A 136,715-nucleotide genomic window follows, 5' to 3' on the forward strand; every position below is an offset into this window, starting at 1 on the left:
TAAAAATAAACAAAAAAAATTAAAAAGATGCTGTGATTTTGTTGAAGATCAGATGGCTATAGCTGCCTGAGCTTATTTTTTGAGAGGAAGAATATTTGCACCCCAAGCCTCCTGCCACTGCAAACAAACTTCAGATACATGTACCAGTTTATGCATCTGACTTTACATGGCACTTGCCTGCAAAGCCAAAGAACCTTGGTTCAATTCCCCAGGACCCACGTAAGCCAGATGCACAAGGTGGTGCACGCGTCTGTAGTTCATTTACAGTGGCTGGAGGCCCTGGTGTGCCAATTCTCTCTCTCAAATAAGTAAACAAAAATAAAATATATAAAAAAAGATTTTGGGCTGGAGAGATGGCTTAGCGGTTAAGCGCTTGCCTGTGAAGCCTAAGGACCCGGGTTCAAGGCTCGGTTCCCCAGGTCCCACGTTAGCCAGATGCACATGGGGGCACACACATCTGGAGTTCCTTAGCAGCAGCTGGAAGCCCTGGTGCGCCCATTCTCTCTCTCTCCCTCTATCTGTCTTTCTCTCTATGTCTGTCGCTCTCAAACAAATAAATAAAAAAATTTTTAAAAAAAGATTTTAAGAAAAGAAAACAGCAGAACAATAAAAATCTAAAAGAAAAGAAAAAGAAAATTGTAACATAGATGATAGATGACAGGTAAGGAAACAAGCAATATTATTTAAGGGAACAGATATGCTTTTTTGTTGTTGTTTTTAGAAGTAGGATTTCACTCTAGCCTAGACTAGTCTCAGGCTGTTCTTGAATTTATGGTGATCCTCCTACCTCTGCCTCCCAAGCACTGGGATTAAAGGCATGTGCCACCATGCCCAGCTGCAAGGAGACATTTTTAATTTGTATAAGAAGGACTAATTAGGGCTGGAGAGATTGCTTAGTGGTTAAGGCACTGCCAGTGAAGCCAAAGGACCCAGATTCTACTCCCCAGGACCCGTGTAAAACAGATGCACAAGAGAGCTCAGACATCTAGAGTTTGTTCGCAGCATCTGAGAGCCCGGGTGCTCCCATACTCTCTCTCTGTCTCAATTAATTAATTGTAATTAAAATTAGCTCCATTTTTATCAGTTGGAACTACATCAAGTGACATTTGCTTTTTTTTTTTTCAAGGTAGGGTTTCACTCTAACTCAGGCTGACCTGGAACTCATTATGTAGTCTCAGGGTGGCCTTGAACTCATGGCGATCCTCCTACCTCTGCCTCCCAGTGCTGGGATGAAAGGTGTGTGGACACTTGTAATACTTTGGATAATTTAAAATTATTTAAAAATGAGAGTTCAAGGGCTGGAGAGATGGCTTAGTGGTTTTAACGTGCTGGCCTGCAAAGCCTAACTAACAGCTGGAGTTTGATTCCCCAGTGCCCACATAAAGCCAGATGCACAAAGTGGCACATGTGTATGGACTTCATTTGCAACAGCTAGGGGCCTTACCATGCCCATTCTCTATCTTCCTCTGCTTACAAATAAATAAAAATATGATGGGCTGGAGTGATGGCTCAGCGGTTAAGACACTTGCCTGTAAAGCCAAAGGTCCCAGGTTTGATTCCCAAGGACTCATGTAAGCCAGATGCACACGGTGGTATCACATGTGTCTGGAATTCGTTTGCAATGGCTGGAGGCCCTGGAATGGTCATTCTGTCTGTCTTTCTGTGTGTGTCTCAAATAAATAAATAAATAATTTTTTTTTAAATTTTTATTAACATTTTCCATGATTATAAAATATATCCCATGGTAATTCCCTCCCTCCCCACCCCCACACTTTTAAATAATATTTTAAAATAAAATAAGCCAGGCATGGTGGTGCAACTTTTAATCCCAGCACTCGGGAGGCAGAGGTAGGAGGATCACTATGAGTTCGAGGCCACCCTGAGACTACACAGTGAATTACAGGTCAGCCTGGACTAGACTGAAACCCTACCTGAAAAAAAAAAAAAAAAAAAAAAAAAAAAATATATATATATATATATATATATATATATATATATATATATATAATTAAATAAATAAAATAAAAATATGAGAATTTAAGAAATTAATCAAGTTAATCAAGTTTTTATTTTTTGGCTATCAGGTGTAAAAGTTTTTATAATAGTCTTTAATAGGGGTAGAGGGATGGCTCAGTGGTTAAAGGTACTACTTGCAAAGCCTGATGGCTCATATTTGACACCCCAGTACCCAAGCAAAGCCAGATGTAACAAGTGCAACATGTCTCTGGAGTTCCTTGCAGTGGCAGGAGGCCCTGGCATGCCCATAGTCACTCTCTTTCTGTCTTCCTATGTCTCTCTCTCTCTTAAAAAAATAAAATTATTTATGAGAGAAGCAGAGAGCAAGAGAGAGAAGATAAAATTAATTCTGGCTAGGCATGGTGGCACATTCCTTTAATCACAGCAGTTAGAAAGTAGAGGTAGGAGGATTGCTATGAGTTCGAGGCCACCCTGAGACTACAGAGTGAATTCCAGGTCAGCCTGGGCTAGAGTGAGACCCTACCTTGAACACCCCTGCAAAAAAAAAAAAAAAAAAAGCCTAAAAAGAGAAACTTTGACTTTATAAATTTGATAACCTCAATAATAACAAACTTAAGCTGGGTGTGATGGTGCACGCCTTTAGTTTCAGCACTCAGGAGGCAGATGTAGGAGGATTGCTGTGAGTTTGAGGCCAGCCTGAGGTTACAGAGCAAGTTTCAGGTCAGCCTGGGCTACAGTGAGAAACATTCCTCAGGAAATGAATGAATGAATGAATGAATGGAAAAAAACCAACATGAACAAGCATTTTCCTTTTTTAATATTTTTTTTATTTATGAGGGAGAAAGAGAAGGAGAGAGAGAATGAATGGGCACCCCAGGGCCTCTAGCCATTGCAAACAAACTCCAGATGCATGCACTACCATGTGCATCTGGCTTGCGTGGGTTCTGGGGAGCTGAACCTGGATCCCTAGGCTTCACAGGCAAGCGTCTGGCCAATAGGCCATTTCTCCAGCCCAGCATTTTTCTTTTAAAGCCAAAACCATAGAGATGAACTATTTTAAACACATTGTGCAGGGTGTTTAACAATATAAAATACATATGTGTATGTTGCAAAATTGGCAGCTTAATAAGGCCATAGACTTAGTTACATAGTTAAAAAAATTACTTATTCATTTGTGTGTGAGGGTAGGAACGTGTGCCAGGGGTGTTGAGAGAGATCAGAGAATCTTAAGATGTCTGTGCTCCACCTTCTTGGAAACAGTGTCTCTTGCCATTGCAATGAACTGCCAGATGGCAAAGGGACATCAGACTAGCTGGCCTGTTCCCCTGGATCTGCTTCTCATTGTTGAGGTGCAATGTATTAGATCACAGGTGCATGCACCACTTTGCATGTAGCTTTAAGTGGTACTGGGGAAATGAACCCTGGAAGCAAGTGAATTTAACTGTTGAGGCACCTCCCAGCCCAAATAATCATCCATTTATCTAATTATTTATTTATATGGTGCACACGTGGCGGTCAGAGGACAACTTCAAGGTGTGTATGCTCCCATCTTCTGTGAGGCAGTCTCTTCCCAGTGCAAAGGAACTGCTAGACTGTAAAGGAAGCTTAGACTACTTCGTCCTCAAGTGTAGATTCTCCTGGCTCAGCTTCTCGTTGTGGTAGGCACATTGGGACCACAGGTGCATATACTGATTTGCATCCAGCTTTATGTAGTTGCTGGGGACTTGAATGTAGGCCAGTAGACTTTGCAGGCAAGTACCTTTAGCCAATGAGCCATTTCCCCAGCTCCCTTACTTATGTAGTTTTGGGACATGAAAACACACTAGGACAGAATTCATGAAAAGAACATGAACACATGATAGTGGCTGGTCAGCTCTAGACACCTGGCATGTTTAGGCACCTGGTGTGTTTAAAGGGAAAAGAGGGGATAGAGAAATGGCTTTGCGGTTAAGGCATTTGCCTGTTGTGGTGGTTTGATTCAGGTGGCCCCCATAAACTTAGGTATTCTGCATGCTAGGTTTCCAGCTGATGGAGATTTGGGAATTAATGCCTCCTGGAGGCAGTGTTATTGTTGGGGGCAGGCTTATGGGTGTTGTAGCCAGTGTTCCCTTGCCAGTGTTTGGCATACCCTCCTGTTGCTATGGTCCACCTTTTGTTGGCCAGGGGGTGATGTCATTTTCCCTGCCATCATGGAGCTCCCCCCTCGAGTTTGTAAGCCAAAATAAACCTCTTTATCCCAAAAGCTGCTCTTGGTCGAGCGATTTCTGCCAGCAATGAAAACCTGGCTGCAACACCTGTGAAGCCTAAAGACCTGGTTTCAATTCCCCAGGTCCCACTTAAGCCAAATGTACAAGGGGCCACAAGCGTCTGGAGTTCATTTACAGTGGCTAGAGGCCCTGGCATGCCCAGTGTCTCTTTCTCTCTTTCTGCCTCTTTCTCTCTCTCTCTCAAATAAATAAATACATAAATAAATAAAAAATATTTTAAAGGGAAAAGAGGGGCTGGAGAGATGGCTCAGTGGTTAAAGGGCTTAATGCCCTAGTACCGATGTAAATTCAGATGCACAAAGTTACACATGCCTCTGGAGTTTGTTTGCAGTGGCAGGAGGCCCTGGCGCGACCATATTCTTACTCATCCTCTCTCACTCTTTCTCTCTCTCCCTGCAAATGAATAAAATAAATAAATAAAGCCTCACATGGTGGCACACACCTTTAATCCCAGCACTTAGGAGGCTAAGGTAGGAAGATTGCTGTGAGTTTGAGGTCACCCTGCTAAGACTACATAGTGAATTCCAGGTCAGCCTGGGCTAGAGCGAGACCCTGCCTTGAAAAACCAAAATAAATAATAAATAAAAGAGAATTCTACTAAGCAAGGGTAGCCTAGTACAGGAAACAGTCAAGTTAAGGGAATCAGGAAATACTTCCAGGGGTGAAATGATTCAGAACTGAAGCCTGAAGGGAGAGTCCCTTAGTTTAAAAATAAATAAATAAATAAATAGCTGGGTTTGGGGGCACATGCCTTTAATCCCAGCACTTGGGAGACAAAAGTAGGAGGAGGGCTGGAGAGATGGTTTAGCGGTTAAGCCATTTGCCTAAGAAGCCAAAGGACCCAGTTTTGATTCCCAGGACCCATGTAAGGCAGACACACAAGTTGGTACGTGCATTTGGAGTTCATTTGCAGTGTCTGGAGGTCCTGGCACACCCATTCTCTCTCTCACTCTCTCTCTGCTTCTCTCTCGCTCTGAAATAAATAAATTTAAAAAGTAGAAGTATCACTGTGAGTTTGAGGCTACCCTGAGACTACATAGTGAATTCCAGGTCAGCCTGGGCTACGGTGAGGTCCTACCTCGAAAAACCAAAAGTAAAAATTAAATAAATAAAAATAAATAAATAAATGGGAAACACTTTTTTTCTTTTTCTTTTTTCTTTTGGATTTTTGAGGTAGGGTCTCACTCTAGTTCAGGCTGACCCGGAACTCACTATGTAGTCTCAGGGTGGCCTCGAACTCATGGGGATCCACCTACCTCTGCCTCCCAAGTGCTGGGATTAAAGGCGTGCGCCATCACACCCGGCTTTTTTTTTTTTCTTTTCTTTTTTAAATTTGGCTTCACTATGTAGTCTCAGGGTAAGAAATCCTCCTACCTAGGCCTCCTGAGTGCTAGGATTAAAGGTATGGGCTACCATACCTGGCCTCTGAGTGCTGGGTTTTGTCTATTATTATTATTATTTTTTTTTGCTGTTTGTTTTTGAGGCAGTGTCATACCCTAGCCCAGGCTGCCCTGGAGCTCAGTGTTCCTCCTACCTCAGGCTCCTGAGTGCTGGGACTAAACATGTGCACCACCTCCCTTAGTTTGCTGTTCTTACCCGCCTCCCCACTCTGTAGTTTCAGGGTGGCCATGAACTCATGGCAATCCTCCTACTTCTGCCTCCTGAGTGCTGGGATTAAAGGCCTACACCACCACACCAGGCTGGTTTGCTACTCTTATTTAATTATCTTAGTTAACAGGGTAACACAGGCATGTGTAGTTTCCTACAGCTCTCTCCAGTGCACGGGGATTGTGGGGACAGTGGACAGTAGAGCCTTCAAGGATGGATCATTGGTGGTCATACAAAGCAGATGGAAATGTAGAGATCCCGGGGCTTTCAGTGAGGCAGAGGACCGGGGAGAGGGCCACGGGGCTCTGAGCACTGTGCCAGCTGGTGGGAGATGGGCTCAGGAAAGGGCTCCAGCAGCCACCGTGTTCAGGGGGAGCAGCTGATGAGTTCCCAGTCACTAGCCACATTGATGGCAACCTGAAGAGAGTGCAGCAGATCTCCCAGGTACCAATGGGCAGGGCCTTCATGGATCTTCAGTGCCTACCAAGTGCTCTAGGGTCTAATGTGACCCCCTTCAGTGACAGAATCCTTTGCACGAAGACATCTCCCTGATGTTAATAAGCGTGTGTCGTCATTGGAAGGCTGATTATCAACACAGTGAGTTCCCTGTCCCAGGTCCTACCACCCCCCCCCAACACACCTGGAAATGAAAGACATATGATTGCTACCAGATGCCATGTGCTAACAGAAGAGCAGAGCAAAGGGGTACAAAATGAGATGGGCTTTGAGGCAGGAGGCAGTGATGGTCAGAAGAGGAAAATAAAAGGCAGAAAGCTTCATCCTTGAGACGTGTACACTCCCAGCCCCTGTAGCTTTTCCAGAAACATATTCTTAGCCCGGCTTAGTGTATTGCTATGACTTTTTTTGGTTTTGTTTTTCAAGGTAGGGTTTCATTCTAGCCCAGGCTGACCTGGAATTCACTATGGAGTCTCAGGGTAGCCTTGATTTCATAGCAATCCTCCTACTTCTGCCTCCCAAGTGCTGGGATTAAAGGTGTACACCACCACGCCCCGCCTATATTATTATTTTGATATACATTCAGTTAGCCCTCTGATAAAGATTTGACCTCCTGTGTAGGACTGGTAGAAAGACTAATGCAAATATTCTTGCTCTTTTATATTTGTTTTTTTAAGATTTATTTTTATTTATTTGAGATAGACAGGAAGAGAGAGAGGGGCAGGGAGAATGGGCACACCAGGGCCTCTAGCCACTGCAAACAAACTCCAGACACATGTGCATCTAGCTTATATGGGACCTGGAGACTCAAACCTGGGTCCTTAGGCTTCACAAGCATGTGCCTTAACCACTAAGCCTTCTCTCCAATCCTGTTCTATTTTAACATTGTTACTTTCATTGCAGAAGCTGGCTTTTTGTTGGCTACCTCAGGTTATGGACATCTGAGCTATTAAGCCAGTTACTACTGCAAAGGTCTTTAGATGCCAAAACCTGGGCCCTGAATGGAAGTTATTCCTAAATGGCTGTGGTATCTAAGGATATCTTCATTTGGCTTCCTGCCTGGCTGGGTCCCTTTCTATGCTCTGTCTTTTTATTTGTGTGTTTATTTTTTTAATTATTTATTTGAGAGAGAGAAAGACAGACAGAGAGAGAGAGACAGAGAGGAAAATGGGCACATCAAGGTATACAGCCACTGCAAATGAACTTCAGATGTCTGTGCCACCTTGTGCATCTGGCTTACGTGGGTCCTGGAGAATTCCTGGAGAATTTGAACCTGGATCCTTTGGCTTTGTGGGGAAATACCTTAAACACTAAACAATCTCTCTAGCCCTTGCTTTGTTTTGTTTTGTTTTTAGCCCAGGCTGACCTGGAATTCACTATGTAGTCTCAGGGTGGCCTCGAACTCATGGTGATCCTCCCAAGTGCTGGGATCAAAGGCGTGCACCACCATACCCGGCTTGTATGTTTGTTTTATGTGGGTGCACGTATGTGTGAAGGCCAGAAGGCAATCCTGAGTGTCATTCTTCAAGTGTGCCATCTACCATTTTTGAGACAGTCTTTCACAGGGAGCTTGCCAATTAGGACAGCAAGCCCCAGGATCTGTCTCTCCAGTGCTGGGGTTAACAGACATACACCACCGTGCCAGGCACTTCTTCGTGGGTTCTGAAGATCAAACTCAGGTCCTCATGCTTACAAAGCAAACACATCACGACTGAGCTCTCATGCCAGCTTCTTTCTTTCTTTTATTTATTTATTTATTTGAGAGTGACAAAGAGAGAGAGAAAGGGACAGAGAGATTGAGAACGGGCACGCCAGGGCTTCCAGCCACTGCAAACGAACTCCAGACACGTGTGCCCCCTTGTGCATCTGGCTAACATGGGTCCTGGGGAACCGAGCCTTGAACCGGGGTCCTTAGGCTTCACAGGCAAGCGCTTAACCACTAAGCCATCTCTCCAGCCCTGTTTCTTTCTTTATTATTGCCCTAGAAGTTATACCCAAGGCCTTGTATACTATACTTGTATACTATTGGCAAGTGCTCCACCACTTATTTGGTTTGTCGAGGCAGTGTCTCCCTCTAGCCTAGACTGACCTGAGATTCACTATGTAGTCTCAGGGTGGCCTTAAACTCATGGCAATCCTCCCACCTCTGCCTCCCAAATACTGGAATTAAAGACATATAACACAATGCCCACCCAGCCTCTCTTTTTTTTTTCTCAATTTTTATTAACATTCCATGAATTAAAAATTTCCAATGGTAATACCCTCCCTCCACCCACTTTCCCCTTTGAAATTCCATACTCCATCATATCCCCTCCCCATCTCAATCAGTCTCTCTTTTGTTTTGATGTCATGATCTTTTCCTCCTCTTAGGATGGACTTGTTTAGGTAGTGTCAGGCACTATGAGGTATGGGTATCCACAGTCTCTCTTTTTAATTTTGAGATAGGCTCTCACTAAATTGCTTAAGCTCACCTTGAACTCACCCTATACACCAGGCTGGCCTTGAACTTGCAATCCTCTCCTGCCTTAGTCTCCCAAGTTGCTGGCTTTATAAGCCCAAGCCATCAGGCGTGGGTGTCCAATGATTTATAATGGTTTTGTTACTGTAAGATTAATATCTAGCTTCTTTTTAAGGTAATATTGCCTGGAAACAATGATGAATATCCAATATATTCTGTTATTTTTATATAAACACCAGTGGAACCATAAAAGGGAAAGCCCATGGGCTTTGAGAAAAGGAATCCTGGCTACGTAATCAAATTTCAGCCACCTTTGCCCAGGGTGTTTGAAACATTATTAGGAAGCCCTACTAAACATTATCTGGTTTTTACTGCATTTGTGCTCCTGAGTAGCTGTGCTGCTTCTGCTCTTTGGGCCACACATCTTCAGGTATCTGGTCTTATCCAAGTAAGAGGACAGAGGCCATAAAGTGATAAATGATAGTCACTCAGGGATATGAACAGCAAAGCAGTAACCAAAGCTATTTAAGATTGGCAAGGCTGGAGTGGTGGCACGTGCCTTTAATCGCAGCACTGGGGAGGCAGAGTTAGGAGGTGAGTTCGAGGCCACCCTGAGACTACATAGTGAATTCCAGGTCAGCCTGGGCCAGAGTAAGACCCTACCTCAAAGAAAAAAAAAAAAAAATGTTTGGGTTGTAGAGATGGCTTAGTGGTTAAGTGCTTTTGCCTGTGAAACCTAAGGACCCAGGTTCGAGGCTCAATTCCCTAGGACCCACGTTAGCCAGATGCATAAGGGGGTGCACACGTCTGAAATTCCTTTGCAGTGGTTGGAGGCCATGTGCTCCCATTCTCTCTTCCTCTCTCTGTCTTTCTCTGTCTGTCACTGTTGCTCTCAAATAAATAAATAAAAATCACTTAAGAAAAAAAAAAAAGATTGGCAAGGGGCAGACACAGTGGCGCACGCCTTTAATCCCAGCAACTGGGAAGCAGAGGTAGGAGGATCACCATGAGTTCTAGACCAGCCTAGTACTACAGAGTAAGTTCCTGGTCAGCCTGGGCTAGAGTGACACCCTTACCTTGAAAAAGGAAAACAAAACAAAGTTATTAAAGTAGGGGAGGGAATTATCATGGTTTATTATATATAATTATGGAATCTGTCAATAAAAAAGTTTTTTGGGGGTTCGAGGTAGAGTCTCACTTTGGAATTCACTATGTAATCTCAGGGTGACCTCGGACTCATGGCGATCCTCCTACCTCTGCCTCCCAAGTGCTGGGATTAAAGGCGTTTGCCACCACGCCTGGCTAAAAGTGTTTTTTTGTTTATTTGTTTTGTTTTGTTTTAAAAGATTGGCAAGGGAGGGCTGGAAAGATGGTACAACAGTTAAAAACAGTTGCTTGCAAAGACTGCCAGCCCAGGTTCAAATTCCCAAGCACTCACATAAAGACAGACACAAAAAGTAGCACATGCATCTGGCATTTGTTTTTAGTGGCAAAAGACCCTGCCACGACACATACACAAACAAATAAAAATAAAAATAGGGCTGGAGAGATGGCTTAGCGGTTAAGTGCTTGCCTGTGAAGCCTAAGGACCCCGGTTCGAGGCTCGGTTCCCCAGGTCCCACGTTAGACAGATGCACAAGGGGGCGCACGCGTCTGGAGTTCATTTGCAGAAACTGGAAGCCCTGGCGCGCCCATTCTCTCTCTCTCCCTCTATCTGTCTTTCTCTCTGTGTCTGTCGCTCTCAAATAAATAAATAAATTAAATAAATAAATAAATAAATAAATAAATAAATAAATAAATAAAATGGTGCTGGAGAGATGGCTTAGCAGTTATGGCATATTTTGCTGGGTGTTGTGGCATACGTACCCTTTTAATCCCAGCACTTGAAAGATGGAAGTAGGAGGGTCTCTGTAAATTCAAGACCACCCTGAGACTAGTGACCTCCAGGTCAGCCTGAGTTAAAGCAAGATTCTACCTCAAAAAACAAACAACAACAACCAAAAAAAAAAAGTGAGAAGAAAGGATATGCTAGAAGAGTACACAAATCAGGTGCACTCCTTTAATCCCAGAACTCAGAACTCAGGAGGCAGAAATAGGAGGATCACCATGAGTTGGAGGCCACCCTGAGACTAGTGAATTCCAGGCCAGCCTGAGCCAGAGTGAGACCTACCTTGAAAAACCAAACCAAAACAACAACAACAAAAAAATAAAATAAAATAAAGATACCACATCTTTTGACTTCTTGTATATATATAATGGATTATCTTTACTTTAACTTTTTTTAAAAATATTTTTATTTCTACTTGTTTACTAGAGACAGATGGAAAGAGAGAATGGGCACGCCAGTGACTCTAGCCACTGCAAATGAACTCCAGATGCATGCGCCACCTTGTGCATCTGGCTTATGTGGGACCTGGAGAATTGAACCTGGGTCCTTTGGCCTTGCAGGCAAGTGCTTTAACAGCTAAGCCATCTCTCCATCTCATCATGTGAATGTATATACATATATATATATTTTATTAGTAGATCCTGGGAAATCGAACCGTGGTCTTTTGGCTTTGCAGGAAAGCGTCTTAACCACTAAACCATTTCTCCAGTTCTATTTTTTTTATTATTATTACTTTGTCTATTTTTTTTTTTTGAGGCAGTCTCACTCTAGCCCAGGCTGACCTGGAATTCACTCTGTAGTCTCAGGGTGGCCTCGAACTCGCAGTGATACTCCTACCTCTGCTTCCCGAGTGCTGGGATTAAAGGTGTGAGCCACTGTGCCCGGCTTCATTTTTATTTTATTTTAAATATTTTTATTTATTTATTTTAGTTGAAAGAAACGGGGAGAGAGAATGGGTGCGCCAGGGACTCCAGCCACTGCAAATGAATTCCAGATACATTGCCCTCTTGTGCATCTGGCTAATGTGTGTCCTAGGGAATCAAACCTGGGTTCATACCCAGATTTAAATATTTATTATTTATTTATTTAATTTGATTTTTTTGTTTTTTTGAGGGAACGTCTCACTCTAGCCCAGACTGGCCTCAAACTCATAGTTATCCCCTTACCTCTACCTCCAGAGTGTTGAGATTAAAGGTATACACCACCACACCCAGCTCTAATGAAAATAATCTAAAATAAAAATAGGCCTGTAGAGAAGGCTTAATGGTTAAGTACTTGCCTGCTAAGCCTAAGCACCATGTTCAATTCTTCAGATCCCATATAAGCCAGATGCAAAAGGTGATGCAAGTGTGCAAGATTGCACATGTGTACAAGGTGGCACATGCATGTCTCTCATTAAAAAAGGAGGGTGCAGGGGAGATGGCTTAGCGGTTAAGGTGTTTGCTTGCAAAGCCAAAGGATCCTGGTTTGATTCTCCAGGATCCATATAAGCCAGATGCACAAGGGAGCACATGCATCTGGAGTTTGTTTGCAGTGGCTGGATGCCCTGGCGTGCCCATTCTCTCTCTTTCTCTCAAATAAATAAATAAAATATATTTTTTTGAAAAAAGGAAGCCAGGCATGGTGGCACACACCTTCAATCCCAGCACTCAGGAGGCAGAGGTAGGTGGATCACCATGAGTTAAAGGCCACCTTGAGACAACCTAGCGAATTCCAGGTCAGCCTGGGCTAGAGCGAGACCCTACCTCGAAAAACCAAAGAAAAAGAAAAAGAAAGAAAGCTGCAAGAGGCAAGTGGAGCCCAGGAGAAAGGCCATGTGGGCTGCAACCAGCAGACCTTGGAGATGAAGGGTATCCAAGCCCTGTGTGGTTCACCCCACACCAACCATCTGCTCCAGATACTGAACACAGACATAGATTTGACATTAGCTGGATTGCAGACCTTGCTTTGGTCCTGCCCCTTTTTTCTGAAGCCCCATTCTCTCCTTTTGGAAGGGCAATGCTTACTCTTCTTACCTATGACTTTTTTGTTGTTGGTGGTGTTTTTCTAGGTAGGATCTCATTCTAGTCCAAGCTGACCTGGAATTCTCTCGTGTCAGACTGGCCTCAGACTCACAGCAATCCTCCTACCCCTGCCTCCCGAATGCTGGGATTAAAAGCATGCACCACCAAGCCAGGCACTATGCGTTATTAAAATTTTTGCTTGTTTGTTTTTTGGTTTTTCAAGGTGGGGTCACACGGTATCCCAGGCCAACCTGGAATTCACTATGGAATCTCAGGGTGGCCTCGAACTCACAGCAATCCTCCTACTTCTACCTTCCAAGTGCTGGGATTAAAGGCATGCACCACCATACCTGGCTAAATTTTTTTTTAATTGATTTATTTGAGAGACTGACAGAAAAAATGGACACACTAGAACCCTTCAGCCACTGTAAATGAACTCCAGACACAGGTGCTACCATGTGCATCTGGCTTATGTAGGTTCTGGGGAATTAAACCTGAGCCCTTAGGCTTCCCAATCAAGTACCTTAACTGCTAAGCTATATCTCTAACCTGGACTTTAAAAAAAAAAAAGGTTTTTTTTTGTTTTTTTTTGTTTTGTTTTTTTGCAGAGGGAGCGAGAGAATGGGCACACCAGGCCCTCCTGCCACTGCACATGAACTCCAGGTACAGGCGCTACTCTGCATCTGGCTTTACATGGGTGCTGGGATTGAACCCAGGTGGTCAGACTTTACAATAAAGCTAACCACTGAGCCATCATCCCAGCCCAGACTTGTCTATTTGTTTGTTTTCAAGGTAGGGTCTCACTCTAGCCCAGGCTGACCTGGAATTCACTATGTAGTCTCAGGGTTGCCTTGAACTCACAGCAATCCTCCTACCTGGGCTTCCCGAGTGCTGGGATTAAAGGCATGCATCACCACACCGGGCCTGGACTTGAACTTTTGAACAATGCTGAAACTGTTAAGAAACATTCTGGGGGCCAGCATAATGGCTCATGGTACAAAGTGAGTGCCAGGTCAGCCTGGCCTAGAGTGAGACCCTGCCTGGAGAGGAAAAAAATAAAAAAGTTCAGGAGGCAGAGGTAAGAGGATCACCAAGAGTTCCAGGCCACCCTGAGGCTACATAGTGGATTTCAGGTCAGTCTGGAAGACCCTACCTCAAAAACAAAAACAAAAAACAAACAAAAAAGCTGGGCGTGGTGGTGCATGTCTTTAATCCTAGCACTGGGGAGGCAGAGGTAGGAGGACCACCATGAGTTCCAGGCCACCCTGAGACTACATAGTGAATCCAGGTCAGCCTGGGCTACAGCGAGACCCTACCTAAAATACAAGACTAAACAACAAAAAAAACTAAGGTGACTCTTAGAGATTGGCAATGCACTTTGCATTCTGAGATGAACATATGAATATGAGCTTTTTGGAGTCTGGGATGAAATATTAGGGCTTAAAAAACATGTTGCAGTATCAAATTGACAAGGAAAGGGTTTGTGGTAGTTTATATCAACTTAATTGAGAAATACCTAGCAGATTATAAAGCACACCTCGAGGTATGTCTGTGAGGCTGGTTCCTGTGAGAGTTAGCATAGCAAGAGGAGGCCCTGCCATACCCATTCCTCAAATAAATAAAAATTAAGGGCTGGAAAGATGGCTTAACAACTAAGGCACTTGCCTGCAAATCCAAAGGACTCAGGTTCAATTACCCAGGACCCAAGTAAGTCAGATGCACAAGGTGGCACATGTGTCTGGAGTTCGTTTGCAATGGCTGAAGGTTCTGGTACACCCATTTCTTCTCTCTAATCTGCTTCTGTCTCTGTCTCATAAATAAATAAAAATGTTAAAAAATTAAAAAGACCATCTCAGAAAACAGAAACAAAGGGTCAAACTATACACTTAAAATGTATGCATTTTACAGCCAGGCGTAGTGGCACACGCCTTTAATCCCAGCACTGGGGAGACAGAGGTAGGAGAATCAGTGTGAGTTCGAGACCAGCCTGAGACTGGATAGTGAATTTCAGGTCTAGCCTGGACTACTGTGAGACCCTACCTCAAAAAACTAAAAAAAAAAAAAAAAAACCTCTGAAAATGATCTTCATATAGCGCCTAAAATACTCCTAGGGGTTAGAGAGATGGGTCAGAGGTTAAAGGCATTTTCTTGCAAAACCTGCCAGCCCAGGTTCAATTTCCCACCTTAGTCAGATGCATAAAGTGGCACACGTGTCTGAACTTGGCCTGCAGTGGCAGAAGGCTCTGGTGTATCCATACCCTCTCTCTTTCTCTTCTCAAATAAATACGTATGGAAAATAAAATACTCCTAGTGCACCAGGAATTCAAGTACCACCTTTTGCTTAATGCATTCCAGGCATTGTGAGGGTTTAAGAGCCAGTGCTTGGACGTGACTACCAAGGAAAGGCCTCAGCCAAGTGGAGGTTGCCAGCTAGGCTTGTGCTCCGTCACCAGCCTGGGCTGGGCTCAGCTTCAAGGCATATGCCAGCAAGATGGAAGGAGGGAGGAGAGAAACGGGGAAAGGGAGCAGTGCAAAAGGGCCAAGGGCAGATTTGCTCCCCCTCTGGCCTGTAGCCCAAATCTTGGACTCCTGACCTCACCAGAGACACAAGAGATGTAAAACACACCAGTTGGTTTCCAAGTGGGAAAGATGCCAGTCATGACTTTTGCTGCCCAAGGAATCAATAATAATAATTCTTATGATTCATGTTCATCCTGTTGTATTCCAAAGCACTTTACCAAAAAGCCTTTTGGCTCAGCCAAGAAGTTCAGGGCATGGAGCCAGAACACCTGGACTCCAGATCCGCCAGTGGAATATTTGGAACTTTCTTGGGCTATATTTCTTTGGTTGTCATTGTGGCCACTGACATATGTGGAGAATTTTATAGTTTTACACAGATCAGTTCACTGACCCTCAATCCCTGAGGAAGCAGAGTAAATAGGATTGTAATTCTAACTATAGAGATAGGGAAATGGGATCAAGTGCGGCTAGAACTTGTACAAACTCACACACTCACACTATTAAGAAGCTTGGGGGGGGGGTGGAGAGATGGGTTAGTGGTCTTGCCTGCAAAGCCAAAGGACCCAAGTCCGGTTCCCCAGGACCCACAGAAAACAGATGCACAAAGTGGCACAGGTATCTGGAGTTCATTTGCTACAATGGCTAGAGGCCCTGGTACACCCATTCTCTTTCTCTCTCAAGTAAATAAAAATAAATTAAAGGGCTGGAGAGATGGCTTAGCGGTTAAGCGCTTGCCTGTGAAGCCTAAGGACCCCTGTTTGAGGCTCGGTTCCCCAGGTCCCATGTTAGCCAGATGCACAAGGGGGTGCACACGTCTAATGTTTGTTTGCAGTGGCTGGAAGCCCTGGCACGCCCATTCTCTCTCTCTCCCTCTATCTGTCTTTCTCTCTGTGTCTGTCGCTCTCAAATAAATAAATAAAAAATGAACAAAAATTTTTTTTTAAATAAATTAAAAACACAGCACTTTGGGAGGCAGAGAAAGGAGGATCACCACAAGTTCAAGGCTCAATGACACTATATAGTAAGTTCTAGGTCAGTCTGAGCTAGAGTGAGACCCTACCTTGAAAAATAAATAATAAAAACTATAAAAGAAGCTTGAGGGGCAGGAAAAGGAGGTAGGAAGATGGCTCGGTGTTAAAGGCACTTGCCTGCAAAGCCTGTTAGCCACCCACATGATCCAGACAAGCGTCTGTTTGGTGTTTACTTGCTAGGGTAAGAGACCCTGACATGCCTCCTGCTAGACACATGTAAATTAAATTTTTTTTTATTATTTATTTCAGAGCGACAGACAAAGAGGCAGATAGAGAATGGGCGCATCAGGGCCTTCAGCCACTGCAAACTCCAGATGTGTGTGCCCTCTTGCAGACACTTGTAAATTAAAAAAAAAAAAAAAAATGTTAGGGAGGAAAAAAATGTGAGGCAGGGAACTTGTCCCCAAATCTTTCCTTATTCTCCAGTCAAAAATAAAATCCAGCCAGGCATGGTGGTGCATGCCTTTAGTCCCAGCACTTGGAAAGCAGAGGTAGGAAGATTGCATAGTGAATTTCAGGTCAGCCTGTGGATACAGTGAGACCCTACCTTGAAAAACCAAAATAAATAAATAGGGCTGGAGAGATGGCTTAGCTATTAAGGTGCTTGCCTGCAAAGCCAAAAGACAGGACCCTTGTAAGCAAGATGCACAAGGTGGTACATGCATCTGGAGTTCATTTGCAGTGGCTGCAGACCCTGGTGTGCCTATCTTATCTGCCTCTTTCTCCCTCTCTCAAATAAATAAATAAAGTAAAAAGAAATGTCCAGAGCTGGATAGACAGCTCAGCAGTTAAGGCACTAGTTTGAAAAGTCTGAGGGCCTGGGTTCAGTTCTCCAGTATCCACCTAAAGCCAGATGCATAAAGTGGGGCATGTATCTGGTGTTCATTTGCAGTGGTAAATTCTGGTGGCCCATTCTCTCTCTTCTTGCAAATTAACTAAAACACAAAGCCCAGGGACTGGAGAGGTGGCTTGGTGGTTGGAAGTACTTGTTTGCAAAAGCCTGTTGACCCGGGTTCCATTTCCCAGCACCCATTTAAGACTGAACACAAAGTAGCACATGGGTCTGGAACCCGGCATTCATTTGCAGTGGCAAGAGAACTTGGCGTGCCCTTCACACACATGAAAATAAATATTTCTTTAAAAGCCCGTTTTAGCGCTGGAGAGATGGTTTAGCAGTGAAGGTGCATGCCTGTGAACCCTAAGGACCTAAGTTCAATGCTCCAGGTCCTACATAAACCAGATGCATACGGTGGTACATGCATCTGGAGTTCATTTGCAGTGGCTAGAGGCCCTGCGTTACCTGCTCTCACACACTCTCTCTCTTCCTCCCTGTCTCTAATAAACAAATAAATAAAAATCAATCTTAAAAAAAAGTCCATTACATTCCCTGCATTTAGTGCATACTGCATATCCTAAGAGTAAATCTGAGTTTACGGGGTCTAAACATCCAATTTGGGGGAGAACTCCTTTAAACAAAAAGTAACAAGAACAGAGCTTTAGGTAGGCCCTGCAAGCCAGGGCCTTGGTGCTTAAACTTCATTAGTATCATGATCAATCCTCTCCTATACGCCATGCCCTCCAAAAACTGGACACACCAGATCTTGTTTCCCTCCCTGTTTGCGCAACGTGGCAGAAGTGGGGTGTGGAAGTCCTGGGAAAGGATTCTCATTTTTCCCAGGAGACAAGAGGAATTATACCAGAAGCGAGGCTGTGCGAGGATGGAGAAGGCAGCGTGCCAGGGGACACTCCAAAGGGACTGTGTGACCCAGCTGGCTGAGATGAGAGCAGCAGCGATGCTGGTGTGGGAGATTGGCAGCCAGTGGAGCCAAGAGCAATGGCGCTGCCACCGCCCAGATCGTTGCAAGAGGGTGTCCTTGGCGTTGCCTTCTGCAGTCTACTGAGAAGGGGAGGCAAAGACAGGCAACTGTAGCCGACAGCAGTGGGAAGCCCGATGGCACTTTTCGCCCAAGCCTGGCCTTCCCGGGGCCTGCCGATGGCGCGACCCCAGCCCGAGGCTGCCCGGCTGCAGCTCGGGCGGCTGGGCCGGGGTGCCAGGCTCCCCTCGCGGTTCCCCGCCGTCGCCGGGGGCAGCGCCCGCGGCCTGCTTTCTCAGGGCTGGCTGGCCGGGCCTTTTTGACAAGCTGATTGCGTGGCGGGGATTGGCTGGTTCGGGTATGACGCCGGTAACAACAAAGGTGGAGTTGGAAGAAATTAGATTAAAGGAGGGGGGAGGAATTTAAAGGGGGAGCTGGCCAGGGACCGGAGGCAGAGACCGAGAGGGAGAGGCTCGGAGCGCCGTCTCCCGGTTCCGATCCGCCCCCCAAGCCTCTTCGCGCAAACTCGCCTTGGGATTCTGCTCTTTACCTTCACGCCACTCCCGGCCCAGTTACCGAAGCTGGGGGAGAAGGGCTGGCTTCTGCTTCTCGAAAAAAAAAAAAATTACTAATATTCCCCCAACTCCCACCCTGACACCCTCCACTACGACCCTGGGGGAGAACTTTTTGCTCGGACTCCTCGGATGCTAAACCCGGCGAAGGCGAGGGACATTAAGAACGACGAAGGACTCGCTCTAAAACCAGGAAGGCCTTCGCGGGGCACCGAGATCGGACGAGGCGGAGTGCTTCCCCGGTTTCCCGATGTGTTGCAAATCGAAGAGCTATTTTTTTTGTAACACCCTCCCCCCCCCCCTTTGCCATCTCCTGCTTTGGCTTCAGGGTTGCAAAAGCAAAAGGCAATTAAAAAAAAAAAAAAAGAAAGCAAGAAAAAGCCGCGCACACACTCAGACACACACCAGTAGCTACCGGGGAGAGTTGGAAAGACGCAGGAGAGGAGCAGGAGGCGGCGGGGATGGAGCAGTGGGAGCGGGGGGAGAAGCAGGCAGATTCCCCTCGCACAGCCCTCTCCCGGCCCTACGCTACCTCGCGGGCCCCGGCAGGGGAGCGAGGAGCCGGGCGAGCAGATGGAGCCGTGCAGCGCGTTCTAGGCAGCAGGCTTGGCCGGAGAATGGAGGAGCCGCCAAGCGACCGGCTGATTGGAAGAGAAACGCAGAGCGATGGAGGCGGGGGTAGGAGGACGATTTCTCTGCGGGGACTGGCGGCGGCGTACACGCCCGGGTCGGGCGCTGCAGAGCTTGGCTAGCTTTCAACCCGCGCTCCGCGGCTCCAGACCCGCGAGCCCCCACCCCCAGCCCCGCCGGCGGCTCCGCAGGTGAGTGCGAGCTGGGGGGCAAAAGAAAGACCCAAAACGTCTCCTCCACACGCCCGCCCTGCCAGAAAGGAGAAAAGAAAGGGAAGGAAAAAAAAAGCATTTTCCTTTTTTTAAAAAAAAATTTTTTTTTGTGCAGCCCCCGGAGCGGTGGGAGGGAAAAGGGTGAGGCAGAGCCGCTCGGAAGAGGCGGAGGGGCCGAGCGAGGCCGGGGTGGCCCGAGAGGCGGCGGCGCCGAGGCGGCTCTGACGGGCGAGCGCTCGGAGCGGCGCTGCGCTGCGCCGAGGCGGGCGGGCGGGCGGGCGGAGCGGGGCGGGCGGAGCGCGGCGCGTGGGGCTCGCCATTAGCCGTCGCTCCGCTTCGCCATCTCGGGCTTTGTCTGGCGACTCCGCTGCCCCAGCGTCGGCTGCAGCGGAGCTGCGGCTCGGCTCTTCGGCCCGCCGTGCTCCCAGCCTCCGCTCCCATACCCACGCTCGGTAAGTGAGCTTCGCTGCCGCGGATTTCGGGGGAAGAGGGGTTGCTAGAGCAGCGGCGCCGAGCTCCACGCGCCGGAACAGGCCTGGGGAGCCATGCCGGGCTGGATCGAACTGGCTCCCAGAGCGACTCCTCTACCGGAGTCGGGGTTCCTGGCCGTTTCCCGGGCGTAAAGAGCAAACAATTTTTTTTTTAATCTAAAGGACCAAGTTTTTTTTTTTTTTCAAGTTTAGTGGGTGCTGTTGGGCAGCAAGGGAACCGCGATAGGCGCCGAAGCCTAGGACTGCGATCGGCATGCGTGCACCCCAAGCCGGTGGCCACGCTCCCGGGTATAGGGTGGGCGCCGATCTCCCGCTCCTAGCGGCGGGAGAGGGAGCCGGTGAGAACTAGCCAAGAACCCCAAATCCCAAGCTGGGAGGACTAGGAAGGGAGCTCCGGAGCGGGGCCGCGGGCACCCTTCGAGCCTCACCGGCCGCCCGGGAACCCTTCGGGCACTCTCTACAGTCGTACCTCTACCCTCCCTCCCGCGCCGGCCAAGTCGGCTAGTTCTCCCGTGGGTCTGGCGAGGTCGCTCTTGGCGCCTGCCTGCCCGCCCGCCCCGGCTCGGAGCCCCGCCGCCATCCGGGCGGCTGCGTGTCTCCCTGCCCCGGCCCCCCCCCCTCCCCGGCGGCAGCAACAGCAGCAGCCGCCGCCGCCACTACCACCACCACCACCACCAACCCCCCTCCCCTCCTTCCTTCCCTCCGCCTCGGCCGCCCGGGTCCCCCTTAGCTCCCGCCCCTCCTCCCAGCTGCCCCCCGCGGAGCCCGCCCGGGCAGGCTGTGGGAGGGAGCGGAGCCGGCGAGGCGGGCGGGCTGGCGCTCGCTCCCCGGGGGTCGGTGTGCGCTCTACGGGGAAGGACGCGCTCGCTGCCCCGCTTCTCCCGCCCCCCCCTTCCCGCTCCTCCTCCCTTCTCCCTCCTCCTCCCCGCTCCGGCGGCGGAGGCTGCGGCGGCGGCGGGGGGTGTGCGAGCTTGAGGCCGGGGCCGGCGGGCGGGCGGCGGGCGGGCTGCCTGCAGGCGGAGGGCGCTGTGCTTTGTGCTTTTCGCCGCGAGGAGCAGCAGGCAGCAGCCACAGCCGCCGCCGCCACAGCAGCAGCAGCAGCCGCCGCCCCAGCGCCGCCGCCGCGCCCGGAGGAGGAGCCGCTGCCGCCGCGGGAGGGAGCTGCGGCTGTGCCCGGCCGAGCGGGGGAGGGCGCCGCCGCTCAGAGCCGGGAAGGGAGTCGCCGGAGCGGGAAGCCCGGAGGCCGCGCTGCGCCGGGTAACCGAGGCGGCAAGGACGCGCGCTGGGGTCGGGGCCGGGGCCTGGAGGCAGGGAGAGGAGCCGCGGGGTACGGAGGACGCCCGGCTGGGATCCGGGGGCGACCTCCGTTCAGAGGGGCTTAGACGCGAGTTGACCAGGGCACTGGGGAAGACGCCGAGAACCGGGGGAGGGGAGGGCAGGAAGCGAGGCCCAAAGCCCGGCCGCGGGTGGAGGAGCCCGCGCTTCTCCGAACCGGCAGGCGCAGTTCTCGCCGGCCGCCGGAGGGGGCGGCGGGGCCGGTGAGCGCTGCGCCCCCGCCTCCCGGCCGCCGTCCTCCCGCCCTCTCCTTGGCTCGGCTCCCCGGAGGCCGGGGCGGGGGCGCCGGCAGGGCTGGGCCGCAGGCTCGGGGGAGGAGGCGGCGGTTCCCGCCGCGGTCGCGCCTCTTGCGCCGGGCTCCTCCGTGCGCGTCGGGGTGGCTGGGCGGTGGCGGCGTCTCTGGCCCGGGTGGGTGGCTCGGGGGCGGGGGGCAGGCTAGGCCGCTTCTCTCCGGCTGCTCGCCTGCCCGGACGGGCGAGGACGGCGTTGGGAGGTCGGAAGGGGGGAGCGGCGGGAATCCGGATCTGGTCCCCGGGGGCGGTGTGGCCGCTGCGCTCCGGGGCTGGCGGCGGCTGCGCTGCGTCCGGGTCCCCGCCGGGTTGCGGAGGCGGGGGGAACCGGCCGGGGGGAGGCGGGAGGAGGAGACTGAGGCGCGCGCTCGCTGCCGTGGCCGCGCGCGCCCTTTACCCGCCCTTCCTCCTCCCCCGCCCTCCAGCCTGGGGCCTCCCCGGGGCGGGCGCACATGGAGGGAGGAGGAGGAGATTTTTTTTTTTTTTTTTTTTGGCCCGGGTGGGGGAAGGAGGCCGGGCGCTAGCTACACGCGGGAGCTGGGAGCAGTCTCTCGCGTGGGCAGGGGAGGGCGCACGCCGCTCAGCCAGCTGCAGAGGCTGGGGGCGGGAGTGGAGAAGTGGGGCTCACTTCTACATTACATCCTGTGCCCCATGAAGTCTGAGCCTCCTAGCTGGGTGGACCTGCGGGATGGGGGTGGGATAGAAAGGCCCTCTTCTCTCTCTACCTGCCTGAGTGGGCATTGGTATCTCTTCGAAAGGGTGAGGTGGCTTTGACCCCGGGTTGCCCGGCCAGCGCGACCGAGGAAGTGGCTGAACAGCTGGAGGATGAACGGAGAAGCCGACTGTCCCACAGACCTGGAAATGGCCGCCCCCAAAGGCCAAGGTAGGGACCCCCAATTTTAGCCCTTTTTAACTTAAATCCTTTCCCCCAAATGAGCCCCACCCGCTTCAGAAAGGATTTCTCCTGTCTGCAATTCTGTGAACTGGGGTGGGTGGGTCTCCAGTCTCCGTGAGTCAAGCATCTATTTGCTGGGCATGTGGCTAACTCCTAATTATTTGGCCTTGAGTGTACTGTGAAAGTCTTCCTTTTAGGGTCTCTAGTCAGCCTGAAGTGTCCACTGGGCTGGGAGGAAGTGGGAAGATGGAGAGAAAGGGAAGAAGAAGGGCTGGGAAAAGGTTTTTGGGTTTATCATTATTAGTGGTGATAGGGTAAAGTTTTGTCAGAGACAGGTAGAGATCAGAGGTGTGCTGAAGGTTTAGGGCCCGAAGAGTTGGGGTTCTTTAGATAGCTAAATCTCATTCTGTAGTGGTCCATTGAATATGGGGGTGGAAAATAGGAAGCTCAGCTTCTAGAGGAGAGAGGATTATGGGTCCATGTGACCTGCTCCGCAGAAACACTGGCCCAGGTTGCCAGATGCGAATGACAATGAAGAACCTTTATGACTCCTGCCTGCCCTTGGGTGCTTGTTCCCCCAGCTTACTCTCAGGTCAGCTCCCTTCAGAGAGGCTCCGAGCTCTCTAGGCTGCACTTAAAGTAGCTGAAAACAGCTGATCTACAGCCCCTTTTTGCCTTCCTGAAGAGTTGAGCCCATGTGCATGCTTTCCTTCAGAGTTGTATGGTTCCTTTATCAACCCCATCTTAACTACTGTCAGAAATTCTCCTTTGCTCTTCCTTGAAGGACTATGAGGAGATGATGGAATGACTTTTTTTTTTTTTTAAGGTAGGGTCTCTAGCCCAGGCTGACCTGGAACTCAGTCGGTATCTCCAGGCTGGCCTCTGATCTCACCCGAGTACTGGGATTAAAGGCACATGCCACCACACCCAGCTCTTTTTTCTTTTTAAACTTTTTATTGACAGCTTCCATATATACAGGCAATAGTCATGGTCCCCTTCAACTGCCTTCCCTTTGCCCCCTCAAATCCCCCTCCACTGAATCCCTTCTTCTTTCTAAGTAGTCTTTCTCTTATTTTTTATTTTATTTATTTATTGGTTTTTTGAGGTAGGGTCTCTAGCCCAGGCTGACCTGGAATTCACTATGGAGTCTCAGGGTGGCTTTGAAGTCACGGCAATCCTTGTACCTCTGCCTCCTGAGTGCTGGGATTAAAGGAGTGCGCCACCATACCCAGCTCTTTTTCTTTTTTTATTCTGATGTGGAATATCTTTCATGCTGGTTTCCAGAGGGGCTGGAAAGATTTCTGCATGGGGAGCCTTACTGCCCACATTCTCAGTCCTTCCATGTTTAGGAGATCTACCTAAACTGGGGCTTGAACTTGACATCATTTAAGTACACCGCATCCCGGCTTCCCTTCTGATAAGCTAGCTGCTTTCCCACAGGGCCCCAAATCACTGTGATGTCATGCTATCACCTACAGTAAATAGGGGCCCTTGGTCACCTAAGCCAGATACCATCCAGTGTGTTTACGTATGATGATATCTGGCCCAAAGTCCTGCCCTAATCCACTGTGGCTACAGTTTCCTGAGGGCTCAGCCATATCTAAGGAAAGACCGCCTGGTGCAGATGGAAGGACTCTGAGGAAAGATTGGATACTCAGAAAAGATCAAAGGGGTGGCCTGAGCCACGTGTGACAGCTTCTTTTACTCCTTACCAGACCGCTGGTCCCAGGAAGATATGCTAACTCTGCTGGAATGCATGAAGAACAACCTTCCATCCAATGACAGTTCCAAGTTCAAAACCACAGAGTCACATATGGACTGGGAAAAAGTTGCATTTAAGGATTTTTCAGGAGATATGTGCAAGCTCAAATGGGTGGAAATTTCCAATGAGGTAACTGATCCCTATCCCTGTGTTTTTTCCCTCTGTGTATGTTGGTGATGGGAGTGTGGCTGTGGTTTTGTTTGTTTGTTTGGTTGGTTTTTTTTGAGGTAGGGTCTCATTCTAACCCAGGCTGACCAGGAACTCACTCTAGTCTCCGGTTAGCCTAGAACTCATGGTGATCCTCCTGCCTCTGCCTTCCGAGTGCTGGGATTAAAGACTGATTCTCATGCACGAATACACATGTCCTCTCCTGGTGGGGAAGATGAATACAAACCTGTAAAAAGGAAGGAAGGAGGACAAAAGAGATATTCATATGGTCATCTGTTTGCTCTGATTTTATACATTAATGGGAGCAGGTGGCCTAAGTGACCATATTGGCCTAGAACTCAGTTCTCCCAGTCTTTCCAGGTGGCCTGGAATAGTCACTGTCTTGGGTCATCAGTTGCCTAAGCTCTTGTGGGCACTGAATGAAGGCATGGGAGCCACATCCCCTATGGATGTCCTTTGAGTGTCCTCTGAGCCTGGGTAGCAGGCGTTGGCCAGCACCTGGCTGGCAAGGGGGCAGGGTTCAGAGGAGGCCTGTGTTGTAGGCTCTTATTGCTCTGTGTTCTCCTTCCGTAATTTCAGTCTGGTAGAGAGCTAACAGGATTGGAAAAGTGGGCTGTGCTGTGAGGTGGTATCTCCCAGCTTCTCTTACCCCCTGCTTCCCTTCTTTTTCCAGGTTAGGAAGTTCCGTACTTTGACAGAATTGATCCTCGATGCTCAGGAACACGTTAAAAATCCTTACAAAGGCAAAAAACTCAAGGTGAGCTAGCAGCAGGAGGAGCACAAGGGGTAGGGGGAAGGAATGGTCTTAAAGAATGGATGGTGTCTGACCAGCATTGTTTCCTTGTTCCACCTTCCAGAAGCATCCAGATTTCCCAAAGAAGCCCCTGACACCTTATTTCCGCTTCTTCATGGAAAAGCGGGCAAAGTACGCAAAACTCCACCCTGAGATGAGCAACCTGGATCTGACCAAGATTCTGTCCAAGAAATACAAGGAGCTTCCGGAGAAGAAGAAGGTGGGGGGAGGGGGGCTCAGGAGGGGCCAGGGAGGAGCTGGGAGCAGCTGGTGTGGGTAGTTCAGTGGAGATGGAGTAGGCCTTAGAGGGACTCTGCATCAGGGATGTGAGTGAGTTGTCACAACACAGTATAGACTCCTGGGTGGCTACCCCTGATTACTGCCAGGTCCACATATGGTCAGACAGGAGCCCCTGAAGGGAAGCTCAGGGAAGCACTCAGACTGACTTGTACTACACTGCCATTGGTGTTCTGTTCTGAACAGTACTTTTCCCACACAAATGTCCTCCCCATCAGTCTGCTCAGCAGTTGTGTACCCACTGGAGCACTCTCCATACACTCCTGTTCATATCCGTGTACAGGAGACCCCACATAGAAGGCTCATCTTGGTACTTGTGGACAAGGATTGGGTGTCTCAGGTTGCACAATTAGTGATGCTAGAGCAGGACTTGCATTTGGGGTCCTCGACTCCATAGTCCCTGTCTAGAGTTCTCGTCCCCTTGCATAAGGCCATCTGTCAGCCCTCCTAGCCTCAAGCTATTCCCTGCAGAAATGGGATGCTGTCCAGACTGTCAGAGGTTCACTTTAGATAGGAGTTCCCCAAGCCCCCTAGGCATGGATGGATACTGTTAAGATAGAGTTCAGAGCGCACACCTTTAATCCCAGCACTTGGGATGCAGAGGTAGGAGGGTTGCTGTGAGTTCAAGGCCATCCTGAGACTGCATAGTGAATTCCAGGTCAGCCTGGGCTAGAGCCAGACCCTACCTTGAAAAACCACCAGAAGAAAATAGGTAGAGCTCAGGAAGTTCTTCAATGATGAGACCTAAAATGCTAGAGGAGCCCTGTATATTGGATCTGAGACGGGATGAGGAATGAGATGAACTCAAAGAGGGGCTGCAGGATTGTGAGACAAGCCAGGGAGAGGTGATGAAGGGCAGTGAGAGAGACATTTTGGGAGAAAGGGATTTCTACATAGCAGGCCCTCAAAAAGTGGCACTAGCCACACACACACTGAGGAACCCTTTTTCCTGGTTCATGAACTATGGCTGCAAACTCACATACCCTTGGTGCTGAGCCCAAAATGGAACACGCTTAGTTGGGTAAGACCAGCCACCCGTGGCCCATTCTCAAGTCAAGCAGGAATATGAGCTGCAGTTGACCCCATGGATCCACACTTGGGACAGTGACTATACACACACCACCAAACACCCACAGGATGGGCAGGAGAGGCTAAGTAACAGAGTGAGAACCAGGGAGGGACAGAGAAACTGGTAAAGTGGACAAGGTGTTCACCTGGGAAAGAGATTTGGTACTGCTACTGACTACTGCTGAATGGCTGTGAAGGGGGCTTTGGGTAAGTCAATTATCTGCTCCTGATCTTTTTATTTATTTTTTAAATGTATGTGAAAGAGAGAGAGAGAGGCAGATAGAGAATGGGCACACCAGGGCCTCTAGCCACTGCAAATGAACTCTAGATGCATACACCGCCTTGTGCGCCTGGCTTTACATAGGTACTGGGGATCAAACCTGAGTCCTGAGGCTTTGCAAAGCAAGCACCTTAACTGCTGAGCAATCTCTCCAGCTCTGGTCTTTTTATTTACAAGCAGAGAGAAAGAAGCACACCAGTCTTCTAGCCACTACAAATGAACTAATGTATGTGCCACTTTGTGCATCTGGCTTAACGTGGGTGCTGGGGAATGAAATCCATGTGGTTAGGCTTTGCAGGCAAGCACCTTAACTGCTGAGCCATTTCTCCAGCTCTGCTCCTTGTCTTTTGAGTGTAGAAGATGAACCAGATCTGTGAGGTGCCTGTTTTGTCTGAAGAGTACAAAATTGGGGCACATAAGGCTAGGCTCTGCTTCTGGTTTTCTGTGGGAACCATAGTGGAAACAGCTGCCCTTGTGTACCTGGGGCTTCTATGAGGGGCAGGCGGCTGGCTTGGGCATCATGAGCACCTGTCCCTTCCAGTGATGGTATTGTGACCCTGGGGAATAAAGAGGAAGGGGACATATATATTGTATGGGAGCCAGGACAAGCCATAGCTCAGAAAGCAGTACCAAAAAGAAGAGAAGAGGAAGGAAAAGGGGCCAAAGGAGGCAGTAGCTGTAGAAGGGGATCCAAGGCAGGGACCAGTAGTGACTGAATTGAGGAGAAAATTGGAAGGGGTTCTAGAGACCCAAGCTTAGTGGGATGGGGAAGAGATTATATTTTGGAAATACTGAGATGTAATTGAAATTGCAAGAATTCATTCAGTGCCCCAACAGAGTTCCCCTCCTGCCTTGGAAGTAGAACCCAGCTGCCCTGGCACTGTTTAAGGGCCACCTTAAAGGGGGCAGATTTCCATGAGCTGGCACAGACAGTGGGGAGGAGGAGCAACAGCAGCAAAGTCTCCTGGATTCCTACGGGGAGTCTTAGCCCAGCCACTGCCTACTCAGTGAATGGGTGGTGCCATGTCTGTCCTTTGGGACACTCATTCTTTAATGAGGAGAGTAGGATGCAGGTTTGATGTCTGGGAGACTCTTAATAACTCACTGGCTCACAAAGGCTCCAGGTCTGGTGTGTGGTGAGCCCAACAACCCTAACCCACTAGAAGGCACTGGCCACCATTAGTCCATATCATAGCGAGAGGCAAGACGGACAGGAGGGTAGCTTTTGCAGCTCTGGGTGACATAGGCCTTGGGTCCTGGATGACCCCATCCCCTCCTCCCCCCAGATGAAATATATTCAGGACTTCCAGAGGGAGAAACAGGAGTTCGAGCGAAACCTGGCCCGATTCAGGTAAGGCAGCCTACGCGGCATTGGGTGTGAAAGGATACAGGGACGCTGGCTGGAGACTAGCTAGCCATCCATGAGACACACAGGAAGGTCATGTGTAGATCCTAATGTATCAGACGGGCAGGGACAGGCAGGTAGCCACTGTCACACTGGGCCCCGCTGGAAGGCCTAGGAGACTCGGGTGGGGCAGCTAGCTGGGGTCTGCCTTGGCAGTATTGCCTGCTGACCCTTGCTCCCATGCCCTGGCTAGGGAGGATCATCCCGACCTTATCCAGAATGCCAAGAAGTCGGACATCCCTGAGAAGCCTAAAACCCCCCAGCAGCTGTGGTACACCCACGAGAAGAAAGTGTATCTCAAAGTGCGGCCCGATGTGAGTGGCCAAGGGGTAGGGGTGGAGGGCACATGGCTGTGGCAAGGGGGGAGCCGCGCCAGGTGGCCGGGCATGGTGCAGGGGAGCAGGAGAAGAGGCCCCTCCCCAGGGGGGGGTTGCATGGACAGGGCCTGGGCAAGCTGGCGTGCGAGTGTGCGTATGCGTGCGCGTGTGTGAGCCTGTCCCTTGCACCAAGGCGGGATTCTGCCTTCCCCTCCCGGCCTGTGGGGGACACTCATGTGACCTCCTGTGGCCCGAGGGGGCGGGGCCTCCGTGCCCCTCCCCCCCCTCCCCTACCCCTGGCTGCCTGTGTGTGTCTGACGGCTTTTGGTTTGCAGGCCACTACGAAGGAGGTGAAGGACTCCCTGGGGAAGCAGTGGTCTCAGCTCTCGGACAAAAAGAGGCTGAAATGGATTCATAAGGCCCTGGAGCAGCGGAAGGAGTACGAGGTTAGGCTTCCGCTGCGCTCCTCCCCGTCCGGCTCTTCAAGAGCCTCTGCCCTCTGGTGCCACCGCATTGTGCGGGTGGCAGTCACTCCCCGATCCTCTTGAGGGAGGGGCCTTCTGGGCCCCTCACCTCTACCCCTTCCCGGTCCCACCCCCATGAGATCTCAGGCTAGGGCAGGGCAGGGCAGGGCACCATGTGGTGTGTGGCACAGCAGACACACTGCCGCTACCCCCCAGCTTTGCTCCCTGCCTCCCCTCCCCAGCGGCTCTCCCCCTTCCCATGCCCCAGCTAACCCCACATCCCGTTACCCCCCTCCGCTCCCCGCCTCGCTCTGCAGGAGATTATGCGTGACTACATCCAGAAGCATCCTGAGCTGAACATCAGCGAGGAGGGCATCACAAAGTCCACCCTTACCAAGGCCGAACGCCAACTCAAGGACAAGTTTGATGGGCGACCCACCAAGCCACCTCCGTGAGCACTGCCAGGGGCAGGGAGACAAGTGGGAGTCGGGCCATTGAGGGCCCAGAATTGTGTGGCAAAGGCCAGCTGCCCCCTTGCTCACGGGTGTATTTTCTCCCTGCTGGTTGCAATAGGAACAGCTACTCGCTGTACTGCGCGGAGCTCATGGCCAACATGAAAGATGTGCCCAGCACAGAGCGCATGGTGCTATGCAGCCAACAGTGGAAGCTGCTCTCCCAAAAGGAGAAGGATGCCTATCATAAGAAGTGTGACCAGGTGCGTGGGGAAGGGACCATCCGGGAGACAGGCCCTGTCTTGGGGTTTAAACCCCCAGCCAGACTCATGTGACTTGACTAGCTGTTTGACCTCTAGCGTCTAGTCCAAGGCACAGCTCAGGCCTCCTAGCCACGGTCTGTGGTGGGAGAACAGATCATATGCACACCCTGGTGGTGTGCTGAGGGAGTTACTGATCCTGAGTCCCAGGGGCTATCCCCAACTGACCGAGTTCCCTTACGTTCCCAGAAAAAGAAAGATTATGAAGTAGAACTGCTCCGTTTCCTCGAGGTGAGTACTGCTGCGGTGGGTTGGTGGGTCAGAGGTGGGTTTGGCAGGCAGTCTTGAGGAGCCTGAAGAGCCAGCCTGCAGCCCCATGCACCTCTCCTTCCCAGAGCCTTCCAGAAGAGGAGCAACAGCGGGTCCTGGGGGAGGAGAAGATGTTGAACATCAACAAGAAGCAGACCACCAGCCCAGCATCCAAGAAACCTCCGCAAGAAGGCGGCAAGGTGGATGCAGCAGGGCAGCCAGGTGGGGCGGGGAGGGGATGCCCACAGGATGCCCGCGGTCACCGCGCACCTCTGACCCTCTGCACCTCCGCAGGGCGGCTCCGAGAAGCCCAAGCGGCCCGTGTCGGCCATGTTCATCTTCTCGGAGGAGAAGCGGAGGCAGCTGCAAGAGGAGCGGCCTGAACTCTCGGAGAGCGAACTGACCCGCCTGCTGGCCCGCATGTGGAACGACCTGTCCGAGAAGAAGAAGGTCAGGCACAGACACCAGACTCCCCTGGGGGCCGCACCCCTGCCCCGGGCGGCCCTCCCGTGTGTGCTCAGATGCTGGGGCGGGAGCGCAGGAGCCGTGCTGGAAGGCGGGAAGCTGTCAGCGAGGGCTGCCGGCTCCAGCGCCCCGCGCCTGGGCGGAGCTGGCACGGCTCATCTGGCCCCGCCCCCGGCCCAGTGCTGCCCGCTGATGGGCGAGCCGCGCGCGCCCCCTGGGGGTGGCCCGCAGGCTCACGCCCGTGCCTTGCCCGCAGGCCAAGTACAAGGCCCGCGAGGCTGCGCTGAAGGCTCAGTCCGAGAGGAAGCCTGGTGCGGAGCGGGAGGATCGCGGCAAGCTGCCCGAGTCCCCCAAGAGAGCCGAGGAGATCTGGCAGCAGAGCGTCATCGGCGACTATCTGGCTCGCTTCAAGGTGGCAGGGAGTGGGAAAGGGCTTATTTTGTAGCCTCCAATCCCAAGAGGCCACCCCACACACAGCTGACATTCCTGCTCTGTCTCCAGAATGACCGGGTGAAGGCTTTGAAAGCCATGGAGATGACCTGGAACAACATGGAGAAGAAAGAGAAGCTGATGTGGATTAAAAAGGCAGCAGAAGACCAAAAGCGATACGAGGTGGGAAGGGCCTGGACTACACCGTCACCCTCATATAAATGGATTCCCAGCCAGACGTGCCAGTTTTGGTTGCGATCCCTTAGCCAGCCTTTTTATTTTTCAAAGTAGGGTCTCACTGTAGCCCAGGCTGACGTGGAACTCACTATTGCCCCAGACTCCCTCAAACTCATGGTGATCCCTCTATCTCAGCCTCCTGGTGCTTGTACTAAAGGCGTGTGCCACCTTGTCCAGGGAGCCAGTCTTAACTTCCTCCCCAGAGCCTCAGTCTTTCCTTAGCCAAATGGGGTGATGGGGCTGGGGATGACCTGCAGAGCCCTAGAGGGCACAAGGTCAGCTGTGAAAGCCCTTTAAAGTGCTGTGGGTTGGCACAGGTGAGTCCGCAGGTAGTGCTGCTTCAGTAGAATCCACGCTGCCCTTTAACGCTCCACCTGCCCCCGGAGGGCATCTACCACCTTGCCTTGCCCAGTAGTTTGTTTCCGTGGCCCATAGAGGGGAAGCAGTTAAGGGTTGATAGCATGGGGGCATGAATGTGACCTTTCTGAGTCTCCCCACAGAGGGAGCTGAGTGAAATGCGGGCACCCCCAGCTGCTACGAACTCCTCCAAGAAGATGAAGTTCCAAGGGGAGCCCAAGAAGCCTCCCATGTGAGCCTGGGGCTGAAGTCTGCCCTGGTGTGGGGGTCAGAGGTGGAGGGTGGTTGGGAGTCCCTGACCCTCTTTGTCTCTCCCCCAGGAACGGTTACCAGAAGTTCTCCCAGGAGCTCTTGTCTAACGGGGAGTTGAACCACCTGCCGCTGAAGGAGCGCATGGTGGAGATAGGCAGCCGCTGGCAGCGCATCTCCCAGAGCCAGAAGGAGCACTATAAAAAGCTGGCTGAGGAGCAGCAAAAGCAGTACAAGGTGCACTTGGACCTCTGGGTCAAGGTGAGAGAGCAAGAGGCCCTTGGGAGGGAGAGGGAGGCACCATGCCCGCTGCTCTTCATTCATGACTTCCTTCAGTGCCCCAGTAATCCTGCAGGGTAACTGGTATTGTCACACTTTTTTGTTTGGTTGGTTGGTTGTTTAGTTTTTTGTTGCTGCGGCTGTTGTTTCGAGGCAGGGTCTCACCCTAGCCCAGGCTGACCTGGAATTCACTATGGGGTCTCAGGGCGGCCTCGAACTCACGGTGATCTCCTACCTCTGCCTTCCGAGTGCTGGGATTAAAGGCGTGCGCCACCACGCCCGGCTTTGTCACACTTTTAAAGCTAAGGAAATGAAGGCTCAGAGAGGGCTGGAGAAGTGGCTCAGTGGTTAAAGGTGCTTCCTTGCAAAGCCTGATGGCCCTGGTTAGATTGCCCCAATGTGCACATAAAGCCAGGTGCACAAAGTGGGTGGCATGCCCATTCTCTCCTCTCCTCCCTTTCCCTCTTCGCCCCACTTTTTGCTTTTTGAGGTAGGGTCTCGCTCTAGCCCAGGCCGACCTGGAATTCACTATGTAATCTCAGGGTGGCCTCGAACTCACAGTGATTCTCCTACCTCCCTGCCTCCCAAGTACCAGGACTAAAGGTGTGCATTGCAGTGCCCAGCTTTTTTGTTTTGTTTTCAAGGAAGGATCTCAGTCTAGCCCAGGCTAACTTCTTTGGTCTCAGACTGGCCTGAAACTCAGTGCTTCACCTACCTCTGCCTCCCAAGTGCTGGGATTAAAGGCATGTACTACCATGCCTAGCTAAAATAATTTTTTTAAGGCTCAGAAGAAGCCAGGTGTAGTGGCACATCCCTTTAATCCCAGTACTTGGGAGGCTGAAGTAGGAAGATCAAAGGGAATTTGAGGCCACCCTGAGACTACGTAGTGAATTCCAGGTCAGCCTGGGCTAAAGGAGACCCTACCTCAATAAATAAATAGGGCTGGAGAGATGGCTTAGCGGTTAAGCGTTTGCCTGTGAAGCCTAAGGACGCCGGTTCGAGGCTCGGTTCCCCAGGTCCCACGTTAGCCAGATGCACAAGGGGGCGCATGCGTCTGGAGTTCGTTCGCAGTGGCTGGAGGCCCTGGCGCGCCCATTCTCAGTCTCTGTCTCTATCTGCCTCTTCCTCTCTCTCTGTCACTCTCAAATAAATAAATGAATAAAAATAAATAAATAAAAGCCCAAACCTAAAAAGTTCTAGCAGTGGCTTGAGTCATAATATATTTAAAAAAATAAATTAATTAATTAATTAAAAAAAATAAATAATTAAAAGGACCTGGTGTGGTAGAACACACCTTTAACCCCAGCACTTGGGAGACAGAGGTAGAAGGATCACCATGAATTCGAGGCCAGCCTGAGGCTACAGAGACAGAGTTCTAGGTAAGCCTGAGCTAGAGTGAGACCTTACCTTGAAAAAACAAAACAAAAGACTCAGATAGATTTATTATTATTTGTTTATTTGAGAGAGAAATAACAAGGCAGAGAGAGAGAGAGAATGGGCACATCAGGGCTTCCAACCAATGAAAATGAACTCCAGATGCATGGGCGACCTTGTGCATCTGGCTTACGTGGGTCCTTGGAAATCAAACCTGGGTCCTTTGGCTTTGCAGGTGTCTTAACAGTTAAGCCATCTCTCCAGCCCACCGGGCTTTTAAAAATTTGCCCAAGGTTACAATTTAGTAGACTGTCCTTTTTCTCCTTCCTGCTGAGACCAAGAGACTTCTTGGGGTGTTGGTTGGGCTTTTGTGTGTTTTGGCTGAGCAGTCACATCTGTACACCGAGAATCACCTGTGCCCTCCCCTGCCACCCAAGCAGGTTAGCCAAGGACCCAGAGGGAATTGGGTATTCCAGAGCTTTTTTGGGCCCTACTGTCTTATCAGAGGCTCAGGGGCCAGGGTGAGACTGATTACAGGCTTTGTAAGTCATCAAGAGGAATTTCAGCATTGGTTGAGGAAAACCCTAAGTGTGGAGCCACCATTTGGGTATAGCAATGAGAGGGACTTCGTATGTAAGCCGCTGTCAGTTCAGAGTGGCTCTGAGAAGGACTCTTGTGGGAGAAGTAGAAACGGATTCTGAGATCGCAGGGGCCCTCTGCAGAGACCCAACGTGGAGGCCTGGGGGTCGAGATGAGTGACAGCTTGGAAGGGCTCAGCCCGTGCTCCTAGGGACAGTGTGTGCAGCCTGCAGTGGGATGGGCAGTGTTCAACCGCCATCTCCTCTGTCTCCTCAGAGCCTGTCTCCCCAGGACCGCGCAGCATATAAAGAATATATCTCCAACGTGAGTGTGCAAGCAGGGCGGGGGGTGGGGAGTGGAGGAACCTCGGTCTGAAGCTCAAAGCTGCCCCTCTGCTCCCTCATTCTCTCCCACAGAAACGTAAGAGTATGACCAAGCTGCGAGGCCCAAATCCCAAGTCCAGCCGGACCACTCTGCAGTCCAAGTCGGTAAGTAGGCCCTAGCCGATGTGAGCATGGGTGTCTGGGGTGGGAGGAGCAGTCGGCTAGGTAGGGTGGGTGGCCCCTGTCCCACTGACGTATCTCCCCCTGTCCCAGGAGTCTGAGGACGATGATGAAGATGATGAGGACGATGAGGATGATGATGAAGAGGAGGAAGATGATGAGAATGGGGACTCCTCTGAGGATGGTGGGGACTCTTCTGAGTCCAGCAGTGAAGATGAGAGCGAGGATGGGGACGAGGTTCGGCGGACAGGACAAAGGAGGGTTGGGGCCCACAGGGACGGCCATCTGGTAACTGCATGTTCTTTGCCCCCCTCCCCAGAACGATGAGGATGATGAGGATGAAGATGACGACGAGGATGAGGATGAGGATGAAGACAACGAGTCTGAGGGCAGCAGCTCCAGCTCCTCGTCTTCAGGGGACTCCTCGGACTCTGACTCTAACTGAGGCTCCGCTCCTCGGCAGCCAGGGAGAGCCATGGAGCCCCCTCCCCAACTGATCACCTTTGTCTCCCCCATGTTCTGTCCCCTGCCTCCTGGCCTCCCCCACTTTCTTTCTTTCCCTCAAATTTTTTTTTTTTTTTAAACAAAATCCAGTGGGGGTAGGTGGGCTGCAGGAGCCCAGGCTAGGACTCTGCAGCCTCGGATCCATCAGCCCTGGGGGTTCTCCAGGGACAGCAACCATCAGACTGAGCCAGCACTGGACCGGACCGGCCCGTCCCATCCCTCTTCTGCACTTGCAGTTCTGGCATGGACAATGAACCTGGGAGTGGGGATTGGGGGGGTGCCCAAAGAGTTTGGTGAGGCCCTCCACACCTGTATCCCACACAAAGGTGGGAGTGGAAGCTTGAGGAGCCCTTCCTTCTCAGAGGGGCTGCTGCCTGGACCCCTACTTTGGAACTAGAGGGAGAGGAGGGGGCTGCCTTTGAGAAAATGGGCACCGCCCATGGCCCCATTCCCCCGCCCTTGCAGAAAGGAGCTGCCTGGACCCACTCAAGGGGGAGGGGCAGAGTGTTTTTTATATATGTGTATATATTTTTTTTTTAAGCTCTGAGCTGTCAACGAGACGTTTCCTACCGATCTCGGCTGTCGTCTCTGTTGTCATTTCTGGGAGGGGGGGGTTGGTGGGAGGATTGGGACTTTTTAAAAAATGGTCTTGATGCGTGTGGAAAGCATGTGTGTGTGTGTGTGTGCGTGTGCGTGCGTGCGTGTGTCTTGTACATAGCAAGGGTGCACCTGTGGATGTGTGAGTTCCTGTGTGCAAGTAGAGAAAGAAGGGGGTGTGCCCTGGAGCCTGCCTCGATGTTGTGAGTCTGGAAAAGGGTTTATGAGCGCCAGGAAGACAGTGACTCTAGCAGGAACGGGCCGAGCCTGCCCCTCCCTGTAATTCCTCCACGTGCCTGCTCTCTGGTCCCATTGCGGAGGACACTGAAGCCACCCGATTCTTCCTATATCAACTTGCCAAGTGCATGTGAGCTGCAGTGTGCTTCTGCTGTCCAGCAGGAATTAGGAAAGGGGCAGACAATGGCATAGGCCTGGAAACTTTGGAAAAGGCCTCTGGTTCATTTGGGGGGGGCAGTGGGACCTGGGCTTCAGGAAGTGTCTTGGGACCTATTATGTATCTGTCCCTCCTGCCTGTCCCCTGGCAGCCCCCATTTCCTTTGATTTCTCAGGTCTGCTCCCCAACCCTATAGCTGGGGAAGGGGCTGCAGAAGATGCTTTCTGCAACCAGCCCTCTATCCCCCACCAGCCATCCAGGCCTTCTGTACCCCGTTCCTTGACTTAATAAGCCAAGCCACCTTATCCCTGTGGACTTAGTATGCATTTTTACTTTACTAAGTTGGTCAAAATTTTTTTTGTTTGCACTCTTTGGTGATTTATGGAAGCTTTGGGCTTTCCCATCTTCAGGATTGCCAGGAGTGGGGAAATGGGCCCTCCACCAAGGTGTGGCGCTCCGGCCCAGTTTCCCATCCCTTTCCATGTTAGGGGAGAGACTGCTTTGCCCAGACTGTGGTGCTAGGGTGGGTATGTTTAGGGGTGACACTCCAACCCTCCCCCTATCCTGATCCTGGAGCTAGGTCCAGGGGTTATAAGGCTCCCTGAGAGGCCCTGCAAAGAAACTCGTTTCCTTATTTCAAAACCTGAACTATTACACTTGAGTAGAATGTGTTTCCTTTTAAAAACTTGGAATGGGATGCTTTTCTTCTCCGTTTCAAAACTTGGAGAATCCTTACAGTATAGACAGGGGAGGGGATGTAAGTGCTGTCAGAGGTCACCAGGAGCACATTTTGGCACTGGGACATGATGGCTGGGGTGGGAGCCACGCCCCCTTCCACCTTTTCTAATATATTTAAGTGTTTTGTAGGTTTCCACAACCACCACACTTGAGTTTGTACCGTGGGAGGTGGGAGGGGGAGTGGATTAGAGATGTCTACCTAAGCTTAAGGCCAACTGTGGAACTTTTCTCCCTTTTTTGTACAATAAAGTAAAAAACAAAGGTTTGACTGTTGTCTGGTGACTGGAATAAATGAAAGTAGGAATGATATCTGATGAATGAAATCTGATATAAGAAAATCCTTGAAGTCAGTGTATTTGCCCTGTCCGAAGCCATCTTCCTCTTTTCATAAGTACCCCACAGGCAGCTTACTTTCCCCTCAATCTGGGCTACTTACTGTTCCTTCACTTTCACAATTCTGCCTGTTCCCTTGGGCTTGTCAGCCACCAAGGACTGAGAAGTTGTAAAAGATAGGTTTTCACCCATGGGTATTGCCTTGGGCAACAAGGTAATGAACCATGGGGGTCAAGGGTTCACTGCAGGCATTGTGGTTGGTGTACAAGCTTATGGGGAGTACTGAGAAGAGCAGCTGGGCATGGTGGCTCATGCTTTTAATCCGCACTCAGGAAGCAGAGGTAAGATCGCGCTGAGTTCGAGGCCAGCCTGAGTCTACATAGTGAATTCCAGGTCAGCCTGGACTAGAGTGAGACCCTACCTCACCAAAAATAAAAAAATATAAATAAATAAAAGGTGGGGGGGGCTGGAGAGCCTGTGAAGCCTAAGGACCCCAGTTTGAGTCCTGATAACCCAGTACCCAAGTAAGCCAGATGTACAGGTGGCACATGCATCAAACAATAACAAAAGGTTAAAAATAAAAGGGGGATAGCCTGGCATTGTGGCACACAGGACTTGGGAGTCAGAAATAGGATCACTGTGAGCTCAAAGCCACCCTGAGACTACATAATGAATTCCAGGTCATTCTGTGAGCTACAGTGACACCCTACCTCAAAATAAATAAATAAATAAATAATAAAAAAATAAAAAGGGGAGGCCAGACATGGTAGCACACTCCTTCAATCCCAGCACTTAGGAAGCAGAGGTAGGAGGATCACCATGAGTTCAAGTTTGAGGCCACCCTGAGACTACATAGCAAATTCCAAGTCAGCCTGCACTAGAGTGAGACTTTAGCTCAAAAAAGAAAAAAAAATGTTGGGCCTGGAGAGATGGCTTAGTGGTTAAGGTGTTAGCCTACAAAGCCAAAGGATCCAGGTTCTATACTCCAGGGCCCACATAAGCCAGATGCACAAGGGGGTGCATATGTCTGGAGTTCCTTTGCTGTGGCTGGATGCCCTCTCTCAAATAAATAATAATAATAAAACAAAAGCCAGGCATGGTGGCACACAACTTTAATCCCAGCACTCAGGAGGTAGAGATGAGTTTGAGGCCAACCTGAGACTACATAATGAATTCCAGGTCAGCCTGAGCTAGAGTGAGAGCCTACCTAAAAAAATAAAAAAAGGTAAAATGGAGAGAAGAGTTGTGAAGGGAAACTGGGAGGTGGGGAATTATAGTTTATTGTCTATGATTATGGAAGTTGTCAATAAAAATAAATAAATAAAAATAAAAGAGGGGGCAGTTAGGCATGGTGGTGCAGGCCTTTAATCCCAGCACTCAGGAGACAGAGATAGAAGGGTTGCCATGAGTTCAAGGCCACCCTGAAACTACAGAGTGAATTCCAGGTCAGTCTGAGCTATAGTGAAACCCTACCTCATAAAACCACCAGTGGAGATTCTCAACAGTGGACACTGGAAGCCTTAAATGTGGCCAGTCAGGCCAAATGAGCCAATGGGTGCAATAGAGGCATATCTGTTAGGGGGAAACTAACCGCCCTCTAATTTGACTGGGAATATGGGAGGGAATATACCCCTAGGAGTGTAACGTCTGCTGCTGTCTAGCTAAAAGTATATACTATTCTCACCAAACTGCCCAGTAAGCACTTCTCTTAACGTTCATACTTGTATATTACTGCTACTCTCACTTTTGGCTAGAACCTTCTCTTTTCAGATGGTGGTGACCTTGGGATGACTCAGAAGGTACCATGGTGCTGAGAAGTGACAGAGGAGTACTCAGCACTGAAATATCCCTAACATGCCTTCCAAGGCTCAGGGTCCATTGCAGAAGAAGTGGTGGAAAGAATGTAAGAGTCAACTTACAACGCGCTCCTCCAGACACAAAACAGCCTGGATATCCATGACCTCACAGTGCCTGACATTCCCTACACAAGACCATCATAATAGGAAGAAAAGATGATGACATCAAAACAAAAGAGACTGATTGAGAGAGGGAGGGGACATGATGGAGAGTGGAGTTTCAAAGGGTAAAGTGGGAGGAGAGGGAATTACCATGAGATAGTGTCTACAATTATGGAACTTGTCAATAAAAAATTAAATTAAGGGCTGGAGAGATGGCTTAGTGGTTAAGCACTTGCCTGTGAAGCCTAAGGACCCCGGTTCGAGGCTCAGTTCCCCAGGTCCCACGTTAGCCAGATGCACAAGGGGGCGCATGCGTCTGGAGTTCGTTTGCAGTGGCTGGAAGCCCTGGCACGCCCATTCTCTCTCTCTCCCTCTATCTGTCTTTCTCTCTGTGTCTGTTGCTCTCAAATAAATAAATAAATAATTTTAAAAAAAATAAAAAAAATTAAATTAAAAAAAAGAAAAAACATAAAATTAAAAAATTTAGCCGGGCATGGCGGCACACACCTTTAATCCCAGCACTCGGGAGGCAGAGGTAGGAGGATCACTGAGAATTTGAGGTCACCCAGAGACTACATAGTTAATTCCAGGTCAGCTTGGACTAGAGTGAGACCCTACCTCGAAAAACAAACAAACAAAATTTAATTTAATAAATAGGGTTGGAGAGCTGGCTTAATGTTGGCATTTGCCTTTGAACCCTAAGCACCCAGGTTTGATTCCCCAGGACCCACATAAGCCAGATGTACAAGATGGTACAAGCGTCTGGAGTTCATTTGCAGTGCTGAAGGTCCTGGTATATCTATTCACTACCACCCCCTCTCTTACTAAATAAATAAATTTTAAAAATAAACAAACAAATAAACTGTGCATGGTGGTGCATGCCTTTAATCCCAACATTTGGGAAACAGAGGTAGGAGGATCACTGAATTCAAGGCCACCCTGAGACTACATAGTGAATTCCAGGTCAGCCTGAGCTAGCATAAGAACCTACCTTGGAAAACCAAAATCAGTAAATAAATAAATAAAAGGGGATGCACTTTACCCCTTCCTGCCTTGTGGGCAGGAGCTCTTTACTTTTACTTTTTTTTTTTTTTTTTGTCTTTTTTCTTTTTTTGAAATAGGGTATCCAACCTAACCCAAACTGACCTGGAAATCACTCTGTAACCCCAGATTGGCCTCAAACTCATGGTGATCCTCCTACCTCAGCCTCCTGAGTGCTGGGACTAAAAGCCACCATGCCTGGCTTTTTTCCTTCTCTTAATCTAATAAAGCCTGACCAAAAAAAAAAAAAAAAAAAAGGAAGAAAGAAAGAAAGAGAGCTGGAGAGATGGCTTAGCAGTTAAGGCACTTGCCTGCAAAGCCAAAGGACCCAGGTTCAATTCCCTAGGATCCACATAAGCCAGATGCACATGATACACATGCATCTGGAATTTGTGTGCAGCTGCTGAAGGCCCCCCTGGTGTGGTGTGCCTATTCTTTCTATCTGTCTCTTCCTCCCTCTCAAATAAAATGAACGAATAAAAAGGAAATAAAAAGTGGTATCTACAGACACTACTTGTGATGGCTTGAATATCCCCTCCAAAACTTGTGTTGCAATCTAATTGAGTCAGTGGCAGTATTACAAAGTGGGACCTTTAAGATATAGTATTGTGCCCAGTATGGTGGCACATGCCTTTAATCCCATCACTGGGGAGGCTGAAATAGGAGGACCAGAATTACTATAAATTCGAGGCCCCACTGAGAGGACATAGTGAATTCCAGATCAGCCTGACCAGAGCTAGACCCTACCTCAAACAACCTCAAAAAACAAAACAAAGCAAAAAGAGAATATTGTTACAAAGTCGGAATGGGTAATGCTTGATCATGCGAGTTGCCTCCTAATGAAAAGGAGATTTGTCATATTTACTCCAGGTTTCATGTGTGTTTTCCAGGAGCAAACACCATATTTCTATGGTTTATAACATATCCTGTCCTAGTACTCTGTGACAGTATCAGAAAATGGTCCAAGACTTGGTCCTTATACACACATGTAGATACCTGCATCCTCAGGCACCTTGCGCCACAGGAGTCCAAATTGTCACTAACCATTAATTCATCCTAAAACCAGGAGGGCAGCCTCCATTCCTCTCTCCATTTCAACTCCACACTTAAAAAAAAAAAATCTGTATTTTATTTATTTGAACGTGCATGAGGGTGGGGGGAGAATGCACATACCAGGGCCTCCAGCCACTGCAAACAAACTCCAGACACATGCACCACTCTGTGCATCTGGCTTACATGGATATTGGGGAATTGAACCTGGGTCCTTTGGCTTTGCAGGCAAATAAATGCCTTAACCACTAATCCATCTCTGAACCCTTTCCCCTCGCTTAATCCATCACTTCTACCTGCCCATTTCCCTTTCTAAACCTAATTAATCTGCTTCCCCTTCTCCAGCGGCCATTCTGCATCCTAGCCTAGGGCACTACCTTTGTTCACCATCTGCAGGACCTCCTAGAATCGGACTTGGAACAGACCTTCCTGTTCAAAAACTTGCCTCCTACAGACAACAAATCTGAAGCCTGTGTGGTGGCACACTCTGTATTCCCAGCATTCTAGAGACTGAGGCATGAGAATCATCTTGAGTTTGCTGTCGACCCTGACTCAAAAAACTCAAAGCCAGGCGTGGTGGTGCATGCCTTTAATACCAACACTCAGGAGGCAAAGGTAGGAGGATCATTGTGAGTTCGAGGCCATCCTGAGACTATATAGTGAATTCTAGGTCAAATAGGTGAGACCCTATTTAAAAAAAAAAAAAAAAAAAAAAAAAAAAAAAAAAAACCTCCAATATGGAGCTGGAGTGATGGCTTAGCAGTTAAGGTGCTAGCCTGAAAAGCTAAAGGACCCAGGTTTGATTCCCCAGGACCAACATAAGGTGGTGCATTTGCAGCAGCTGAGGGTCCTGGCATGCTCATTCTCTTCCTCTCTTAAATATAAATAAAAAAAGAAAAAGAAAAAGAAAAAAACTCGCCAGGCAGGAGGCAGAGGTAGGTGGATCGCCATGAGCTTGAGGCCACCCTGAGACTACATAGTGAATTAGGATTCCAGGTTAGCCTGGGCTAGAGAGAGACCCTACCTCGGGAGGGGGGAGGTTAGAGAGACAAGCCAGGCATGGTGACACACACCTTTAATCTCAGCATTTGAGAGGCAGTGGTAGCAGAAACTCTGTGAGTTTGAGGCCAACCTGGGACTATAGAGTGAGTTCCAGGTCACCCTGGGCTACAGAGAGCCTACCTCAGAAATTTTCCCCACCACACACACACACAAAAGTACTTACTGTAAGGTGTTAAGATATGTCAGTAATGGAAAGGACACCCAACATTCTTTGGCTGCAACAGGTAAACATATAGGCTATCTCAACAGCATATACAAGTGCCTATGCTACACACCACATAAGCTCATGTTAAAAAAAAAAAAGCAAGAAAAAAGAAAGAAAGAAAGGAAGGAAGAGGGAAAGAAAGAAAAAGAAAAAAGCATAGTTTTGAGTGGTAATTCATTTCTTTAGTCCTACAGGCTAGAGTAGTCTAGAAGGATCACTCTGAGGTCAAGGTCAGCCTGGACTACAGATTGACTTCCAACCAGCCTGGGCTGCAGACGCAAAAATGGCGCATGGGTCTGGAGTCTGTTGGCATGGCTAGAGGCCCTGGTATGCCCATTCTTTCTCTCTCACACATAAATAAGTAAAAAGTAAAAATAAATTTAAAAAGATCAATATTCAGGAGATTGAGGTAGAAAGCCCTGAATTCCAACCCTAGTACTGCAAAAAAAAAAAAAAAAAGAGCTTACATGGGGCATGGTGGCGCACGACTTTAATCCCAGCATTTGGGAGACAGAAGTCCAAGGATTGCCATGAGTTCTAGGCCAGCCTAAGACCATACAGTGAATTCCAGCTCAGCCTGGGCTAAAGTGAGACCCTACCTCTAAAAACCAAAAAAAAAAAAAAAAAAAAAAATCTTACTTTTGGGCTGGAGAAGTGGCTTAGCCCTTAAAGGTGCTTGCTTGCAAAGCCTGCCAGTCCAGGCTCAATTCCCCAGGGCCTATGTAAAGCCAGATGCACAAAGCAGCACATGCCCCTCCAGTTTGTTTGCAGTAGCGGGAGGCTCTGATGCCCCCTTCGTATATATACGTGTGTGTGTGTGTATGTGTGTATGTGTGTATGTGTGTGTGTGTGTGTCTGTGTGTATTTAATATATTATTTATTTATTTGAGAGAGAGAAAGAAGCAGAGAGAGAGAGAGAGAGAATGGGCACATCAGGGCCTCCTGCAACTGTAAACGAACTCCAGACACATGCACCCCCTTGTGTATCTGGGTAACGTAGGTCCTAGAGAATCAAACCAGGATCCTTTGGCTTTATAGGCAAACGCCTTAACCTCTAAGCCATCTCTCCAGCCCTTTTTTGGTTTCTTGAAGTAGGGTCTCACTCTAGCTCAGGCTGATCTGGAATTCATCTGTAGTCTCAGGGTGGCCTTGAATTCACAGCGATCCTCCTACCTCTGCCTCCTGAGTGCTGGGATTAAAGGCATACACCACCATGCCTGGCAGATACAGTAAATTAAATATATATATATATTTTATTTATTTATTTATTATTTTTTGGCTTTTTTGAGGTAGGGTCTCACTCTAGCCCAGGCTGACCTGGAATTGACTATGGAGTCTCAGGGTGGCCTTGAACTCACAGTGATCCTCCTACTTCTGCCTCCCAAGTGCTGGGATCAAAGGCATGCGCCATCACGCTCAGCTATTTATTTGAGTGTGAGAAAGAGACAAATAGAGAGCGAGTGGGCGTGCCCGGGCCTCTAGCCAGTGCAAACAAACTCCACATGCATCTGGAGTTTGATTCCAGTGGCTGGAGCCCCTGGTAGGCCAATTCTCTCTTACTGAAAAAAAAAAAAAAAAAGCCAGTCATGGTGGTGCACACCTTTAATTCCAACACTTAGGATGCAGAGGAAGGAGCATCACTGTGAGTTCAAGACCACCCTGATACTACATAGTGAATTTCAGGTCAGCTTGGGGTATAGTGAAACCATACCATGACAAAAAATAAATAAATAAAAATAAACAAGGTCACTGAGAAATCTTGCTGAAGCTGAGCTAAAAACCTCCTGACAGAATGCTGGAAAATGCTATGCTGCATGCAGCTCCATGAGAGTGAGAGAATTCATCAGTGGAAATAAACAACTCTGGACTCTGCAAGCCTTAAGCTTGGCCAGCCAGAGCAAATGAGCCAATGTGTGCAGTAGTGGCATGTCTGTTATGGGGGAAACCAACCACTCTCTACTTGGACTGGAAGCCTGTTCTATGAAAGGGAATACGAGCCCAATACTGTAAACTTATGACAGAGGAAATCATGAGCCCTACATGTCTGGCTAATGCATATATTAGGCTCACCAAACTGCCCTGTAAGCAGTTCTCTTAATATTCATACCCATATATTAATGCTACTCTCACTTTTGGTTAGAGAAACTTCTCTTTTCAGATGGTGGTAACCTCTGGGATGACTCAAAAGGCACCATAGGGGCTAGAGGTGGCTTAGCAGTTAAGGCACATGCCTGCGAAGCCTATGGATCTGGGTTCAATTCTCCAAGTCCCATGTAAGTCAGATGCACATGGTGGCACATGCACCTAGAGTTTGTTTGTAGTGGCTAGAGGCCCTGGTGCACCCATTCTCACTCTCTTTTCCCCTCTCTCTCTGTCTCAAATGAATAAAAATCTTAAAAAAAACTTTGTTTGTAAAGGCACCATAGTACTGAGAAGTTACAGAGGAGTAGTCAGCGCCGAAACATCTCTGTCACACCTTCCAAGACTCAGTTTCCATCGCATTGCAGAAGAGGTGGAGGAAACAATGTAAGAGCCAAAGGAAGGGTAGAAGTCCTTACAATGCACTCTCAACAGCACAAAATGGCCTGGATACTCATGACCTCGCAGTATCTGACACTACTTACACAAGACCCTCATACCAGGAGGAAAAGATGACATCAAAATAAAAGAGACTGATTAAGAGGGAGAGGGAATATGATGGAGAGTGGAGTTGTGAAAGGGAAAGTGGGGGGGATTATCATGGTTTATTGTCTATAATTATGGAAGTTGCCAATAAAAATAAAATTTTGAAGCCGGGCGTGGTGGCGCATGCCTTTAACCCCAGCACTTGGGAGGCAAAGTTAGGAGGATTGCTGTGAGTTCAAAGCCACCCTGAGACTCCAAAGTGAATTTCAGGTCAGCCTGGGCTTGAATGAGACGCTACCTCGAAAACCAAAACAAAACAAAAAATAAGTTAATTAATTAAATTTTGCCAGGTGTGCTGGTGCACATCTTTAATCCCAGCATTTTGGGAGGCAGAGGTAGAAGGATCACCATGAGTCCAAGGCCAGCCTGAGACCGCATAGTGAATTCCAGGCCAGCCTGGGCTAGAGTGAAACTCTACCTTGAGAAACAAAATTAAAAAACTAATTAATTAAAAAAATAAAAAAATAAGCCGGGCATTGTGGCACACGTCTTTAATTCCAGCACTCAGGAGGCAGAAGTAGGAGGATTGCCATGAGTTCAAGGCCACCCCGAAAAGACATAGTGAATTCCAGGTCAGCCTGATCTAGAATGAGACACTGCTTTGAAAAACCAAAATAATAAAATAAGATTAAAAAATAAAAAAAATAGCCGGGCATGGTGGTGCACGCCTTTAATCCCAGCACTTGGGAGGCAGAGGTAGGAGGATTGCTGTGTGAGTTCGAGGCCACCCTGAGACTCCATAGTGAATTCCAGGTCAGCCTGGGCTAGAATGAGACCCTATCTCGAAAAAAAAAAAAAAAAAAAAAAAAAAGTTGGGCATGGTGGTGCACACTTTTAATCCCAGCACTTGGGAGGCCTAGGTAGGAGGATTGCTGTGAGTTCAAGGCCAACCTGAAATTACAGGATGCATTCCAGGTCAGTTCTGGGCTAGAGCGAGAGCCTGCCTCCAAACATTAAAAAAAAAAAGTGGGGGACTGGAGGGATGGCTTAGCAGTTAAGGTGTTTGTCTGCAAAGCCAAAGGACCCAGGTTCGATTCCCCAGAACCCCACAAAAGCCAGATGCACAAGGGGGCACACACGTCTGGAGTTTGTTTGTAGTGGCTGGAGCCCAGGTGCACCCATTCTCTCTCCCTCTCTTTCTCTCTGTCAAATAAATAAATAAAAATAAGAAAGAAAGGAAGGAAGGAAGGAAGGAAGGAAGGAAGGAAGGAAGGAAGGAAGGGAGGAAGGAAAGAAGGAAGGGAAGAAAGAAAGAGAGAAAGAAACTTACTTTGCTTGTTTACTGCAGTAAGCTCAGAACCTTAGATGGCTCGGTATGCATTTAACACCTAAGACACGTGTCTTGATTGAGGGACTCCAGTCTAGACCACAGGCTTTGGGGTGAGGGCCAGTCGAATGTCCTAACTCCAGCAATGACAGCTCTTTGTTACTCAGATGTACCACGTTTTCTTTTAAGGTCTGTTCCCAAGCTGTTTCTGTTGAGAATTTTCTTTGCCTCTTTGTCTAGTTAATTCAGGGCTTAAAAGGCTTCTTCTTGGTGGTGGTGGGTGGGGGGCTCTTCCCTGAACCTTTCGTTTCTTCAGCAGCTTGGATGCCCTCCCCTGCCTTCCCCGTCACCTTCATTTCTTCCACTTCAGCCTTTGCTGGACTGTAAAGTCCACCAAGAAAAGGTCTGCGTGTCTCCCTCGCTTGTTGCTGTAACCCCAGGGCCTCACCCACAGCCAGAACCAGCTCAGACCTTAGTATTTATTAACTGGTGCTAACTATGGAGACTGGGCATGTGCCCAAAGAGGTCACCACTACACAGCAGCCCAGGCCAAGTGCTGAATTAATAGGAAGGTCCATTGTAAAAAGGAGAGATAATACTGTGTCCAGCATGGTGGTGCACGCCTTTCATCTCAGCACTCAGGAAGCAGAGGTAGGAGGACTGTTGTGAGTTTAAGACCGTCCTGAGAATACAAAGTGAATTCTGGGTCAGCCTGGACTAGAGTGAAACCCTACCTTGAGAAAAAAAAAGTAGCCGGGCATGGTGGCGCACGCCCTTAACCCCAGCACTCTGGAGGCAGAGGTGGGAGGATGCCCATGAAACTACTATGTGAATTCGGTCAGCCTGAGCTAAAGTGGGACCCTACCTTGAAAATCAACAATAAGAACAAACAAACAAACAAACAAACAAAGCAGCATGGTATAAGGATGACCACATGAACACTTAGATAAACAGGGAAAACCAGGCGGATTTCTTGAACATGTGTGTGTGTGTGTGTGTGTGTGTGTGTGTATTTTTGTTTTTTTTTTTTTTTTTTTTGGTTTTTCAAGGTAGGGTCTCACTCTAGCCCAGGCTGACCTGGAATTCACTATGTAGTCTCAGGGTGGCCTCGAACTCACGGCGATCCTCCTACCTCTGCCTCCCAAGTGCTGGGATTAAAGGCGTGCGCCACCACGCCCGGCTTTTTTTTTTTTTTGAGGTAGGCTCTCATTCTAGCCCAGGCTCACCTGGAATTCACTATTAGTCTCAGGGTGGCTTTGAACTCACAGCAATCCTCCTATACCTCTGCCTCCCAAGTGCTGGGATTAAAGGTGTGCACCACCATGCCTGGCTTTTTAAAATATTTCTTTATTATTTAAAAAATATACATTATTTATTTATTTGAGAAGAGAGCGCAAATGGGCTGCCAGGGCCTTCAGCCACTGCAAACAAACTCCAGATGCATGTGCCCCCTTGTGCATCTGACTTACATGGGTCCTGAGGAATTGCACCTGGGTCCTTAGGCCTGACAGAAAAACGCCTTAACTGCTAAGCCATTTCTCCAGCCCCATTATTTATTATTATTTTTTTTTATTTGAGAGAGAGGCAGGGAGAAAGAGAGAGAACAAGAAAGAGAGGATGGGCACACCAGGGTCTCTAGCCACTGCAAATAAACTCCAAATGTATGTGCCACCTTCTGCATTCTGGCTTATGTGGGTACTGAGGAATCAAATCTGGGTCCTTAGGCTTTGCAGGCAAATGCCGTAACCACCAACCCATCTCTCCAGCACTGTTTTATTTATTTATTTTTTTAAAATATATTTTATTTATTTGAGAAAAAGTGGGGAAGAGAGAGCGCATGCGAGAGAGAGAATGGGTATGCCAGGACCTCCAGCCACTGCAAATGAACTCCAGATACATGCGCCCCTTTGTGCATCTGGCTTGCATGGGTCCTGGAGAGTCAAACCAGAATCCTTTGGCTTTGCAGGCAAATGCCTTAACCGCTAAGCTAAGCCATTTCTCCAGCCCCCACCCTTTTTTATTTTTTATGAGAATGAGAGAGATTTAATTGGCATACCAGGGCCTCTAGCCATTGCAATCGAACGTCAGATGTGTGCGCCGCTTTGTCCACGTGTGACTTTGTGTGCATGTGTCATCACCTATGCATTTGGCTTACGTGGGTTCTGGGGAGTCAAACCTGGGTCATTAGGCTTCATAGGCAAGCGCCTTAACCACTAAGCCATCTTTCCAGCTCCCCCTTTTATATATATATTTATTTGCAAGGAGAGAGAGAGAAAGAGGACGTGAATGGGTACACCAGGCCCTCCAGCCACTGCAAAGGAACTCCAGATGCGTACACCAACTTTTGTGCATCCAGCTTTACGTGGATACTGGGGACTCCAATCCTGGTCATTAGGTTTAGCAGTCAAAGTGCCTTAACAGCTGAGCCATCTCTCTAGCCCCAGGCATGTGCAAATTCTTTTTTTTTTTTTTTCAAGATATATTTTTTTAAATTTTTTTTTGTTCATTTTTTATTTATTTATTTGAGAGCGACAGACATAGAGAGAAAGACAGATAGAGGGAGAGAGAGAGAATGGGCGTGCCAGGGCCTCCAGCCACTGCAAACCAACTCCAGACACGTGAGCCCCCTTGTGCATCTGGCTAACGTGGGACCTGGGGAACCGAGCCTCGAACCGGAGTCCTTAGGCTTCACAGGCAAGCACTTAACCGCTAAGCCAGCTCTCCAGCCCAATGTGCAAATTCTTAAGACAGGATGTTGTAGGCATATTTAAGGAAGAAACAACTCAGTACCACTGTAGTAGAGAATCCCGAGACAGAAGTGGGAGACAGAAGAAGAGAAGGCTAAAACAACTCTTTACAAGTTCCTGAAAACCTGGCTCACTTCTTGGATCCAGATCAAAATGCAACTGTCTTCTGAGAGTCTCTGCCAGCTGGGCCCATGATAAGTACAACCTCTCAAAGTGAACTTCTCATCTTCCTGCATCCTTTCATGTCCTCCACCAAGTTCCCCATTAGAGGCGCTGTCAGGGCCTCCTCTTTTACTGCAAATGGGCCAGTCAATATGAAAACCCGGGCTGGAGAGATGGCTCAGCAATTGCCTGCAAAGCCTAAGGGACCAAGTTTTGATTTCCCAGTACCCATGTAAAGACATGCACAAAGTCTGTTTGCAGCAGCTGGAGGCCCTGGTATACCCGTTCTCTCTGCCTCTTTCCTATCTCTTTTTGCTTGCAAATAAATAATAATTAAATAAATAAATAAAAACCAGCTTCTCAGTTATTCTCTAGACTTCACAGTGACCAACTATAAGCACAAGTCTGGACAAATAACTCCTAACGAGGACTCATCATTGCCTGGAGGATTCCAGGCCACAGACTGCTTGGCACATACTTAGTCCTGCTCACCTCTGTGGCTTTTCTCCACCCATTCCTATGTCCCAGCTAGTCTTCAGCCTGACGTGTGCTATTTTTTTTTTTCCAGCAGGGTCTTGTTAGATAGCTCAGGCTATAATCCTTCTGCCTAGATGAGACCTAATCATCTTTTGTTTAAGATAAGGTCTCCCTCTAGCTCAGGCTGACCTGGAACTCACTCTGTAGTCCCAAGCTAGCCTTGAATTCAGTGATTCTGATCCTCCTACCTCTGCCTCTTGAGTGCTGGCATTAAAGATGTGTGCCACCACATCTGGCTGGACCCTGGATCCACGTAAGCCCGATGCACGTGGGGGCAAACATGTCTGGAGTTCATTTGCAGTGGCTGGAGGCCCTGGCACGCCTATTCTGTCTCTTTTGTCCCAAATAAATAAATAAATAAAATTAAAGAAGTATTATCAAGCCAGGCATGGTGATGCATGCCTTTATTCCCAGCACTCGGGAGGCAGAGATAGGATCACCATGAGTTCGAGGCCACCCTAAGACTACATAGTGAATTCTAGGTCAGCTGGAATATCTACCTCGTAAAACAAAAAAAAAAAGCAAAGTGTTACCATGACGTCCAACCTCATCATATTCTTTCTTTCTTTCTTTCTTTTTTTTTTTTTTTTTTTTGAAATAAGGTCTTGTTCTAGCCCAGGCTGATCTGGAATTCACTATGTAGTCTCAGGGTGGCCTCAAACTCACAGTGATCCTCCTACCTCTGCCTCCCGAGTGCTGGGATTAAAGGTGTGCACCGCCAGGGCCTTTGGCCACTGTAATCGAATCCCAGTCATGTGTGCTACCTTGTGCACATATGTAACCTTGCATGCTTGCATCACCTTGTGTGTCTGGCTTACATGGGACCTTGAGAGTTGAACATAGGTCCTTAGGCTTTACAGGCAAGTGCCTTAACCATCTCTCCAGCCCCTGACTCATATGCTGAAGCTTACTGTTGGAGTCTCTAATGTCCTGACCATCTTATTCATATTCCCCTACAAGAAGCCTTTCCTGACAATTCTTAGTTCATTTGATGCCTCCTCCTCTCTTTGCCCATATCTAACTATGCACATCTCTTTTTCTCTCTCTTTTCTTTTTTTACAAGGTAGCGTCTCATTCTAGCCCAGGCTGACCTGGAATTTACTATGAAGTCTCAGGGTGTCCTCGAACTCATGGTGATCCTCCTACCTCTGCCTCCCAAGTGCTGGGATTAAAGACACGAACCACCACACTTGGCTCTTGCTCTCATTTTTAATCACATTATTGTTTTTTGTTGTTTTTGTGAAGCAGGGTCTCACTCTGGCCCAGGCTGATGTGGACCTCAGGCTGGCCTCGAACTCACAATGATCCTTCTACCTCAGCCACCAGAATGCCGCGATTAAAGGAGTGAACCACCACACTCAGCTTCATCACCGTACTTTGCAAGTCTTCTTACACCAGGAAATTTAACTTCCTGAGGAAGCAGTCTTATGACACCTTTGTAACCCAGCACCTGGAAAATGCTGTAAATTTAACAGCTAACTGGTATGATGCAAACCTGTAATCCCAGCACTTGAGAGGTTGAAACAGGACAACAGTGAGACCATGGCCATCTTGGGCTAGGTAGTGCAATCCCGTGTCACAGCAAGATAAAAAAAAAACAACCAAGATTTATGAGGCAGTGAGGTAAGTATCTCACACACCTTAATCCTCGCAACATGAGACAGGCACTGACAAAGAAACTGGAGCAAAAGGAGTTCACTTGTCAAGTCTCCGGAGTTAAATTGATTAGTTTTTTTTTTTTTTTTTTGAGGCAGGGTGTCTCCAGCCCAGGCTGACCTGCAACTCACTTTATAGTCCCAGGGTGGCCTGGAACCCACAGCAATCCTCCTACCTCTGCCTGGGAGTGCAGGGATGAAACAGCAGTGTGGGCCACCATGACTGGTCCTTATTTATCATTTGAGAGTGCGTGAGTGTATGTGACTTTACATGGGTGCTGGGGAACTGAACCTGGATGAGCAGGCTTGCACCTGTCAATCCCCCACCGCAGTCCTTGTTTCCGTTGTTTTGAGGCAGCAACTCAAGCCCAGGCTGGCCTTGAACTCAGAGGGATTCTTCTACCTCAGCCTTCCCAGTGTTGACATTATAGGCATAAACCAAAATAATGAAAAGCGGGAGGAAAGCAAAAATTCAATCAGTGTGGCCACACTGGAAAGAGAGCAAAGAGATTCAGTGATCACTTAACCTACCCCACATACAACCCATCTCCGGAGTCCTGACATGAAGTAAATTCAGATACAAGGTCTGATCTAAATATACCATCAATCTCAAACGTTTATTGTAAACTGAAGAGCCAATGGTGATCCTTAAAGTATGTGATTTGAGTTGAATCTTAACGCCTGAAACGGGAGGACTGTCGCACAACCGCCCGTAGGAACCAGAAATCCACTTAGATAGAAGCGCCAGTCTAACACCTCCCGTGGCTGAGAAATGGACCTTACTTCCCAAAGGTAAGGGGACGAGAGTATGCGGACACGGGCACTGCCAGCGGAGTCTCGCTGGGTCGGGGGAAGGGTCTGGCCAGTGCCAGGCAGGCTGAGAGGTGGGGGATCCAGCGTGGGCTCCGGAAGCAGGAAAGGCGAGCAGGTGTGGGATCTAAATTAGGATGAGCGCGGGGAGGGCGCTCCGCTCGAAGGGCGCAGCCCGGCCCCCGCACTCGGCCGTGGACCCTCATTTCGAGTTCTTCTGGGTCCTCAGGCCTGGGGAGGGTCGAGAGCCACCCAGGCACCGGGAGAACGCGTGTGGACGGACCCCCTCAAAGGGTTTTCCGCCCGGAGGTGCTAACTGCACCCCACTTCAAGTTCATCCTCTTCGCCGAAAGTGGCTGCACGCTTCGGGGTAAAAGTGGGGTGCGAGGGAGGCAGCCCCAGCGCGGGGAGCCCCGAGGGAAGGGCGGGGGGGGGTGCCTGGGCCGGAAGGCGTCCCAGGCTCGGCTGGGAGCCGGCGCTCTCTTTCGACGCCACCCGTCGCCCCCGCCTCCGGGCCGGCCGGGACGGCACGAAGTCTCCGCCCCTGGCGCACCGCGCACCTCACCTTGAACGCCGCCCCACCTACCTCCACCCTATTGGGCTCCCCGAGCCGGGCGGACGCGGCGATTGGCCGCAATGGCCCGCGAAGGCCCCGCCCGCCTCCCCGCCCCCCCCACCCCGTCCGCCGGTACTTTGGACGGCGGCGTGGCGCCCCTCCTCCCCGGCCGGTCCCCGCCCCCTGGAGCAAATGCTGCCGAGCTGCGGCCGCGGGGCAGATGCACGCGCTCGGGCCCCCTTAGCAGGCGCGGGCAGCCGCTGGGCGCGCGAAAGCGAAAGAAGGAAGAGGAAGGGAGGGCGAGGGCAAGGGCGGGGTGTCGCGGAGGGGCGGGAGGAGGAAGAGGAGGAGGTTGGAGCGCGCTCGCGCCTGGCCTCGCGCCCGCGCGGAGGGAGGGAGGGAGGGGGGAGAGGGGCGCGCGCGCGCACGCTCGCGTCCTCGCCCGCTCCATCCATCCATCCTCCGGTCGCGGCACGCGCGCGCGCTCCGGGCTCGCGCCGCACCCCCCGCCCGGGAGAGGCGGGCTGGAGTGGGGGGCGGGGGGAGGGGCGCGCGGACGGCGCGCGGACTGCGCGCGGGCGGGGTGAGGTGAGGAGGAGGAGGAGGAGGCGGCGACGGGACGAGAAGGGAGGGGAAGGGGCCATGGCCGCCCGGTGAGGCGGGGGGGGGGCGGCCCGACCCCCCGGCCCCGGGCCCCGGGCCCCGGGGAAAGGCGAGGACGGACCGACGGACATGGGGCTCCGGAGCAGCCGCCGCCGCCGCCGCCGCCGGAGGACGCGGCCCTGAGAGGCCGCCGGGCCCCGGCGCGGCCCCCCGGGCGGGGTGAGTACGGAACGGAGACGGGGACGGGGGAGGGGCCTGCGGGGGGGCGGGGCCCGAGGCGGGGCTTGGGCCCCCTCCCCCCCAGGTCTGGGTCAGCGCCCCTTCCCCCTCCCCCCGGGCCGACGCGGAAACGCCCGGCTTCCCCCGGCTTCCCGGCCGGACCGGGGCCCCCTGGTCTCCCCCTGGCAGGGTCCTCCTTGGGCGGGGCAGGGCCGGCCGGGGAGGGGGCGCGGGGCCTTTGTTAGGGAGCCAGGCCCCAGCCCCCGGGACAATAGAGACACCCTCCCGGAATCCTCTCCCTGGCCGGCCGGGGCTGTAGACAGGCTGCGACCGAGAGGGGCCGGGACCTAGTCCACTCTGCCCACTCTCTGGGGGTCGGTCTGTCCCGGTCCGGCGCCGGCCTCCGGCGGCTTGGCTCTCCTCCCCCCGGTCGGTATGATGCAGCAGCAGTGCCGCAGGGACGGGGGAAGAGCCGCGGCCCGGCCTGCTACCCTTCCCAGTGCCCCTGGCTCATTTGTCAGTCCCCACCCCACTCGAGGCCGGCAGCTCCCTCAACTCGTACCCATCGTTCAGAGGGGCCCCGGACTGTGGGTGCCGTTTTTGAATACTATGGTGGGGACTACTGGACTTTGGGGCTCTTAGGAAGACTTCCGGGCTGGTTCCTAAGGGAGGGGAGGGTGCTATCTAAAAGAGCAGGTAAGGGGAGTGCCCACAGGGCTCTCCTCTGCTCCTGTTCGTGGTGGCTGGAAATGCTCCCCTGGCTGTAGGCTTCTGTGGGTTCTGTTCTGCTCCTCTTCTGGAGTGGCAGGCTCATTTCAAGGGAAGACGGTGGGGTGAAGATTATAGGGTCCTAGGGCCATTCCTACTTCTGGTAGCAGTACCCCCCCAAGTGGACATCCTGGCTGAAAGCAGAGGTGACTCTGAGGAGAGCCCTTAGGGAAAGAGGGTGGCTTTAGGAGTCTGTGCAGTTCTTTGCCACACCCTGTGGGTTTGCTTTGAGGCCTTGGAGTTCCTTCTCCTCCCCCTGCTGCATTGCACCATGGGTATCAAAGAGGGGTTTGAGTTTTGGATACCTGGGGTGAACTGCTGCCTCCTATAGACCCAGACTCTGATTGGCAGTAAGAGTCCAGGGCCTGTGCTCAGCCTTGGAAAGGACTAGGCCACCTTGGGGGCCTCAGGCCCTGAAGGACCGTCCAGACTTAGTGATCCTGGGCCTTGGAGAGAGCAATACCCTGATGCTAAGATGAAACCCCAGGCGCTGAGGTGGGGAGAGGTGGTGGCAGTCTTCTGAGGTGCCTTGGACTCACACCAACACCCCCTCACCCATGTGCAGCCGTGTTGCCGCCCGCTGTGCTATGAGCAGTCAGAGCGCCGTCTCCACAAGAGTTTACAAATGAAAATGGAGGAAATGTCTTTGTCTGGCCTGGATAACAGCAAACTAGAGGTGAGGGCTCCCCCACGTGTGCCTCTAGTTCTTTCTCTTGATGGCTCTGTGTCGCTGCATCTGGCATCCCTGCCAAAGAGGAATTTGGGTAGTCAGCCTTATTCCTTAAGGGGAGTAGCCAGCTGAAAAGGCCCCAAAGACCCACAAGAAGAAAGAACTTAAGTCAAGATGGGAAAAATGGCAAAGAAAGCAGGATGTTTGGCCAGAGCCAAGAGATTTAGTTGGTGAGAGCTGCTAGGTTCAGTGGTCCAGGGCACTGCTACCCATGTGACTCGAAATTCTCCCCCTGGGCCCAGGCCATCGCTCAGGAGATATATGCGGACCTGGTCGAGGATTCTTGTTTGGGATTCTGCTTTGAGGTACACCGGGCTGTCAAGTGTGGCTACTTCTTCCTGGATGACACAGACCCTGATAGCATGAAGGATTTTGGTGAGCTTCAGGGTGGAAATCGAGTGGTCTGGCCCTCCAGGGAGGCTTAGGGAGTTCTTTTCTGGAAAACTGCCCTAGATACTGAACTTGGGGCTCCTGAGGGCATAGGCGGGGAGGGTTTGCCACCATGGGTGGGAAAAAGAGGTGAGGGGATCCTTCCTGCCCTGATTGCCACGCCTGTCCTGTCCCCAGAGATCGTGGACCAGCCTGGGTTGGACATCTTTGGACAGGTTTTCAACCAGTGGAAGAGCAAGGAGTGTGTTTGCCCCAATTGCAGCCGCAGCATCGCCGCTTCCCGCTTTGCTCCTCACCTGGAGAAGTGCCTGGGAATGGGTCGGAACAGCAGCCGAATTGCCAACCGCAGGTGAGGCCCTCTTCCCTGTCCCTGACAGTTCCAGAACTGTACCGTGTGCAGTCTGTACCATGGTGTAATTCCCCAGGGGCACTTAGAAGGTACAGAGGATGAGTTGTACTTCATCCCCCAATGCCCCACCCTGCCTCTGAAGTAGTGGACAGATAGGACAGCCTTGATCCTTTCTCTTCCTAACCCTGGCCAGGATTGCCAATAGCAACAATATGAACAAGTCTGAAAGTGACCAAGAGGACAATGATGACATCAATGACAACGACTGGTCCTACGGCTCGGAAAAGAAAGGTGTTTGGGGATCGGGGGGAAACAGAAGTGGGCAAGCAGGGATGGGCATGCGTTGTAAACAATGGGAGAAGAGTATAGTTTTTTTTTACTTTTTATTTTAAGTGTTTTTAGATTGGGAGATTTAAAATAACTCATTCTTTATCCTATTGTCCCCTACAGCCAAGAAGAGAAAATCAGACAAGGTGAGAGTTGGGGTGAACATGGGGGAAGTTTGGGTGAAGGACAGACATCCTCCCCTTGGGGCAGGGCGTCCTTTTGTGTCTTGGCTGAAGTCTGAGGTCACTGAGGGCCTCTCTGGTTTGGGGCTGAGGGTTTCTGGTGGGCAGGGGAATGTCAGAGGCCTTGGGGGTTGGGAGAAGGGGAGCATAGGCAGATAGGCCTCTTACTGGGGAGAATAGGAATTTGAGGTTGTTTCTTTGTCAAATCTTTTTTCCTTCCCTGGGTTCTCGGCTCCCCCTTATCGTTGCCCTTTCCCCAAAGCTATGGTATCTCCCATTCCAGAACCCCAATTCCCCTCGAAGATCCAAGTCTTTAAAACACAAAAACGGTAAGTGGGGCTGGAGCAACAGGGGCACTGCTAGCTGTGTCCTCCGGGACTTGGGGTAAAGGGAAGGTGGTGGGATAGGGGTGTGAGGGAGGGTCTGTGATCCTTCTATCACCCCCACTTCCTTTCTGGTTATTTTCAGGGTTCTCTGTCTGTACCTCTGCATCAAACACCCTTCCCCTTCTTTTTTCTTCTTCAGGGGAGCTTAGCAATTCGGATCCTTTTAAGGTGAGTAGAGCCTAACCCTCTGTGCCCCTTCTATTACCCAGTGAGGTGGCTGGCATTTGGACAAGTGAAGTCAGAATGGTGGTAGCTAGAAGCACTGGTTGGCCCATCTGGGGCTTGTATGTTTTGCGGTTTTGTTCTTTCTGGGTTGCACCACCTCGTCTGTGAGCAGGTGGGGTTACAAGGACTGTCTTGTAAAACTCAAGAATTCTTCCACTCTCCTCCTTTTTTGTCTGCTTCTCCTCTTCATCTCTGACCGGTATCTCTGGTTCTCTCACAGTATAGCAACTCAACTGGGATCAGCTATGAGACCCTGGGACCGGAGGAACTGCGTAGCCTGCTCACCACGGTGAGGAATTGGGAGAGGGGTTATGTTTGACATGGGCTGGGGCTGTGGGCAGAGCTCTAGGCCCTGGAGGAGGTTGGTGTCGTAGCTGTTGGGGACAGAGTTCTCATTCTGGAAGTAGGTTTCTTGGCCCATCTGCTCTGGAGACCCATTTCTGCTTTGGGGCTGTCGTTGCTTGCACAGTCAGCGTCGGTAAAGAGGGAGCATCTGGTGTCTAGAGTAGGTTCCCTTCCATCCCTCCTTTCAGCTTCTATTCCTCTTCCAGCAATGTGGGGTGATTTCTGAACACACCAAGAAGATGTGCACAAGGTGAGCTCAGAGCCTGAAAGGGGGCCAGTTCCTGGGCACGAGTCAGGAGTGCTGCTGGCTTGAGCAGTGGGGCTTCCATCCTTCCCCTTCGCCCCTTTAATGATCAGACCTTACTTAGGCCACTAGGGATTCTCCCCTCCCCTCATCCTTTCCCTGTCCCTTCTGCTTCTGCTCTTTATCCACCTGGGTTCCTCTGGGCACCCCCAGGTCACTGCGATGCCCCCAGCACACAGATGAACAGAGGCGAGCTGTGCGGAATTTCTTCCTTGGGCCCTCAGCGTAAGTGCCCCTTCCCAAAGGGTGTTGGGTTAGGACAGTGATCAGTATCTTGAAATACTTCTTGGGCTCCTCTTCTTTCTAGTGTCCTTCCGGAGGTTGAGAGCTCCCTGGATAATGACAGCTTTGACATGACTGACGGCCAGGCCCTCATCAGCCGGCTTCAGTGGGATGGCTCCTCTGATCTGTCACCTTCTGATTCAGGCTCCTCCAAGACCAGTGAAAATCAGGGATGGGGTCTAGGTACAGAATGCCATTGGGGCCCAGGGTCTTCGTGCTTGGAAGCATGGAGGCACGCCCTCTCTTGCTACACCTCCACTCTCCTTCCTTGTGCCTCCTCTGCAGGTACCAACAGCTCTGAGTCACGGAAAACCAAGAAAAAGAAATCCCATCTGAGCCTGGTAGGGACTGCCTCCGGCCTGGGCTCCACCAAGAAGAAGAAGCCAAAGCCACCGGCCCCCACGCCCGGCATCTACGACGACATCAACTGACTCGGGTGCAAGGGGCAGCCTTTGGCTGAGCAGAGCCCTCTCTCCCAACCCCCACCCAGGCAGTAGAGCCTGGCACATGGACGGCTACTGGGGGTTTGGGCTTGGGAAGCTTGGTGGGCCAGACAGGCAAAGGATCCAGTTAGGCGCCCCTGGGGGGCGTCAGGGTCCTCTGCAACGGAGCATGACCCCTCGGCGCGCAGGACTCAGACCTGGACATATTATGCCTTGGACATAAGTTTGGTGGGGAGGCGGTTTTCCTATTTATTCTGTGAGTTACTGGATGTCCAGCTAGGCCGGGGGCCTGACCTGGGCACTGTGCCAGGGCACTACCTGCCCCTCACACCAGGAACTGGACTAAGCCCTGCTAAGGGGTACTGTGGCTACCCGGGAGGCTGTGGGCTGGAAGTTGAGCCCAGAGGGAGTCTTCCCCGGATGCCCTCAGCAATGTGAATGGGTCTGGTGCTTGGAGCTGAGGGGCAGGACTGGCATGTCCTGTCTGTGCAGAGTTGTGTCAGATGCCCCCAGTTCAGGGGGTCAGCAGGCACAGTGCTGTCTGCTGAGGTGGGCGTCCAGAACTGCCACCACCATCCCTGCCCCTCACAGGGGCAGCCCTTTCCCCTCAGTCCCCATGGGCCTCCTTGGCAGCAGAAGCTGTCTTTTTGTTGGGTGCCAGGAAAGGGCCTCCAGCCTCTACAGCTTCAAGGAATGGGGAGGGGAGGGGAGGGGAGGAAGAGGGAGCTGTGTATCAAAATGACTCCCCTTGCCGTCCCTCCCTGACCCAGGGCTGGTGAGGAGTGGGGCCCCAAGGTGAGAGGGAACGGTGCTGCTTTATTTGAAATGTTTTCTTACCTCATTCCCTGCCCCAGGAAAGGGCCCAGCCTCACCCTCCTGGGGTGGCCCCATGTCCCTCCTGCCCCACTGCCCTGCCCTGCCCTGCTGGGGCAGCCCAAGTTCCCAGCTGCTGCTTGCCTCCCTCCACCTTGACCAGCTTCAGTTCCTCTCTCAACGCTCCCACCTCCAAAGCCTGCCCTTTTTCCCCTTCCTTTGCCGCTTTTAAGTTATTTATTCTGTACTTGTGGTTTGGGGCTCTGAGGAAAATCCTAATTTTGTGCCTCTCCCCCTGTGCTAGGAGTAGGGTGGGAAGAGAGAGTGCTCTCTGCCCTGTGGAGGAGAAAGGGTGTTATTGCCAGTCTGTGGGACTGTCATGCCAGTGTGCCCACCTGCCTGGCCTACATCCTGAAAAGATGTACTATCTCACCTCCGTGTGGGTACCATCAGCCCCTGGAGGCAAGCTAGAGGACTGCGAGGGGCTGGGAGCACAGCTGACTTGACAGGGATGGAGTTGACCCCAAGCTGAGTTCTCTGGCACTTGCTGGGCATCTCCCGCCCCCCAGGAGGAGCCACTCTCATATTGGGTAGCTAGTACCCAGGACTGGTTGGACTGTTTGGGTTAGGGACCCTAGAGGGTTAAGGGAACAACAGCTAGGGCTACAGTGCCCTATCTAGAACCCCAGTTTTCCCTTGGGGTGGTTCTGATTGTGGCTCATATCTGGTGACAGATCGGTTTTTAACCCAAGCATTGTGATTATTTTTTAAGAAGCCAAGCTAATTTTGGCAGGGGTTAGAGGATAAATCCTGGGGCCCAGGCTCCTCCGTTCTTGGCCCTCCACAGCCTTCTCCCTCTAGGGGGGAAGCCACCAGGAGAGGAGGATCTATGACCCTCCAGCAGCCTCCTGGTTCAGGCTTGGGAGCCAGCTGAAGGTGAGGGGAGGCAGGCCTAGTCCACTTCCTTCTGAGGCAGCTGCAGCTCAGGCTAATTCACCCTTTCCCCCTGGTTGGAGGCAGAAGGGGGGTCGATGGGAAAGACTTGTCCACAGAAATTTCCCCTTTGTTCCTTGGCCCACCCTCAGGGGAAAGCCCCCTGCCCAGACTGGGTAGGAGGTGTGCTTGGTCCACCAAGGACCCTGAGGGAATCCCTTCCCTTATGGGGAGAGTGCCCCCCCCCCCATGGTATAGTTGAACAGGGGCTAGGAACTCCCCACTCTCAACAGCAGGCTGTGTGGGTTTCAATTCCCATCCCACCCCAGCTAGGTGTTGTCCACCCTGTATCCTATCATGTGTCTGAGTGTGTGTGGGGGGGTTCTGTACTAATTTCCATGGCCGGTGGCTTTTCTTCCATGCATCACTCCCCCCCGCATGCCCAGGGGCCACCCGCCTGGCATTACCGCATGCTGGGGTCATTGGGGGAGGGGGGTGGGGCTCACGCTGTCCTGTGGTCTTGAGATTTTTATTTTTGCATATGTAATCCATCCTGTACAGGTAGCTAACTTTGTAAACGCTGTGTATTCCCTCTGCCCCCATGGCTGCTGGTGTAAATAAACTGCATCTCCTGTTGGTAGCCTGGCCTACCCACCCTCATTGCCATATTGCTGGGGCCAGAGCAGTCACAGGAGGCTCCACAGGCACAGCCACAAAATGAAACTTTATTCAGTCACAGATACTGGCTCTCCAAGAATTCCCAGAGGCAAAGGCCTAAGGCTGGGCTGTCCATACCCAGAGCTCGTCCTTGGAGCTGAGCAGGAGACTGGCTGAGGGCCACCAGTGCGCTCTTGCTTACACGCTTTAGGCCTAGGTCAGCAGCAGCTGCGGCCTGGCCTCTCCCAATGCTAGGGGCTTGGCCCTGTGCCCCAACCCCCTTCCTGACTGAGCTCTATGAAGGACTATTTAGATGGGTGAGAGAAGTGCTTTGAAAAAAAAAAAATACCATATTTCTGCTCTAAGGGGTACAGGGAGAAGGTGGTGGTGGCCAGGTGCCTATGAGGAAAGCTGGCAGAGTCTTCATTTTCACCCGTGATTTTAGTTTTAAAAGATCCACACTCAACAAAGGAGTGTAAGGATACTCTGAGCTCCCTACCAAAGTATGCTTGAGGCCATGCTGAACTGCCCTGAGCTAGGGAGCACACACATGCAGGACTAGGAGACAGGTGAGGGTCACAGTTGGGAAGGGAATCCCCAGACCCCAGGCTGAGCTTGGCTTTTGGCTCTGAGCTTCTTCAGGACTCTGAAAGATGACATCCTTGTTTCTACCTGAGTTGTGCTTGCACAGAGGAGATGTCAGTACCCTGTGAACATGAAGAGAGGCCCCTCCCCACCACACCACACCTGCCTCCTGGGTCCTAGAGTCAGGGTACCCATAACACCCTTTCCATCCCTCCCAAGACCTCTGGGCCCAGCTCTGGCCAGGAAAGGGAGAAGGCCATTAAGGAGGAAGACCATGCCATTTGTTTTCTCCCTGTGTCCTTATTGTCCATACATCCCAAATACTAGGAAGCTAAAGAAGACAGTGACCCCCACCAGGGAGACAGTCGCAGGAGCCGTGAAGAACTGCCGGTAGTTGATGCGGAAGTACCAGACCACACCCAAGAGCACCACAAACACAGGCACCATGAGGCTGCCCACGTTGACACCGAAGCTGGATGGCTCAGTGGCCGACGGGGCCAGGGAGGCTGTGGGGCCTGGAACATCTGCTCCTGGGGGTGAGCGGTGGCAGTGGATCACACAGTTGTGTGTTATGTTCAGAGAACGCAGTGTCCGTGCTGGGTCCTGTAGCAAGTGACCCTGGTAGATCAGTTTCATCTGGTTCTCTTGTCCAGGGAAATATTTGCTGCAAGAGTTGGAAGAAATAACAGGATGAGGAGTGATGGCAAACAGGCCTGGACCAACAAAGCAGGGCATAGGGAAGAAATGAATATTTCTAAGAAGTCTCTCATTCCCCCTTGGGGAGGGCTGGCCCTTCCCTGCTGCTCCAAAATGTGTACCAGCTTCCTCCATGCAGTCATGGAGTGAGAGCAGACTCCCTCTTTTCCAGCCCACTCACCTCTTCAGTGCACCCACAGTGTCTTCTGGCCTGGCCACAGCCAGCTCTTCAGTGTCATTGAGGAACTTGAGCCGCACGTTGATGAGGCTGGGGCTGGGAGGAAGGCAGGTGCTCTCACATCTCAATGGAGCTTCGGAACTGCTGCTCTCCAGGCCTGCTTGCCGTTTGGGCAGGCCCTGGATGTCAAGGAGATGCTCAATGTTGGGCTCGGTATCTCCCCCGGCTCCAGGTTCCCCAGTGGAGTCTCCTCCACCATCACTGGCCTCTTCAGCCTTCTCATCGTTGCCCTCTGATGGATGGGGTAGTTCGGTTGGCTCTGGGGTGCCTTGGCCTGCCACCAGCTGGTCCACATGCCCCAGGTGGAGGATGGCTGTGTCACCACCCGACACAATAGTGCCCAGGAGCTGGTTACTACTGCTGTCTGCTACGTAGGTAGAGAGCCAAGCTAGGACCAAGGCTAGAATCAGCACCACCACACCTGCCACCACCATCACCTCATTACCCACTCCCTCAATGCAGGTGACGTCAGAGAGCTCCATGGCCTGGCTGCTGGCAGGGTCCACGCTGCAGGAACAAAGGGGGATAGCATCAGCAGGGATTACAGGTTTCTAGTCTGTTTAGGTTCTGAGCCAGCCTGAAAAGAAAAATGAAGTTTGGTGTTTTGTAGGAAGGGCAACCAGCCTCCCTAAATACAGACCCCCAACCTTCAGCTAAGGATTTATTTTACCTCTGGCCTTTATTGGGAAACTAGCTTTTAGGTTCTGTGCCCACAAGGAGTACAGGTCATAAGGAAAGTCTTGTAAGCTTGCTGTTGTAGATACTGTTGGTTGCTTTTTTTGGTTATGGAGAAAAAATTTGCTTCTTTACGCCTGAACTTTCTCTAGGATTTCCTGAGCAGCCTCCATGGTGGTTTCAGAATGGTTGAAAAGACTCCTTAGTAGGTACTGTGCAGTCACCCTTGCCAGGTCGTCTCATCCATTTCCAGCTCATTCATGGTCACGGATCCATACCTCCATATCAAGAGCAAAAAGAAGCCAGGCATGGTGGCACACACCTTTAATCCCAGCAGTTGGGAGTCCCAAGCAGGAGGATTACTGTTAGTTCAAGACTAATCTGAGACTACAGTGTGAATTCCAGATCAGCCTGGGATAGAGCAAGACCTTACCTTGAAAAACCAAAATAATACTAATTGACCTATTAACATTAGAGTCAGACCGCTCCAAATGGACAACTCTGTCAGGGCTATTAGCAGACACTATGTCTGCCTCTTCTAAAGTCATGCTGGCAAGCTCTGGGAGACTCATGGAACAGGCACCAGAAACACTACCCTCCTGGGTCATCATGGGTGCTCACAACTGCAAAGCCACTGCCCAAACCGTGGCAGAGTGGTACGTACCCCTAATTCCGGCACTACCAGACAGAGGTAGGAAGATCAGGAGTTCAAAGTCATCCTAGGCTACAGAGCCAGCTCCAGGATGGCCTGGATTACATAAAAGTGAGACACTGTTTCAGTAAACTACTGCCCAAGTGGAAATGATTTGTGAAGATTCCCCAAAAGCTCACAATCTCGACCAGTACATCTTGTGCTCTGCAGGACCCCTCCCCTCCGCAGTTTCTCGGGGAGGCAGGGATTAGTGGTAGTCCTTGGAGTACCTCGCTTTCCCTTGGAGAATGTGAGCTGCTTTCACAGCTGTCTCTGGGCAAAGCCATCTGGTGATTATCACGATCAGAGAATTCTCACAGCACCTATAAAACTTCATTATACTTATCGACCTGTCCATCTCTCTGTTAGGCTCCCGGAAGACAAAAACCACGTGTATTTCTCTTTGTAGGCAGCTTTCAGTGAAAGGCCACAGTATTTGCTCAAAGAATATTTGTGGAACATATCAATACCTGAATAAGTTTCCACATCCTTCTTTTTCTTTTTTTCTTTAAACTGGACTGGCCCAGGAGTCAGGAAACTACTAAGTCAATCCCAATCGATGCTCTTTTGTCACCCCCAACGACTTTCCCGGAGCCTCAGCTTTCTCAACAGTGAAAACGGGGTGTTAAAAATAGTACCTACCTCATAAGGTTGTTTTGAAGATGACGTGAAATCATCGAAGGAAAATAGCACATTGCAACTGTTCAGTAAACAAATGGTAGCAAACTGTGTATGACTCCCACCACTAATCCAACAGTAAGAAGGTTAATGTCATGAACTGTGATTTACAGAAACGGACACAGACGCGGGGAAGTGCCGTGAGCAGGAGCCAGGCAGGAGTCCGGGTCTCACAGCCTTCAAGGCCTTCAAAGCCTGTGAGCGACCTCGCCGGTGCAGCGAGGCGGGGACCCCGAGCCTGCTTATCCTGAGGCCAAGGCTCTACATTCTGTGCCCGCGGCCGAGGCGGGGAAGCCATGAGCCCCCCGCCCCACCCCCTACTCCCACCCCGAGCTGAAGGGCTTCGGTGTGCCGGCCTCGGTGGCCCCCAAAACTCAGGTCTCCCAGCCAGTGATGCCTAGGGTCCGGTGAGGGGGTCACAAACCCTCCACACCCCTCAAACTCCGGGGCGGGGCCGAGGCGCTGGGGGCGGGGCTTGGGGACGCGAGGCGTCATGGGAAATTAAAGGGGGATTGGACAGGTAGCGAGCCGAGATGGAGAAGGTTCTCACCTGACAAGGCCAGGATAAACGTTTTGACTTCGCCAGGGCGGTCCCTGGACTCGTCTTTCCGTAGGGGCCGGGAGAGGGGCTCGCAACCCCGGATTCGGTCCAGGGTCCGGTCTCTTCCGGCTTATCCCGGAAGCTGTTAGGAACCAGGGCCGGGAAGTCCCGCCTTCCCGCCTTGTACTGATGACGCAAAGCTACGTAAAGCGGGCTGACGTCAACATATCTTTTGAATAAAAGGGACCGGTTGCTCAGTGGGAGGAGGGGCGGAGTCATTGTTGGCGGGCTGCTCGTGGGCGTGGCCTCGGCCAGCCGCGAGCGGAGGGGCGGGGCTAGGAGGGTGAGAGCCAGTCGGGGGAGGCGCTGCTTGAGGAGGCGTGGCTCCGCGATTTCGCGTGGGCAAGGTTGCCCGGCTCTCCTTGCCCGCAGAACCGGAACCGGGTTTCCCTCTTTCCCGCCGGGCTCTTCCTTCCGGCTTTGCTCCCTATCCCCCGGGATAGTGGTGTTCGTTCCTGCTTGTGATGGGCACGGTGTTCCGAGGTTCGTGGGATCGCCACCTCCCGGAAAGCTCTGGGTTAGTCGGACTGATAAGTATTCAGTCTCGGCTTTAGGTAGCGTGGAACTTTAATAAAGCAGAGAAGCATTTCACAGAAAAAAATCCAGCGCATTTCTCGCACTCACCTGGGTTTTTCCTTGCGGTACTAGGGATTGAACCCAAGGACTTGGCGCATGCTAAGCAAGCAGTCTACCACGAGCCCCAACCCTATATATATATATGTATATATATATAAATGATAAGTTACATGATTATAAACAATATCCCATGGTAATTCCCTCCCTTCCCCCCCCCCCACTTTCCTCTTTGAAACTCCACTCTCCATCATATCCCCTACCTCTCTCAATCAGTCTCTCTTGGCTTTGCAGGCAAGCTCCTTAACCAGTAAGCCATCTCTCCAACCTCAATCAGTCTCTCTTTTATTTTGATGTCATCATCTTTTCTTCCTATTATGATGGTTTTGTGTAGGTAGTATCAGGCACTGTGAGGTCATGGATATCCAGGCCGTTTTGTGTCTGGAAGAGCACGATGTAAGGAGTCCTACCCTTCCTTTGGCTCTTAACTTTTCTCTGCCACCTCTTCCACAATGGACCCTGAGCCATGGAAGGTGTGATAGAGATATTTCAGTGCTGAGCACTCCTCTGTCACTTCTCAGCACTGGTGCGTCTGAGTCATCCCAAGGTCACTGCTATCTGAAAAGAGAAAGTTCTCTAACCAAAAGTGAGAGTAGCATTAATATATGGGTATGAACATTAAGAGAAGTGCTTACTGGGCAGTTTGGTGAGCATAGTATACACATGTAGCCAGACAGCAGCAGATGTTACACTCCTAGGGCTCATGACTACCCCTGTTTTCAGTATCAGGGATGTATTCCCTCCCATGGAACGGGCTTCCAGTCAAATTAGAGGGCAGTTGGTTTCCCCCATAAAAGATGAGCCACTATTGTACCCATTGGCTCATTTGGCCTCGCTGGCCAAATCTCAGGCTTGCAGTGTCCACTGTTCAGTATCTTCACTGGTGATTTCTCTGTCTCCCATTGAACTGCATGCAGCATGGCTTTTTCCAGCTTTCTGTCAGCTGGTCTACATGGAGGAGGTTTTCAGCTCAGCTCCAGCAGGGTTTCTCAGTGACCTTGCAGCCCAAGTATGTGGAATCTTCAGCAATAGTCTTACCATCTATTCCTTGTGGGAAACCAAGGGCCTCGGCAACCAACCCTTTTCTTTTGGTTTTGGTTTTTCAACATAGGGGTCTCACTAGTCCAAACTGACCTGGAATTCACTCTATAGTTTCAGGGTGGCCTTGAACTCGTGGCAATCCTCCTACCTGAATGCTGGGATTAAAGGCAAGCAAGATGATTCACTTACAAGAGTCAGCTTCTGGGCCGGAGAGATGGCTTAGCAGTTAAGGCATTTGCCTGCAAAGCCAAAGGACCTTGGTTCAAATCCCCAGGACCCACATAAGCCAGATGCTAAATGGGCATATGCATCTGGAGTTCGTTTGCAGTGGCTGGAGGCCCTGGTGTGCCCATTCTCTCTCTCCCTCTTTCTGCCTCTTTCTCTCTCTCTCTGAAATAAATACATAAAAATAAGTTTTTTTTTTTTTTAAAAAGACTCAGCTTTTTATTTTATTTTTTTTTTGTGGAGGGAGGTTTGCAAAGTAGGGTATCACTCTAGCCCAGGGTGACCTGGAACTTACTATGTATTTCCAAGCTGGTCTCGAACCCACAGCAATCATCCTACCATTGCTTCCCAAGTGCTGGAGCTAAGAGCGGGTACCACCATGCCTGACTATGATAGGATCTTGCCAAGTTGCCCTGGCTGGCCTCAAACTTGCCATTCTTCTGCCTCCCCCTCCCGAGCAATTTGGATTACAGGAATGCACTACCATGCCTAGCAATCAGCCCAACTATAGAGCAAAGAAAAGCAAGAACCAAAACAGATTAGGAGACCAGCGTGCAGAAATTGATTATAGAATCTTTTCGGAGGTACAGTCTTTCTCTAGCCTATGTTTACCTGGAACTCACTCTGTAGACCCATGCTGGCCTGGATCTTGTGGTGATCCTCCTATCCCATTGCTGGAATTAAAGGCATTAGTCTGCCCAGCCACATTTTCTTCTTTTTTTCAAGGTAGGGTCTCACTCTAGCCCAGGCTGACCTGGAATTCACTCTATAGTCTCACTCTATAGAACTCACTGTGATCCTCCTGTCTTTGCTTCCTGCGTGCTTGGATTAAAGGTGTGTGCCACCACACCCTGCCTGACTTTGTTTTACAAGGTGATAGCCCCAACTAAAGCTGAGAGTAGAGAAATTGTGTTTGAGAGGCTGAGGCAGGAACACTAATGTGAGTCTAAGCCAGCCTGGATTACATAGTGAGTTCCAGGCTAACCTGAGCTACAGAGTAAGCCCTGCCTCAAAAAAAAAAAAAAAAAAAGCCAGACATGATAGTGCACACCTTTAATCCCAGCACTAGGGAGGCAGAGGTAGGAGGAGGATCACCATGAGTTTAAGGCCACCCTGAGACTACAGAGTGAATTCCAGGTCAGCCTGGACTACAGTGAAACCCTACCTCGAAAAACCAAAAAAAAAAAAAAAGTCTAAAACTGGGGCTGGGGCTTAACAGTCAAAGGCAAGCCTTGCTAACAGAGTCTGCTGCCATGTAAACTCAGATGCAAGATGGCACATGCATCTGTGATCCCAAGGAGCTTATGACAATGGGAGGCTGGGCCAGAAGAGTCCCAAGCTCTGCAACCAGCTAGTTTGACATTCTCATGCTCCTTGACAGTCTGATTGTTCACAGGGGCAAGTTTCAGAGAAGGTAGAGCACAGACACCTCAAAATTTCCCTCTGACCTACACACACACACACACACACACACACACACACACACACACACACAGAGGCTCGTACATCTATCTACCCACACAAATGAAAAAAGGAAAACCTACAGCTGGGCATGGTGGTGCACACCTTTAATACCAGCACTCAGGTGGCTGTGGTAGTAGGATTGCTGTGAGTTCAAGGCCAGCCTGTGACTACATAGTGAATTCCAGGTCAGCCTGGGCTAGAGTGAGACCCTACCTCAAAAAAACCAGAGGAGTGGGGGGACCAAGACTTTGGGAGAGATGGTTCAGCAGTTAAGACACTTGCCTGAAAAGTCAAAGGACCCACCTAAGGACTCACCTAAGCCAGATGCACAAAGTGGCATTTGCTTCTGGAGTTTGCAATGGCTGGAGATCCTGGTGTGCCCATTCTCTCCCTGTCTGCCTCTGCCCCTCTCCCTCCCTCCCTCCCCCCTCCTCCCCTCTCAGTAAATAAATAGAAAAGAGATGAAACATTGTCCTTGGGCCTCTCCCTTCATGTTCTCTTCTAGCTGCCAGCCTCTAAAGATTATTTTTATATTATTTTTATATCTGTCAGTATGGATTAGCTTTTCCTATTTTTTTTTGTTTGCAAGGTAGGGTCTGGCTGTAGCCCAGGCTGACCTGGAACTCACTCTGTAGTGCCAGGCTGGCCTCAAACTCACAGCCATCTTCTTATCTCCGCTTTCCAAGTGAGTGCTGGGATTAAAGGCGTGCACCAGCTCGCCCAGCAGTCTGCCTCTTTTTGTCCTTTGTTTTGTGATGCTGGGGGTGAACTCAAGGCAGGCTTTTCCCCTTCAGCATGTGTTTGGTGCCCCTGCATGTTCCTGTGCCTACATCCAGTATTTTGTGTGGGTGCTGGGCATCCAAACTCAAGCCCTCACACTTGCACAGTCAGCACTTGATCAACTGAGTTTCTTCTGAGCCTTCCTCCCTTCTTTTAAAGTTTATATCTGGGGGCTGGAGAGATGGCTTAGCGGTTAAGCGCTTGCCTGTGAAGCCTAAGGACCCCGGTTCAAGGCTCGGTTCCCCAGGTCCCACGTTAGCCAGATGCACAAGGGGGCGCACGCGTCTGGAGTTCATTTGCAGAGGCTGGAAGCCCTGGCGCGCCCATTCTCTCTCTCTCTCCCTCTATCTGTCTTTCTCTCTGTGTCTGTCACTCTCAAATAAATAAATAAATAAAAATTTAAAAAATATATTAAAAAAAATAAATAAAGTTTATATCTGGGAGAGAAAAAAAGCCGATAGAAAATGGGTGCACCAGGGCCTTCAGCCACTGAAAACGAACTCCAGAAGCATATGCCAACTTGTGCATCTGGCTTACATGGGTCCTAGGGAATCCAACCGGAGTCCTTTAGCTTTGCAGGCAAGCTCCTTAACTGCTAAGTCATCCCTCCAGTCCCCTTCCCCTTTTTAAAATATTGCAGAGAGAGAGAGAGAGAGAGAGAAAGAGAATGAATATGGGTGGGTCAGGGCCTCCAGCCACTGCAAACAAGCTCCAGATACATGCACCACTATGTCCGGCTGGCTTTACTTGGGAACCGGGAAATCAAACCTGGGTCCTTAAGCTTTGCAGGCAAGTGTTTTAACCACTGAGCATCTCTCCAGCTCCCTACCCCCTTTTTATTTTTATTTTTATTTATTTATTTATTTTTGGTTTTTCGAGGCAGGGTCTCACTCTAGCCCAGGCTGACCTGGAATTCACTAGTCTCAGGGTGGCCTTGAACTCACGGCGATCCTCCTACCTCTGCCTCCCGAGTGCTGGGATTAAAGGTGTGCGCCACCACGCCCAGCTTATTTTTATTTTTTAATTATTTTATTTGAAAGAGAGAGAATGGGCATGCTAGGGTCTCTAGCCACTGCAAACAAACTCCAGACACATGCACCACCTTGTGCATCTGGCTTCACGTGGGTACTAGGGAATCAAACCTGGGTCCTTTGGCTTTGCAGGCAAGTACCTTATTCTCTAAGCCATCTCTCCAGCCCTAATCCTGGTCCCCCCCTCCTCCCCACATCCACCCAGGTAAGGTCTTACTTTAGCCCAGGCTGACCTGTAGACTATGTAGTCTCAGGATGGCCTCAAACTCATGACAATCCTCTTACCTCTGCCTCCCAAGTGCTGGGATTAAGGTGTGCACCACCATGCCCAGGTTTTTGTTTTTTTTTAATGGATTTTAACCCCTTGGTCTTTTTTTTTTTTTTTCTGTTACAGTTGTAATGTATATTTTTCTTAAACTATTTAATTTTTTCTTTTTTAAAAATTGGCCAGGGAGGTCCCTAATGCCCCCAAAGCATTATAGGCCATTGCCAAAGCCCTTGGTTTCCAGAAGTAGAAGGTAAGACCCTATTGCTGAAGTCTCCACATACTTGGGCTACAAGGTCATTGAGAAATTCTGCTGGGACTGAGCTGAAAACCTCCTCCATGTAGACAAGCTGACAGAAAGCTGGGAAAAGCCACACTGCATGCAGTTTAATGGGAGATATGAATTGAATAGACAACTAAGTGAGAAATATAATTGGCCCCTTTAAATATGTTCTTGGCAATAAAAATAAAGGGTGTCTTAAAAAAATTTAATAATTAAAAAAGAAAAATCACCAATGAAGATACTCAACAGTGGACACTGCAAGCCTTAGATTTGGCCAGCCAGGCCAAATGAGCCAACAGGTGAAATAGTGGCACATCTGTCATGGTGGAAACCAACTGCCCTCTAATTGGACTGGAGGCCCACTCCATGGGAGGGAAGACATCCCTGATAGTGAAAACCTACTACAGACCCCTAGAAGTGTAACATCTGCTGCTCTCTGGCTAAATATATATACTATGCTCACCAAACTGCCCAGTAAGCACTTCTCTTAATGTTCATACTCATATATTAATGCTAATCTCACTTTTGGTTAGAGAATCTTCTCTTTTCAGATGGCAATGACCTAGGGATGACTCAGAAGGCATCATGGTGCTGGAAAGAAGTGACAGGAGTGCTCAGCACTGCAATATCTCTATCACACCTTCCAAGGCTCAGGGTCTATTGTGGAAGAGGTGGCAGAAAGAATGTAAGAGCCAAAGGAAGGGTAGGACTCCTTACAATGTGCTCCCCCAGACCCAAAACAGCCTGGATATCCATGACCTCACAGTGCCTGACACTACCTACACAAGACCATCATAATAGGAGGAAAAGATCCTGACATCAAAATAAAAGAGAGACTAATTGAGAGGAGGAGGGGATATGATGGAGAATGAAGTTTCAAAAGGGAAAGTGGGGGGAGGAAGGGCATTACCATGAGATATTGTTTATAATCATGGAAGTTGTTAGTAAAAAGAAAGAATAGTAAGAGTTTCCATTAAAAAACACACATACACACACACACAAAAAAAAAAGAATGTAAGAGCCAAAAGAAGGGTAGGACTCCTTACAATGTGCTCCTCCAGACACAAAATGGCCTGGATATCTATGACCTCACAGTGCCTGCCTGACACTACCTACACAAGACCATCATAATAGGAAGAAAAGATGATGACATCAAAATAAAAGAGAGACTAATTGATAGGGGAGGGGATATGATGGAGAATGGAGTTTCAAAGGGGAAAGTGGGGGGAGGCAAAGTGGGGTATTGTTTACAATTAAGTTATCAATAAAAATAAAATATTTTATATATTTATTTATTTGAGAAAGACAAAGAAGCAGATAGAGAGAATGGGTATGCCAGGGCCTCTAGCCACTGCAAATGAACTCCAGATATTTGCGCCAGCTTGTGCATCTGGCTCACTTGGATACTGGGGAATTGAACCTCAGTCCTTAGGCTTCATAGGCAAGTGTTTTGACAGGTAAGCCGTCTCTCCAGCCCCCCCCCCCTTTTTTTTTTGAGGTAGGGTTTCACTCTAGCCCAGGCTGACCTGGAATTCACTATAGAGTCTCAGGGTGGCCTCAAACTCACCATGATCCTCCTACCTCATCCTCCCGAGTGCTGGGATTAAAGGTATGCGCCACCATGCCTGGAATGAAGGTTCTGGTGTGGGCCAAGGACTAGTAAGGATTACCTTTTCTTCTTGCATGCCTTTGGCTCTGGGAAACCAAAGCAAGACTTCTCTCCAGAAAGGGGAAGTTCTTTCTCTGCTGAACCAGGTCACACACTGTCTGGTGCTGGTGAAAGGAAATCTGGGCAGGAAGAATTCCCTGGAGAAGGGATGCTGGGCAGAAGCTCCCAGAGGGTTCCTGATTCCTGCCTGTGTTTGCTGGGTGACTCCAACTGGTGATAGTAAAGACCCCTAGGTCCCCAGCAAAAGGCAAGTAAACCGGCTGCTGAGTGCCCCTCTATCCCTGCCTGCAATGGCTAGCTGGTGTTCTATAACCTTTGTCACTAGTAACACTACTCAACACAGAAAACTTGAAGAGTGCAAAAAGGGAAATAAACATGGGTGATGAGAACTTCAGTTACATTTAAACCAAACCGATCCATACTTTTGTTCTGTACACTAATTATTTATTTTTATTTACTAGAGGCAGATAGAGAGAATGGGCATGCCAGGGCCATCAGCCACTGCAAACAAACTCCAGACATGTGCACCACCTTACATGGGTACTGGGGAATTGAACCTGGGTCCTTTGGCTTTGCAGGCAAGCACCTTAACCGCTAAGCAATCTCTTCAGCCCTCAAAGCTATATTTTGTTGAGGTTTTGTGTGTGTGTAAGAGACAGAGAGGGAGGGAGAGAGTCTCATGTAGCCCAGGCTGACTTTGAACTCACTAATAGCTGAGGCTGGCCTTGAACTCTTCATCCTTCTGCCTCCATCTATTGAGTGCTGGGATTATAAATGTACACCACCATGCCCAGCTGTATGATTTTTTGTTGTTGCTTGTTTGTTTGCTTTTCATTCTGGGGATCAAGCCTAGAGCCTCACACATGCTAGGGATGCCCCTAGTCACTGAGCTATATAAGCTATATTCCTAACCTCCGTTTTGTTGAGTTTTTTTGTTTTTTGTTTTTCAAGGTAGGGTTTCATTCTAGCCCAGGCTAACCTGGAGTTCATTATGTAGTCTCAGGGTGGCCTTGAACTAATGATGATCCTCCTACCTCTGCCTCCCAAGTGCTGGGATTAAAGGCGTGCGCCACCACCGGCTTGTTGAGTTTTTATTTTAGCCTGAATGTTGAGAGGAGCCACTGAAGGAAGTAATCCTCATCCATTCAGGGCATGTGTTTCCAGAAGTCCTGCGAGAGCCTCATTGGTAGTGCACACCTTTAACCCTAGCAGTTGGAGACTGAGGGAGAAGAATCACAGAGAATTAAAAGCCAGCCTGGGCTGCAGTGAGACACTGCTTCAAAAAACAAAATAAAACAAAACAAAAATAGAATTCCTTTGAGGGCATATCTTGGTAGAGTACTTGCCTAGCCATGTGCCAGGCCCTGGGTTCCATGACCAGAACTGGGGACAGAGCCAGTATATGGGTGGCAATGGAGAGAAGCAATTGAGATCAGCAAGTCATGGCTTGGGTGGATAGAGGAGCCATCTGCTTAAGCTTGGGAGTGGTGGAAGGCAGGGGAAGGCCCAGTCTCAGCCAGACTGAGAGCCTGAAGGTCAGGATGGTTTGAGGTCAGTAGGTGGCTCAAAACTCCAGTGGAGGGGTGAAGAAGCTGGTCCTGGAGGGCACGTGAAGTACAGAGAAGGTCAGTGGTTGGTCTCCAAAGCCAGAGGCAGGAAAGTTGGAGGTGGCAGTGGCCTGGTATGGGGCTCACTGGATCCGTCCCTCCACACACAGCAGCAAATAGTCCCTGAGGAGTGGGGGCAGAGGGAGCTGGGGGGTGGCCCGCCGGCAGCAGCTACCCAACTGGGCACGCACAGCCAGGCGGGCCAGGTGCTGCAGGCGCCTTGGCTGGTTCACCATGCCCAGGGCTGAGCTGTAGAAGGCTTCATGCTCCTAGGCCAAGAGGAAAAGAGAGTCAGATGGACCAGTACCTTTGGCTCTGTCCTCCCAAGGGACAATCCAATAGTGGAGGGTTTTGCAATATGTAGCCACCCCTTGTAGTACTGGAGATCTGATTTCAGCCATGTCTGTACCCACTCCCATCCCAGACATGCTGGCACAGTGTCCACCAAGTCAGAGCTGCCCAACAAAAAGCTGAGCCTCGTGTGGTTGCACACCTTTTCAATCCAGCATGCAGGAGGTTGAGGGAGGAGGATCTCCAGCCTGGACTAGAATGAGTTCTAGGTCAGCCTGGGCTAGAGTGAGACCCTGCCTCAGGGGAGGGGCGGGGAGGGAGAACAACACCCAAGCCAGGTGTGGTAGCCCACACCTTTAGTCCTAGCACTTGGGAGACTGAGGAAGGAGGATCACCATGAGTTCAAGGCCAGCCTGGGGCTACAGTGTGAGTTTCAGGTGTAAGGTCTGAGGTCTGTGTCCCAGAACCTGAGGGGTTCCACTGCCCAGCCTCCCTCTGTGAAGCTGGTCCTGGAGTGAGAGGCCAGAGGGAAACAGCTGTACCTCTGGGGTGGGCATACCTGCCACAGCTCAGGAAGCACTGCCTCCACCCAGGTATCACAGGATGGCACACAAGGATAGGCATTAAGCAGGACTTCCAGGGCCCGAGGAAAGTTGGCACAGTATTTCAGCATCTAAGAATCAACAGAGGGTCTGAGAAGCTCCACCGTGGCACCATCCAAGGTTAGCCAATCCAAAATCCTTTGGCTTGCCTCGGCGTGCCCCATGCGCACGTCCTCCTGCCTCTTTCTTCCCTCTCCGCAGTACCCAGACAGAGGCCGATCTGCAGCCACTGAGAGGGGCCCTGGGTCTCCTGGGCTCTCCCACCCTGACTGTCTCCTCTGTCTCTGCGCACCTCGGGGTGTATTGGCTTGGCTCCATAGTCCAGCAGCGCCGAGAACAGGGCCTCGGGTTCCCAGTTCTGGACATCTTGGACGGCTTGCAGGGCGCAGTCCATGGGCGTGTGGCCTGCCCCATTGGAGACGGTGGCGCTAGCCCCGTGGCGCAGCAGCAGCTCGGCCAGGCCCGCACAGCCGTTGGCACAGGCGTTGTGCAGGGGCGTGTGGCGCTTGCGGCCCGCGGCACGAGGGTCGGCGCCGGCTTCCAGGAGCATTCGCGCGGCCGCCTCGTGCCGCGGGCCGGCCTCGGCGCCCGCGCACGCCGCGTTCAGCGCCGTCTCGCCCTGGCTGGTGCGCAGGTCCACGGCGGCGCCGCGCTCCAGGTAGAGCGCCACGTGCCGGTCCAGGCCGCGCGCCGCCGCCACGTGCAGGGCCGTCGCCTGGCTCTCCTGCGACGCCAGGTTCACAGTGGCCCCAGCCTCCAGCAGCAGCCTGGCACACCTGTGGATAAGGGGGAGACATCCCCCCCCGGGGGGGTGCAGAATCCTGAGGTCACAAGGCCAAGACTGAGAATCACCACCCCCTTCTTTCCCACCCCGCTGCCTCAAGGTCCCGACCCGTGTGACCTCAGATCATAGACGCCCCAGGACCACGGTACAGGCCCAGGCAGGGTCAGGGCTGGAGGTGCCTGCAAAATCATCAGAGCAGGGCCGGGGGCAGGGGAGAGGCTGGAGAGATGGCTTAGCGGTTAAGCGCTTTCCTGTGAAACCTAGGGACCCAGGTTCGAGGCTCGATTCCCCAGGACCCACGTTAGCCAGATGCACAAGAGGGCGCACGCATCTGGAGTTCGTTAGCAGTGGCGGGAAGCCCAGGCGCGCCCATTCTCTCCCTCCCCCCCCCCTCGTCTCTTTCTCTCTCTGTCACACTCAAATAAATAAATAAAAATGAACAAAAAAAATTATCAGAGCGTCAGCTGGGCGTGGTGGCACACGCCTTTAATCCCAGCACTCGGGAGGCAAAGGTAGGAGGATTGCTGAGAGTTCGCTGCCCTGAAACTACATGGTGAATTCCAGGTCAGTCTGGACTAGAGTGTAACCCTACCTGGAAAAAAAAAAAAAAAAAAAAAAGGAAAACATGTGAGAAGGGAGCTGCAGAGATGGCGCAACACTTTAAAAAAATAAAAGGTGCTTACTTGAAAGCCTGATGGCCTGGGTTTGATTCTCCAGTACTCACATAAAGTCAGATGTACAAAGTGGCTTAGATGATAGGAATTCATTTGCAGTGGCAAAAGAGAGAGAGAGAAAAGAAAAGAAGAAACCAGGTGTGTGGTGATGCACGCCTTTAATTCCAGCACTTGGGAGGCAGAGGTAAGAGGATCATCATAAGTTCGAGGCCACCTTGAGACTACATAGTGAATTCCAGGTTAGCCTGAGTTAGAGTAAGACCCTGCCTCAGAAAACCAAAAAAAAGAAAGAAAGAAAGAGAGAGAGAGAGAGAGAGAGAGAGAGAGAAAGAAAGAAAAGAAAAGAAAAGAAGAGCCCTCTGCGTGGGAAGAGGCAGGATGCTTCCGTGGGTTGCATAAAGGTTAAAAATGGGCACCCAAGCCGGGCGTGGTGGCGCACGCCTTTAATCCCAGCACTCGGGAGGCAGAGGTAGGAGGATCGCCGAGAGTTCGAGGCCACCCTGAGACTACATAGTGAATTCCAGGTCAGCCTGAGCTAGAGTGAGACCCTACCTCGAAAAACAAAAACAAAAATAAAAACAAAAAAAAATGGGCACCCAGATGGACACTAACCTCCAAAGCAGCAGCCAGGGTAGGGTCTCACTCTAGTCCAGGCTGACCTGGAATTCACTATGTCATCTCAAGGTGGCCTCGAACTCATGGAGATCCTCCTACCTCTGCCTCGCGAGTGCTGGGATTAAGGGCATGTACCACCATACCCAGCAATTGGTGGCTTTTGATGTTCACTCCATGAAATACTAAAGAGTCTTCATTTGTCTATTAAGGTTTCTCATTATTGGGGCTGAAGAGATGGCTTAGCGGTTAAGCGCTTGCCTGTGAAGCCTAAGGACCCCAGTTTGAGCCTCTATTCCCCAGGACCCACGTTAGCTAGATGCACAAAGGGGGCACATGCGTCTGGAGTTCTTTTGCAGTGGCTGGAGGCCCTGGAGCGCCCATTCTCTCTATCTCCCTCTTTCTCTGTCTGTCGCTCTCAAATAAATAAATAAAAAATAATTTAAGGAAAGTTTTTTTTCATTATTGTATAGCCTTTGAGTTAACATACTTATGAGTAGTACTATATATGTATAATTTCATTTTACAAACGAGACTGTATTTTAATACTCTGTACAAAGAAATCTTGGTTCACTGTGACTTAATTTATTATATAATCTGGCATACAATGAAGAATAAAATTGCTTCTCTAAATAATACTTTTAATAAAAACGTAATTAAAAATTAAAAAAAAAAAAGAAGAAGCAGGTGTGGTGGTACACACCTTTAATCCCAGAAGTCGGGAGGCAGAGGTGGGTGGATTGCCATGAGTTCAAGGCCACCCTGAGACTACATAATGAATTCCAGATCAGCCTGGGCTAGAGCAAGATCCTACCTTGAAAAACCAAAAAAAAAAAAAAAAAAAAAAAAAAAGAAAGGGTTGGAGACATGGCTTAGTGGTTAAGGTGATTGCCTGAAAAGCTTAAAAAGTCACGTTCAAATCTCCAGGTCCCACATAGTCAGATGCACAGTGACACCAGCGCACAATGTCACAGGAGCACATGCATCTGGAGTTTGTTCAAATAAGGCTGAAGGTCCTGGCATGGCCATTCTCTTTTTCTACTTCTTTCTGTCTTTCTCAAAATAAGTAAGAATGTTAAAAAATGCAAAAAAGAGCTGGGCATGGTGACACAAGCCTTTAATCCCAGCCCCCTGGAGGCAGAGGTAGGAGGATCGCCTTGAGTTGGAGACCACCCTGAGACTACATAGTGATTCCAGGTCAGCCTGAGCTAGAGTGAGACCCTACCTCAAAAAAAGGGAGGGGGGCTGGAGAGATGGCTTAGCGGTTAAGCGCTTGCCTGTGAAGCCTAAGGACACCGGTTCGAGGCTCAGTTCCCCAGGTCCCACGTTAGCCAGGTGCACAAGGGGGCGCACGCATCTGGAGTTCATTTGCAGTGGCTGGAAGCCCTGGCGCGCCCATTCTCTCTCTCTCCCTCTATCTGTCTTTCTCTCTGTGTCTGTCGCTCTCAAATAAAAAAAAAAAAAAATTAAAAAAAATTAAAAAATTTTAAAAAAAGGGAGGGGTGGAGGGATCACTTAGTGGTTAAGACATTTGCCTGTGAAGCCAAAGGACTCAGGTTCTATTCCCCAGAACCCATTTAAGCCAGATGTACACGGTGGAGCATGCGTCTGGAGTTCATTTACGGCAGCGAAAGATCCTGGCATGACCATGCTTTCTATCTACCTCTCACTCTCAAATAAATAAAATATATTTTTTTAAAAAAACAGCTGGGCATGGTGGCACACTCCTTTAATCCCAGCACTTGGGAGGCAGAGGTTGGATTGCTGTGAGTTCGAGGCCACCCTGAGACTACATAGTGAATTCCAGGTCAGCCTGGGCTAGAGTGAAACCTTACCTTAAAAAATCAAAACCCAGCCGGGCATGGTGGCGCATGCCTTTAATCCTAGCACTCGGGAGGCAGAGGTAGGAGGATCACCGTGAGTTCGAGGCCACCCTGAGACTCCATAGTGAATTCCAGGTAAGCCTGAGCTAGAGTGAGACCCTACCTCGAAAAACCAAAAAAAAAAAAAAAAAAAAAAAAAAAAAAAAAAGCCCTGAGCCAGGCACACCTTTAATCCCAGCATTTGAGGGGCTGAGATAGGAAGACTGCTGTGAGCTCGAGGCCAGCTTGACACTACATAGTGATCTGCAGGTCAGCGTGGGCTACAGTGAGACCCTACCTGGAAAAAGAAAGAAAAAAAAAATATATATATATATATAGGAGAGCCACACTTGGTGCCACACACACTTGTAATCCGACCTTCCAGGAAGATTGTGAGCTCCAGGCCAGCCTGGGCTATGTAGCCAGACCCTGTCTCTAAAATAAAAGAGAAATGCCACACTCAGGAGGCAGACATAGGAGGATGGTCATGAGTGTGAGGTCAGCCTGGGTGACGGTATGAGTTCCATAAAAGAGAAGACATGGCAGGGCACGTGCTGAGATGGAAATATGTGACTAGGTGTTTCCTAATGCCCACCTCAAAACAACTAGAAACTTGGCTATGGAAGGTTCATGGAAATTGCAAGCGGTAGAGTTTTTCTGGGGCTGGGAGTGCCGGGCTGTGCATTGCTATGCGATGGTAGAATGCTCATATAGCATGCACGACTGTCTCGAGTTCAATTCCCAGCACTGAGGTGAAAAAAAGAGGGGTTCCTGCTCCCTTGACAAATATTAAATGCCACTGAATTACAAAGGAGACTTTAAGTCAAGTGAAGCAAAACTTTAGAAGGATAATTTTGAATGACATAAGAAAAGAAAAAAATGGATTTCTAAAAAAAAAAAAAAAAGTGGGGGTAAAGCCAGGCATGGTGGCACACCCCTTTAATCCCAGCACTCGGGAGGCAGAGGTAGGAGGATCGCAGTGAGTTCAAGGCCTGGGCCAGCGTGAGACCCTACCTCGAAAAACAAAACAAAAAAAATGTGTTGTATGTGTGGGGGCTTAATTCCCCTAAAAGCAACAGGAGTTCTGAGTCCTGAGACTCAGGACTTTGGACAGGACACTCTGACCCTTTCTTTTTTAGTTTTTAAAACATTTTGTTTTAATTTGGGCTGGAGCGATGGCTTAGCGGTTAAGCACTTGCCTGTGAAGCCTAAGGACCCCACTTCGAGGCTCGATTCCCCAAGACTCATGTTAGCCAGATGGACAAGGGGGTGCAGGTGTCTAGAGTTCGTTTGCAGTGGCTGAAGGCCCTGGAGCATCCATTCTCTCTCTCTCTCTCCCTCCCTCTTTGTCGCTCTCAAATAAATAAATAAAAATAATATTTTTTAAAAAGATTAAAACATTTCGTATTTGTTTGAGAAGAACACAGAGAGCTTGTGCATCTGACTTACATGGCTACTGAGGAACTGAACCTGGATCTTTAAACTTCGCAGACAAGTGCCTAAAGCACTAAAGCCATCTCTCTAGCCCCCACTCTGACCCTTTCTAAGCTTCATTTCTCTCATCTATAGAATGAAGCCACTTTCCACAGGTGACGATATGGGTGTGACTTGCTTCAGGAACCACAAAACCTCTTTTTCCCTTTCTCCCGACCATGTGAGTTGGACACACACACTCCCCTATTCCAGCACCCGGGCACCTACTGCAAGGACTCAGGGTCTGTACAGAGGTGCAAGGGGGTCATGCCTTCCTCAGACAACACGTTAGCCTTGGCACCAAACGTGAGCAGCAGCCGCACGCAGTCCGCTTGGGCTCGGGCGCAGGCCTCATGCAAGGCAGCGCGGCCTCCGATCCGGGTGTCCAGCTCAGCCCCTTGCAGGATCAGGTGACGAGCGCAGTCTGTATAGCCTCTGGCTGCAGCGATGGTGAGGGGTACCGTCTGCTTGGTCTTGGGGGTGAGCACCCAGAATCCTGAGAATGGGCAAGGTTAAGTAACTGGCTATGAACCTGGATGATGGGTGGAGCTGGGCGGGGATACTGTTTATAACTGACAATGGATGCTGGCCTTCCCTGGACATCACTTGCTGGGTACAAACTGCCAGGCTGTACCAGTGGCAAGTGGTTCACTCAAGCCCTGAAGGTGGAGTGTAAACTGAAACAGCCTTTCATTTATTCAGTCATTTACTTATATATTTAAATTATGTATTGCCAGGTGTGGTGGCACATGGCCTTTAATCCCAGGAGCACTAGAGAGGCAGAGGTAGGAGGATTGCTGTGAGTTCGAGACCATCTTGAGATTATAAAGTGAATTCCAGGTCAGCCTGGGCTAGAGCAAGACTCTACCAGAAAAAAAAAAAAATACATACATATATATATAAAGTTGTATGGTTGTGTGGGTGTGCCAGGGTCTCTTGCTGCTACAGTCAAATGCCTGACCAGCCTCATGTGGGTGGCTGGAGAATTAAACCCTGGGCCATAGACTTCACAAGCAAGAGACTTCAGCCTTTTTTTTTTTTAATTAAAAAAAATTAAATTTATTTACTTGAGAGCGAGAAAGAAAGAGAGAGAGAGAGAGAATGTGCACGCCAGGGCTTCCAGCCACTGCAAACGAACTCCAAATGCATGTGCCACTTTGTGCATCTGGTTTACATGGGTCCTGGGGAATTGAACTGAGGTCCTTTGGCTTTGTAGGCAAGCACCTTAACTGCTAAGCCATCTCTACAGTCCAAGATTTTTGTGTGTGTGATTTTTTTTTTTTTAAGTAGGGTCTTGCTCTAGCCTAGGCTGACCTGGAATTCACTATATAGTCTCAGGGTGGCCTGGAACTCACAGCGATCCTTCTACCTCTGCCTTCTAAGTGCTGGGATTAAAGGCATGAGCCACCATACCCAGCTTTGTGTAATATTTTTCATTTGTTTTTTAAAATATTTTATTATTTATTATAGAGAGAGTGGGGGAGAGAGAATGAGCATGCCAGGGTTACTAGCCACTGCAAATGGACTTCAGATGCATGTGACACCATATGCACCTGGCTTATGTGGGATCTGGAGAATTGAACCTGGATCCTTAGGTTTCACAGGCAAGCACCTTAACTGCTAAGCTACTTCTCCAGCCCTTAACCTTTTTTAAAAAATTATTTATTTATTTGTTAGAGAAAGAGGCAGATGAGAAAGAGAGAGGGAATGGGCACACCAGGGCCTCCAGCCACTTCAAATGAACTCCAGAAGCATGTGCCACTTTTTGTATCTGGCTTTCATGGGTTCTGGGGAATGGAACTTGGGTCCTTAGGCTTTGCAAGCAAGTGCCTTAACTGATCAGCCGCCTCTCCAGCCCATATAAAAATAATTTTTAAAAAAGATTGAGGAGGGGGCTGGAGAGACGGCATAGCGGTTAAGCGCTCGCCTGTGAAGCCTATGGACCCCGGTTCAAGGCTTGGTTCCCCAGGTCCCACGTTAGCCAGATGCACAAGGGGGCGCACACATCTGGAGTTCGTTTGCAGTGGCTGGAAGCTGTGGCGTGCCCATTCTCTCTCTCTCCCTCTATCTGTCTTTCTCTCTGTGTCTGTTGCTTTCAAATAAATAAATAAATAATGAACAAAAAATATTAAAAACAAACAAACAAAAAAGATTGAGGGCTGGGGAAACAGCTTAGCAGTTAAGGCACTTGCTTGCAAAGCTTAAGGACCCAAGTTCCATTCCCCAGAACCCATGTAAGCCAGATGTACAAGGAGGCACATGCATCTGAAGTTTGTTTGCAGCAGCTGGAAGCCCTGGAGTGCCCATTCTCTCTCTCTCTCAAATAAATAAAAATAAAAAAGATTTTTTTTAAAAAAGATTGAAAGCCGGGCATGGTGGTACATGCCTTTAATCCCAGCACTCGGGAGGCAGAGGTAGGAGGATTGCTGTGAGTTCGAGGCCACCCTGAGACTACATAGTGAGCTCCAGGTCAGCCTGGACTAGAGTGAGACCCTACCTCGAAAAACCAAAAAAAAAAAAAAAAAAGATTGAAGCTGGGGCTGGAAAGATGCCTCAACAATTGAAGGCGCTAAGCCTGCCGGCCCAAGTACGACTCCCCAGTACACATGTAAAGCCAGGTACACAAAGAGTCACATACATGTGGAGTTTGATTGCAGAGGCAAGAGGCCCTGGTCCTGCCATACTCCTCTGTCTATCATCTGTCTATCTATCTCTTAAAAATAAAATGATCTTTTAGGGGCTAGAGAGATGGCATAGCAGTTAAGGCTTTTGCCTGTGAAGCCAAAGGACCCAGGTTTGATTCTCCAGGACCCACATAAGCCAGATACTCAAGATAGTGCATGCATCTGGAGTTCATTTACAGTGGCTGAAGACTTTGGTGTGCCCATTCTCTCCTCTTTCTTTTTCTCTTTCTCTTCCCCTCACTCGCTCTCTCTCTCTCTCTCTGTGCCTCTTTCTATCTCTCTCTCAAATAAATAAAATTAAATAAAAATTAGAAAAAAAGAGTTGCCAGGTGTGGTGGCTCAGCTCTTTATTCCCAGCACTGGGAGGCAGAGGTAGGAGGATCACCATGAGTTTGAAGCCACCCTGAGAATACATACTGAATTCCAGGTCAGCCTGGGCTAGAGTGAGATTGTACCTCAAAAACAACAAGATGAAGGGGTTAAAATCCATTAAAAAACAAACAAACAAACAGTTGGGCATGGTGGTACACACCTTAATCCCAGCATTTGAGAGGCAGAGGTAGGAGGATTGCCATGACTTTGAGGCCACCGAGACTACATAGTGAATTCCAGGTCAATCTGGGCTTGAGCGAGACCCTACCTTGGCAAAAACAAAACAAAACAGGATTAGGCTGGAGAGACGGCTCAGGGAGTAAGGCAAAGCCTAAGGACCCCGGTTTGATCATTCAGCACTCATGTAAGCCAGATGCACAAGGTAGTACACGCTTCTGGAATTCTTTCCTTGCTGTGGCTAGAGGCCCTGGTGCACCAATTCTCCTCTTTCTTTCTCCCCCTTTCTCTTCTCCTCTATCTGCCTCTTTCTCTGTCTCTCAAATAAATATTTTTTTAATTGGTTTTCTTATAGCCGGGCATGGCGGTGCACACCTTTAATCCCAGCACTCGGGAGGCAGAGGTAGGAGAATCTCCGTGTGTTCAAGGCCACCCTGAGACTTCATAGTGAATTCCAGGTCAGCTTGGGCTAGAGTGAGACCCTACCTCAGAAAAAAAAAAGAAAGAAAGATGCTATATTTATAAGTCTGTGATAAGCAGCCTAGGCCAGAAGGGTCCTTTTTATCTAGAGTTTAGTAAACTGATTTTGGGGAAGTTCTCCCCTCTCCTTACCCCATTCCCTAGTAAGACATACAAAATTAAATAGCTCTTTCCTTTTCAATACAGGTCAGCTGGGGAATTATGGTTTGGGTGCTAATGCTGCCATGGCTTCTTTTTCTTAAAATGGGTGTGAACATTTCAAACTAGCTTTCTTTTTCCCTCTGTGTACTTTTGTGCACCAATCAAGACACTATCAGGGAGACATGTAAATGAACTTAGATTTCAGTCTTTATTTGCCAAAAAAAAAAAAAAAGATGGATGGGCCGGGCTTTGTGGTGCACGCCTTTAATTCCAGCACTTGGAAGGCAGAGGTAGGAGGATCTCTGTGAGTTCGAGGCCCCCCTGAGACTACATAGTGAATTCCAGGTCAGCCTGGGCTAGAGTGAGACCCTACCTCAAAAAAAAAAAAAAAAAAAAGTATGGATGGATGATAGATAGTGGTGTTTCTCTTATCAAGGTTGACAACTTTAGGATGCATGTTTCATAGTATGTATTTTTAATTAGAATAAGTGCCTTGATGTTATTTCTCATAAATATTGCTTAACCATCTTTTAGGGGAAGGATGAGGCATTTCCTGTTAGAAGGGAGGGGAGTTGGTTAACAGCATATGATTTTCTTCTGAAAGAATGTTTCTGGTGTTTATTATGTAAGATCCTATATGTGTGTTTGTGATGTAAAGGTATCATTTCATTTGTTAATAAATAGCAATGTAATTAAAAAAAAAAAAAAAAAGGTTTTCCAAGGTAGGGTCTCACCCTAGCTCATGGTGACCTGGAATTCACTATGGAGTCTCAGGATGGCCTTGAACTCATGGTGATCCTCCTACCTCTGCCTCCCGAGTGCTGGGACTAAAGGCGTGCGCCACCACGCCTGGTTTAAAAAATATTCCTTAAAAAGTTTGAGATTAAGTTCAAGTTCCATTTTGGGGACCACAGGGCCTGTGAAGAACAAAGGAGAAGGCCATGAATAGTCACATCTCACTGTTGTAGGTAGACAGAACTTGCAACCTGCAGTGGCCATGACTGCTCTGGATCTGTAAGCTCTTCTTCAGCACTTGGCGCCCCCATATCCAATGGTGGGAATGGAAGCAAGCTCCTGTCAGCCTTCATCGCAATCTCAGTCCAGGTATTTGGTTGACATGGACAAGTCTGCTAATCAGAGTATGTTCTACAGAAATCATTTGGTGCATTCACCGCACTGCTACTTAAAATAGCAAAGAGGGGGCTGGAGAGATGGCTCCGTGGTTTAGGTGTTTGCTAAATGGAACCTGACGGCCCCGGGTTTTCATTCTCCAGTACCCACATAAAGTTAGATGCAGAAGGTGGCACAGGCATCTGGAGTTCATTTGCAGTGGCTAGATGCCCTGGTGTGCCCATTCTCTATCTCTCTGTCTCTATCCATTTGCAAATAAATAAATAAAATTAAAAAAGAATAGCAGAGGGGGCTGGGTTGAGTGATAGAATGCTTGTTGATGCAGAAGCTTTGAGTTCTGTCCCCAGCACCCCCCACACACACATACACACATGAAAACTTGGGACTTCTGGTTAAGATGGTGGCATAGGAACCATGGCAAAGCAGCATAGGGGAGAAAAAGAAAGAAAGAAAAAAAATAGCAAAATACACTCTTCTACTAATGAAATGTGAAGGGGAGGATGGCAAGGACCAGCAGAGTGGCTCATGTGGAACAGGATCATGAGGACCAGTGGGAGAACTTCAGCCATTGCCAGCACAAGCACCAGAGACCTGGGGAAGGAACTCACCTACACAGCACCTGGTCCAGGCGATCAGAGCAGCGACCCACCAGCCCAGCCAGCCTACTGAGCCCACAGCACAGCACAGAGGGACCCAAGCAGGTGCGCAGCATAACTGAGACCAAAGCCATCCCCAAAAGGTAACTAGGATTCCACCAGGTCAGTACCTGCCAAAAAAATAAACCCTGGTGTAGGGTGGAGGGATGGCTTAGCAGTTAAGGCCTTTGCCTGCAAAGCCAAAGGACCCAGGTTTGATTCCCCAGTACTCACATTAGACAGCTGTACAAGGGGGCCCACACAACTGGAGGTTTTTTTTTTTGTTTGTTTTTGTTTTTTGAGGTAAGTTTTCCCTCTAACCCAGGCTGACCTGGAATTCACACGAAGTCTCAGGGTGGCCTTGAACTCATGATGATCCTCCTACCTCTGCCTCCCAAGTGCTGGGACTAAAGGCATGCACCACCATGCCCGGCTACAACTGGAGTTTGTTTGCAGTGGCTGGAGGCCCTGGCATGCCCTTTCTCTCTCTCTCTCTCTCTCTCTCTCTCTCTCTCTCTCTCTCTCTCTCTCCCTCTCTCTCTCTGTCAAATAAATAAAAATAAAATATTTTAAAAATACTGGTATATAGGCTTCCATAGGAAGTGTTAATTGTACCTTCCATGTCAGTCAGGGTAAATTATATGTTGAAATTGATGGATGGTCAGATTTGCCTTTCTTTTTTTAAAAAAAAAAGTATTTTTTTAAATTTATTTAAAAGGCAGAGAGAGAGAAGCAAATAGAGAAAGAATGGGAATGGGCGTGCCAAAGACTCTAGCTGCTGTAAATGAGCTTCAATTGCATGCATGCATCACCTTGTGCATCAGGATTTATGTGGGTCCTGGGGAATCAAACTTGGGTCCTTTGGCTTTGCAGACAAGTGCCTTAGCCCTTAAGCCAGCTCTCCAGCCCCAGATTTGCCATTCTTTTAAAAAATATATATTTTTTATTTTTATTTATTTATTTGACAGATAGAAAAAGGGAGGGAGAGAGAGAGAGAGAGAGAGAAAGGGCACACCAGGGCCTCCAGCCACTGCAAATGAACTCCAGACACATGTGCCCCCTTGTGCATCTGGCTAACGTGGGTTCTGAGAAATCGAACCTGAGTTCTTTGGCTTTGCAGGCAAATGCCTTAACTGCTAATCCCTCCAGCCCAGATTTGTCATTCTTTTTTTTTTTTTTTTTGGTTTTTCAAGGTAGGGTCTCACTCTGGCTCAGGCTGACCTGGAATTCACTATGTAGTCTCAGGGTGGCCTCGAACTCACAGTGATCCTCCTACCTCTGCCTCCCGAGTGCTGGGATTAAAGGCGTGCGCCACCATGCCCGGCCAGATTTGTCATTCTTAAATAAGCTTTTATTTTGGGCTTCTCATTTGTTGCTTCCTGATTTATAGTCCCTTTGTCTCCTCTTCTGTTGTTTATTGAGGCAGGGTCTCACTTGGTCACAAGATTACCTTGGAACCCTCTACAGACCACAATCTCAGCCTCCCAGTTAACAGGATTTAGGGTGTGGGGCAACACATATCCTTATGACTTTGACTTTGTTAGAGGACCTGTTTGTTGTAATACCTACTCTTGCATAAATACTCTGTGCTGGTTTTCATTGAATGTGTATATTGTTTAGTTAAATTTTAGAATTTGCCTGTATTTATTCCACCCAGCCTACTTGAATACTCCCTTAGCAGGCAAACCCAACACCTACGGTCACTTTTGTGGTTACTCTGAGAGTCTTAAGAGCCACACCTAGTACCTTAAGCTCCTATCCTGAAGATATATAACGTCAGATTGATAGATACCTCTAATAACACTACAGATAATTAGAAAACTCAAGCATTAAATTAATACAAGATGCAAAAATCTCTACCTTATAATAATACAAGAAACACAAAAAAATCAAGACAATCCACCAAAAATTATAAATAGCTGGGCGTAATGGCACACACCTTTAATCTAAGCACTTGAGAGGCAGAGCTAGGAGGATTACCATAAGTTCGAGGCCACCCTGAGACTACATAGTGAATTCCAGGTCAGCCTGAGCTAAAATGAACTTCTAACTTGAAAACCCAATGAATAAATAAATCCATCAGAAATGACCTCTAGTGAGCCTGATTTAAAGGAAATGCCTGAGAAAGATTTCAAAAGAATGATTATAAATATGTTCAGAGAAATCAAGGAAGAAATCAAAGGAATCAAAGAAGACACAAGAAACCAATTTAATGAAATAAGGAGGTCAATAAAAGACATGAATAAGGAAATAGAAATGATAAAGAAAACCCAGTCAGAAATACTTGCAATGAAAAACACAGTAAGTCAAATAAAAAAAAACAACTATAGAAAATCTCACCAGTAGAATGAATGAATCAGAGAATGGAATATCTAAACTAGAAGACCAGGTGGCAGATCTAATACAGTCCAACAAAGAAAAAGACAAATTAATAGGAAGGTATGAATGGGAACTTCAAGATATTCGGGACACTATGAAAAGATCAAATGTAAGAATTCAGGCTATAGTAGAAGGAGGAGAATTTCACTCCAAAGGCACAGTAAGCGTTTTCAACAAAATCATAGAAGAAAACTCCCCCCAAATTAGGAAAGAGATGCCACTGCAGATACAGGAAACCTTTAGAACACCAAACAAACAAAACCTGGAAAGAACCTCTCCTTGCTATATTAAACTACCAAACACACAAACCAAAGAAAATATATTGAAAGTAGTTAGAAAAATCAAGTCACATACAAAGGCAAGTCCATCAGGATCACAGCAGATTACTCAACACAAACTTTCAAAGCCAGAAGAGCTTGGAATGATGTATTCCAAGTTCTGAAAGATAACAACTGTCAACCAAGGTTACTTTATCCTGCAGAGCTGTCCATTCAAATCGATGGAGAAGTAAGTAACAAAAGCAGGCTAAAGGAATATTTGAAGACAAAACCAGCTCTACAGAAACTACTTGAGAGAATCCTTCACGCTGAAGGGAAAGAAAATAACACATATAAGGAACCTGGAAAAAAACAAACCAAACTTAAATGCTAGTTAATACAAGAGAGGAAAGGTAAAACCAGAAGAACTACAAAACAAGAAAAATGGCAAAAATACACACCTTTCAATAATAACTCTTAATATCAATGGCCTCAATGCCCCAACCAAAAAAACACAGGTTTGCAGACTGGGCTAAAAATAAGGATCCTTCACTGGGCGTGGTGGCGCACACCTTTAATCCCAGCACTTGAGAGGCAGAGGTAGGTGGATCACCGTGGGTTTGAGGCCACCCTGAGACTATATAGTGAGTTCCAGGTCAGCCTGGACTAGTGTGATGCCCTACCCCCAAAAAAATTAAAAAAAAAAATCAGGATCCTTCAATTTGTTGCCTCGAAGACACTCCCTCACCTTTCCACAAAGGATGGACACTATCTTAGGGTGAAAGGTTGTAAAACAGTACTCCAAACAAATGAGCCTAGAAAACAAGCAGTGGTCGCTATCCTAATATCTAACAGGGTAGACTTCAGACCAACATTAGTTAGGAAGGTCACTTTATGTTGATTAAGGGAACATTCCAACAGGAGAACATTACAATCTTAAACATATATGCACCTAACATGGAGGCTCCCAAGTTCATCAAATGAACACTATTAGAACTAAGGTCACAGATAACACCAAACACAGTTGTAGTGGGTGACTTCAACACCCCACTCTCATCAATTGACAGGTCATCCCAGCAAAACAACAAAACAAAACAAGACAAAACAAAACAAGGAGGCATCTGGATTAAATGAGGTCATAGAAGAAATGGACCTAACAGATATATACAGGACATTTAACCCAAATGCTACAGAATACACATTCTATTCATCAGCTCATGAAACATTCTCTATAACAGACCATATATTAGGACACAAAGCAAATCTTTTTTTTATTTTTATTTTTTTGTTTTTGTTTTTCGAGGTAGGGTCTCTCTCTAGTCCAGGCTGACCTGGAATTCACTCTGGAGTCTCAGGGTGGCCTCAAACTCATAGCAATCCTCCTACCTCTGCCTCCCAAGTGCTAGGATTAAAGGTGTGGGCCACATGCCCAGCATGTTTTTTTTTTTTTTTTTTTTTTTGGCAAATCTTAACAAATACAGGAAAATTGAAATAATTCCTTGCATTCTATCTGACCGCAATGGAATCAAACTACAAATCAATAGCAAGAAAAGCTATAGAGCATACACAAAATCATGGAAACTAAACTAAATGAGGAATGGGTCAATGAAGAAATCAAGAAGAAAGTCAAAAAATTCATAAACTCAAACGATAATGAAAACACAACATACCAAAACCTTTGGGATACAGTGAAAGCAGTCCTAAGAGGGAAATTTATAGCTTTAAGTGCATATGTTAAGAAATTAGAAAGGTCTCAAGTAACCAACCGATTGCTTCACCTTAAAGCCTTGGAAAAAGAAGAACAAGGCAAACCAAAAATCAGTAGACGGGAAGAAATAATAAAGATTAGGGCAGAAATTAATGAAATAGAAACCAAAAAAAAAAAAAAAAAATCCAAAGAATCAACGAAACAAAGAATTGGTTCTTTGAAAGGATAGACAAGATTGATTAACCCTTAGCAAATCTGACCAAAATAAAGAGAGAAGGGAAACAAATTAATTAAATTAGAGATGAAAAAGGCAGCATCATGCCTGGCGTGGTGGCACACGCCTTTAATCCCAGCACTCGGGAGGCAGAGGTAGGATTGCCGAGAGTTTGAGGCCACCCTGGGAATACATAGTGAATTCCAGGTCAGCCTGAGCTAGAGTGAGACCCTACCTTGGAAAAACAAAAACAAAAACAAACAAACAAACAAAAAAGGCAGCATCACAACAGATGCCAGAGAAATTAAAAAATCATAGGGAAATACTATAAAAACATATACTCCACTAGTATGAAAATCTGAAAGAAATGGATGATTTCCTTGATTTATATGACCTACCTAAATTAAATCAAGATGAGATTAATCACTTAAATAGACCTATAACAAGCAGTTATCAAAAATCTCCCAACTAAAAAAAGTCCAGGCCCAGATGGATTCACTGCTGAATTTTACCAGGCTTTCAGGGAAGAACTAACACCATTTATTCTTAAGCTTTTCTTTTCTTTTTTTAATTTTTTTTTAAATTTATTTATTTGAGAGTGACAGAGAGAAGGAGGCAGAGAGAGAGAGAATGGGCACACCAGAGCTTTCAGCCACTGCAAACAAACTCCAGATGCATATGCCCCCTTGTGCATCTGGCTAAAGTGGGTCCTGGGGAATTGAGCCTCAAACCAGAGTCCTTAGGCTTCACAGGCAAATGCTTAACTGCTAAGCCATCTCTCCAGCCTGAGGCTTTTCCATAAAACAGAAAAAGAAGGAATCCTACCAAACTCCTTCTACAAAGCCAGCATCACCCTGATACCAAAGCCAGGCAAAGATGGAACAAAAAAAGAAAATTACAGACCAATCTCCCTCATGAACATAGATGCAAAAATTCTCAACAAAATACTGGCAAACAGTACTGCAATATCTCTATCACACCTTCCAAGGCTCAGGGTCTAATGCAGAAGAGGTGGTGGAAAGAATGTAAGAGCCAAAGGAAGGATAGAACTCCTTATAATGTGCTCCCTCCAGACACAAAATGGCCTGGATATCCATGACCTCACAGTGCCTGACACTACCTACACCACAAGACCATCATAAGAGGAGGAAAAGATGATGAAATCAAAATGAAAGAGAGACTGAGTGAGAGGGGGAGGGGATATTATGGAGAACGGAGTTTCAAAGGGGAAAGTGGTGTTGGGGGAAGGCATTACCATGGGATATTGTTTACAATTATGGAAGGTTTAAATAAAATACATTTAAAAAAAAAAAAAAGAAAAGAAAGGTTGGGCTTGGGAAATGGCTTAGTGGTTAAGGCATTTGCCTATAAAGCCTAAGAATGCAGGTTCTATTCCCCAGTACCCATATAAGCCAGATGCACAAGGTGACACAGGCGTCTGGAGTTTGTTTGCCGTGGCTAGAGGCCCTGGTGTGTCCATTCTCTATCTGTCTCTTTCTCTCTCAAATAAACTAACTTAAGTTAAATTAAATTAAAAATAAAAATAAGAGACAGGCGCGGGGCACATGCCTTTAATCCCAGCATTCGGGAGGCAGAGTTAAGAGGTTCACTGTGAGTTCAAGGCCACCTTGAGACTACAGAGTAGATTCCAGGTCAGCCTGGACTGGAGTGAAACCCTACCTTGAAAAAAAAGTCAACAATAAAAAATTAGGATTCAGGGCTGGAGGGAGGGCTTAGCGTTTAAGGTGTTTGCCTGCAAAGCCAAAGTACCCAGGTTCAATTCCCCAGGACCCACGTTGCCAGATGCACAAAGGGGCACATGCATTTAGAGTTCGTTTGCAGTAGCTGGAGGCCCTGGCACGCTCATTCTCTTCCTTTCTCTCCCTCTTTCTTTGTCAAATAAAAACTAAAATATATTTTTTAAGTTAGAATTCAATCCCATAATCCTCCATCCAAAATAAAATTATATGGGAATTGCATAAAATTCTGTTCTAGGGGCTGGAGAGATGGCTTAGCAGTTAAGTGCTTGCCTGTGAAGCCGAAGGACCCTGATTCAAGGCGCGATTCCCCAGGACCCACGTTAGCCAGACGCACAAGGGGGCACATGCGTCTGGAGTTCGTTTGCAGTGGCTGGAGGCCCTGGCGCACCCATTCTCTCTGTTTCTCTCTATCTGCCTCTTTCTCTCTCTCTCTCTGTCACTCTAAAATAAATAAATAAAAATTAACAAAAAAATGTTTAAAAAAATTCTGTTCTAGCTGGGCGTGATGGTGCATGCCTTTAATTCCAGTACTGAGGTTGCAGAGGTAGGAGGCTTGTCATGTGTTCGAGGCCACCCTGAGACTACATAGTGAGTTCCAGGTCAGCCTGGGCTAGTGTGAAAAAAAAAAATCTGTTCTATGGAAGAAAACAAAATCATATGTGGACATGTATATGCAGAGAAAGCAAAAACATGTGAGAGTATGTTCCTAAATAATTTAGCAATACATTGAAAACTTATTGAATATGTATATATGTTAAAGAAATATAACTTTAATTCTGAAAAGACGTAGAAACCACTGCCTGCCTCATGTTCAGAAGAGAGGCAGGTGGAGCAGTGGCATGAGATGGCCCAGTCTAGGGTCTTGGGGGGATGGGGCCTGGATTCTCCCCTTCCTCACCCTCACCTCTCCCACGCTGCCCTTCTCTGGTGCTCCCTACCCTGTTCTGCTGACCAGGCCAGTTGGTTGCTCACAGTCTCCACAATCATGTTGGCCGCCTCTTCACCTTGGAATAGAGCTTGGACCTGCTGCAGGTCGCCGGAGAACAGGGCACTGTGGACAGCCGGGTCTCGGCAGGAGCGGCGAGGCCTCAAGAGTCGGGTCTGAGGACTCAAGAGGGACCTGTGGCTTCCTCGGCTGCGCTGGGCAGCAGCCCGCCGCCGGTCCTCCCATTCCAGCCACTCTCGCTGCAGACGGAGGGCTCGCAGCGTGGAGGAAGTGAATGGGAAGCTCTCCCCTGCCATGGCGAAGGGCCTGGGGGTCTGGACGGTGCCACCTGAGCAGAGCCTTGTTATTTGTCCTTACTTGCCACCCTGCCCCCTTGCCTGGTAAGCAGGAGAAGGGAGCAGCTGGGGCTATAAATAGACCCCTCGCTGCACTGGTAAACAGTGTGCCGGGAGTCCTGATCATGGTGCAGATGGCGCTGGACCAGCAGCCCCGGGCCCTGCTGGTGCCCTTCCATTGGTCAGCAGGCCCTCAGCTGAGGCCACCCCTGGACCCCAGGGTCCACATGCTCCCACGTCTCTGGAGTGAGGCTCCTGGTCCAAGCAGCCAGCCCTAGGATGCATCAACAGGGAAAGGCAGGTTGGGGGGGGCGGATTGTGGGGGGGAACCGGGTCTTCCAGCCTGTGATGTTGGACCAGGCCTGGCCTACGTGAAGGGAAGAAGGGAGATGGAGAAGGAGAAGATAGTCAGCTCTTCCTGAATTTGCAGTACAGCGATCGATCGCTGGAGACGTGCATGCAGCATTTTAGGATTCAACTCCCATCCATCTCCACTCGATAACCAGGTGGTCAACCCAGTCACGGGAAACACATTTGGACAGTAAATGACATGGCCAGCCTAGGTCTCCCAGTTCAACACCCAGGATGGGTGGGTTCATCAGCTTTATAGGCTTAAAGAGTTAAAACTGGGTTGGAGGGATGGCTTAGCAGTTAAGGCACTTGCCTGCAAAGCCAAAGGACCTCGGTTTGATTCCCTAGGAGCCACATAAGCCATATGCACAAAGTGGCTCATGTTTCCGGAGTTCGTTTGCAATGGCTGGAGGCCCGGGCACACCCATTCTCTCCCTCTCTCTGCCACTTTCTTTCTCTCTCTCTCAAATAAATAAATAAAGTTTAAAAAAAAAAGCTAGAACTATTGGCTCCACATCACACAGCCTGTGAGGAGAAGAGACAGGATCACAGTGGGCCTTACATAGCACTTGCGTTCCAGCTGCTGTGGTCACATGGGGTGAGGACAATTGCGCGACCCTTGTCCCATACCCCGAGTGGACAGCATGGGGTCTACAAGCTGCCCTCAGTGACTGGATTTTTCTCCCTGGCTCCTGAGTAGAGGCAGGGCTCCCATGGCTGCCTGGGATGCATCAAGGGGGACCTTAAAACTGGGGACTGGGCTGAAGTGATCTTCAAGCCACATGCATCCTTGGGAGAAAGTGGTTTTGCTTCCAGAAGCCTCTAGGGGGAGGAATGAGGCCAGGAAACCAACTGCGATGGAAAAGGGAGAAGGGAGGAATTTCAGCCTCTGCTTCCTGGGCTGCAAGGGGGAAGTCCTCTCCCCATTAATGAAGCGTGGGCTCCGCCCGCTCCCTGCCCTGACCCTGCAGCAGTGCCACCCTCCCATATCTTCCACTTCCTCCTCTCCCGGCTCCCATAGAGACAGGCTGGCTCCTGTTCTTTCGTCAGCTTCAGTCTGGGTCTGCCCAGACACTAACCTAATGCTCCTTCCTCTGGCCACATATCCCTCTGCTGCCCCGCCAGAATGCCCCGTGTAAAATGGTTACTTCTGGGCTGGAGAGATGGCTTAGCGGTCAAGTGATTGCCTGTGAAGCCTAAGGACCTTGGTTCGAGGCTCAATTCCCCAGGACCCAGGTAAACCAGATGCTCAAGGTGGCACATGCATCTGGAGTTCCTTTGCAGTGGCTGGAGGCCCTGACACGCCCATTCTCTCTCTATCTGCATCTTTCTCTCTCTCTCTCTGTTGCTCTCAAATAAATAAATAAAAATAAACAATTTTAAAAAAATAAAAAAAGGTTACTTCAGTTGCTTAAAAATTTCTTTTGAGGGGCTGGAAAGATGGCTTAGTGGTTAAGGAGCTTGCCTAAAAAGCCAAAGGACCCAGGTTTGAATCTCCAGGACCCATGTAAGCCAGATGCACAAGGGGGAGCATGCATCTGGAATTCATTTGCAATGGCTGGAGACCCTGGTACGCCCTTTCTCTCTCTCTCTCTCTTAAATAAATAAATTAAATGTTTTTTTAAAAAAAAAAACAATTTCTGTTGAGAGCCAGGCAGTGCACGCCTTTAATCCCAGCACTCAGGAGGCAGAGGTAGGAGGATCACTGTGAGTTCAAGGCCACCCTGAGACTACATAGTGAATTCCAGGTCAGCCTGGACTAGAGTGAGACCCTACCTCGAAAAACAAAAGAAACAAAAACAAAAACAAAACAAACAAACAAACAAAAAACCTGTTAAAGCCAGGCGTGTTAGCACACGTCTTTAATCCCAACACTTGGATTGCTGTTAGTCTGAGGTCACCCTGAGACTACACAGTGAATTCCAGTCAGCCTGGGCCACAGCGAGATCCAAAAAATTTCTGTTGACTTTTATTTTATTTATATTTATTTGAGAGAACAAGAGAGGCACACACACACACACACACACACACACACAGAGAGAGAGAGAGAGAGAGAGAGAGAATGGGCACACCAGGGCCTCCAGCCACTGCAAATGAACTCCAGACACATGTGCCACCTGGCTGCCACCATCTGGCTTAAGTGGGTCCTGGGGAATTGAGCCTGGGTTCCTTGGCTTTGTAGGCGAACGCCTTAACCACTAAGGCATCTCTCCAACACTCCATTGACTTTTGGCATCAGCTCTCTCCCAAGTCAGTCTCAAGTCTCAGTTCACATGGCGTTCTCACCACGGCTCCGGTCACTGCCCTGCTAAAGAACTTGAGATTCCCAACCTCATTCCTCCAAGGCCACCTGCTCTGGGGAGATGTCTCCGCAGCACCCTGAAGTTTCAGTTACTCCTCAACTGGTGCTGCAAAAGGACATTAGGTGGGCTTTGCAGAGCACCCATCCCATGGTGCTATAGACATCGCTCTGACATGCCAGGGTGGGCTCCGGAGCAGGCCCTGGCACAGTCGGGCTTGCCATGGCATTTAGGAGCACTTGGCTTGTAGCAGCCTGGCCTCTTGTGTGTAGTGCTTTGAATGAAGCTCCCTATTCTCTGCCAGGGCAAACACTCATCTACCCACCCAAGTGGGTGGCAGCAGCCCGGGCTTTTTCCGGCAATGCCTTCGCCCTTGTTTCACTCACTCTGTGCCAGGCCCCAGCTTCTTGGTGTCATTCCAGGGTGGGGGATCCCAGAGGAGGAATGAGATCATGTAGACTGAGGGTTTGGAGATCCTCGGAGAAAGGCGCCTCTATGGATGCAGCTGTGATTAACCCTACTGGAACCCAGTCAGGGTTTTAATTGTCCTGCCAACGGCCTGCCCGGGCACCCACAGCTGGATTCCCAGGGTTGGGAGTCTGTCAGGGCCGGGTGGGGCCAAGCTAGTGGGTGTCCCTTTATTTTCTGAGGCACAGCCTAACCTCACCCCTGCCCTCTTGCCACATAAGCCTGAAATGCTGACTCCAGCTTTGTGCAGAGATGCCAGTGTGTAGGTCTCTTCTAAAAGAGATTATTTATTTGCACTGTGTGTGTTTGTATACGGGTGTGTCAGGGTCTCTTGCTACTGCAAGTGAATGCCTATACAACTTTATGTGGGTGGCTGGAGACTTGAACCTGGACTAGCAAGCTTTGCAAGTGTCTTTTTTAACCACTGAGCCATTTCTCCAGTCCCCAGTGTATATATCCTTAACCTTAGCTTCCTGAGGGCAAAAGCTGTGTTTTTTTTTTTAATCTTCAGCCTGCAGGTGAGCCCCTACAGAAGTCCGAAAGCTGTATGGGAAGGAACAGTGCCAAGGAATTTTTGATGCTCAGCCTGCCTTCTGGGAGCTACGTCTGGAAAAGGGGGGCAATGAAGCAAGGAACGAGGCCAGGAAACAGTATGGACTGAGACTGGGTAGTGGAGACCAAAGCTCCGTGGTGGCCTGAACACTACGGCCACAGACTGAAGATGGGCCTGGCCTGGATCAAAGTGACATTGTCAAGGGCTTAGTGGTTAAAGAAACTTGCTTGCAAAAGCCTGATGACCCAGGTTCAATTCCCCAGTGCCCACGTAAATCCAGATGCACAAAGTGGCACATGCATCTAGAGTTCATTAGTAGTACCAAGAGGCCCTGGTGTGCCCATACTCACTCTCTCTGCCTGCCTCTTTCTAGGTCTCAGTCTCTCTGAAAGAAAGAAAGGAGGGAGGGAGGAAGGGAGGGAAGAAAGAAAGCAAGCAAGCTGGAAGTAGCAGTGCACGCCTTTAATCCTAGCACTCAGGAGGCAGAGGTAGGAGGATCTCTGTGAGTTCAAGGCCAGCCTGAGACTACATAGTGAATTCCAGGTCAACCTGGGCTAGAGTGAGACCCTACCTTGGAAAACCAAAAAAAAAAAAAAAAAAAAAAAAAAAAAAAAAAAAAAAGGAAGAAAGAAAGAAGGGCTGGAGAGATGGCTTAGCGGTTAAGGTGCTTGCTTGCAAAGTCTAAGGACCCAGGTTCAATTCCTCAGAACTCACATAAGCTAGATGCACAAGGTAGTGCACGCATCTGGAGTTCATTTGCAGCTGCTAGAGGCCCTGGCACACCCATTCTTTCTCTATCTGCCTTTTCTCTCTCTCTAATAAATAAATACAATTTTTTTTAAAGAAAGGAAGTCAGGCGTGGTGGCACTCGCTCCCTCATCCCAAGATTAGATCCATGGGATCAGCCCTGTGTGGGAAAAAGGAGAACGTCGTCTTCCTGCAGAGCAGCAAAGGCTGCGGCTGAGGCGGGGAGGGAAGCGGACATTCAAGTTGGTTGCTTCAACCTGCTTCCTGTCACCTGAGTTGGGAGTTTTCCTTTCTGACTTCCATTCTGGGCAGGAAAACAAGGCTGGCAAGTTGAAATAATTAGACCTTTTATGCCCCGCCCATGCCCTTGTTCACCTGTGGTCTGAAAGGCGGTACCGAGGAGCTAGAACAGGGCACCAGGTGTGGTGGCATATCTTTTATCCCAGCACACAGGAGGCCAAGTTAGGGGGATCCCCACTAAGTTCGAGCCTGGGCTAAAATGAGACCCTGACAAAAAAAAAAAAAAAACCTCAAAAACAAAACAAAAAGTAACAGAACAGCAAAATAATTAAAGTAGTATAATATTACAACTCAAAGTATAAAATGGGTATATGGGTCTGTACTGATATGATGAGTGAATGAGGGAGATGACAAGTTTCCCATGGCACAGGCTCACTATTGCAGCCACCCGGGAGGCTAAAGTCCTACGAGGAGGACTTTACGCTCAAGGCCAGCCTGGGCTAAAGAGTGAGTTTAAGGCTACTTTAAAACCCTGTCTTAAAAATTATTTTTAAAGGGGTTGAAAAGATGGCTTAGCGGTTAAGACGCTTGCCTGTGAAGCCTAAGGATCCAGGTTCAATTCTCCAGGTCCCATGTACACCAGATGCACAAGGGGGCGCATGCATCTGGAGTTTATTTGCAGCAGCTAGAGGCCCTGGTGAGCCCATTCTCTCTCTTTCACTAATAAGTAAATAAGTATTTTTAAAAGAGTTTAAAAGATGCCAGGCGTGGTGGCGCACACCTTTAATCCCAGCACTCAGGAGGCAGAGGTAGGAGGATTGCCACGAATTCAAGGCCACTCTGAGACTACAGAGTTAATTCCAGGTCAGCCTGGACCAGAGTGAGACCCTACCTCGAAAAACCAAAAAAAAAAAAAAAAAAAAAAGAGCTGAAGAGATGGCTTAGTGGTTAAGGTGCTTGACTGCAAACCCTAAGCACCCATGTTCAGCTCTCCACATCCCAGTAAGCTAGACACACAAGGTGATGCAGGCACACAAGGTTGCATATGTTCACAAGATGGCAAATTTGTCTGGAATCTGAATGCTGGTGACAGGGGAAGAAGCCTCATGGCACAGGCTCACTATTGTAGCAGTGGCTAGAGGCCCTGGCGTGCCAATTCTCTTTCCCTCTCTCCCTCATAAAAAATAATAAAATAAAAATTACAGAGCAGGGCGTGGTGGCGCACGCCTTTAATCCCAGCACTCGGGAGACAGAGGTAGGAGGATCGCCAAGAGTTCGAGGCCACCCTGAGACTACATAGTGAATTCCAGGTCAGTCTAGGTTAGAGAGGCCCTACCTCAAAACACCAAAAAAAAAAAAAAAAAAAGAAAGAAAAAAAAGAAAGAAAAAAGAAAGAAAAGAACAGAAAGTGCTCCTTTAGCTGCCACACGCACATACACACTTATCACACCACACATACTCTACATGTGTGCACACACACACAAAATAAGAATGACACCTTACTGCAGGTCTTCTCTCAAACCCACAACCCCAGTTTAACCATAAGAAAGCCATCAAGGAGTTGGACGTGGTGGTGCATGCCTTTGATCCCAGCATTGGGGAAGCAGAGGTAGGAGGATCGCCAAGAGTTCGAGGCCACCCTGTGACTACATAGTGAATTCCAGGTCAGCCTGGGCTAGAGTGAGACCCTACCTCGAAAAAAAAGAAAGAAAGAAAGAAAGAAAGAAAGAAAGAAGGAAAGAAAGAGAGAGAGAGAGAGAGAGAGAGAGAGAGAGAAAGAAAGAAAGAAAGAAGGAAAGCAAGCCAGCCAGGCAGCCAGCCAGCCATCAGGGGGGGACCCTACCTCGAAAAAAAGAAAGAAAGAAAGAAAGAAAGAAAGAAAGAAAGAAAGAAAGAAAGAAAGAAAGAAAGCAAGCAAGCAAGCCAGCCAGCCATCAGGGGCTGGGGAGATAGTAAAGCACTTGCTTTGAAAGCCTGCCAGGATACTGGGTTTGATTTCCCAGTATCCACTTGAAGCAAGATCTCCAACATGACACATGTGTCTGGAGTTCCTGTGTCAGGAGTTCGCTTGCAGTGGCAAGAGCCCCTTTCTTTGTCTCTAAAATTAATTTCGTGTTTTTAAAAAGACATCAGAGTGCTAGGGAAATGGCATAGTGGTTAAGGTGCTTGTCTGTGAGGCCTAAGGACCCCGGTTCCCCAGAACCCTTGTAAGCCAGATGCACAAGGGGGCGCATGCATCTGGAGTTTGTTTGCAGTGGCGAGAGGCCCTGGTGTGCCCATTCCCTCTTTCTATGTGCCTCTTCCTCTCTCTCTCTCTCTCAAATAAATAAGTTAATTTTTTAAAAAAGGCATCAGACAAATTGTCATTGGAGGGACATCCTACAAAAATGCTTGACCAAAACTGCTCTGAAATGTTGAAGTTATCAAAACCAAGGAACATCTGAGAAACTGGCAAAGTCAAGAGGACCCTGGAAAATCATGGACTAAATACCACAGAGATCATGAAACAGAAGGGACACCAGGTTTAGAAACAGTAAATCTAAGAAATGTCTAGAAGCCTGGTGTGTTTAATCCCAGCACTTGGGAGGCAGAGATAGGAGGATCACCAGGAGTTTGAGGCTACCCTGAGACTACATAGTGAATTCCAGGCCAGTTCACTAGTTGAGTTAAATGGAGCCGGGTATAGTGGTACCTACCTGTAATACCAGCCCCGGAAGTTAGAGGCAGGAAGATCATGGGGTCAAGACCAGGTGGGAGTACATAGTAAGTCCTAGGCCAGGCTGAGTACAGAGTGACCATTTCTCAAAAAGAGGGGACACAAGGTGGCATGTGGGTCTGGAGTTTTTCTGTGTGTGTGATGGCTAAAGGCCCTGGAGCACCTCTTTCTTGCTAGAATAAATAAATATTCTTTAAAAAAGGGGGGCAGGGCTGGAGAGATGGCTTAGTGGTTAAGTGCTTGCCTGTGAAGCCTAAGGACCCCAGTTCGAGGCTCGATTCCCCAGGACCCACATTAGCCAGATGCACAAGGAAGCGCATGTGTCTGGAGTTTGTTAGCAGTGGCTGGAAGCCCTGGTGTACCCATTCTCTCCCTCTCTCTCCTTCTCTCTCTGTCACACTCAAATAAAATAAAAACAAACAAAAAAAAATTTTTTTTAAAAAAAAAGGGGGATAGGGAGATGGCTCACAAGGTAAAAGCACTTGGTCCATAAGCATGAGGAGCTGAGTTTGATCTGTGGCACCTATATAAAAAGCCAGGCATTAGCTGGGTGTGGTGGTGGCGCACACCTTTAATTTCAGAACTTGAAAGACAGAGGTAGGAGGATCGCCGCTGTGAGTTCAAGGCCACCCTGAGACTACAGAATGAGATCCAGGTCAGCCTGAGCTAGAGTGACACCCTACCTCAGAAAATGGGAAAAAAAAACAACAGGTGTGACCACATATATTTACACCCCAGCACTGGGTGGGATGGAGACAGGAGGGTCAGTGAGGCTCCCAGATTAGCCATTGTAACTTAACAAAATAGTGAGCTCCAGGTGTAGTGAGAGACTCCATCTCAAGGAAATAAAGCAAATCCCAGCAAGCACTTAGGGGGCAGAGGTAGGAAGATCACCATGAGTTCAAGGCCACCGTGAGAACACCTAGTGAATTCCAGGTCAGCCTGGGCTAGAGCAAGACCCTACCTCAGGAAAAAAAAAAAAAAAAAAAATCTCAAGGAAATAAAGCAGAAGAGTTATTGAGGAACTCGTTCTCTGGCCTGTGCTCATGTGTGCTCTAGGTACACGCAGACACTACACAGTACACACACCAAAAATCGTGACAAAAGTATCACATCACTGTACGATGTAAGATGTTAGTAACACAAGACATTGGACGTGGAGTATGCTAGATTGTTTTAGATTTCCAGAATTATTTTAACACTTGTTCAGAGTTCTAAATACATCACATAAATACACTTGATAGGCTAAGGTAGGACTGCCATGAATTTGAGACTAGCCTGAACTACATAGCCAGTACTAGGCCAGCCACGGCTATATAGTATTTCATCCAAAATAAATAATTAACAAAATAGCCTACAAGAAAAGTATGTGATATTTGGGCTGCAAGGCCACTGAGAAATCTTGTTGGAACTGAGTTGATAACCTCCTCTGTGTAGACCAGCTGACAGAAAGCTGGAAGAAGCCATTCTACATGCCATTCAATGGGAGAGAGAGAAATCACCAGTGAAGATACTGAACAGTAGTTACTGTAAGCATTATAAATGGCCAGCCAGATCAAATGAACCAACAGGTGCAATAGTGGCACGTCTGTCATGGTGGAAGCCAAGTGCCCTCTAATTGGTCTGGAGGCCCGCTCCAAAGGAATATATCCCTGATACTGAAAACTTAAAACAGGAGTAGTCATGATCCCTAGGGGTGTAACATCTGCTGATGTCTGGATAAGTGTATATACTATGCTTTTCAAACTGCCCAGTAAGCACTTCTCTTAATAGTCATACCCTTATATTAATGCTACTCTCACTTTGTGTAGGGAATCTTCTCTTTTCAGATGGCAGTGACCTTGGGACAACTCAGAAGGTATCATGGTGCTGTAAAGAAGTGACTAGAGTACCGAGTAACATCTTGATCACACCTTCCAAGGCTCAGGGTCTAATGCGGAAGAGGTGGCAGAAAGAATGTAAGACTTGGGCTGGAGAGATGGCTTAGCGGTTAAGCGCTTGCCTGTGAAGCCTAAGGACCCCAGTTCGAGGCTCGGTTCCCCAGGTCCCACATTAGCCAGATGCACAAGGGGGCGCACGTGTCTGTCACTCTCAAATAAATAAATAATAATAAAAAATTTAAAAAAAAGAATGTAAGAATCAAAGGAAGGATTGGACTCCTTACAATGTGCTCCCTCCAGACATAAAATGGCCTCGATATCCATGACCTCATAGTGCCTGACACTACCTACACAAGACTATTATAAGAGAAGGGAAAGATCACAACATCAAGATAAAAGAGAGACTTATTGAGATAAGGGGAAGGGGATATGATGGAGAATGGAATTTCAAAAGGAAAAGTGGGGGAGGGAGGGTATTACCATGGGATATTTTTTATAATCATGGAAAATGTTTTTAAAAATTGAGAAAAAAAATAAAATAAGACAAGATTACAAAAAAAGAAAAGTATGTGAAAAAGGAAGAAAGGGGCTGGAGAGATGGCTTAGCAGTTAAGGTGCTTGCCTTATCAAGCCTAAGGATCCAGGTTTGATTCCCCAGTACCCATGTAAGCCAGATGCACAAAGTGGTGCATACATGGGGAGTTTTTTTGTAGTGGAGGCCCTGGTGCACCCATTCTCTCTCGCTCCTTCTCTTAAATAAGTATATAAATAATTTTTTTTGGGGGGGGGGGTTTGAGGTAGGGTCTCACTCTAGCCCAGGCTGACCTGGAATTCACTATGGAATCTCAGGGTGGCCTCAAACTCATGGTGATCCTCCTACTTCTGCCTCCTGAGTGCTGGGATTAAAGGCATATGTCTCCATGCTCAGCTTAATATTTTTTTTAATGGAATGGGGGGCTGGAGGGATGGGTTAGTGGTTAAGGCACTTGCCTGAAAAACTGAAAAGCCAAAGGACCCATTTTCGAGTCCCCAGGACCCATGTTAGCCAGATGCACAAGGGGGCACACATGTCTGGAGTTCATTTGCAGTGGATGAAGACCCTGGTGTGCCTATTCTCTCTCTCTCCCCCCCTCTTTCTCTGTCAAATAAATAAATAAGTAAATAAATAAATAAAATATTTTTTAAAAATTGGATGGGGCGTGGTGGCACATGCCTTTAGTCCCAGCACTTGGGGAGGCAGAGGTAGGAGAATTATCATGAGTTCAAAGGCACCCTGAGACTCCATGGTGAATTTTAGGTCAGCCTGGCTAGAGCGAGACCCTATCTCAACAAATGAAACAAAACAAAGCCAAGCAACAAAAGAACAAAAATGGACAGCCAGGAATAGTGGTTTATGCCTTTAAGCCCAGCACTTGGGAGGCAGAGATAAGAGGATTGTTGTGAGTCCAAGGCCAGCCTCAGCTACATTGAGACCCTAACTCAAATACACACACACACACACACACACACACACACACACACACACACACAGAGCTAGAATTGTTTGTGCTACCCAGCCGTACACCTGTTGGAGCCCTGGCCAGCAGAACATAGAAAAACAGGGTGAGAAGGAGGAGAGGCGGATGAAACAGGGCTGATTTATTTATTTCAGAACCAAGAACAACAGCCTGTATCCCTTCTTTGCACTCAGGAGCAAGTCCAGTGCAGGCCTCAGGTTGCTGCTTTTCAGGGTGGCTCCTTTTGACTCCTTAGCTGAGAACCGTGGAATAGAGGGACTAGGAAGCCAGGCCAACATCCTCTGACATTAGGCTGAGGTGGGAGTGTCACACATTTCCTGTTGGCTGGAGAATAAATGATATAGCACAAGGCTCTGAGGACAGAGAGGTTGAAGAGCTAGCCTGGTAGATTTCTGGAACGTACATGCCAAAGGAGGTCACCAAGCCACAGCAGCACACAGTCATTCTGGAGTAGGAAAGTGGCCATGTGGAAGTGTCAGAGACCCTGCGCTGGCCTCTTCTCCCTTGGTTATGACCAGGTACAACTACATCCTTGCCTGGGAGTAGAGAGGCTGTGGGCTCATGGTGGGTGCCCTGCCTTGAGGCAGTCCCAACTGCTGGGCCCACAGAAGAAGTCCTCAGGGAGCTCACTCAGAAGTCCATCCAGGTCATCTGCATGGGGGATAGAGAGGAGGAAGCGTAAGTGGTAACCTCGATTGCACATGATACAGGTCGAAAGTTCCTACTCTTCAAAAGGCCCAGACCTTGGCCTGGAAACATGGCTTAGTGGTTAACGCTTGCCTGCAAAGCCTAGGGACCCAGGTTTGATTCCCCAGTACCCATGTAAGCCAGACATACAAGGTGGCACATGTGTTTGGTTTGTTTGCAGTGGCTGGAGGCCCTGGCACACCCATTCTCTCTAGCTGCCTTTCTCTCTCTCAAAATAATAAAGTAAAATGATAAACCTCTTCAGTTGATGATGGGGTTTCTATTAGTCTGATTTGCAAGGAAACAGTACAGGGTTTCAGACAATGCAAGATCCCAGCATGTTCTTCTTCAGTTAATAAATGGACTTTGGGGCTGGGGAGATGGCTTAGTAGTTAAGGTGTGTGCCTGCAAAGCCAAAGGATCCAGGTTTGAGTCCCCAGGGACCATGTAAGCCAGATGCAATAGATGGTACATGCATCTGGAGTTTTATAGTGGCTGGAGGCCCTGCCATGCCAATTCTCTCTCACACGCTCTCTCTCTGCCTCTTTCTCTGTCAACTAAATAAAATAAAAAATATTTAAAAAAATAAATAAATGAAATAAAACAAAAATAAATCAATAAATGGACTTTGTGGTGTGTCCATTAGTATGATATAAATGTGGTTGGTGTGAGATACATACCTGTAATCTTATCATCTCCAAACCAGGCAGGATTGAATTTCTGGAATTAAAAGCTAAGGAAGCAACCTGGACCTTGTTGGTTTCATCTGATCTTAGGTGTCTATCCATAAGAGCTATATTGGGGCTGGGCATGGTGGCGCACACCTTTAATCCCAGCACTCGAGAGGCAGAGGTAGGAGGATCGTCATGAGTTCCAGGCCAGCCTGAGACTACATGGTGAATTCCAGGTTAGCCTGGGCTATAGCGATACTGCAAATGCTCCAAACCACACGTATATGTGACTTCTCACCATTGCCTGGGAGATCTCTGAGTATTGGCAGAATGGAAAAATCTGCCTCCAATGTCTGCTGTTAGCCCAAAGAGGCCTCAACTGGGGCACAGAAAGCTCCTGTCCACCTGGAGGCTGGTGATATTCCCTCCTGTGGCTAAGGAAGATGTGGACCATGCTTCATGTGCTTTATGTGGCACCTATCACACTGGTAATTAGTGCAGTCTTTGGTTTTTTGGTTTTTTTTTTCTTTTTTCTTTTTTTTTTTTTTTTTTTTGGTTTTTTGAGGTAGGGTCTCACTCTAGCTCAGGCTGACCTGGAATTTACTAGGTAGTCTCAGGGTGGCCTTGAACTCACAGTGATCCTCCTACCTCTGCCTCCCAAGTGCTGGGATTAAAGGCATGCGCCACTACACCTGGCTTGGTGTGGTACTTTTTAACAAGGCCTACAGTCTCACCAAGCAAGACTTTTCTGATTTCTGTACAGTGATGTGAAGGTCTAAAGACTCACAGAGGGAGAAAGGAATAAGGCGCAGCCACAGGGGCAGGAATATTCTGGTCAAGGCAGGCCATAGGAAATGGAGCCTCATGGATGTGGAAGGACTGCCTGAATTACCTGTCTCTAGGTGCTCTTCCTCGGGGGATGCTCCTGCTTCTGGGGTCTGCACTGTTCTGAGTCCTTGTGCAGGCTGTGTGGCCACATCAGGCTGGAGGCTGTCAGGGAAGCTTCCTGGATCCTGGGGACAGAGGATCTGGTTACAAATGTCCATGCCTCTGAAAGCCCTCTGGGTGGAACTACCTCCACTCAGACGGCCTCAAAAGGAGGTGCAGGCCTCAGAACAGAGACATAACAGAAGAGTGTGGCAGGAGCCAGTGTTACTCAGGCCCGGACTGATCTGAAAAACAAAATAGCACATAACTATGACAAAAGAGATCTTTTGGGTGGATCTTTTCTAAATCTATTGGTGCCTGTTTTTAGGGCAACTATATAACCACAGATAGCAGAAGAAAAAGAGGCACCATATGTTGAGGAGTCAGTTTGGATTTAAAAATAAGGGCTGAGCCGAGCATGATAGCACACGCCTTTAATCCCAGCACTTGGGAGGTAGAGGTAGGAGGATCGCAGTGAGTTCAAGGCCATACTGACATTACATAGTGAATTCCAGGTCAGTCTGAGCTAGAGTGAGACCCTACCTTGAAAAACAAAATAAATAAATAAAATAAAAATAAGGGTTGAAGAGATGGCTCAGCAGTTAGGCACCTGCAAAGCCTAGCAACCTGGGTTCAATTTCCCAGTACCCATGTGAAGCTAGATGCACAGGGTGGTACATGTACCTGGAGTTTGTTTGCAGTGGCTAAAAGCCCTGGCTCGCCCATTCTCTCTTCTTTCTCTCTCTATGCTTGCAAATAAATAAATAGGCAAATATTAAAAAAAACAAAAAAACAACCCAGCGGGGTATGGTGGCACATGCTTTTAATCCCACACTTGAGAGGCAGAAGTAGGAGGATTGCTGTGAGTTCAAGGTCACTCTGAGACTACACAGTGAATTCTAGTTCAGCCTGGGCTAGAGTAAGACCCCATATCAATAAAACAAAAATAGAAGGATGGTATCAATATGTGTTGTTTACATTCAAAATATGTCTATATCTAATAAAAAACAGAAATAACTCCCCAGGACCTACCTAAGCCAGATGCACAGGGGGAGCATGCGATTGGAGTTCATTTGCAGTGGCTGGAGGCCCTGACATGCCCATTCTCTATCTGCCTCTTTCTCCTTCTCTCTCTCTCAAATAAAAAAGTACTAAAAATAAATAAATAAAATAAGCCAGGCATGGTGGCACCCACCTTTAATCCCAGCACTTGGGTGGCAGAGGTAGGAGGATCACCTTGAGTTCAAAGCCACCCTAAAAACTACACAGTGAATTCCAGGCCAGCCTGGACTAGAGCAAAACCCTACCTCGAAAAAGCAAAAATATAAATAAATAAAATAAATAAAGAGGGTTGGAAAGATGGCTTAGTCGTTAAAGTACTTGCCTGGGAATCCAGAGGATCCAGATTCAATTCCCCAGAACCCACATAAGCTAGATGCACAAGGTGGCACATGCATACAGAGTTTGTTTGCAGTGGCTGGAGGCCCTGCAGTGCCCATTCTCTCTCTCTACCTGTCTCTTCTCTTGATCTCTCTCTCTCTCAAATAAATAAATTAAATATTTAAATAAATAAATAAATAAATAAATAAATAAATAAATAATAAGCTATAAGCTGGATGTGGTGGTATATACCTTTAGTCTCAGCATTTGGGAAGCTGAGTAGGAGGGTTACTGTGAGTTGGAGGCTAGCCTGAGGCTACAGTGTAAGTTCCAGGCAGTCTGGGCTAGAGAGAGACCCTATGTCCAAAATAAAAAACCCAGTAAATAAATAAATAAACTAAAGCCTGTCTTGGTGATGCACACCTTTAAATCCAGCTCTTGGGAGACTGAGGTGGGAGGGTCGCTGTGAGTTTGAGGCCACCCTGAGGCTACAAAATGAATTCTAGGTCAGCCTGGACTGGAGCGAGACCCTACCTCAAACGGCCGCCCTCTCCCACCCGACCCCCGCAAAAAAAGATAAATAAGATAAAACAAACAAGTTGTTAGACACTCACAAATTAGCTAACATGAGTGGGTAATTAAAACTGGCAATTAGACTGTTACCTGTGGTTAGCCATAAGGAGTGGGAGTGAGAGTGGGAAGAGAGAGTTTCATTTCTTGCTTATTCTATCATTTCAAGTTAGTTCAGTGGATGTGAATGTTTAGATATCTAAGACCCAGGTTGCCTGCCCTCTAAACCAGGATCCCCAGGGTGGGGGCAGCCAAGCCAAGTTTGGGCTGTGCAGTCTCACCCTGGAACAGACCTTCCTAGAACTCATCTTCACCCCACACAAACACCAAGTGTGTCCCCCGGATCCTAAAGGGGTGCTTGCCTGGTAGAGGCAGAGGCCAGGAGCAAGAGCTGGCTCGCGGTCTAGGCTGTTTGTACTCACTGTTCTCTGCGCTGCCACCTGAGCAGATACGAGCCTCTGTCCCTTTCGGCTCCCACCCGCTAGGGGCGCCTCTTACCCTGGCCAGTTCTCGGGTGACTCCTACCCTCTCGGATGTTCAAGCCTGCCATCAGACACTCACGGAGCACCAAGAGGCCAGCTGCTCCTCCAGGCACTGTCACCCCGCAGCCTGGCAGGCGGCTGGACCAGGGACAGGAGGAGATAATCCTGTTCCCAAAGGTACCCACTTCACACCTCTGCCCCCAGGGCGAGAGAAAGAAATGAGAAGTGCCAGACAGAAGGACGGCTCCATCAGCCCCCTGTCTGTCTTGCCCCTCTTACCTTGGGTGAGGGCTGAGATGGCTTGAGGAAGTTCCCATCCCCAGAATCTGGACCATAAATATGGACTAGATTGTTGGGTGTCACGTTGAGGTAGTGGTTTCTCAGTGAAGGAGAAAACACTCCAATCTGGAGTGGAGGAAAGGGACAGTCAGTGTGTTGATGATACTTGGTGATGCCAGGAAGCCACCTGGGTACAGCCTGCTTCTTGCTCTGTCCTCTGCATCACATCACACAACTGGCCCCTGCCACAGCCTGGATGCCAGAGTGGACCCACTTCCTATCCTCCCAACACAACCTGATGTCTCCTTTGCCCCAAAGAGTGAAACCGCCTACTTGGGCACTGAAGGGAAGGGAGCCAAGCCAGGTAAGGATACAGACAACATGGGGCTCTCCGTAGGGCAGGCCCCACCTGGAGCTCCCTTACCTGCTTCAGTAGCAGCACCGAGCCAGGCTTCAGTTCATTCTGGCGTGTCTCCAGCAGCACCCTGTGCACTGTTCCCAGCATCTCTCCTGCAAGTACCAAATGGTCGTCACTCTCAGGTTCAAGGGCAGCACAGGTTTGAATTCTGACTGGGAAGTGGGCTGCTCATTGCCTTTTTTTTTTTCCTAACATTTTATTTGTACTTATTTATTTATTTGATAGAGAAAGAGGGAGAGAGAACGGGCATGCCAGGGCCTCTAGCAACTACAAACGAACTCCAGACACATGCGCCCCCTTGTGCATCTGGCTAACGTGGGTCCTGGGAAATTGAACCTGGGTCCTTTGGCTTTGCAGGCAAGCACCTTAACCACTAAGCCATCCCTCCAGCCCATCATTGCTTTTTTTTTTTTGAAAAATATTTTATTTATTTGAGGGCTGGAGAGATAGCTCAGTGCTGATAAGGTGCTTGCCTGCAAAGCCTAATGACCCAGGTTTTATTCCCTAGTGCCCACATAAGCCAGAGAACTGCAGATGCATGTGCCACTTTGTGTATCTGGCTTATGTGGGTATTGGGGAATCAAACCTGGGTCATTAGGCTTCATAGGCAAGCACCTTAACTGCAGCCTGCCCCCACCCCCATTTTTTTGTTTTTTGTTTTTTTGAGGTCGGGTCTCACTCTAGCCCAGGCTGACCTGGAATTCACTCTGTAGTCTCAGGGTGGCCTTGAACTCATGGTGATCCTCCTACCACTGCCTCCTGAGTGCTGGTATTAAAAATGTACACCACCACACCCAGTTTTTTTGCCTTCTTGACTTCAGTGGATGCCACTCATGAGATATTCCCAGGACCTATTCCTTACCTGTGGGGTCCTTAAAAACCACACTGGCATCCATTGTGCTCCGAGTCAGGGACTTGATCATCACTGCCATTTTGGGGACCTTGTTCCTGGGGAGCTGTTTCAGGGCTGCCTGCTTGCAAGAAAGGGCATTCACTGAGAGAGCCGTGCCCACGTGTAACTTCCCATGTCACTCAGGGGTGGTCACGATTTTCCCTTTGGAGGCACCAAAGGAGCAGTCAGGGAAGGGAAGCACATTCCCTGTGCAGGCCTGGCCTGGCAGGTCCTTTTTCACCCCTAACCTCCTTTCTTTTGTGTACAGCATTACAGAACATTCCATCATGGCAGGCCATAAGCAGGGCAATGTTGGCACATGAACCAACATGTATCTGCACCTGGCCCTTGACCACTGGGGAGTTCTCAAGGTAGCAGTATGCTTAACCCCTGCCCCCGGTCTGGTACCTGGCAATGCAGAGGCATTTCCAGAACCTATTCACACACTGTCTCTCTGATAGTGCAAAGTCAGGCCAGTGGAAGATACAACCAAAGGGACTTCAGGCTGCCCCTCATGGATGGGCCTGGAGTAAGAGGTTGGATAGGGCAGCAGCATGGGGCAAGAGAGGAAAACGGTCTTCCACTTGGATCTAGGCTCTCGGGACCATTACCTTCCGCAACACCATAACAATGCTGTAGGTATAGAGGAAGCAGGTGTGGTCTCTCTCATCCAGGCCCAGAGCAGATTTCATGGCTAGCCAGGGCCCCCGCCCAAAGTCCTCTTCCACTGATACCTGGGAACTAGGAACAATCTGGCACTGAAGAGGAGAGAGGAGGCCCGAGTTAGTGGGTCTACCTTGTGATAGACCCTACACTCAAGCAAGACAGAGGGGTAGGAGAGGAATAGTGAATCCCTATGGGGGAAAAAAAAATGGAGCTTAGTGGCCACAATCTCTCCTCTCAGTATCTCCAAGGCCAGAAAGTGGCATTTGAGGCCACAAATCTTACATCTTTCACTAAGTGCTAGAACAACAGTGCTCCTTCTCCTTTATTTATTTATTTATTTTGAGGTAGGATTCACTCTAGTATGAGCTGACCTGGAATTCACTATGTCTCAGGGTGGCCTCAAACTCACAGCGATCCTCCTACTTTTGTCTCCCAAGTGCTGGAATTAAAGATGCGTGTGCTACCATACCAGGCTGGTGCTTTTTTTAAAAAAAAAAAAGATAAAAAATAAGTAAGTTAAGGCTGTAAAGATAGCTTAGCAGTTAAGGCACTTGCCTGCAAAGCCCAAGGACCCAGGTTCAATTTCCCAGAACCCATGTAAGTCAGATACACATGGTGACACATTCTGTTTCTCTCTCTCTAATAAATAAATTAAATAAAAATAAATACGTGGGGCTAGAGAGATGGCTTATCAGTTAAGGCACTAGCCTGTGAACCCTAAGGACCTAGGTTTAACTCCCCAGAGCCCACATATGCCAGATGCACATGGTGGCACATGCATCTGAGACATTTGCAGTGGCTAGAGGCCCTTGCATGACTTCTCTCTCTCTCTCTCTCTCTCTTTCTCTCTCTCCCCCACCCCCCTTTCTCTCTAAAAAAGGCAAAGAGATAAAAATATTTAAAAATAAATAAATAAATGATTCAGAGCCAGGCATGGTACTGGCCTTTAATCCCAGCACTCAGGAGGCAGAGGTAGGATGATCACTGTGAGTTCAAGGCCACCCTAAGACCCTACATTGAAAAAGCAAAATAAAATAAAATAAATACATTACACTGAAGTAAAAGGCTCTCTGTATTTGTCTCTTAGGGATAAGGACCCTCCACATGTACTTATAGGCTCCTGGAGTGTCTTGTCATTTTGAATTCAATCATATTTTATTCAAGATACCTCTAGATTTTAACCATTAGCTCTCTCATATTAACAACTGCATTGAATCCAGACTACTTATTAACAACTTTGAATCTGAAATGGACTGGCAGATATGGGGAGATCCTGCAAAGAAAAGAAATACCAGGGAGAATTAAAAGCAAAGGTAAATTTGAAGATAGGTCAGCCAGAACCCCAGGGAGGAGGGGGGCCGGTTCCACCCACTGAAAGGGAAGCTCCTGTTGGAAAGATGAAGACAGCCTTCCCAGCTGAGCTCCCAGAAACTTGAGAGGAGGGTTCCCAAGATACCATCTCAGAATGCTTATTCAACTCTCCTCCCCTGGGCCTTTGTTTCTCAGATGGGAGAGAAGACTGGACCCATGGCATCAGGACAGACCTGACTTGATGCCAGTTAAACTGCTGCATCCCCCACTGCTTGTCCCAGCTGCCCTTTGGCACAGGCCCAGCAACATCAACTCTCTCAACTGAAAGACACAGGCAAGCCTCTCCCTCTGAAATGATGCCGGAGAAGTGAACATATGCAGGGAAGAAGTTACCTGTGTGCGGAATTTGGCCAGAGCACCATGAGTCGGAGTCTGGGGGGTGGACACCATGATCTCCTCCAGATTCTTGCCACTGTGCTGAGAGGGGGGAAGGAGAAGAAGGAGGAGAAGGAGAGAGCAAACTCAGCAGTTGTTATTTACCAGTGTAGCTGCTTGTCTGGGTTACATAATGAGTTCAGGAAACTATCAGGGACAATTAACACATATTACATCGCTCCTAACATAGTCTCAGGAGCCTCATTGGCAACTCAAAAAAGACACTTTGGGGATAGGTTTGGGAATGTGAGGACATTGGAACTGGCCCAGGAGCGAAGCCCAGAGCTGCCTGAAGGGGGCAGTGACCCAAATAGAGGGGACTGCAAAAAGTTAAGGAGCAGCTTGCCTCAAAGCCCTTTTTCTTTTTTTTGTTTTTTTTTCCAGGTAGGGTCTCACTCTAACTCAGGCTGACCAGGAATTCACTATGTAGTCTCAGGGTGATCTCAAACTCTCAGTGATCCTCCTACCTCTACCTTTTTCATTCAGAGGGAATGCAGAAAGCCCACCTGGATTTCTCTTGACTGTCTTAAGGAAAAGCAGCAGGCAGAGACTGTATCAACCATCCTTACAAGAAGAGAAGATGCCTATTGTAACCAGGCCAGAGTCTCAGACCAATTACCTGGGATCTAACTCAAAACTATACTGACAGCCAGGTGTGGTGGCACATGCCTTTAATCCCAGCATGAGGGAAGCTGAGGTAGGAGGATCACCAAGAGTTTGAGGCCACCCTGAGACTACATAGTGAATTTCAGGTCAGCCTGGGCTAGAGTGAGACCCGACCTTGAAAACAAACAATCTATCTCAATGAGCCCTGTCCCTCCACCACTGCTTAAATACAAGCTCGGCAGTGCTGTCTCCCTTCCAGCCCCAGTTTCCTTAGGCTGACCCCACATATCAGCCACAGTGAACTGCCAGGAGGCTGAGACTTCTCAGGCCTGTCTTCCCACTGCTGGACCCCCTGTGAACAGAGTCCCTTCCCTCCTCACACCTGTTACTCTCCTATTCGTCCATCAAAAGCCACTCGGCAAGTCCAAAACAGAGCCAGCAGTGTCCCCAGCAGTCAGGGAAAGACCCCTGTGCACTCTGCCCTTTGGGCATAATCATTTGTTCACACCCACTACTTTTTCCGCTGCACTGCCAGGTCCCTCGGACGGGAACTTTTTGTCTTTAGTCTCTGTATTCTGGGTCCCAAGAAAATTGCCCAGCACCTTCTCCTTGGCAAATATGAGCGAATGAATATTCCTATCTAATGCTAGCAACCAGCAGACATTCAACAAATAGGGAGGCTAGAAGATTCTGGTTTTGTTGATGGTAAATGTATGTATGTGCATGCATGCGGAGACCAGAGGATAACTTGGGAGTCACTTTTTCTTCAGGTACCTTTTTTTTTTTTGGTTTTTCCAAGGAAGAGTCTCACTCTAGTCCAGGCTGACTTGGAATTCACTATGTAGTCTCAGAGTAGTCTTGAACTCACAGCAATCCTCCTACCTTTGCCTCCCAAATGCTAGGATTAAAGGCGTGCACCACCATGCCCGGCTCTATTTTTTTTTTTTTTATAATATCCTGGGTAGAACTTGGGACCTCACATTTAGACAGATATTCTACCACTGGGACACATTTTCAACCCCTTTTGATTTTTTTGTTTTGTTTGGTTTGGTTTTTCAAGGTAGGGTCTCGCTCTAGCTCAGGCTGACCTGGAATTCACTACATAGTCTCAGGGTGGCCTCAAACTCAGTGATCTTCCTACCTCTGCCTCCCGAGTGGGATTAAAGATGTGCGCCACCATGGCCGGCTTTTGATTTCTTTTGTACCCTTGAAAACCTTTCCCTCCACTTCTTCCTGCCCATGCTCTTGGAGTGAAGTTGTTCTAGGGCTGAACAGTAGACAGGGCTGAGCTATTGTTTTCCTGACTCCTAGTGTCCTGGAGAACTGGTCACTCACCTGGTGAGGCAGGAGCCCTGCTGGGCCAGGGAAGCGGCGGGTTTTGGCTTGGATGGAGGGTCGGGTAGGCTGCTGGGGTGTCCGGCTGGCAGCAGTGACCAGTTGTACCAAATGATTGGTGACTACTGGTGTCTGTGGAGATGCATGAGGAACCAGGGAGGAATGAGAACCTTTGGGGGTGCAGATGGGAGATGCAACAGAAGACGCTGGGGCTCGGGATGGCAAGGATCCCCGAGGAAATACTGCAGAGCTGGAGTTAGGAGTTCGAGGTCCAGGAAAACGAGGTTGGCTACTTAACCAGGCAGGAGAAGACTGAAATGTCTGACCAGGTAAACGATCATGCGGGCTGCTCTGAATTGGCCCTCCAGCAGCTTGAAGAAGCTGAGGTGTTAAAAGAGGAGTGTCTTTGGGACAGCTTTCCCAGTTGATTTGCTGAATAGGAACTGCAGAGGCAGCTGAGACAGAAAGGCAGCCTGCAGCACCAGGTCTCAAGCAGGGCCATGGAGTCCTACAATGGACAACAGGTTCTAGAGGCGTACCCTGCCTTGATGTGACATCTGCTATGTGGGGAGTGGACATGTATCCCTTCTGGAAAGATCCACTCAGATCAGCTACCCGAGCCTTTTTTGCCGATACGGGGTCCCCTTGATGCTGAGCAGGCAGGGTTTGGGCGGCCTCACAGTTAACTCCACATTCCAGCTCCATGCTTGCCAGGGCCTTATCAAATTCACCTTGCTCAGGCTCCTCAAAGGTGAGTGCAGGGTGTAGGGCTGAGCACTGAGGTCCTGCTGGCTCTTGGAGCCCTCCTGCCACTGTTACCCTTCTCTGATTGCCAGCCCAGTTGCTGGGAGTTGAAATAGGCCTTAGGGGGGCTGTTCCCATGGAAAGTGGATCTCTGATGGCCTGGGGCGTGCTGGGGGAAGGAAGGCAGGGTCTCTGGGCAGGTGGGCTCAAAGCCTCCGAAGGAGAGGTGGAGCGCAACAGCAGTGCTCTTGAGGACTGTGCCTGCAGAGGCTCCTGTGGCCAGGAATGGACAGGTCTCAGATGCCCTGCACTCTCAGGCAGTGCACCAGCAAAGTGGTTCTCTACGTCCTCCACAGCAGACAAGAAATCCTACAAAACAGAGACAGTGGGTCTTTGTATCTGAGTTGTGTGTGAATGACAGAAGTGTGCATGTGTGCACACGTCTGTGGAGGCCCGAAATCGATGTTAGTTATCTTCTTCAATTACTTTCTTTCTCTCTCTCTTTCTCTCTCTTCCTTTCTTTCCTTCTCTTTTTCTTTATTTTGGCTTTTCGAAGTAGGGTCTCACTCTAGTCTAGGCTGAGCTGGAATTTACTATAGAGTCTCAGGGTGGCCTCGAACTCATGGTGATCCTTCTACCTCTGCCTCCCTGAGTGCTGGGACTAAAAGTGTGCAACACCATGCCAGGCTCTTTTTCCTTCTTATCAAAATCTTTCACTAGACCTGAAGCCCACTATTTTGGCCAGACTAGCTAGCCAGCAAGCTTCAGAAATCCTCCTGTCTCCACCTCCCCAGTGCTGGGATTACAAGTGTATGCCAAGTACCAAGAGCTAGGACTAAAGGCATGCACCACCACACACAGCTTTGGCTTGTTTGTTTGTTTATTTATTTATTTATTTTTAGGTAGGGTCTCACTTTAGCCCAGACTGACCTGGAATTCACTATGGAGTCTCAGGCTGGCCTCCAACTCATAGCAATCCGCCTACCTCTGCCTCCCAAGTGCTGGGATTGAAGGTGTGCGCCATCGTGCCCAGCTTATTATTTTTATTTTTAGACAAGATCACATGTAGCCTAGATGCTGGAATTTCAGGTCTGCACCTGACAAGGTCCTTGTATCTGAGAAGTTAAAACACTATTTGCTGGGAATGGTGGTGCATACCTATAAACCAAGTACTTAGGCAGGGTAGGCAAGAGGATCTGGAGTGTGAGGCCAGCCTGGGAAACAGAGCTTTACCTTGTTTCAAAGAAAAACAAAACAAAAAGCTGGGCCTTAGCAGGGTGGTGGTGGAGCATGCCTTTAATCCCGGCACTCAGGAGGCAGAGGTCGGAGGTTCATCTTGAATTCAAGGCCACCCTAGGACTACATAGTGAATTCTAGTTCAGCATGGGCGAGTGCAAGACTTTACCTCAAAAAAAAAAAAAACAAAAAACAAAAAAAAAACAAGAAAGCAAGCAAGCAAGCAAGCTGGGCCTTTAGTCCTAGCACTCAAAAGAGTGAATTTGAAGCCATTCTAGGGCTACAGAGTGAATTGTGGGTCAGCCTAAACTACAGTAAGACCCTACCTCAGAAATAAATAAATAAATAAATAAATAAATAAATAAATAAATAAATAAATAAAAACTGCTTTTACTGTTTAGGCATGTGGTATGTGGATACACATACAGATATATGCAAGCAAGACATCAAGACATAGCCGGGCGTGGTGGCACGCACCTTTAATCCCAGCACTCAGGAGGCAGAGGTAAAGAGGATCGCTGTGAGTTTGAGGCCACCTTGAGACTCCATAGTGAATTCCAGGTCAGCCTGGGATAGAGTGAGACCCTACCTCGAAAAAAACAAAAGGCAATGATGCCTCTTTCTCCACCTATGATCTTCCCATGAGATAATCCACAGACTTCAGTCAGAAACATTCTAAGGCTAAATTTTCTTCTCTCTCTTCAATCTCTGATCAGGGGGAATTAAGGGGAGAACAACAAGAAACGGCAAACACATTAGGGTACCAGGGAGTCAAAGCAATCACCCAGAGTCACACTCCTGTCTTATGGTGACTGACTGTGGTAACCAGTCAGGGCTGTGCGGATCTACTTAGCTAGTCACCACCTGTCCTTAGCACACGCCCCACAGCAACACATACACACTCACACCCAGTCTTCAGTAAGCCAGAGCCAGCCCCTGGATCCAGCAAAACAGGCGGAAGTTAAAATATAGCTTCTCAGGCAAGATAAATTAAGTATGGATTCCAGTTGGGAAGCAAGGTGAGATTGACACCTTGAAGAGCAACAGACCTGTTCTGAGGGTGTTTTTGAGCCAGAACTGCTGATTTAACTGACAGGAAGGTCCCACCCGCCCCCATGTTCCTCTGTTGCGCTGGATTGTCTGGAAAGAGGATTTTCCTGGGTTGGATGTTATCAGGAACATCCCACACTCAGGCAGCACACCTGAGGACTTCACAACAACAACAATGACTTGAATGACAGAGCCCTCGTTGCCCTGCAGGATCCTTGTTCTCCCAGAGCTCACTCCCAGACACGAAAGGGGGAAAGGGACTGACTGCTCTGCCATTTGCAAGGAACAGATACTTGAACAGACTCTTTCCTTCTAATGCCATTACCAGCCCAGCAGCCCTATTTCACCCAGTGAAACCCGGTACAGCCACGTTCACAGTCCCTTTTGCAGTCTGTAATAACACATCTCCAAAACTGAAAGCAAAGACAGGGACACATCTCCTTGACACAGCTGGTAGTGCTGAACAAGAAAAGAAACCAGGGACCCCGGTTCGAGGCTCAATTCCCCTGGACGCAAGTTAGCCAGATGCACAAGGGGACGCACGCATCTGGAGTTCGTTTGCAGAGGCTGGAAGCCCTGGCACGCCCTTTCTTTCTCTGTCTATCGCTCTCAAATTAAAAAAGAAAGGAAGGAAGGAAGGAAGGAAGGGAGGGAGGGAGGGAGGGAGGAAACCAGCAGGGGTGTGGTGCTTACCTGTCATCCTAGCACTCAAGAGGAGGCGAGAGAATCAGGAGTCCAAGGTCCTCCCTAGCTACGTAACTTCAAGGCCAGCCTAATCTATGAGAGACCCTGTCTTGAACAACAACAAAAAGACCCTGCATGCCTTTAATCCCAGCACTTGGGAAAGAGGTAGGAGGATTGCCATTAATTCAAGGCCACCCTGAGACTCCATAGTGAATTCCAGGTCAGCCTGGGCTACAGTGAGACCCTACCTCGAAACACCCCCCCAAAAAAAAGTGCTCAGCATGTGTGAGGTACTAGATTCAATCCCCAGCAAACCATCCCCCTACCCCCACATCTAGCTTTGTGTATGTGCTGGGGACTGAACCTCGGCCATCAGGTTTTGCAAGCAAGCACCTTAAACCACTGAACCACCCGAGCCTTTTCCTTATTTTTTAAAAATATTTTATTTTTCTTTATTTGAGAGAGGTGCCAGGACCTTCAGCCACTGCAAATGAATGCTAGACGCATGCACCACCTTGTATATCTGGCTTATGTGGGTCCTGGGGAATCAAACCTGGGTCCTTTGGCATTTCAGGCAAGTACCTTAACCACTAGGCAATCTCTCCAGCCCTTTTTCTTTTCTTTCTTCCTTGATAGAGAAAGAGGCAGAGAGAGAGTAGGAGAATAGATATACCAGGGCCTCCAGCTGCTGAAAACAAACTCCAGGTACATGTACGACCTTGCACATCTGGCTTATGAGGGTCCCGGGGAATCAAATTTGGGTCCTTTGGCTTTGCAGTCAAGTGCCTTAACTGCTAAACCATCCCTTCAGCCCTCCCGAGCCCTTTTCTATGTGATTTTTTTGTTGTTGTTATGTAAGTTGCTATTTTTATTTTTATTTTTTTGCTTGTTTTTGTTGTTGTTGTTTGGTTTTCCAAGGTCTCACTCTAGCTCAGGCTGACCTGGATTTAGCTATGTAGTGTCAGGGTGGCTTCAAACTCATTGCGATCCTCCTACCTCTGCCTCCCCAGTGCTGGCATTAAAGGCTTGCATCACCACGCCTGGCCCTGCTTGCTTGTTTTTTCAAGGTAGGGTCTTACTCTAGACCAGGCTGACATGGAACTCACTCTGTAGTTCCAGGCTGGGCTCAAACTCACAGAGATCCTCCTACCTCTGCTTCCTGAGTGCTGGAATTAGAGAGGCATGCACCACCATGCTCAACAGTGATTTTGTTGGCAGGTCTCTTTATGTAGCCCAAGCTGGCCTTGGATTCCACAGCATTACGTGCAGGTACCAAGTCTGGTGATTGTTTCCATTTCTTGTCATTTTTCAGCATCTCACAGATATGAAAAGATATAGATGTCAGGCTGGAGAGATGGCTTAGTGATTAAGGTGCTTGCATGCAAAGCCAAAGGACCTCGGTTCAATTCCCCAGGACCCACATCAGTCAGATGCACAAGGTGGCAATGCATATGGAGTTCGTTTGCAATGGCTGAAGGCCCTGGCACACCCATTCTCTCTTTCCCTCTCTCAAATAAATAAATAAAAATAACATATATATATAAAAGATATAGATGTCAACTGAAAGGAGGCTGGCAAGGGTAACTCCAAATGTTCTGGACCTGGATGTTTATATTTTAGGACCTCCTCTGCCATCTTTGATCACCAAATCCCTTACCTCATCCTCAAACTCCTCTTCCACAGAAAACAGCTTCTGAAAATTGCATGCCTAAAAGAAAAACAAAGGAATTGAGTGTGGAGGAGAAACACGGTTTGCAAGTACATTCTGTTGTCTTCTTCCTTACTCTAACAAGGCCATTAGGTGTACTGTTTTTTGTTTTCACTAGTTACTGGGGAGGAATACCAATGTTTCCAAGAGAAAAAATCAGAAACTGGGCGTGGTACCTCATACCTTTAATCCTAGCACATGTAAAGCTGAGGTAGGAGGATCGCTGTGTGTTCAAGGCCAGCCTGGACAAGAGTGAGTTCCAGATCAACCTGGGCGAGAGACTCTGTCTCAAAAATCAAACGGCAGTGTGTGTGGGGGGGTTTGGGGGCGGCTAGAGAGATGGCTTAGTGATTTAAGGCACTTGACTGCAAAGCCAAAGGACCCAGGTTTGATTCCCTAGGACCCAAGTAAGCCAGATACACAAGGTGGCACATGTGTCTGGAGGCTCTGGTGCACCCATTCTCTATCAAATAAAAGAGTATTTTTTAAAATAGTTTTTTCTGTTTTTTCAAGGTAAGGACTTACTCTAGCCCAGGCTGGCCTCAAACTCATTGAGATCCTCTACCTCTGTCTCCTGAGTGCTGGGACTACAGGCATGTGCCATCACACATGACTTTAAAAGTTTTGTGTGGACGGGCATGGTGGCACATGCCTTTCAACTTGGGAGGCAGAGGTAGGAGGATTGCCGTGAGTTCGAGGCTACCCTGAGACTACATAGTGAATACCAGGTCAGCCTGGACTATACAGTGAAACCCTACCTTGAAAACCAAAAACAGAAAACATGAGGGTGAGATGCTCAGTCCTTGGTTCATTTTCTCCCCACCAGCAGGTTTGCTGTGGCTAGCTCCAGATGAGTGTCATACCCACAGACAAGGATTGTGCCTGACGCCAGACACCTGGGCAGCAAGAGCTACCATTGCAACAGATACCTTCAACTTCCCTAAGAGTCCAAGGGTCACAAGGGATGGGGAAGGATGGACGATCTCAAAAGGCAGTGACGTCTGGGGACTTGGGAAAGGGTGCTCAGTTCTCCAGAGAAGTAACAAGAGGGGAACCCGGGACCTGCGTGTGTGTCGGGGGAGGGGGGCGTCCCTTCCCAAGGTCCCCAGCGCATATAGAGCCAGTCCCATCCAGACCCCCGCCGCGCGTCTCCTGCGGGATGTGTGGAAGCCCAGGGGCCGCTCGGAGCCGCAGCCGGGAACCCAGGCGGGAGCGCGGCATTACCATGACCGCTGCAGTGGGCTCCGGCCCGCTCACTCCAGGGGTCGCCTCGAAGTGGACCCAGACGTAGGGGTGGGACTGTGGACAGTGGCACTCCGAGAGCTGGGCCGGAGGGAAGCGGAAGTAGAGGGAGGGTCGCCGAAAGGCCAGGGGTTGGCACCCAGCGCCCAATTCGAAGCAGCCGCCACACCGGCGTCTCCGCCCTCTTAAAGGGGAGAGTCTGCTTCTATACCCCCGACATAAAGACCTTCACACTCCGGCCTTCCGCCCTGCCTTAAAGGGGAAGTGCATGGGCTCTCGGTCGCCCCCTAGCGGACTCTCGGGTCCAGTCGGTGCGGCTTTCAACTCAAGCAGAGAGCAAGGTTTGGAGAATGTGAAGTCCAATCATGCTCCCCCATCTTTGCTGTTTAACACATTTAGGAACTGGACTGTAACTTCATCCTCGCCAATGCCCAGCTGGTGGTAGTTGTGTCTCTCTAAAGGTTTCTTTATTCTTTTTTTTTAAGCAAATATTTTATTTTTTTAAACCAGGCGTGGTGGCACACCCCTTTAATCCCAGCACTAGGAGGCAGAGGTAGGAGGATTACCCTGAATTCAAGGCCACCCTGAGACTAGATAGTGAATTCCAGGTCAGCCTGGGCTAGAGCAAGCCCGTACCTTGAAAAATAGAAAAAAATAAAGGGGGTGGAGCTAGAAAGATGGCTGTTAAGGCACTTGCCTGTGAAGCCTAAGGACCTAGGTTCAATTCCCCAGGACCCACCTAAGACAGATGTACAAGGTGGTGCATGCATTTGGAGTTTGTTTGCAGTGGCTAGAGGCCCTGCCATGCCCATTCTTTATCTATCTGGCGCTCTCTCCCTCTCTCACACACACACAAATTAAAATTTTTTTAAAAAACAAACTTAAAAAAAAAAAATGTTAGGCAAATCCTCCACCACAGAGCCACATCTCCAGCCCCAGATGGAACCTTTTAGAGAAAAGCTGGCAAGATGCAATGAGGAGGTTGTCTGTGATCCTGGCGTTGGCAAAGACCTTTGTGCTAAGGGTTCCTTCAAATCCAATGTCTTCTTCCACTGTCAACACAAAATAGTAGAAGGAGCAGGGTTTCTGTGGCCTCTTATTCCTTGTCTTAGAAAAGAGGGTTAGTAGCTGGGTGTGGTGGTGAATTTCTAAAACCCCGCCATACAGGAGGCTGAGGCAGGACAGAGTTCAGGGCAGCTTCGGCTACAGAATGAGACCCTGTCAAGAGGGGAGTGAGGAAGAAAGGGTGATAGGCTTAACTCTTTAGTAAACGTGGAGGGGAGCTGGCGTTTGGGTAGCGTGTGTGGTACACTGTGGTGTGGTGCATATACGTACATGTGTACAGATGTGTGTGCCCTGTGCACAGGCTGAGCAAGGGAACACGGGACATTCTTCTACCACTGTTCTGTTTTGTTTCCTTGAGACAAAGTCTTTCACTGGACTGGGAGCTGCTATTTTTCCATCTGACTGGCTGGCCAGTGACCCCCAGTGGCTCTCCCATTTATGCTCCCCATTGGATTAGCAGTCGAGAGGCAGGCATAACCAGGCCAGCTGTTTTATGTGAGGGTGGAGGATTGAATTCAGGGCAAATCAGGTCCTTACATGTCCTTGTGCTTACCTCACTCTTACCCACTGAACCATCTCCCCAACCCCAATAACTGGTTTTGAAATAACGGAGAGTCAGACTACAAAGGAAAGGGTGGATTCAGAGAATGGAAAAAGTGGGTACAAGAATCTGAGATTAAGTGTGGTGCAAAAGAGTGATTATCGTGAGGAGGGTCTCAGGGGCATTATGACTTAGCCTGTAATGATAACAGCCAAAACTTCTGGAACGTTTTGTGTGCCAGGTACCATTTTAGGATCAAGGTCCGAGCCAAGTGCACATAGCTAAGAGGCTGCCGAGCTGACATTATGAAGCAGGCAGTCTGACTTCAACATCCGCCACTTAACTACTATGTCATTTTGCTTCTTAGAATTCCAAGGAACTGAGTTCTTAACCTGAGGCTCCAGGGAAGACAAGTCCCCTATAATTATGCGCAAAACATCATGTGCTTGTGCACATGTGCCTTGTTCTAAGGGAAAATCCATAGCTTTCATCATATTTTTATGGGTCAGAAGACAATTACTTTGCCCTGTCTCAGAAACAGGATACACCCTGTCCCAGCCCTGCCCCCACCCTTCAGGCTTTCCAGATGCCTTGCACTCTTAGTCAGGCCTTACCTTACATACAAGCTCTTGCTTGGGTTACTGAAGGCCTTCCATCATGGTCCCCCTAGTCTAGGCTCTCCTCCCTTTTTTTAAAAAATTTTTTTTGTGTATTTTTATTTATTTGAGAGGGACAGACAGAGAGAGAAAGAGGCAGATAGTTAGAGAGAGAATGGGCGCACCAGGGCCTCCAGCTACTGCAAACAAACTCCAGATGTATGCGCCACCTTGTGCATCTGGCTTATGTGGGGCCTGGTGAGTCGAGCCTCAAACTGGGGTCCTTAGGCTTCACAGGCAAGCGGCTAACCGCTAAGCCATCTCTCCAATCCTCTCCTCCCTTTTTTATTTTATTTTATTTCCTGCTGAATGGAACCAGGGCCTGGCACTACTACACAAGTATTCTTAATAACACCGACCCAGCTGCCCTTCCAGCCCTCTGGCCTTTTGAGGTAGGGTCTCACTCAAGCTCAAGCTGACCTAGAATTCACTATGTAATTTTAGGGTGGCCTCGAATTCACAGCGATCCTCCTACCTCTGCCTCCCGAGTGCTGGGATTAAAGGAGTGAACCACTATGCTCGGCTTTGAAATCCCTTTTTTTTTTGTTATTCTACTGTGAAAATTCTTTGGAGGGAGAACTAGTGATGAAGTTTAATTGCTAGAATCATTGCTTAGCATTCATGAAATTGAGGGTTCGGCTCCCAGCACTGCATAAAACCAGGTGTGGTGGCACATGGATGTAATCTCAGGAGGTGGCTACTTAACAAGTTCCAGGCTAGGCTGCTACCAGATACCCCTGTCTCAAGAAAAGAAAAAAGTGGGACCGAGAGAGATGGCTTAGTAGCTAAGGCGCCTAATTTAACCCGGGTTCAATTCTGTAGTACCCACAGGTAAGCGAGATGCACATGAGGCATGTGTCTGGAGTTCATTTGCAGTGGCTAGAGACCCTAGCAGGCCCAAAATTCTCTCTCTCAAATAGATAAATATATATATTTTTTAATTACTTACAGGCCTGGAGAGATTGCTCAGTGGTTAATGCAGTTGACTGCAAAGCCAAAGGACCCTGGTTCGATTCTCCAGATTCCCCATAAGACAGCTGCAAAAGTGGTACACATGTCTGAAATTCGTTTGCAGTAGCTGGAGGCCTTACCTTGCCCATTCTCTCTCTTTCTCTTTCATAAGAAATAAATAAAGATAAATATTTTTATTGACAACTTCCATAATTTAAACAATATTCCATGGTAATTCCCTCCCTCCACCCACTTTCCCCTTTGAAACCCACTCTCCATCACACCCCTCCCCCATCAATCAGTCTCTCTTTTATTTTGGTGTCTTAATATTTTCTTCCTATTATGAAGGTCTTGCGTAGGTAGTGTCAGGCACTGTGAAGTCATGGATATCCAGGTCATTTTGTGTCTGGAGGAGCACATTATAAGGAGTCCTACCCTTCCTTTGGCTCTTACATTCTTTCCACTACGTCTTCTGCAATAGACCCTGAGCTACAGAAGGTGTGATTGAGATATTTCAATGCTGAGCACTCCTCTATCACTTCTTCTCAGCTCCATGGTGCCTTCTGAGTCATCCCAAGGTCAATGCCATCTGAAAAGAGAAGGTTCTCTAACCACAAGTGAGAGTAGCATTAATATATGGTTATGAAAATTAAGAGAAGTGCTTACTGGGCAGTTTGGTGAGCATAGTATAAACTTTTAGCCAGACAGATGTTATACTCCTAGGGCTCATGCCTACCCCTATTGCAGGTTTTCACTATCAGGGATGTATTCTCTCCCATGGGCCTCCAGTCCAGTTAGAGGGTGATTGGTTTCCCCCATAACAGAAGTGCCACTATTGCACCCATTGGCTCATTTGGCCCGGCTGGCCAAATATAAGGCCTGCAGTGTCCACTGTTGGGTATCTTCACTGGTGATTTCTCTGTCTCCCATTGAACTGCATAGAGCATGGCTTTTTCCAGCTTTCTATCAGCTGGTCTGCATGGAGGAGGTTTTCAGCTCAGCTCTAGCAAGATTTCTCAGTGACCTTGCAACCCAAGTATGTAGAGTCTTAAGTAATAGGGTATTGCCATCTATTCCTGGTGGGAAACCAAGGACCTTGTCAATGGCCTGAAATGTTTTGGGGGCATCATGGATCTCCCTGGCCAACAACTTACTGGAAGGTATCCCATCCCTGGCACTGAAAATTTTCTAGTAACAATCTATGGCTCCTGTGTCCATTGTCCAAAAAAGTAGGTTCCCATATGATTTATTTAAATCCTCTTAGACTTTGATTAGTTCTCCCTCCACCTTTCCTTTACTTAGTTTCTTCCCCTATCTCACTTAGGCCCCTTCACCCCCAGTAATCTGTTAAATATATATTTTTTAATTTACTTACAGCTGGACATGATGGTACACATCTTTAATCCCAGCACTTGGGAGTCAGAGGTAGAAGGATCACTATGAGTTCGAGGCCACCCTCAGACTACATAGTGAGTTCCAGATTAGCCTGGGCTAGAGTAAGACCCTACCTCGAAAAACCAAAAAGAAAAAAATTACTTACTTATTGAGAGAGAGAGAGAGAGAGTATAGGTGTGTTTCAAGGCCTGTCACCATTGCAAATGAACTCCAGATGCATATGCCACTTTGTTACACTTAAGTGGGTTCTAGGAAATTGAACTGGGTCACCAAGCTTTGCAAGCAAGCATTTTTAATTGCTGAGCTATCTCTTCAGTCCCAAGGAAAGAAAAAAAAAATCCTTCTTTTTTTTGTTTGTTTTTCAAGGTAGGGTTTCATTCTAGCCCAGGCTGACCTGGAATTCACTATGGAGTCTCAGGGTGGCCTTGAACTCACCGTGATCCTCCTATCTCTGCCTCCCGAGTGCTGGGATTAAAGCCGTGCACCACCACACCTAGCCAAGAAAAATCTCTTAAGGGCTAGGTGTTAGAGTGCTTGCCTAGTCTGTCCAAGGCCCAAAATTTCTCTCTCTCTTTCTCTTTCCTTCTCTCCCTCCCTCCCTCCCTCCCTCTCTCTCTCTCTCTCTCTCTCTCTCTCTCTCTCTCTCTCTCTCTCTCTCTCTCTGTGTGTGTGTGTGTGTGTGTGTGTGTGTGTGTGTGTGTGTGTAGGCCAGAAGACAATCTTGGGTGTCAGCCCTCACCTTCTACTTGTTTCAAGAAGGGTCTCTCATTGGTCACTGCTGCATTCTTCAGGCCACCTGTCTCTCAAGCTTCAGGGGATTCCCCTGAGTCCATCTCCATCTCTCCTCTCCACAGGCACACTGAGAATATAGATGCTTGCACAACTGAATCCTGCTTTACATGGATGCTGGGGATCTGAACTCACATATGCTTGTATGGCAAGCAAGCACTTTATCCACTGGGCCAAATACCAAATAACCTTTGCCCCTTGCATACTTACTGGAGTGTGAGTGACCCCAGTGCAGCTGCACCACAGAAAAGTCTCACTCCTCCACCACACAAATAGGGCCCTTCTTCCATTAACCTATCTTATAAAAAATATTTAAGGGCTGGAGAGATGGCTTAGCGGTTAAGCGCTTGCCTGTGAAGCCTAAGGACCCCGGTTCAAGGCTCGGTTCCCCAGGTCCCACGTTAGCCAGATGCACAAGGGGGCGCACGCGTCTGGAGTTCGTTTGCAGAGGCTGGAAGCCCTGGCGCGCCCATTCTCTCTCTCTCCCTCTATCTGTCTTTCTCTCTGTGTCTGACGCTCTCAAATAAATAAATAAATAAAAATTAAAAAAAAAAAGGATGAGAACTATTATCGTATCTCATTCCCAGGCTTTTAAAAAATATTTAAGCCAGGCTTAGCAGTTAAAGTGTTTGTCTGCAAAGCCAAAGGATCCTGGTTTGATTCTCCAGGTCCCACATAAGCCAGACGCACATGGAGGCGCATGCATCTGGAGTTCATTTGCAGTGGATGGAAGCCCTGGAGTGCCCATTCTCTCTCAAATAAATAAATAAATAAATAAAATATATTAAAAAAAACAGGGCTGGAGAGATGGCTTAGCAGTTAAGTGCTTGCCTGTCAAGCCTAAGGACCCTGGTTCGAGGCTCAATTCCCCAGGACCCACGTTAGCCAGATGCACAAGGGGCGCACGCGTCTGGAGGTCCTTTGCAGTGGCTAGAGGCGCTGGCATGCCCATTCTCTATCTATCTATCAGCCTCTTTCTCTCTCTGTCTGTCGCTCTCAAATAAATAAATAAAAAACAAAAATTTAAAAAAACAGCCAGGCATGGTGGCACACGCTTTTAATAACAGCACTCGGGTGGCAGAGGTAGGAGGATCGCCATGAGTTCAAGGCCACCCTGAGATGAGTTCCAGGTCAGCCTGAGCTAGGATCTTACCATCTATTCCTGGTGGGAAGCCAAGGGCCTCAGCAATGGCCTATAATGTTTTGGGGGCATCAAGGACCTCCCTGGCCAACAACTCACTGGAAGGTATCCCATCCCTGGCACTGAAAATTTTTCTAGTAACAATCTATGTCTTGGTTTTTGTTTTTTGAGGTAGGGTCTCACTCTAGCTCAGGCTGACCTGGAATTCACTCTGTAGTCTCAGGATGGCCTTGAACTCACAGTGTTCCTCCTACCTCTGCCTCCCAAGTGCTGGGATTAAAGGTGTGTGCCACCATGCCCGGCTTCTTTTTTTAATTTTTAAGAGTTTACTTATGGGCCTAGAGAGATGGCTTAGCGGTTAAGGCACTTGCCTGCAAAGCCAAAGGACCTAGATTCAATTCTCCAGGACCCACATTAAACCAGATTCACAAGGTGGCACATGCCTCTGGAGTTTGTTTGTAGTGGCTGAAGGTCCTAGCATACCCATTCTCTCTCTCTCTAAAATAAATAAAAATTTTTAAAAATTATTTGCTTATTTACTTGCAAGCAGAAAGAGAAGGAGAGAGAGAATGGGTGCACCAAGGTATTTAGCCATTGTAAATAAACTCCAAATGCATGCACCACTGTGCATATGGCTTCATGTGGATACTGGGGATTTGAACTGGGGTTGTTAGACTTTGCAGGCAAGTGCCTTAACTATTGAGCCATCTCTCCAGCCTCCCCCTTTTTGATGAGAAAGGAAAGAGAGAACTGGTACAACAGGACCTCTAGCCACGGCAATAAAACTCCAGGCACATGCACCACCTTGTGTGTGCGTGTGACCTTGCTTCTGTAGTACCTTGTGCATCTGGTTTACATGGGATCTGGGGAGTTGAACATAGGTTCTTAGGCTTTGCTTATAAGAGTCTTAACTGCTAAGCCATCTCTCTAGACCTTCTTTATTTTTTTTAATGGTAGGGTCTCACTCTAGCCCAGGCTGACCTAGAATTCACTATGTAGTCTCAGGGTGATCTCAAACTCATGGTGATCCTCCTACCTCTGTCTCCCTAGTGCTGGAATTAAAGTTGTATGCCACCACACCCAGCACATGCTTGTAATTTTAACACTTGGAAGGCAGAGGTAAGAGGATCATTGTAAGTTCCAGGGCAGCCTGGGACTACAGAGTGAATGCCAGGTCATCCTGGGCTAGAGTGAGACCCTATCTTGAAAAATCACAAAGAAAAAAAAAAAAAAAGGATTACAAGCATGTGCCATTATGCCTGGATCTTATTTATGGCGTTTCACCTGTGTGAACCTATACTTGGCACGTTGAAGACACTGAGTAAACATTTGATAATAATGCCTCTGTCAGGACAGAATATAGTTGAGTTGGGTAACAAGCCCATGCCCACAAATAGCTGCAGTTAGTTAGGAAGGAGCTTTACCTACTTGGGTACAAAGGAAAGGGGTTTGTGGAGATTGAAACAGCCTCTGCTATAAAGTTAGAAAACTCTTGGTTTAAGCCAGGCGTGGTGATATATGTCTTTAATCCGAGCACTCAGAAGGCAAAGGTAGGAGGATCACTGTGAGTTTGAGGCTACCTTGAGACTACATAGTGAATTCCAGATCAGCCTGGGGTTGAGTGAGACCTTACCTCAAAAAAACAAAACAAGCCGAGAGTGGTGGCGCATGCCTTTAATATCAGCACTCAGGAGGCAGAAGTAGGAGGATCACTGTGAATTCAAGGCCACCCTGAAACTACATAGTGAATTCCAGGTCAGCCTGAGCTAGTGAGACCCTACCTCAAAAAACAAAATAAAACAAAACAAAACAAAAAACTCAAAAATGATATTTCCATCCATAAGGACTTCTTCCTCTCTGCTGTTTAGCTCTCAAAAACATGTGGATAATTATTTACTGTAGATCTATATAAGTAACTTCACAACTTCACCAGTGAGACTACGTAGTAATTCCAGGTCAGACTGGGCTAGAATGAAACCCTACCTCAAAAAACAAAACAAAAAAAAAAAAAAAAAAGAAAAAGAAAAAGAAAAGAAACGAAAAGAAAAAAATCTTGGTGTAGGGCTGGGAGGTGGCTCAGTAGTTAAAGGCACTTGCTTGCAAAGCTTGTTGGCCTGGGTTTGAGTCCCCATTACCCATGCATCTGGAGTTTGTATGCATTGACAAGAAGCCCTGACATGCCTATGTGTTCTCTCTTTTTCGCATATATATACATATATCATATGGGTATGTGTATGAAAAAAAAAATTTTTTTTTGAGGTAGGGTCTTGCTCTAGCCTAGGCTGACATAGAATTAGTCTCAGGCTGATCTAGAACTAACAGTGATCCTCTTACCTCAGCCTCCCAAGTGTTGAGATCAAAGGTATGCACCACCACTCTCGGGATATATATATGGGGTTTGAGTTAGGGTCTTGCTCTAGCCCAGGCTAACCTGGAATTCACTCTGTAGTCTCAGAGTGGCCCCAAACTCATGGTGATGCTCCTACCTCTACCTCCCAAGTGCTGGGATTAAAGGAATATATGCCACCATGACCAGATTTTTTTTGTTTTTGTTTTTGTTTTTGTTTTCAAGGTAGGGTGTCACTCTGGTCCAGGCTGACCTGGAATTAACTATGTAGTCTCAGGGTGGTCTTAAACTCATGGTGATCCTCCTACCTCTGCCTCCCAAGTGCTGGGATTACAGGTGTGCGCCACCACGCCCTGCCATGACCAGATATTTTTAAAAAAATTATTGGCTTATATTTGACTGTGCTGCTAACTGGCAGTCACTTGAGTAAGTTACTTTACATCTTTGAACTGTTGTTTCTTCATCTATGAAAACAGAATATTCTGGGCTGAGTATGTGGCTCAGTTGGGAGAGTTCTTGCCTAGCATTCATGAAGCCCTGGATTCAATTCCTGGCACCAAATAAACTAGTGTGGTGGCACATACCTTATAATCTCAGCACTTGGGGAATTAAGGTAGGAAGATCAGAAATTAAAGGTCATCCTTGGTTGCCTAAGTACATCCAGGCCAGCCTGGGCTACATGAGACCCTGGAAAGAGAGGGGGGACAAGAGAAGAGAGAATGCTACATCTTCGTCGGGCTCCTGTGAGATGAAACTAATTGCATCAAAGTGGCTGACTCCGTGCCTGGCATGTTGGCAGTGCCTCAGCAAATGTGGGTTCCCTTCCCCCTTGCTTGTTTGCAAACATGTGTGGGGGAATTGTTATGGGAACCACATGGCTTGTGTTTCTACCTATTTCAGCATGTTTGCAAATTCATTTCACCCTTATTTATGTTTTTGTCATACGAACAGTTTTTGCTAGTGTAATGTGTTTATAGCTAGGTTTGCCTCTGTGTGGACAGTGTTATTTGGACAGGGAATGTGTGCACACACAGGGTTTTGTGTGTCTTTGTTGGTGGGTGGATGCTGCATGCTAAGTGAAATTGCTGTATGTTTTGTGTGACATATGGGGTGAGGGAAGGGCTGGTGTTTGTGTGGGGCTGTGCCTGAAGGCGGTGGATTCAAAGTTGTGTGCCCAGGGTATGTAAAGACACTGTACAATAGAACTTTCCATGTTGATGGAAATGTTCTCTAGTTACACTGTGTATAGCCACTAGTCCCCTGTGTCTATTGAACACTTAGGATGGGCTGAGGAGCTGACTCAGCAGCTGCAGATGCTTGCATGCAAAGTCGGCCTCCTGTCAGGGTTCAATTCCCTAGTACTGATATATAAGCCAAATGCAGAAAGTGGCACCTTTATCTGGAGTTCCTTTGCAGCATGGTATGCCCATACTCTCATTCTCTTTATGATTTTATTTTATTTTATTTTTTGAAGTAGTGCCTTGCTCTGGAATTCTAGAATTCACTATGTAGTTTCAAGGTTGCCTCAAACTCATGGTGATCCTCCTACCTCTGCCTCCCAAATGCCGGAATTAAAGGTATGCATCACTATACCCGGCTTTATTTATTTATTCTTTGGTTTTTCCAGGCAAGGTCTCACTCTAGCTCAGGCTGACCTGGAATTCACTATGTAGTCTCAGGGTGGCCTTGAACTCATGATGATCCTCCTACCTCTGCCTCCCGAGTGCTGGGATTAAAGACATGCACCACCACACCCGGCTTTTAAAAGAAACTTTATTTATTGGGCTGGAAAGATGGCTTTGCGGTTAAGGCGCTTGCCTGCAAAGCCAAAGGACCTCGGTTGATTCCCCAGAACCCACATAAGCCAGACGCACAAGGGTCATATGCATCTGGAATTTGTTTACAAGCCTGGAGGCCCTGGAGCACCCATTCTCTCTCTCTGCCTGCCTTTCTCTCAGAGAAAGAAGGCAAGAGAGAGGAGGGGGGAGGGAGAGAATGGATGCCCAGGGCCTCCAGCCACTGCAAATGAACTCCAAATGCATGCATCACCTCGTGCATCTGGCTTCTGTGGGTCCTGGGGAATCAAACCTGGGTCCTTTGGCTTTGCAGGTAAGTGCTGTAACGACTAAGCCATCTCTTGAGCCCAATAAATATTTTATATGATGTGGCTAATGCAACTAAGGAACTGAAGATTTAGGGGTATCATTATTTTTTGTTTTGCTTTGGGTTTTATTTTGTGGGGTAGTGGGTTGCTTGCTTGTTTTGTTTTCTTTCTTGCTTTCTTTCCGAGGTAGGTTCTCACTCAAGCCCAGGCTGACCTAGAACTCACTCGAGCTCAAGTGGGCCTCAAACTCACAGAGGATTCTATCTCAGCCTCTCACATTCTGGGACACCAGTCAATTTTAATTATGTTGGTGGAAATAGTCACAGGTCCACCAGTAGAAAGAAATACCGTGCTTTCTCCACTTACCAGGTGATGCTCATCCTCTTCCGTTACTACGGAAGATCCATCCGTGGGGTCCGGACCTCAGCATTAAGGAGCCCCACCCGCACGCATAGGCGTGTGTGCGCGCGCGTGACGTACGGAGAGGGGGGGCTGGCCCCCCCTCCTCCAAGTCCCCAAAGGAGCAGTGAATCAGCCCGACAAGGAGGTGAGTCATTCATGAACTGCTCGGGGCCGGCCCAGCAGGCGGGAAGCAAACGTCAGCCAGCATCGCAGCGCTACCCCCCAGCGCACTCCCGGCGGGATGCTCAGCCCCACGCACTGCAGATGCTCGGAAGAAACTGACGCGGGCCAATCCAGGCACCGCGAGCGTCTCTCCTCCGCCCCTCCCCTGAACTGGCAATCCATTCATCCCCCGGCCCCTCTCTCTCCTTCGGGTTGACACATGAGTCATCCCAAGATCTCTCCGTGGAGGATCTACAAATCCAACTGAATCCTCTCCAAGCTTGCCCTTGTGAGCCCTCGGGGGCCGGGGGGGAAGGGAGGCCGGACCCTGGTGTGGTGTCAAGGTCCGGTGTTGGAAGCATGGGAGGGGAACTAACCCACTCAGGGATCTGCACTCAGGGATGGTCCCAGGACCTGCCATCCAGCTCACTTGGGAGAAATAATTACCTAGACAAGGAAGGAGACGCTGAGGGGTCTGTGGCTGGTGGAGGGTGTGGGGAGGAGGTGGTAAATATTCTCCTGTCCGAGGAAGTGCCACATGAAATCTCCCCAGTGCCTAACCTTAACTGTCTTCAGGAGCAAGTAGCTTCTCTCTTCTGCAGAGCCCTCTCCCCTACTTCAATTAGCCTTGTCCTTACCCCTCCCTTCCCTCCCACCCCCGCGCCAGGAAAGGTCTTTCTCTAGCCCAGGCTGACCTTCAAATCACTATGGAGTCTCAGGGTGGCCTTGAACTCACAGCCATCCTCCTACCTCTGCCTCCTAAATGCTGGGATTAAAGGCGTGCGCCGCCACGCACGGCAGCCTTCTCCTTTTGGAATGAGCATTATCAGAGGTCTCTGACTCGTGACAACTTGGTTCCCTAATGGTGTCCCTCGCTGTCGCCTTAATAAAAGCCTCAAAAGGGGCTGGAGAGATGGCTTAGCGGTTAAGCTCTTGCCTGTGAAGCCTAAGGACCCCGGTTCGAGGCTCGATTCCCCAGGACCCACGTTAGCCAGATGCACAAGGGGGCGCACGCGTCTGGAGTGCGTTTGCAGTGGCTGGAAGCCCTGGCATGCCCATTCTTTCTCTCTGTCTCTTTCTCCTCCTCCTTTCTGTCACTCTCAAATAAATAAATAAATAAACAAATAAAAATAAAAAAAAATAAATAAAAGCCTCAAAGGTGGCTGAGGATGTAGCTGGGTTGGTAGAATGCTTGCCTAGCATGTATGAGACCTTGGCTTCCCTCTCCAATGGCACACACATTAACCCCTAGCACTGGGTTGATGGAGTCAGGAGGGTTATCAAGGCCATCCTCTGCTATACATTTGAGACCCTGCCTCAAAAAATAAAATAGCTGGGTGTGGTGGTGCACGCCTTTAATCCCAGCACTCAGGAGGCAGAGGTAGGAGGACCGCCTCGAGTTCGAGGCCATCCTGAGACTCCATAGTGAATTCCAGGTCAGCCTGGGCTAGAGTGAGACTCTACCTCAAAAAAACAAACAACAACAACAACAATCCCCCCACCACCATATGTAAATTAAATAAATAAATAAAATAAAGCCTCATAGATAGGGGCTGGGGAGGTGTTTCAGCAGTTAAAGGCACTTGTTTGCAATGCCTGCCGGCCTGGGTTTGATTCCCTAGTACCCACATAAAGCCATATGCCCTGGAGCACCCCTTCTTTCTATCTACTTCTTTCTCTCTCTCAAATAAACAAAACAAAAGAATAAAAAGTTAAATAGGAGCTGGAGAGATGGCTTAGCGATTAAGGCACTTGCTGGCAAAGCCAAAGGACCCAGGTTTGATTCCCCAGAGCCCACCTAAAGCCAGGTGCACAGGGTGGTGAATGTGTCTGGAGTTTGTTTGCAATGGCTAGAGGCCTTGGCGTGCCTATTTTCTCTGTGTATGTGCCTCTCTCTCATTTCTCAAACAATATATATATATATTTTTTTTTTAATTTGAAAAAAAGAAGAAAAAGCAGAGAAAAGAGTGACTATGACGGAAATAGTCTGGCTCTGTAAAATACAGCTTCAGGCAGAAAATAACACAGAATGAGGAAGAATTGAGCTGATTAATCCAAGCAATGATCATTTATTAGATGCTTATCATGGATAATGTCCACTTTATGACTTTTCTCAATTGCCAAAAGCATCTTGCACACAAAGGTGTATTCCACTCGGCAGGGTTTCATTAAGTAGATTGAAAAGTTATGAGGCCAATCTGGAACCCTAATATTGTGGAGACTGAAGAGAAGATGCCGGGCGACTAGGACCTGAGGCCGCCTGGGCCGCTGCAACAATTACACTGAGGCGTGACATTGGATGTCATTTCTGCTCAGGACGCGGACTTCTGTTCTCCGAGGTTCCTTTCGGTTTTCACACTCAGCGAGTCTCAAAGAAGACAAGAAGGCAGATGTGGCCATGTACACATAGTGCTGTATGTGACATTTTACGGTGTACCTTAGTTCCTTTGGGATGGTTAAGTCCCAATTCTTCCACCATTGGATGGTCTACAGTATGTGCTGGAACCAGAAGAAAATGTCTTTTCCAGACTGGGAATTGTAGTTGAGTTGGTGGAATGCTACCAACCGAACTCCATCCTCAGCCCCTAGCTGGAGACATTTCTGAGCAGGAAGGGTTGGAGAGATGGCTTAGTGGTTAAGACGCTTCTCTGCAAAGTCAAAGGACCTCGGTTCAATTCCCCAGGACCCATGTAAGCCAGATGCACAAGGTGGTACAAGCATCTGGAGTTCGTTTGCAGTAGCCGGAAGCCCTGGCACGCCTATTCTCTCCCTCTCTCTCTCTCTCTCTCTCTCTCTCTGCCTCCTTCTCTCAAATAAATAAATAATAAAATTAAAAAAGAAAATGAACAGGAAGAGTAGAAAAGTAAACTTTTTCCTTTCGCCTTTCTCTCTACCCCCAGGGCCCTCTCCTCTGGGCTTGAGGAGGGGTGAAATCAGTTTCCTGATAGCATCCAACATACAGTCATGCTTGATTCTAACATGTTTAGAAACAGAGTAACAGAGAAGGTCCTTGAGTAAGCTACCATCCCTCAGGGGCTCAGTGTATTTATCTCTAAAAGGACACAGTCCCAGCTGATGCAAGAGGATCGCAAGTTTGAAGCCAGCCTGGACTACACAGTGAATTCTAGGTCAGCCTTGGCTAGAGCGAGACTCTACCTTGAAAAAAACAAAACAAAAAGACACAAAAGGGGCTGGAGAGATGGCTTAGAGGTTAAGCGCTTGCCTGTGAAGCCTAAGGACCCTGGTTTGAGGCTCGATTCCCCAGGAACCACGTTAGCCAGATGCACAAGGGGGCAAGTGCGTCTGGAGTTCTTTTGCAGTGGCTGGAGGCCCTGGTGCGCCCATTCTCTCTCTGTCTCTGCCTCTTTCTCCCTCTGTCTGTTGCTCTCAAAACAAAAAAAAAAAAAAAACCAGGAGGGGTGCAGTAGGAAAGGATGCCTGAGAATTTTTCTTTTCTTTTCTTTTCTTTTTTTTTTGAGGTGGGGTCTCTTTCTAGCTCAGGCTGACCTGGAATTCACTATATAGTCTCAGACTGGCCTTGAACTCACAACGACCCTCCTTCCTCTGCCTCTCATGTGCTGGGAGTGCAAGTGACTGCCACCAGGCCCAAAAAAGAGAGAGAAAGAAAATGCACAGT

At 48.6% G+C, this 136,715-nt stretch overlaps 5 protein-coding genes across 15 annotated transcripts; 2 read left to right on the forward strand and 3 right to left on the reverse strand.

Annotated features, from left to right (window-relative positions):
• Positions 1–19,396: 19,396 nt before the first annotated feature.
• Ubtf (upstream binding transcription factor) lies at positions 19,397–36,992 on the forward strand. Of its 4 annotated transcripts, none has more exons than XM_045158296.1 (21): positions 19,397–19,415; positions 22,311–22,435; positions 24,163–24,338; positions 25,051–25,134; positions 25,235–25,390; positions 28,102–28,166; positions 28,414–28,534; positions 28,873–28,983; positions 29,319–29,452; positions 29,575–29,716; positions 29,963–30,004; positions 30,109–30,222; positions 30,317–30,472; positions 30,744–30,899; positions 30,989–31,099; positions 31,654–31,742; positions 31,831–32,020; positions 34,268–34,315; positions 34,408–34,479; positions 34,588–34,731; positions 34,814–36,992. In XM_045158296.1, exons 2-21 carry the CDS (start codon positions 22,378–22,380, stop codon positions 34,937–34,939), a joined length of 2,295 nt encoding a protein of 764 aa, XP_045014231.1. In that variant the 5' UTR covers positions 19,397–19,415; positions 22,311–22,377; the 3' UTR covers positions 34,940–36,992. The 4 variants fall into 4 exon arrangements, with proteins under 4 accessions (XP_045014231.1, XP_045014229.1, XP_045014232.1 ...); XM_045158294.1 differs by lacking the exon at positions 19,397–19,415 and adding an exon at positions 19,755–19,888; XM_045158295.1 differs by lacking the exon at positions 19,397–19,415 and adding an exon at positions 21,081–21,184.
• A 16,605-nt stretch (positions 36,993–53,597) lies between these two features.
• Atxn7l3 (ataxin 7 like 3) lies at positions 53,598–60,734 on the forward strand. 6 transcript variants are annotated; one of them, XM_045157917.1, is made up of 13 exons: positions 53,598–53,617; positions 54,951–55,061; positions 55,358–55,490; positions 55,683–55,854; positions 56,048–56,145; positions 56,305–56,327; positions 56,626–56,692; positions 56,832–56,917; positions 57,195–57,263; positions 57,526–57,569; positions 57,777–57,848; positions 57,931–58,088; positions 58,191–60,734. In XM_045157917.1, the coding sequence occupies exons 2-13, from the start codon at positions 55,011–55,013 to the stop codon at positions 58,334–58,336; spliced, it is 1,119 nt and encodes a 372-aa protein (XP_045013852.1). In that variant the 5' UTR covers positions 53,598–53,617; positions 54,951–55,010; the 3' UTR covers positions 58,337–60,734. The 6 variants fall into 6 exon arrangements, with proteins under 6 accessions (XP_045013852.1, XP_045013851.1, XP_045013853.1 ...); XM_045157916.1 differs by lacking the exon at positions 53,598–53,617 and adding an exon at positions 54,124–54,531; XM_045157918.1 differs by lacking the exon at positions 53,598–53,617 and adding an exon at positions 54,186–54,204.
• A 65-nt stretch (positions 60,735–60,799) lies between these two features.
• On the reverse strand, positions 60,800–65,003 carry Tmub2 (transmembrane and ubiquitin like domain containing 2). 3 transcript variants are annotated; one of them, XM_045157920.1, is made up of 4 exons: positions 64,865–64,992; positions 64,279–64,336; positions 62,214–62,777; positions 60,800–62,000 (listed from the first exon to the last, which is right to left on the reverse strand). In XM_045157920.1, exons 2-4 carry the CDS (start codon positions 64,329–64,331, stop codon positions 61,637–61,639), a joined length of 981 nt encoding a protein of 326 aa, XP_045013855.1. In that variant the 5' UTR covers positions 64,332–64,336; positions 64,865–64,992; the 3' UTR covers positions 60,800–61,636. The 3 variants fall into 3 exon arrangements, with proteins under 3 accessions (XP_045013855.1, XP_012803603.2, XP_045013854.1); XM_012948149.2 differs by lacking the exon at positions 64,279–64,336 and having other exon boundaries at positions 64,865–65,003; XM_045157919.1 differs by lacking the exon at positions 64,865–64,992 and having other exon boundaries at positions 64,279–64,708.
• Positions 65,004–73,996: 8,993 nt separating this feature from the next.
• On the reverse strand, positions 73,997–93,391 carry Asb16 (ankyrin repeat and SOCS box containing 16). The gene is made up of 5 exons (XM_045159850.1): positions 93,088–93,391; positions 80,440–80,707; positions 75,099–75,582; positions 74,764–74,877; positions 73,997–74,182 (listed from the first exon to the last, which is right to left on the reverse strand). The coding sequence occupies exons 1-5, from the start codon at positions 93,389–93,391 to the stop codon at positions 73,997–73,999; spliced, it is 1,356 nt and encodes a 451-aa protein (XP_045015785.1).
• Positions 93,392–104,322: 10,931 nt separating this feature from the next.
• Positions 104,323–121,610, reverse strand: Hrob (homologous recombination factor with OB-fold). Its single transcript, XM_045158894.1, has 10 exons — positions 121,508–121,610; positions 120,233–120,283; positions 114,862–115,974; positions 112,879–112,962; positions 111,120–111,266; positions 110,479–110,587; positions 109,623–109,708; positions 109,199–109,324; positions 106,453–106,573; positions 104,323–104,853 (listed from the first exon to the last, which is right to left on the reverse strand). Exons 1-10 carry the CDS (start codon positions 121,508–121,510, stop codon positions 104,762–104,764), a joined length of 1,932 nt encoding a protein of 643 aa, XP_045014829.1. The 5' UTR covers positions 121,511–121,610; the 3' UTR covers positions 104,323–104,761.
• Between the last annotated feature and the right edge of the window lie 15,105 nt (positions 121,611–136,715).

This window comes from Jaculus jaculus, chromosome 9 (assembly GCF_020740685.1).
Source record: "Jaculus jaculus isolate mJacJac1 chromosome 9, mJacJac1.mat.Y.cur, whole genome shotgun sequence".
Taxonomy (NCBI): domain Eukaryota; kingdom Metazoa; phylum Chordata; class Mammalia; order Rodentia; family Dipodidae; genus Jaculus; species Jaculus jaculus.

Excerpts from the sequence above, each read along its gene's own strand:
- Atxn7l3 (XM_045157917.1), top strand. The coding sequence starts at position 55,011 with ATGAAAATGGAGGAAATGTCTTTGTCTGGCCTGGATAACAGCAAACTA. Across the intron at positions 56,328-56,625 it reads AGAAGAGAAAATCAGACAAG|CTATGGTATCTCCCATTCCA; the intron begins GTGAGAGTTGGG and ends CTTTCCCCAAAG. Across the intron at positions 56,693-56,831 it reads GTCTTTAAAACACAAAAACG|GGTTCTCTGTCTGTACCTCT; the intron begins GTAAGTGGGGCT and ends GGTTATTTTCAG.
- Tmub2 (XM_045157920.1), bottom strand. The coding sequence starts at position 64,331 with ATGTGCTATTTTCCTTCGATGATTTCACGTCATCTTCAAAACAACCTT. Across the intron at positions 62,778-64,278 it reads CTTCAAAACAACCTTATGAG|CGTGGACCCTGCCAGCAGCC; the intron begins GTAGGTACTATT and ends TTGTTCCTGCAG. Across the intron at positions 62,001-62,213 it reads ACTGTGGGTGCACTGAAGAG|CAAATATTTCCCTGGACAAG; the intron begins GTGAGTGGGCTG and ends CAACTCTTGCAG.
- Asb16 (XM_045159850.1), bottom strand. The coding sequence starts at position 93,391 with ATGGCAGGGGAGAGCTTCCCATTCACTTCCTCCACGCTGCGAGCCCTC. Across the intron at positions 75,583-80,439 it reads ACAGACCCTGAGTCCTTGCA|GTGTGCCAGGCTGCTGCTGG; the intron begins GTAGGTGCCCGG and ends CCTTATCCACAG. Across the intron at positions 74,878-75,098 it reads CCAAGCCAATACACCCCGAG|ATGCTGAAATACTGTGCCAA; the intron begins GTGCGCAGAGAC and ends GTTGATTCTTAG.
- Ubtf (XM_045158296.1), top strand. The coding sequence starts at position 22,378 with ATGAACGGAGAAGCCGACTGTCCCACAGACCTGGAAATGGCCGCCCCC. Across the intron at positions 25,391-28,101 it reads AGCTTCCGGAGAAGAAGAAG|ATGAAATATATTCAGGACTT; the intron begins GTGGGGGGAGGG and ends TCCTCCCCCCAG. Across the intron at positions 30,473-30,743 it reads ACCTGTCCGAGAAGAAGAAG|GCCAAGTACAAGGCCCGCGA; the intron begins GTCAGGCACAGA and ends CCTTGCCCGCAG.
- Hrob (XM_045158894.1), bottom strand. Across the intron at positions 109,709-110,478 it reads GGTTTTTAAGGACCCCACAG|GAGAGATGCTGGGAACAGTG; the intron begins GTAAGGAATAGG and ends TGGTACTTGCAG. Across the intron at positions 109,325-109,622 it reads CGGTGCTGCTACTGAAGCAG|ATTGGAGTGTTTTCTCCTTC; the intron begins GTAAGGGAGCTC and ends CCTCCACTCCAG.